Source organism: Bos grunniens, chromosome 13 (genome assembly GCF_055505025.1).
Source record: "Bos grunniens cultivar Pamir isolate PY7600 chromosome 13, Bosgru_T2T1.0, whole genome shotgun sequence".
In the NCBI taxonomy this organism is placed as follows: Eukaryota; Metazoa; Chordata; class Mammalia; order Artiodactyla; family Bovidae; genus Bos; species Bos grunniens.
The window spans coordinates 29,769,652-29,902,397 of record NC_141177.1 but is presented as its reverse complement, the minus strand read 5'-3'; the positions used below and the strand labels follow the sequence as shown (position 1 = coordinate 29,902,397).

General features: G+C 51.2%; 2 protein-coding genes and 1 long non-coding RNA gene across 14 annotated transcripts; 1 reads left to right on the top strand and 2 right to left on the bottom strand.

Annotated features, from left to right (window-relative positions):
* Positions 1-24,397: 24,397 nt before the first annotated feature.
* PCMTD2 (protein-L-isoaspartate (D-aspartate) O-methyltransferase domain containing 2) lies at positions 24,398-55,831 on the bottom strand. 7 transcript variants are annotated; one of them, XM_086333052.1, is made up of 6 exons: positions 54,667-55,831; positions 37,986-38,316; positions 33,940-34,042; positions 32,953-33,124; positions 29,256-29,379; positions 24,398-27,147 (listed from the first exon to the last, which is right to left on the bottom strand). In XM_086333052.1, exons 1-6 carry the CDS (start codon positions 54,964-54,966, stop codon positions 26,768-26,770), a joined length of 1,410 nt encoding a protein of 469 aa, XP_086189178.1. In that variant the 5' UTR covers positions 54,967-55,831; the 3' UTR covers positions 24,398-26,767. The 7 variants fall into 7 exon arrangements, with proteins under 7 accessions (XP_086189178.1, XP_086189182.1, XP_086189184.1 ...); XM_086333056.1 differs by lacking the exon at positions 54,667-55,831 and adding an exon at positions 43,936-49,404; XM_086333058.1 differs by lacking the exon at positions 54,667-55,831 and adding an exon at positions 42,840-43,052.
* Positions 42,390-44,253, top strand: LOC147360633 (uncharacterized). Its single transcript, XR_015139303.1, has 2 exons — positions 42,390-42,993; positions 43,671-44,253. It is a non-coding gene; the product is annotated as an uncharacterized LOC147360633 (long non-coding RNA).
* Positions 55,832-55,975: 144 nt separating the features above from the next.
* MYT1 (myelin transcription factor 1) lies at positions 55,976-117,241 on the bottom strand. Of its 6 annotated transcripts, none has more exons than XM_086333047.1 (23): positions 116,797-117,241; positions 99,203-99,303; positions 91,584-91,638; positions 90,566-90,596; positions 85,394-85,456; positions 84,425-84,672; positions 82,393-83,205; positions 81,028-81,162; positions 80,471-80,561; positions 79,331-79,444; positions 77,493-77,707; positions 75,446-75,633; positions 74,678-74,947; positions 71,510-71,664; positions 70,541-70,603; positions 70,358-70,426; positions 66,174-66,236; positions 65,793-65,876; positions 62,063-62,284; positions 60,914-61,005; positions 60,253-60,356; positions 58,141-58,284; positions 55,976-57,826 (listed from the first exon to the last, which is right to left on the bottom strand). In XM_086333047.1, the coding sequence occupies exons 3-23, from the start codon at positions 91,636-91,638 to the stop codon at positions 57,686-57,688; spliced, it is 3,360 nt and encodes a 1,119-aa protein (XP_086189173.1). In that variant the 5' UTR covers positions 99,203-99,303; positions 116,797-117,241; the 3' UTR covers positions 55,976-57,685. The 6 variants fall into 6 exon arrangements, 4 of the variants coding, with proteins under 4 accessions (XP_086189173.1, XP_086189175.1, XP_086189174.1 ...); XM_086333049.1 differs by having other exon boundaries at positions 75,446-75,570; XM_086333048.1 differs by lacking the exon at positions 116,797-117,241 and adding an exon at positions 116,255-116,768.
* Between the last annotated feature and the right edge of the window lie 15,505 nt (positions 117,242-132,746).

Genomic DNA, 132,746 nt, shown 5'->3' with positions numbered 1-132,746 from the left:
TTTTCCAGGCAAGAGTACCAGAGTGGGTCGCTTTTTCCTTCTCCAAGGGATCTTCCCAACCCAGGGATCAAACCCAGATGTCCCGCATTACAGGCAGACGCTTTACCCTCTGAGCACCATGGAAGCCCCCCACGTAAACCATAGGTACACATATATCCCCTCCCTTTTGAACCTCCCTCCCATCTCCCTCCCCATCCTACCCTTATAGGTTGATACAGAGCCCCTGTTTGAGTTTCCTGAGCCATACAGCAAATTCCCGTTGGCTATCTATTTTACATATAGTAATATAAGTTTCCAAGTTACTCTTCGCATACATCTCACCCTCTCCTCCCCTCTCCCCATGTCCATAAGTCTATTCTCTATGTTTGTATCTCCATTAGTGCCCTGTAAATAAATTCTTCAGTACCATTTTTCTAGATTCTGTATATATGTGTTAGAATATGATATTTATCTTTCTCTTTCAGACTTACTTCACTCTGTGTAACAGGGTCTAGGTTCATCCACCTCACTAGAACTGACTCAAACGCATTCCTTTTTATGGCAGAGTAATATTCCATTGTGTGTATGTACCACAACTTCTTTTTCCATTCATCTGTCAATGTACATCTAGGTTGCTTTCATGTTCTAGCTATTGTAAATAGTGCTGCAATGAACAGTGGGATACATACATTTTTTTCGATTTTGGTTTCCTCAGGGTATATGCCTAGGAGTGGGATTGTTAGGTCATATGGTGGTTTTATTCTTAGTTTTTAAGGAATCTCCATACCACATTCCATAGTGTCTGTACCAATTTACATTCCCACCAACAGTGCAAGAGTGCTCCCTTTCTCCACACCCTCTCCAGCGGTTATTGTTTGTAGGCTTTTTGATGATGCCTATTCTGACTGGGGTGATATGACAGCTCATTGAAGTTCTGATTTGCATTTCTCTAATAATGAGCAATGTTAAGCACCTTTTCACTTGTTTGTTAGCCATCTGTAAGCCTTCTTGGAGAAATGTCTGTTTAGGTCTTTTTCCCATTTTTTGATTGGGTTGTTTGTTTTTCTGATATTGAGTTGTACAAGCTACTCATATATTTTGGAAATTAATCCTTTGTCAGTTGTTTCATTTGCTATTATTTTCTCCCATTCTAAGGGTTGTCTTTTCACCTTGCTTATAGTTTCCTTTGCTGTGCAAAAGCTTTTAAGTTTAATCAGGTCCCATTTATTTACTTTTGTTTTTATTTCCGTTACTCTAGGAGGCGGGTCATAGAGGATCTTGTTTTATGTGGGAGCCCTCATTGACATTTGGAGGTGAGAAATCACTGATGGCTGTGACATTTTCTGTTTATTAATATGGCAGGAGATATTTTCATTTCACAAAGTAAAAACACCTGCCCTCCTAAGGCATAGAGAAATGCCTTAGGGGTGGTCATTGGAAAAGAATTCAAAACAAGGCAGCCATTAATGAAGCCAATTTCAAGAAGTAAGTATAACTCACACCCTTTAAAAGAAATCACAAGAAAAGATGTCAACATCACCATTTATTCAGTTCAGTTCAGTCAATCAGTCATGTCCAACTCTTTGCGACCCCATGGACTGCAACACAACAGGCCCCCCTGTCCATCACCAACTCCCAGAGTTCACTCAAACTCATGTCCATTGAGCCAGTGATGCCATCCAACCATCTCATCCTCTGTCGTCCCCTTCTCCTCCTGCCTTCAATGTTTCCCAGCATCAGGGTCTTTTCAAATCAGTCAGTTCTTCATATCAGGTGGCCAAAGTACTGGAGTTTCAGCTTCAGCATCAGTCCTTCCAATGAATATTCAGAACTGATTTCCTTTAGGATGGACTGGTTGGATCTCCTTGCAGTCCAAGGGACTCTCAACAGTCTTATTCAACATCACAGTTCAAAAGCATCAATTCTTCAGTGCTCACCTTTTTTTATACTCCAGCTCTCACATCCATACATCACTACTGGAAAAACCGTAGCTTTGACTAGATGGACCTTTGTTGGCAAAATAATGTCTCTGCTTTTTAATATGCTGTCTAGGTTGGCCATGGAGAAGACAATGGCACCCCACTCCAGTACTCTTGCCTGGAAAATCCCATGGACGGAGGAGCCTAGTAGACTGCAGTCCATGCTAAGGGTCAGACACAACTGAGCGACTTCACTTTCACTTTTCACTTTCATGCATTGGAGAAGGAAATGGCAACCCACTCCAGTGTTCTTGCCTGGAGAATCCCAGGGATGGGGGAGCCTGGTGGGCTGCCGTCTATGGGGTCGCACAGAGTCGGACACGACTGAAGTGACTTAGCAGCAGCAGGTTGCCCATAGCTTTTCTTACAAGGAGCAAGTGTCTTTTAATTTCATGACTGCAGTCACAATCTGCAGTGATTTTGGAGCCCCCAAAATAAAGTCTATCACTGTTTCCACTGTTTCCCCATCTATTTGCCATGAAGTGATGGGACCAGATGCCATGATCTTGGTTTTCTGAATCTTGAGTTTTAAGCCACCTTATCATACTCCTCTTTCATTTTCATCATGAGGCTCTTTAGATCCTCTTCACTTTCTGCCATAAGGGTGGTGTCATCTGCATCTGAGGTTATTGATATTTCTCCCAGCAGTCTTCATTTCAGCTTGTGCTTCATCCAGTCCAGAATTTCTCATGATGTACTCTGCATAGTTAAATAAGCAGAGTGACAATATACAGCCTTGACATACTCCTTTCCCAATTTGGAACCAGTCTGTTGTTCCATGTCCAGTTTTAACTGTTGCTGCTTGACCTGCATACAGATTTCTCAGAAGGCAGGTCAAGTGGTCCAGTATTCTCATCTCTTGAAGAATTTTCCACAGTTTGTTGTGATCCACATAGTCAAAGGCTTTGGCGTAGTCAATAAAACAGAAGTAGCTGTTTTTCTGGAACTCTCTTGCTTTTTTGATGATCCAATGGATGTTGGCAATTTGATCTCTGGTTCCTCTGCCTTTCTAAATCCAGCTTGACATCTGGTAGTTCACGGTTCACGTACTCTTGAAGCCTGGCTTGGAGAATTTTGAGTGTTATTTTGCTAACATGTGCTGCTGCTGCTGCTGCTAAGTCGCTTCAGTCGTGTCCAACTCTGTGCGACCCTATAGATGGCAGCCCACCAGGCTCCGCCATCCCTGGGATTCTCCAGGCAAGAACACTGGAGTGGGTTGCCATTTCCTTCTCCAATGCAGGAAAGTGAAAGTGAAGTTGCTCAGTCATGTCCAACATTTTGCAACCCCATGGACTGCAGCCTACCAGGGTCCTCTGTCCATGGGATTTTCCAGGCAGGAGTACTGGAGTGGGTTGCCATTGCCTTCTCTGGCTAGCATGTGAGATGAGTTCAGTTGTGCAGTATTTTGAACATTCTTTGGCATTGCTTTCTTTGGGATAGCAATGAAAACTGACCTTTTCCAGCCCTGTGGCCACTGCTGAGTTTCCCAAATTTGCTGGCATATTGAGTGCAGCACTTTCACAGCATCATCTTTTAGCATTTGAAATAGCTCAACTGGAATTCCATCACCTCCACTAGCTTTGTTCATAGTGATGCTTCCTAAGGCTCACCTAACTTCGAATTTCAGGATTTCTGGCTCTAGGTGTGTGATCACACCATCATGGTTATCTGGGTCATGAAGATCTTTTCTGTATAGTTCTTCTGTGTATTCTTGCCACCTCTTCTTAATATCTTCTGCTTCTCTTAGGTCCATACCATCTCTGTCCTTTATTGTGCCCATTTTTGCATGAAATGTTCCCTTGGCATCTCTCATTTTCTTGAAGAGATCTCTGGTCTTTCCCATTCTATTGTCTTCCTCTATTTCTTTGCCTAAATCACTGAGGAAGGCTTTCTTATCTCTCCTTGCTATTCTTTGGAACTCTGCATTCAGATGGGTATATCTTTCCTTTTCTCCTCTGCCTTCCACTTCTCTTTTTTTCTCAGCTATTTGTAAGGCCTCCTCAGACAACCATTTTGCCTTTTTGCATTTCTTTTTCTTGGGAATGGTCTTGATCACTGCCTCCTGTACAATATCACAAACCTCCGTCCATATTTCTTTAGGCACTCTGTCTATCAGATCTAATCCCTTGAATTTATTTGTCACTTCCACTGTATAATCATCAGATCAGATCAGTCGCTCAGTCGTGTCCAACTCTTTGCGACCCCATGAATCATAGCACGCCAGGCCTCCCTGTCCATCACCAACTCCCGGAGTTCACCCAGACTCACATCTATCGACTCAGTGATGCCATCCAGCCATCTCATCCTCTGTCATCCCCTTCTCCTCTTGCCCCCAATCCCTCCCAGCATCAGAGTCTTTTCCAATAAGTCAACTCTTCGCATGAGGTGGCCAAAGTACTGGAGTTTCGGCTATAGCATCATTCCTTCCAAAGAAATCCCAGGGCAAGAGATTTGATTTAGGTCATACCTGAATGGTCTACTGGTTTTCCCCACTTTCTTCAATTTAAGTCTGAATTTGGCAATAAGGAGTTCATAATCTGAGCCACAGTCAGCTCCCAGTCTTGTTTTTGCTGACTGTATAGAGCTTCTCCATCTTTGGCTGCAAAGAATATAATCAATCTGATTTTGGTATTGACCATCTGATGATGTCCATGTGTAGAGTCTTCTCTTGTGTTTTTGTAAGAGGGTGTTTGCTATGAGCAGTGCATTCTCTTGGCAAAACTGTTACACCCTTTGCCCTGCTTCATTCTGCACTCCAAGGGCAAATTTGCCTGTTACTCCAGGATCTCTTGGCCTCCTACTTTTGCATTTCAGTCCCCTATAATGAAAAGGACATCTTTTTCTGGTGTTAGTTCTAGAAGGTCTTGTACATCTTCAAAGAACCGTTCAGCTTCAGCTTCTTCAGTGTTACTGGTCAGGGAATAGACTTGGATTACCGTGATATTGAATGGTTTGCCTTGGAAATGAACAGAGATCATTTTGTCATTTTTGATATTGCATCAAAGTACTGCATTTCGGACTCTTTTGTTGACTATGATGGCTACTCCATTTCTTCTAAGGGATTCTTGCCCACAGTAGTAGATATAATGGTCATGTGAGTTAAATTCACCCATTCCAATCCATTTTAGTTCACTGATTCCTAAAATGTCGATGTCCACTCTGGCCATCTCCTGTTTGACGACTTACAGTTTGCCTTGATTCATGGACCTAACATTCCAGGTTCCTATGCAATATTGCTCTTTACAGCATTGGACTTTACTTCCACCACCAGTCACATGCACAGCTGGGTGTTGTTTTTGCTTTGGCTCCATCTCTTCATTCTTTCTGGAGTTATTTCTCCACTGATCTCCAGTAGCATAATGGGCACCTGGGGAGTTCATCTTTCAGTGTCCTATCTTTTTGCCTTTTCATAGTGTTCATGGGGTTCTCAAGGCAAGAATACTGAAGAGGTTTGCCATTCCCTTCTCCAGTGGACCATGTTTTGTCAGAAATCTCCACCATGACGCATTCATCTTGGGTGGCCCTATATGGCATGGCTCATAGTTTCGTTGAGTTAGACAAGGCTGTGGTCCATGTGATCAGATTGGTTAGTTTTCTGTGATTGTGGTTTTCATTCTGTCTGCCCTCTGATGGAGAAGGATAAGAGGCGTGTGGAAGCTTCCTGATGGGAGAGACTGACTGAGGGGAAAACTGGGTCTTGTTCTGATGGGCAGGGCCATGCTCAGTAAATCTTTAATCCAATTTTGGAGGAGCCTGCCCACCAGAACCCTGTGCTCCTGGGAGGGGTGTGTGAACGAGCACCCTCTCTGTGCAGCAGGCACAGAGTAGCTTAGCAACTTCCCCGTAGGCAGCACTGGGATGAGATTGAGTACCAGGACACACAGTGGGGTGTGTGTCCTTGAACGCACCCTGGGCCCATCCAGAGTGAAGAGGGCAGTAGGCGGGTGCTGGCCGCTATGCTGCGTGTGGGAGGCCCCACAGGTACCTGTTGGCTCTTGCACCTGACAACCATGGAGACCTCCCCAGGACAGAGCAAACAGCCTGCCCCGGGCAGTGGGAGCTCCTGGTGGCCCTGCAGGGGACGTGAGAAGGACCAGGCCGGAGGGGAGTAGGCGCCCAGGCAGAGCCATGGAACTCGGGGCCTGAGGGGGCCTTTCTGGTCTGAGCTGGGAGTGGACGAGCAGGTGGTGAGTGTGATCTGGGAAAGCGGCCCTGGTGATGTGAGACTGAATCCACTTCACAGTGACAAGCCTTTCGGATGAGCCCAGAAACATGACTGTGAGACAAGAGTCCTGGTAAAAGAAGGTGAATGAGTCCCCCTAGGACGAGGCTCTCTGAGCTGCTGCCCCGGGAGAGGGTGAAAGAGGCAGATGTGAACGTGCTATGAATGAGCAGTCACCCTGGGCAGGTGGCAGGCACAGACCCCACTCCATGGCTGCCCATCTGTCCTTCTGGGTGGGTTACTTGGTTTCTTGGAGCCTCAGCCTCTCAGGCTGCTTGTGGGGTGATGGTAGCATGGACTGACTAGTCATTTGCTCGGAACAGGGCAGAAAGGGGTCTCGTGGAAATTCCTCAGAACACCATCAATATGGGACTCATGGCCCCTGCTGCTGGCAGGTTCTTCAGGATTCGGAGAGCAAATGTGAGCAGACTTGTAGCAGAGCCTGGGATGGGCTTGGTTTTGGTGGTTGGTGGAGTGACCACTCTTGCCCCCAGGCCCTCCCAGCATTACCTTTTCAGGCTCCGGGTCAGGGAGCCCATGGGGTGTGGGTCCAGCTGCGCCACCAGGGAGGCCTGGAGAACTTGGCAAGGAAGCACTATGGTGGCCCTCACCTGTGCAGACGCTTCCAACCCAGGGGCCAGTGGGAACTCTTGCCCTGCACGTAGGTTTCAAATCCACAGCACACGTGAGCTTCGGGCGGCTCTGTTTTCTACACGCAAAGTCCTAATACCCAGTACATCCACAGCCCGTGGAAAGGCGGCACGTCTCATCTGGCTCCAAGTGCTGCTTCTGGGTCCCTCCAGACTGGACGCCCGGCAGCCAGTGTCACCGAGTCAGACTGTCAGGTGGTGTCAGGGTGTGGGGATGAGAGCACAGAGTCCAGGCCCAGGAGGGGCTGACTGTCCAAGGAGCCAGTGCTGCGGCTGTAGGTGTGCCCTCCCCCCACCCCACAGGCAGAGACCACAGCCCCCCTACAGATTTTTTCCAAGTTAGTCCTATGGACCCTGCTCAGGCCCTAGGTTGGCCGAGGCTCTCTGCCTTCCACAAGGAAGGTTTCCTTTTTCCATTCGGGTTCAAGTAGGTAATTATGAAACCAAAGCTGAGACCAACTCAGCACAGACTTTATTCAGGGGCCAAAGAGTGGAGAAGTGGGAACAAAGTTCACAGCTCAACTTCTCACCCACCTGGAGAGAGTGGCTTGACTTTAAACAGCAAAGACAAAGGGAGGAGGAGTGAGGCTAATGCTGGGGAGGCAGGTATATTACAAGTTTTTCCAAGTTAGTGGGGTGCCACCTCCTTTTCACCTTTTTTTGGTTCTTCATGTTGGGTCATGGCCAATGGTTAGTGGGTCATTTAATATAATGATCAAGTTAGCAGCGAGCGGGGATGTGAAGAGATCTTAATTCCCTGCCGAGGAACTGAACCTGGGAAACCTGGATAAGAACCAGGAATCCTAGCCACCAGACCACCAAGGGCTAGAGGCTAGAAGCTGTTTTTCCCCGGATCTTTGCCTGCAGTAAAAAATGCTTTTACCATGGAGGCAGAAACTGTAAATGCAGGTGCAAATTTAATTGTTAGAGACACAGCATAACAACAAGTGGGAAAGCACATAGAGAAACGGTTTGTTAAGACAGAAGCAAGGCAGAAAAGGGTGTGGGCGTACCCCCCAGGGAGGGGGGCGCAGTAAAGAAGCAGTTAAGCCAAGTATAGAGGGCAGTTCTTCCGGGTCTTTGTCTACCTTCAGCCCAATTATCTGGTTCCTTTTCCCACACCTGACCTACCCTGGGACCCTCCCCTGGGTGCACACTCACCCCTCAGCCAAGATGGATCTCAAAGTGAAGGCTTCTGGGAGGAGCAAGACTCATTATGGCCTGGCATTATCTCGAGTTCTGACCCACAGGAAGCCTTTCTGTGCATGTGTAGTGTCTCCCTTGTTCCAGAAGAGTGGGAGGCAGAGATCCCTGGATCCTTTACTCATACAGGCTTTTGCCCCCTCTTTGTCCTTGCCATGACTATCACCTTAAGATGTTTATAAGAGACAAACACTGGCTATTTACTCAGTTGTTACTTCCATTTCAGAGAGCAAACAGGAGGCTGATTGTAAATACCTAGACTGAAGCCCATCTATCTCTTCTCTCAGAAATATTAACATAGTTTTAAGCATCCAGCCTGAAGTCCACTTCTTTGTGTCGCATGAAATGCAAACAGGAGGCCAGTTATATGTCTAACCTGGAGCCCATCTATCTCCTACATTAATAATATACTAAAATCAACAAACTATGAGACTTGGGGTCTGCTGGAGGTCAGATTGATTGCCATCTTGGTCCTAGTGAGGTAGAAAAGTATTAGGTAGTCAGTGTAGGGTCAAAAGAAAGCAAGACCTTGGTTTCTTCTTCTAAAAATCTAATTCCAATCTTCACTTATTTTTCATATGAGCATTTCACTCCAGTAATCTATAACCATACTGGCTGTTCCAGTTTCTTGACATTCAAAGAGAATGCCTCCATGCCCCCTTGACCTGAAGGCTATAAATCACCCAAACCCATGACAGAACAATCAGAAACTGATTAAGGTGAAAAATACCAGGTGGTCCACTAACTTTAGAACTGCTCTGGTCCTCAGACAATGGCCTGAAGTCAGAGAAAAGGTCAGGGGATCGAAACTCAATATCATAAGAAAATTCAAGAACTGAGAGATCAAAGGGAGGGCCATAAAAATTGACACACTGACATGATGATTTTTAAACTGATTGGCAAGGGATTGCATACATCAGGACCCTAGTTCAGTTCAGTCACTCAGTCGCATCTGACTCTTTGTGACCCCATGGACTGCAGCACGCCAGGCCTCCCTGTCCAACACCAACTCCTGGAGCCTGCTCAAACTAATGTCCATCAAGTTGGTGATGCCATCCAACCATCTCATCCTCTGTCATCACCTTCTCCTCCTGCCTTCAGGAGGAGAATGAAGGCATTGGGAATGCCTTCAATCTTTCCCAGCATCAGGGTCTTTTCCAGTGAGTCAGTTCTTCGCATTAGGTGGCCAAAGTATTGGAGCTTCAGCATCAGTCCTTCCAATGAATATTCAGGACTGATTTCCTTTAGGATTGACTGGTTGGATCTCCTTGTAGTCCAAGAAACTCTCAAGAGTCTTCTCCAACACCACAGTTCAAAAGCATCAATTCTTCAGCACTCAGCTTTCTTTATAGTCCAACTCTCACATCCATACATGACTACTGGAAAAACCATAGCTTTGACTAGCTGGACCTTTGTCGGCAAAGTAATGTCTCTGCTTTTTAATATGTTGTCTAGGTTGGCCATAACTTTTCTTCCAAGGAGCAAGCATCTTTTAATTTCATGACTGCAGTCACCATCTACAGTGATTTTGGAGCCTCCCAAAATAAAGTCTGTCACTGTTTCCATTGTTTCCCCATCTATTTGCCATGAAGTGTTGGGACCGCATGCCATGATCTTAGTTTTCTGAATGTTGAGCTTTAAGCCAGCTTTTTCACTCTCCTCTTTCACTTTCATCAAGAGGCTCTTTAGTTCTTCGCTTTCTGCCATAAGGGTGGTGTCATCTGCATATCTGAGGTTATTGATATTTCTCCTGGCAATCTTGATTCCAGCTTGTGCTTCATCCAGCCTAGCATTTCTCATGATGTACTCTGCATATAACTTAAATAAGCGGGGTGACAATATACAGTCTTGATGTATTCCTTTCCTGATTTGGAACCAGACTATTAATAAGAACAAAGCAACCAAGGGATGCTTAACTTTGCAGTTTGGATGAAATGAGATTTTGCTATAGCTGGATGGGATCCCTGTTGGATTACCAGACCCTGTTTCATGACAAGATTAGTAGGTAATCGGCTGATAAAATTTCAATTTAAAAAATGGGAGGAAAAAACAGATGGCAAATAATCAAATGCAGATGAGAATCCTCTTCTTTTGACTAACTTAGTGCCAATGGGAGGAATGGCTAAAACAAAGTTTGGCATAACTGTTTCTCCTCAAAAGGACATTCAGCCTCATAGTAACAGGTTAATGTATAAATGCTATGGCTATTAAATAAACAATAAGCTGATTCTAATGTTCATAATTCTAAAAAGGTGTAAAATTCTCACTGCAGGCTTCTTGCTACATGAATAAATAAAGAACAAGGAGCCTCCATTTCATATAACCAACAAATAATCCATAGATTGCTTACATATTGGTACATATGACTTGTACTTCATGTATAATGAATTGCCAGAATAAATCTGTTGTGATTTCATTTGCAAAAGTAAACAAATATGAAGCAAACAATGGGAATTTCAATCAAATGAGATATTTGATGTGGATGGTAAATCAATAAATGCACTGTTAACAATTGTGATCAACACCTCGAATTTTCAAACGTTGGTCATTACTGTTCTTACAGTCAAAACACAATGATGATTTTTCACTTCATTGCCATGTTTCCATTCCATGTAAGAATACTGATGACATTCATTGTATTCTGTTGTTAGTTTTATAAGGTTTTTCTTCAAAATCTTCATAAATTTGTAGTGGGCTTGGATTTATTAACATGTTAGAATTGGTTGTGTTATCCTAATGAATTCTGATGAGTGATTTTGGGGATTAATTTTTTTTAATATATAGTGTAACTGTTAGTAGTTTTGGTAAGGCAACAGCTATTGCTACTAAGCAGGATGCTGAGGTTTGAGTTAAAAATTGTCTTAGGTATATTTCCTTTCTGTAATGATGGAAATACAGATTAAAATCACAATGCAATATTTGTTCACATTCACTAAATGATTATAATCAAGATCAAAATATTAACAGCAAGGTAGGAAACTGGAAACCTTACACTTTGCTTGTGGATATGGAAAACAGTACAGATCATATGTACAATAGTTTGGCATTTTCTCAGAAAGATAAAAATATACTTACTGTTTACTTCACCAACTCCATTCTTGGATATATACATCAATGAACTAAAAACAGATGTTCAAACAACAACCTGTACACAAACATTCATAGCAACATTATTCACAACAGCCCAAAGGTAAAACCCATTCAACTATCCATCCATGGACGAATTAATATGCAAAATAGGGTCCATGCAAAAGCTTCAGCAATATTCTACCATACAAAAAATACAGTGAAATGGTGTGGCCACTGTGCAAGACATTAAAGAAATTCCTCAAAAACTAATAAATGGAATTAACATAAAATATGTCAATTCCAATTCAGGATATGTACCCAAAAGATTTAAGAAAACATGCTGAAAAAAATAAATATATTTCTACACTCATATTCACAACAGCATTATTCACACTGGCCAACAAACAGAAGGAATCCAAGTGTCCATGGACAATTTCATAAACAAACTGTGGTATACACACAGTGGGATATGATTCAGCCTTTAAAAGTAGGTAATTTTGACAATGTGGATGAACCTTATAGTCATTATATTAAGTGAAACAAACCAGACCAAAAAAGGACAAACATTCTGTGATTCTGCTAGTATGAGATAGTGAAATCAACTCAAAGCAAGTCAAATTCAAAGACAGAACAGGGGTTGAAGAGCTGATGTTTCATGGACAGTTTCACTTGGGGAAACTGACTTCCCATGACATCTCCAAAACCTGTTACATAAATAACTGGAAACCATATGCAATCAAATGAAAGTAGAAAGAAATTTTATAACTTACACCAAATTCACTCAAACTTCTCAACAGACAAAATGCGAAGCTGTATCTACAGTACCTGTTTTGCTTATGAATTTTAACAAAAAAACTAAAGTTTATCCAAAAAAGGATATAAAATTTATAACATGACCTTTAAAAAATTAAAAATTTAAACTCATAAAAGACCTTATTCAGAAAACCTAAACACAAACCACAGAGAAATACATTTACAAAATACGTATCTGATAAATGCTTGTACTCAAACAATACCAAAAAATCTGGAACAAACAACCTCATTAAAGATGTATAAATGTGAACACCCGGCCAAAGAAAACATACAGATAGCAAATAAACATACCAAAAATACTAAAAAATCATATTTCATTAGGAAATTACAAATTAAAGCTACAGTGAAATACCACTGCACACCTATTAGAACCAGTAAACTCAGAAAAAGAAAAAAAAGAAAAAAACCCAGGGGCTTCCTTGGTGGCTCGGTGGTAAAGAATCCACCTGACAACCCAAGGGACTCAAGCTCAACCCCTTATCTGGGAATATCCCACACGCCACGGAGCAACTTAGCTGTTTTTCCCCAAAGCTAAGCAAGGTTCACCTGAGGATTGAACATTGCATGTCTAGTATTTAGAAAACGGCTTTGAAAAAGTGTCCAAACAAAAACTATCATGCAATCATGCACAGCAGCTCTACTTGTAATAGCTACAAGCTTTCCCACTCCAGTACTCTTGCCTGGAAAACCCCATGGACGGAGGAGCCTGGTGGGCTGCAGTCCATGGGGTCGCTGAGGGTTGGACACGACTGAGCAACTTCACTTTCACTTTTCACTTTCATGCATTGGAGAAGGAAATGGCAACCCACTCCAGTATCTTGCCTGGAGAATCCCAGGGACGGGGGAGCCTGGTGGGCTGCCATCTATGGGGTCACACAGAGTCGGACACGACTGAAGTGACTTAGCAGTAGCAGTAGCAGTTCAAATATCAGGATTTCTTCCATAGATGACTGTGTAAGCAAACGGATACATCCAAAGTGAGGGGGAGCAAATGCTACCCCAAAATACACCTTTTCAGCATGAGAATTATTTGGAGCTAATCTTTTTTTAAGAGGACACACGATCACCTTTGAAACCCAAGTCAAGATGGCTCTTCAGTGAGTCACATTTACAAGAGTAATCTCCACTTCAAAGGAAGTCTCTATACCAGATGGAAGGGAGACAGTCTCTCAAGACTATTGATAGGAGAGGCTAAGATATAAATCTGCATAACAACCACACCCTTCCTTTCTTGTTTTTATTTTTTTAATATCTATTTTTTTGTTTATGTGGCTGCACCGGGTTGACCTTCCTTGAGGCAAGCCAGATACTTAGCTGCGGCATGCCAACTCTTGGCTGTGGCATGTTTCCTGATCTAGTTTCCTGATCACAGACTGAACCTGGGCCCCCTTCTTTGGGAGGGCAGAGTCTCAGCCACTGGACCACCAGGGAAGTCCCTGTTTTGTTTTTAGATGAAGATGGTGTCTAAGGTGATATCCTGGGCCATTTCAAGACTGACTCAATTTCCTGGATTTCTCCAAAGCACACACAAGGGACACACGTTACTAAACTGGTCTGCACAAATGAAGGTAGTTCACACTACGACACTGTACGCTTACAATGAGTTAAATGGTAAATGGCATGTTATCTATTTCACAATGGGGAAAAAAGAATGTAGCACTGATACATGTTATAACATGAACAAACATTACAAGTATCTTTAGTGAAAAAAATCCATACAGTAAAAGGCCATCCAGATTGAACATTCACCTTGACTGCTTTAAATCCACAAGGTTGTCCAAATGACTGAAATTTTCAGTAACACTCCAAACAAAAATTAGATGAGGATGGGAAAAAAGATACATTCATACACTTGGACAATTGCTGAAAGTAGAAGTAGGCCTGTGGATTACGTTATAAGGTGGAAACCATGTGACTTCCTGATTTCAGGGGTTGTGTGCTGGTTCCACAGAAAAATGCACCCATTTTGGATAAAACACATAGAGTATTTTAGGTGATGTGGCAAATGTACTTTTTACCATTATTAGGAGTTTTCTGTACATTTCAAATTCAGTCAGTTCAGTTCAGTAGGCTCAGTCATGTCAGACTCTTTGTGACCCCATGAACTGCAGCACATCAGGCCTCCCTGTCCATCGCCAACTCCCGGAGTTTACTCAAACTCACATTTGTTGAGTTGGTGATGCCATCCAACCATCTCATCCTCTATCATCCCCTTCTCCTCCTACCTTCAATCTTTCCCAGCATTAAGGTCTTTTCAAATCAGTCAGTTCTTCGCATCAGGTGGCCAAAGTATTGGAGCTTCAGCTTTAGCATCAGTCCTTCCAATGAATATTCGGGACTGATTTCCTTTAGGATTGACTGGTTGGATCTCCTTGCAGTCCAAGGGACTCTCAAGAGTCTTCTCCAACATCACAGTTCAAAAGCATCAATTCTCCAGCACTCAGCTTTCCTTATAGTCCAACTCTCACATCCATACATGACTACTGGAAAAACCACAGCTTTGACTAGACAGACCTTTGTTGGCAAAGTAATGTCTCTGCTTTTTAATATGCTGTCTAGGCTGGCCATAATTTTTCTTCCAAGGAGCAAGCATCTTTTAATTTCATGGCTGCAGTCACCATCTGCAGTGATTTTTGAGCCCCCCAAAATAAAGTCTCTCAGTTTCCCCATCTGTTTGCCATAAAGTGATGGCACCAGATGCCATGATCTTAGTTTTTTGAATGCTGAATTTTAAGCCAACTTTTTCACTCTCCTCTTTCACTTTCATCAAGAAGCTCTTTAGTTCTCTTCGCTTTCTGCCATAATGGTGGTGTCATCTGAGTATCTGAGGTTATTGATATTTCTCCTGGCAATCTTGATTCCAGCTTGTGCTTCATCCATCCCAGCATTTCACATGATGTACTCTGCATATAAGTTAAATATGCAGGGTGACAATATACAGCCGTGACGTATTCCTTTCTCAAGTTGGAACCAGTCTGTTGTTCCATGTCCAGTTCTAACTGTTGCTTCTTGACCTGCATGCATATTTCTCAGGAGGCAATGCCGAGCAAATCCTGCCACACTAAGACCATGTCCATGTGGAGCTGCAGATTCCTTGCTCTCCAGTGCCAGGGCATCTGCAGCCTGGGGTCCCCTCTCCTGCAAAGGCCAGAGAGGAGGAAGTGGTGCCCCTGTAAAGCCGCCAGCGATGCCCCGGTGCCCAAACTTCCTCTGCACAGAGACCACACCAAGCTGGACTCACTGAGACCAGTGCGGCCAAGAGGACTGCCTGGCAGACCTGACTTGGGCCTGGGTGTGCTGCTAGCCCCTGCAAACCCAAGTTTTTAAATGGAAAAAGGACTTGAATAGTCCTTTTTGTATGTCTTCTCCAGATAAGACATACAAATGGTCAACAAACACGTGAAAAGATGTTAAACATCATTAGCCATGATGTAAATGCAAATTAACACCATAATACCCTATCTTCCAATACCAGAGGACCCACAACCAAGAAAACTAAAAATAACAAAATGTTGGCAAAAATGTAGAGAAATTGAATAGTTTCTCATGGGCAAATGAATAAGTTGTGGAGATGGTGGTGAGAATATGTGTACAACAAAGTGAGGGTAGTTAATGCTATAGGCTGTGTATTGAAATGGTTTTAATGCTCAATGTTATATATTCCTAACTGCAATGAAAAGATGAATGAAGCAGTTATGATACAGGTTACCACATGGATGAATATTGAAGACATTAAGTAAGTCATACACAAAAGGCCACCCAGGTCCTAATCATCCTGTGTGCTTTAAATCCACAAAGGTTTTGAAAAGGAGGGAAAGTGTCACCAGTAGTTGCAGAAGAAGAAAACTGAACAGCATGGGAAAAGACTTCCGTATAGCTGGGGCAAGGGTGAAGGCTGAAGGGGCCTGCGGATAGGACTGAAAGGTGGAACCATGAGATTTCCTCTTTGGGGGTTTCTGTGCTGCTTCCCTGGTAGGGTATCCCAGTATGGGGTAAAACACGCTGGAGTATTATATGTGACCTGGCACACGGGAGTACTTTGTACTGCTACTTACACTGTTTTATACACTTGAAATGACTGGAAGGTAAACTACTTTTCAAAAGAACCACGTCAAAACCCTGCTTAAAGAACAGCAGAGAAGGCATTAAACTTCATTACAGAGGCCAAGCCTTAACCAGATTCAGTTCACCCAAAGTGGTGGTGCTAATTGCTCTTAACAGGAGTCCACATGTTATCAAGAGGCATGGCGGGAAGATTATAATAGGGGCCACTATGTCTTGGGTGCCGTGGAAGACTTTGATGTAGTAGAAATAGTGAGATATCTGTATTCTAGTTTTCCACATCAAGCCACCAAAAAACTGTTAGAATAAATGAATTCAGTAACACTGCCAGGTACAAAAATCAGTTGCCTTTCTAGACACCAATAATGTGCCATTAGAAAGAAAAATTAAGCACTTCCCTGGTTGTTCAGTGGTTGAGAATCCACCTGCCAATCCAGGGACATGGGTTCTACCCCTTTTCCAGGAAGATTCCACAAACCAGGGGCCAATTAAGCCCGTGAGCCACTACTACTAAGGCCTGTGCTCTAGAACCCACACTCCTCAACTAAAGAGTAGGGCCCCCAAATCCGGCTCACCGCAGTTAGAGAAAGCACAGGCAAAGCAACAAAGAGAAATTAAGACAGCAATCCCAAATGATACCTAGGTGTAAATTTAACTAAGGCTGTGAAAGCACAGTGAACAGACACAGATAAACGGAAAGCCATCCTGCGCTCAGGGACACAAAGAACATGGTTACAGTGTCCATTCTACCCAAAGCAACATTCAAGTGCAAAACAAACCTGGTCAGATTTCAATGGCATTTTCCACAGAATCAGAACAAACATTCTGAACATTTGTGTGGAGACACCAAGGCCTCTGAATAAAAGAGAACAGGCTGAGAAAAGAAAACGCTCTGAGAAAAGAGAACAAGCCGAAGGCATCTCCCTCCCAGACTTCAGCCTATGTGAGGTAGCTAATTCACCAAAAAAGTGTGGAATTGGCCCAAAAACAGGCACACAGAGCACAGGAACAGAACAGAAACCAAAAATAACCCTACAGGCGGGCGGTCAGTTAACTCGCAGGAAAGGAGCCAAGAACACACACCAGGGAAAGGGCAGTCCACTCAATAAACCATGCCACACACCAAAGAACACGGTGCTCCGTCTACACCACAGACAAAAAGCCAGTTTTCCACCTCAAGCCCTTTCTCTCCTGGGTCCTCTGAAAGCAGACACCCTCGGCAGTCAGTCACACACCAGAACTTTCCTCCCCACTTTTCCTCACCTTTTCCTTCCACTACCTCCTGGCAGGTCCCGAGGAGACCGAGCTCCTGTCCATGTGAACTGGACGCCACAAGCTCCTAAGGCTGAATCCCCAGTGGGTCCTGAGGAGAGCAGGCTCCCACCAGCGTGGACTCACCCCCAGGCTGTCTTGAAGCCCAGGCTGTCAGCAAGGACTCAGACCCCAGCGTTCCACAAGCCGAAGCCCCAGCAGGTCCTGAGGAGATGGGGATCCCGTCAGCTGAGGGCAGAGCTACACCTGTGGGCACAGTGCACTTTCCCACCCTGGTTCAGGGAGGTGAGCTCTGCCTTCCCTGACAGCCAATGGGAGAGTGCAGACACGGCCTCCCTCACAGGTCAGGCCCTGCCCCGAGGGTGGTTCTACAGCAAATGGTAGAAATTCAAACTGAAATAGAGACAAATATCTCATGATTTCTCCAAAAGTTACAGAACAATTAACTGGAAACCGTATGAAATGAAATGACTGTGAACACAAACTGTAAAACTTATACCAAATTCACTCAAATATACTAAGAGACATTTAAAATGCAAAACTATCAAAATTACACAGAAACACAGAAGAAAATCTACATGACCTTGGCTTTGCTCTGCAGATCATGAGTTCTGAGTTTTAACACACAAAAGGCCAGTGTGCAGAAGAAAAAAATACTGTGGACTTTGACAGGGCCTTCATGGAGGTTCATGGTTAAAATGGCTCATTATGTTGACCTCGCAAACAAAGAATAAAATCACAGTGACCCTTGAGACTGACCAAATTGCCCAAACGACATTCTGTTTTCCCGATGGTGCCTACCTTCTCAAGGCTAGGAGACCACCAGATTCCAGACCTCCGGCTGCGTGACCACAGGACCTAACTACAGGCTAAAATTTAACTGTCCCTTCAGAGAATTTTTCATTGGCAGGGTATAAGACAGACCCCAACAGAAAGGGTTCTAATCAAGGGCCAGTCACCCTCTCATTTCCCTCTAATAAATTTCCTCTTCTTGCCTGACTGCCCGGCTCGCTCTCTTTTTTCTCCGCACTCGGCTTACATTCTGGTGCCAGGAGGGAAGACCCACCGCAGCTGGGTGGGCTCGTCTCACAAGCCCACCTCCGGTGGTCCCCTCCCTTGGATCTTGCCGAGAAACTGAGATGAGCCCCAGGACAGGACTCTCCACTTGACTTGCTGGACTGACATCCACACACTGGCCCACATTTCATCCATCGGTTACAAAGGTGAGCGAAATCCCATTCTCTCGGATCCTCTCTCTCTCTCTCTCTCTCTCTCTCACCCCTGTCTACCCTATTCAGCCGCAATGGGAAATTCTCAACCCCAGCCCTCAAAATCTACTCCTCTAGGATGCCTTCTCCAAAACCTAAGAGCCTTGGGCTTCCAAGAGGAGTTAAGACCAAAAAGACTTATTTACTCTTCTAACACTTTCTGGCCACAATACAGACTTGATAATAGGTCCCAATGGCCAGAAAAACGGAACTCTCTATTATAATACTCTACGGGATCTCGATAACTTCTGCCACCGCAAAGGCAAGTGGTCAGAGATCCCTTATGTTCAGGCTTTGTTTGCTCTTCGCTCTCAATCCTCCCTCTGTGAATCCTGTTCTACCTCTCAAATACTCTTAACCTACTCTGGGCCATATCCTCCTAATACAATGTCTCCCAATCCCTGTTCAGACTTTTCTTCTTCCTTCAACCCTTCCGACCACAGCTCACCCTTCTCAAGGGAGCTCCCCATTCGCTCCCAATCCCGTTGCAGCCGCTCTAGATCCAGTTCCACAACTTCCACCTTATGCCCCCTTCTCCCTCCCTCTTCAAGCATAGGCCACAGCAGCTGCAGCTCCCAATGCCCCCTCCCCTGCCTGTGCTAGAGGCAAACTCTGAGACCTCAGCCCCACCCTCGACCCCAAGGGTCCCTAGTTTCTACCCTGACCTCCCTAGGTCCCCTCCCAATACCAGCTTTAAAGCAGGAAACTTCACAGCAGGACCCCACTCTTCCCTGCTCTTCTCCTCCCTTTACCAGAAGGCGTTTTGTTTAGGTTCATGCCCCATTCTCCCTCATCGACCTATCTCAAATCAAAAAGCATCTTGGCTCATTCTCCTCAGATGCCAGATAATTATCTAAAAGAATTCAGGTATCTTACCCAGTCTTATGACTTAACCTGCCATGACATTTACATCATACTTTCCTCCACTCTTCTCCCAGAAGGAAAGAGTATGGTAAGCCTCTCAGGCACATGCTGATGAGATACACATGTCCCCAGAGATGATCCCAACTGGGATTATCAGGCAGAGACACCTGGGTGGGCAGCCCGTAATCACATGGTTGCTTGCCTCATTGTCAGCCTTCAAAAGGCAGGACATAAAGCCAGCATCCTTGATAAGCTAGTAACTCAAGGACTAGATGAAAACCCGGCACAAATTCTAGCCAGGTTAACGGAAGCCCTACAAAAATATACAAGATTAGACCCCACTTCAGCAGAGGGTACCACTGTCCTTAACACCCATTTTATCTCTCAGTCGTCCCCTGATATCCAACTAAAAAAGGCAGAAGAAGGCCCTCAAACCCTTCAACAAGACCTTTTAAATTTAGCCTTTAAGGTTTTAAACAACAGGGAAGAACAGGCAAAGCTAGAGAAGGCCAAACAAAATCAGGCCAAACACCACCTTTTAGCCACTGCTCTACATGGCTCCAAGCCTCCATCAACCAACAAAGACAGGAAGCCACCTGGGCCTTGCTTCAAATTTGGCAAAGAAGGTCACTGGGCCCGCTCATGCCTAAAGCCCAGGCCCCTTCCAGGTCCGTGTCCCGGCTGTGGCATAAAGGGACATTGGAAAGTCGACTGCCCAAATCCCCCTCTAAAGATCCAGACACCCCCTTCTGGTCTCGAGCAGGGGTCCTCTGACCCAGCTCTGCCCAGGCTCCTTGGACTTGCCTTACAGACTCTATCAAATTATTCTACTCTGAAAGACCTTATTCTGAAAGTCTAAAGACAAGCCACAAACTGGGAGAAAAATATTTGTAAACCACATATTTAATAAAGGATTTAGACTTAAAATAGACAAAGACCATAAAAAACATAATAAACAACCCCATAAAAAATGGGTAAGGATCTGAACAGACTCCTGACCAAAAGATATATACAGATAGTAAATATCACATAAAAATTAGATTAAAATATCGTAACACTGCTGCTGCTGCTGCTAAGTCGCTTCAGTCGTGTCCGACTCTGTGCGACCCCATAGACGGCCTCCTACCAGGCTCCTCTGTCCCTGGGATTCTCCAGGCAAGAACACTGGAATGGGTTGCCATTTCCTTCTCCAATGCATGAAAGTGAAGAGTCAAAGTGAAGTCGCTCAGTCGTGTCCGACTCTTGGCGACCTCATGGACTGCAGCCTACCAGGCTCCTCCGTCCATGGGATTTTCCAGGCAAGAGTACTAGAGTGGGGTGCCATTGCCTGGGATTACAAATTAAGAGATACCACACTACACCAATTTGGACCGCTAAACTCCATATATATGACAGTATCAACTGGTGCAAAGTGAGGAACAACAGGAACTCTCCCTCACTGCTGGTGGGACACATGCACAGCCACTTTGTAACACAGTTGGGCAGTTTTCTCCAAAGTTAAACAAGCCTCACTTTGGGATTCAACAAAAGTTCAGTTCAGTTCAGTTGCTCAATCGTGTCTGACTCACTGCAACCCCGTGGACTGCAGCACACAGGCTTCCATGTCCATCACCAACTCCGGGAGCTCGCCCAAACTTATGTCCATCAACTCCGTGATGTCATTCAACCATCTCATCCTCTGTCGTCCCCTTCTCCTCCTACCTTCAATCATTCCCAGCATCAGGGTCTTTTCCAATGAGTCAGTTCTTCGCATCAGGTGGCCAAAGTATTGGAGTTTCAGCTTCAGCATCAGCCCTTTCAATGAATATTCAGGACTGATTTCCTTTAGGATTGACTGGTTTGATCTCCTTGCAGGAGATCAACAATAGTGCTTTCAGTATTTAGAAAACAGCTTTGAAAGTCCATGCCCAAATGCAAACAAGATGGACTTATGCATAGCAGCACTATTCAAAATAGTTAAAAACTTGAAGAAATCAGGATATTCTTCAACAGATGAGTGCATAAGCAAATTGGGGTATGTCAAGGCAAGTAGAGAAGGCAATGGCACCCCACTCCAGTACTCTTGCCTGGAGAATCCCATGGATGGAGGAGCCTGGTAGGCTGCAGTCCATGGGGTCGCCAGGAGTCAGACACGACTGAGTGACTTCACTTTGACTTTTCACTTTCATGCATTGGAGAAGGAAATGGCAACCCACTCCAGTGTTCTTGCCTGGAGAATCCCAGGGACGGGGAAGCCTGGTGGGCTGCCATCTATGGGGTCGCACAGAGTCGGACACGACTGAAGTGACTTAGCAGCAGCAGCAAGGCAAGTAGAATGTAAGTGTTAGTCACTCAGTTGTGTCCGACTCTGCAATCCCATGGACTGTAGCCCCCAGTTTCCTTTGTTCATACAATTATCCAGGCAAGAATACTGGAGTGGGTTGCCATTCCCTTCTCCAGGGGATCTTCCACACCCAGGGATCAAACCTGGGTCTCTTGCATTGTAGGCAGATTCTTTACCAGCTGAGCTACAGAGAGGAACCCAAACAGAATATGTCACCCCAAAATATGCCTCTCTGGTGTAAGGATTTTTAAGTCAGCTTCACAAAAAAAAATTTCAGAAAACTAAGTAGCAACTGCCCTTTTACGAAGGACATTTTCAACAAAGAAATCTCCATATTTAAGGGCTATCGTTCTTTGCATCAAAAATACAAGGATAATTAAAACTCAAGTAACTAATCAGTGGAGAGGTCCCAACTTAAATCTGCAAACAATCATACCCTTCTTTACTGTGTTTTGCATAACCTGCCATAATGGACTTCACCTCCCAATGCCTTTCTCCTGTTTTTAGCTGAAGATATTATTTAAGGTGATGGCTTTGGACATTTCAGGGAGTAACTCAGTTTTACTTGTTAGCAACTTGTATGCAGGAGGTATTTGTTGTTGTAGTTGTTTTAGTCACTAAGTCCCGTGACTGCGGCCTGCCAGACTCCTCTGTCCATGGGATTTCCGAGGCAAGAATACTGGAGTGGGTTGCCATTTCCTTCTCCAGAGAATCTTCCCCACTCAAGGATCAAACCCATGTCTCCTGTATTGCAGGTGGATTCTTTACCACAAAGCAGCCTGTGAAACAGCACTTGGATTATCTCTTTAGTTACAGCATCAAATACATATGGCACTGACTACGTACAAAATCTTAATCTGCTCCAGTGCTAAAAATTATTATCCCAATCATGCTCATACTGCTGCATATCAGTGAAAAGCAAAAAAAGAGCAATGAGTTTTTCTCCTTTCCTTTCCTGAGCACAAAGAAGATAGAACAGTGAGCAGGCCTGAACATTCCTAGTTCCCAACTCTGAATGTGTGTAACTGAGTTTGCTTTTCTGCCCCCTAACTCTGCAGGAGCTACAATTCACATTTTTTCCTTGGGACTCTATGCTAAATACATCCCCTATCTGGTGTTCACCTTTACAACACCCTTCCCCTTGTAGTTACGTATCAGAAAGAAGGCTGCAGAGCCACTGAACTGCCAGACTCAGCTACTGGGTTACTGAAGCCAGTTTATGACTGTCTTTGAAAAAACTGCAAGAGAAAGAAATAGAGATCTCATCACCTTTGTTTCTCATCACCAACTCCTGACTGTGAGCCCCTGCCTTATATAAGTGCCTAGATTCTTCATGAGGTGCCACCATTCTTGAGGCACGAGCCTACTGTTGCCCTCTCTGCCAGCTGAGAATTAAAGCCTCCTTTCTACTTCCTCCCAACTCTGTCTCAACTTCAGTGGGGAGAGAAGGCCAAGATTTTGGCCAACAATACCACTAACCTGATTATCAAAAATCACATAATCTGAATTAACATCACCACTCACAAGCCTACTCTTGCTTAAACAATTCAATGATAACAAAGTTCCAAAAGGAAAGCTGAGGTTCTGGGCTTTGGCTTGAGACAGATGCTGGCTTGGGGAAAATAGCATGTTCCATTCACTGACAGCCTACGGCACAGCCGAGGGACATGAAGGCCAAGGAAGGTTGACTTGAGTCAGGAGCTGCAACCACCTGTCCAATGCCCTTTCGGTCCTCCCACAACAGCAAGAAGCCCTTCACTTGCAAAAGCCACAGACCTCACTCATGTCCCTGGTGGTGGGGGCACAGGAGGCACACCTGCCCCCGGCTGCATTCCTCACCCAGGCCCCAAGAACAATATTGCTCATTTATCCAGTCTCCTCCCTACTTTACAAAGAGCAGAGACTACATGCTACAGTGGTAAGGAAATTCTTGCTCAGTGACGCCGTGGGAGGCTCAAGGGTTACTCCATTTCATGGAATCCAGGATTGGCAGCTCTCAGAGCCCACATGGGTGCGTGTGGCTCCCTAAGACCAGCAAACTGCAGTGTGAACCTCCCCTGGAGAGGCCCAGTTGCTCCCATAACTTTGAGTCTTTAATGAGTGTCAAAAGTCTGTAACAACTGGGAGGCCAAAGGATTGCAGGGCCACAGAGCGCTGGATGGTTGGTGTGAAGGGGGATACACAAATGCTTAGAGTATTAATGTCTCTCTTGGCAGGCCACAAGGCTGCGAGGGGAAGTCCTTTTCTCAACCACGAAGATGCTGGTAACTGAAACATACTGGACCACAACCCTCGGACCCGACCTTAAATCTGGACCATGGCCCTGGCCTGACCCCCAGCCAACCCTACACCTAAACCCCACCCTCACCCCTATGGCCCTATAAGATATGCTGCCATTGTCCGATTATCTTTTATTTAATATTTTCACGATATGGGAAAATCGTACCAAAAAACCAGACACTCTACAGACACCTATGTTCACATAGTCTGACTTTCTCTATTCAGACTTCCTGTGTTTAATTACAAATCAGGCCCCCCCAAGAGTGCTAAAATGGTACAGAATTCAGCAATAATACAGTGAAAGAAAACACATGATCCTAACCTTTTAAAGCTTACTTTAAAAGATTTTTTGAAAAAAAAAGTAGCCAAGAATTTTAATTCCACACAGGAAACAAAAGCAATTCCAAGAAGGCTAAAGTGTCTTAATGACCTTTATTGGAATCTTTTGAATATCAGCTCATTAAAGTCTTCGTTTCCTATTTCTTGCATTAATCCCCTGAAAGCTCCAGACTGGCAAAAATATTAAGTACACAGCTGATTTCTATACAACATACTTAATATATATAAATTTATTATTTGTTTTGCACGTCTATGGCTTTACTACTTTCAAGACAAAAGTCACATATAAAAATACAGACTACTCAAAACATAAAAGTCAGCCAATGTCTATGGTTTACAATGCAAAGCTTGCAGACAACACAGACTATATATAATTCACCTGTTTGTGAAAACAGAAAGCACTCATACTGAACTCTAGAGAAAGGTGCTGATACATGGGGAAGCTCACTGATGACTCTCTTTTATGTTTATAATATAGATCAACACCAAATTATTTCACATATACTCAGTATCTATCTATCTATATATATTTTTTAACCAAATTCTGGTGTAAAAGTCACAAACCAACATGTAGATACAAAATGTTAGGAAGGGTTTAACATATATAGGGGAAAATAATGTCTTATGCATTGTAAAGAGTTTTTACAATCCAGCATGAAGGCAAATGTGGTTGAAAAAATAGGGAAATCCATAAACAATGATAGAAAAAAATTCAGTCAAGCCACCTAACAACACCAGATTTCAGATATCACTTATTTAACATTATGTCCAAAAATGTCCATGTGCTGCAGAGGTCTCTACAAATCAATTAGAATAATGTCAACAAGATCTGCAAATAGAAGCCTTAGCAAGTAAACATGACTCATGCTTCTATCTCTGAAAAAATGAGGCTTGACTTCCAGTGAAAGGCAGGTAAGCACAGCAATGAAGAAGCCTTCTTTATAATAGCTTAACTACCAATTTAGGGCACTGTATACATTTCCCCAGCTATGCGTGCACAAAATATTCTATGATAAAATGATTCAATTTTTTTTTTAAAAGCATAAATTAAAAAAAAAAAATAGAACTCAGTGAAGCTAGTGAAACCACAAAGGCATTGAACTCCAACAACATTTCAGAAGCTAAGGGATAAAATTAATCGTAAAATCTGGATGATCAATCTTCCATCAGCACTATGATTTTGGATTTACTATTAAGATTTTATACTAGTCTTTGGATAAAATTGCCAAGTCTGACAAGAACCAATGTTTTGGAAGGAGCAGTGTCACCTGTAAACATCCTGCCACCTGACTAACAGGATGGCCTCTGCTTCAAGACCCGGGACGTGATAAGACAGGAAGCTCTCGACACACAGGCCTGGAGAAGACGGACTGCATGTATCACTGCTGAGTGAAGCCACTCTACTTCGACAGAGCTACTGATCACTTATGTTTGTTCTTAAAAAAAAATTAGAAAACTAACCAATCTTTTTCTCCAGAATTATAAAAGATAAAATCTATGAGTCAGTACTATAATGTGATTACAGAAAAATAGCCAACAGAAGAAAAATCCACGGCTGTCCACATCATCCCCAATCTACTTTCTGTAGCCAGTACCTTCCATGTGCTCTGAGGACAGAGCCTCAGAAACTGTCACCTCAAAGCTGAATCAATGACCATCTCTGTCACTGTGGCACAAGCAATGCAGCTTCTTTCTTAACACGACACTGATTTCCTTCTTCAGGATTTTCTTTGATGGTATTACGCAACACCGGTTCTTTTAAAGGTAACAAAGGTATCACAAAAAACTCCTTGGAAATCTTCTGCAATTCCACAAAGAAACCTGGCAATTTCATACTTTCATTCCTCCCCCCATCACAATTTTTGTTTTTCTAAACTACAAGTGACAACTCACATAAGATTTCATTAATTTACTTAAAATAAGGGAAGGCTTTTCAGTGTCTCCCCACTCCAGATAACTGAAAGATTTAATGAAACTTTCACTCCATTTCACTTATTTAGTGAAACTCAGTGCCAATAATTAAAAGGTTGATACTATAAAATTCAAACTTGGGCACAGGCGTGTCCCACTCAGAAAAGATTTTATACAGTTAAAAACTTGTGCTTTCTGTCTCACATTTTATAAGCAACACAGGTTAATTTCAACTTCAGTTTTCCTTTTTGATGCAGTGTCTCTCATGTAAGGAACAGTGTCCCAGCAGCCTCCACACACAGACCTCAGTGATCCCTGAGAGCGGGAAGTCAGCGCCTCCTCCAGGGGACTCTCGCCCTCCTGAGAAAACATTCTTAACTTGTGCACTGTGTTCACGGAAGTCAGACTGAGGGACGAGCGCTCTAGAGGACAGTCAAGGACAGACGAGCTGCAGAGAGGAGCCCCTCGGTCTCCAGTGCGCCTGCTCCGGTGGCCCTCCAGGCAGACTGGGTCTCCTCCCCTGAACCACAGACCTACTTTTCTCTGTAATAAAGCAGGTAGTACTTCAGGGGGTCTGGCAGAGGGAGGCTCAGGACCTTCTCACGCAGGAAGTTCACCGGGGGCTCAGGCTTGGCGTCCGGTGGGGTGGTCGCCTCTTCTTCCCGCCGGTCCTCCTCCAGGTCTCCAGAGCTGTTGTCATCAGAGGGGTTGGAGATTCGACTGGCAAAGACCTCTTTGTCCAAAAAGACAATCGTTTCCAATCGGCGGCGGCGAACTCTCCTTCGTTTAAACCTGGGAGTGTTCTTCAGTCCATTTCCATTTTTGTTCACTGCTTCCTGGTGAATGACCTTCTTAATGGTGCCCCGGATGGCGATGCGTGCCAGGTCCTGGAGGCTGCGAACCGCCAGCGGTGCTGCGTGCAAAGAACAAGACTCAGCCTCACCTTCGTGATCACAAGGTCTAGACAGCTGAGAAAATTATAACCTCATTTTCATTCACTGGCATATTTACAAACACATGACAAGACCAGGAGACGGCTGGAGACAAATGTTATCTGTGCTTTAATTTGCATTCATATGGTATTTTTCACAACATATTTTCAAATAAACTGGCCCTTAAATCAGATAAGAAAAGGAAGCAGCACTGCTCGGATAATCAATGAGTGGAAGAATCAGAACCAGGGTTATAGGGTTTGGTCCTTTGGCATCTGGCTTCATTTCTCTATTTGCTGTGTTCACTGAAGCATTCTCTCATCTAGCAGAAGTACAGAGACCACGGGCTCCAGCATTCTTTTATCTATTTTAGTATTTTCACAGTATTTCAGAAATTTAAGTATTTGTTCCTTTTTTATTAAAGTAGAGAACAAGCAGTTCCAAAACATTTTTAGGAACAAAATTCCCAAAGCACATCAAGGAAAAATAAAATCTGGTAATTAAATTACATGGCAATATAAGGGTTTTTCTAAGGGGAGAAGAATTACTAGCGATTATGTTTTAAATACATTAAACTGAAAATGAGCTTCACTTTCTACCCCCCGAACCTAACTTCTCCAAAAAATAATAACCCACACTATAGAGAGGGCTCCAGTTGCCTGCAGTGTCTCTTACCCAAACCACAGAGGCCCTCACAGAACTGGCTCTGCACTCGCGGCCCCACAGGGACCCCAGGCTCCTTTGTCGGCACACGGGAGGGGCCCTGGCACTCACCTGCTCCTAGACACCCCACCACAGCTCCTGCTCCAATGCCACTCGGCGTTCCTCCTGCTGTGACCCCCAAGGATGCCTTTTCAGACCTCCCGACGGCCAGCTCTGGCCTCCAGCTCACCCCAACATGCCACTGGTGGAAGCCACCTCTTCCCCCTGGCCCCAGCCTCTCCTGCTGCCTCTTCCTCTTCCACCCAGCCTGGCATGTTCCCTAAAGAGGTTCCCCTCTGCTTATGCCTGTTGATGACTGGTTTGACATCCATCCCATGGCCTCAGGTAACACAGAGCAGCCAGAGGCTCCCTGGGTTCCAATCCAGGCCTGACTGGGGTCAGAGCCTCCCACACACCCACCTTCACAACATGCCAGCCAGCTCTGACTCCCATATCCTTCCTCAGAAAGGCCCTGCATGCCTCCTGAGTCCCTGACACTCTGAAGCCCAGCATCTTAGCTTTGGTCTTTATCTCCTGCCTGGAAAATCCCAAGGGTCTCCTGACTGGCTCCTGCCCACAATCTGATCCATCCAAAAGCTGACCCTCATCAACGTGACTCTACTAGTCTAGGAACCTCTAGCCTAGGAGATACAGTTACAAATAACTGGAATGTTCACTTCAGGAACCCTAAATAGCATCATAGTCGTTCACTGGGCCACATTTGCTTTGAAGCCCTGGCCTTAAACGCTGCATCTCTGGTGCCCTCCACCCCATCATGATCCTGTCCAAGCGTGACCAAGACACTGGTCTCAGGTCCGGACTGAGCCCTCACCTTCCAAAACTCTGCAGAGGCTCTGGACAGCAGTGCCCTCCCCACCGCAGGTCACATCTGCCTACTTGTTCTGAAGGCATTTTCAGGGAAGCAAGCACTCAATAAAGTCATCTTCCCCTGACCACCAGGGAGTCCAGAGGTGCCACATCTTTTATTTAAAATACGGGACAGGCTCCACAACCTACATGATGAACTCAGGTCTAAGCACCTGCCCAGCCAGTGCCTCCCACAACCTGACTGCACACATCAGGTCCTCTAGCTGAGTCACCTGCCTCAGCTCATGCTTCTCTTCTATTTCTTCTCTTTCTAGAGAGCGTCTTCTCACCCTTGAATATTAAGCACAAATGACCTAAAATAACTCAAAATAAGCTAAAAACCGATTATAATTTTTCAATGATTTCAAGTGATTTTTAAAAAACCACTTGTAAAACTTTAAGGCTTCAGTGAGTGGAAAAATGGTCTTTAATATTAAAAGGTTCCTGATGAATTTTGTTTCTCTCAAATTCTGGAAAGAGTAAAAAGATTTAAAAGGTAAGGAAGAATCTCTGCACTCACGTAACTGCACGAGCCTCGACTTCCCGGACTCAGACTGGCAGGGCTGGATCAGCGGAGCAAAGGAGACAGCCAGAATCTTCTTGGTTTCCCAAGCAGAAGGGCCAGTGCGCGTTATCTTAGTCAGCTGTCCCAGAGGTTAAAATGAGAATATTCAAAAGATTTGACTACTGGTAGTTTATATCTGGACTTCCCTGGTGGCTCAGACGGTAAAGCGTCTGTCTACAATGCAGGAGACCCGGGTTTGAGCCCTGGGTTGGGAAGATCCCTTGGAGAAGGAAATGGCAACCCACTCCAGTACTATTGCCTGGAAAATCCCATGGACAGAGGAGCCTGGTAGGCTACAGGCTACGGGGTCGCAAAGAGTCGGACACGAATGAGCGACTTCACTTCACTTTCACTTTCAGTTTATATTTAAATATAATCACTCCTATATACAATCTAAAAATCACAGACACTAAAGATGAAAACACCCGACAACACAGGCCTCTGATGTGACGTGACCAGAACGACACCTAACTCAGCGATATTCTTGCAAAGGTGCTCCAGTTCCTAGTACAGAAGTTAAGGAAACAATGAGAGAAGGAATGTGGGGAATCTGATAAGACAAGCTTCTTATAGACTCTCCAAAGAAGTCACTGTTGTAGGGGAAACGTAGGGAGACCAGGGTGATCCTAAAGTAAAAGTCATTCAAGACACAACCACCTGCAACCTTCAACCTAGACTGAGTCCTGGCTGTTGTTCGTGGGGATGGGAGTATAAGAAGAGACCATCTTGCACCCACCGAACAGCAGCTACCATCACAAATCAGCGCTGCTTCCTCACAGGTGAGTGGGCCACCCTGGATGTGGGTACCTGGCCTCACTCTCGGAGGTGCACATCGATGTGTCTAAAGTGCTTCCAGGGATGCAGCCCCCATGGGACACAGGGCTGTCTGGCTGACATGCTGCAGTGTAGGTCAGCCAGATGGTTCCTGTGAACCACAGTACAAGGAGCACCACGAGAACGCGACCGGACAACACGGCCACGCATGTGCTCCATGACTGTGCCAGGTTCTGAAGGGCCTGAACAGCTCACAGTAGGATTTCTGGTCAGCTTTGACAAGCCACGATGATTGCGCTCTCATCTAAAAATATCTAAGCTAGCAAATCCTCTAAAAACTAAGACTCTGTGTCCTGGATCTCAGAACTAAAAGAACTAAGTACCCACATACCAGACAAACATCAATAACTTACCACATTCCTTTATACCAGCAAAATCTTTTTTCAAAAAATTTTTAAAAGGAGAACGTCTAGTCATAATGGACGTGAAATATTTGAATATAATCAGTAAACTATGTGTAAACCTGTAAACAAAACTATAAATCCCTATTTCACGTTGAAGTATTCAGCTGCATGAATACTGAAAAGATGCCTTCAATCCCTCATTCATCTAGATGTTAACACAATGTATTTCTGCAAGACAACACAGACTTCTAAACTCATCCGTATAAGTAAATACGTATTTAAAACAATACTCTGAGAAAGAAAAGCAAACACAGGGACGTCTGGCCCTTTCCTGCAAACTACTAAAACAGCAATAAGAACCGGCTCCTGGCGACCTGCCTCTGAAATGGCCAAGGTTAAACAGCCTCTGGTCAGGCGCTCCCGCAGGAGGTCACAAATTCAGACAAAACCAAGGTAATGTCTGTGCAGGCTCTTCACAGCAGCACTGTTTCTAACAGTGAAAGGCTAGAAAGAATTCAAATGCCTATCCGAAGCAGCCACAGCCTTACACACCCCTATTCGAAACAGCCACAGCCTTATACACCCCTATCCGAAGCAGCCACAGCCTTACACACCCCTATTCGAAACAGCCACAGCCTTATACACCCCCATCCAAAATAGCAACAGCCTTACACACCCCTATCCAAAACAGCCACAGCCTTATACACCCCTATCCGAAATAGCAACAGCCTTACACACCCCTATCCAAAACAGCCAAAGCCTTATAAATCCCATCTGAAACAGCCACAGCCTTATACATCTCTATCTGAAACAGCCACATTCTTATACACCAACAAAAATTTTAATAAACAAAACAGAGATTAAAAAGACTTTCTAGCTATAAGGAACATCACGTTTTTAAAAAATAAATGATGTATAAAACTTAAAATTATCAACTCTCATATGTATGAACGGGTGGGTGGAGTGTAAAAGTGTGTACCCTCACTGAAAATTTTTTTAGCTTCTACTTTTTTAAGGAAAGATAAACCAAAACAAACAAAAAACAAGTCACCTACAGGTGAAGGGAGCAGAGAAGAGGGGACATACACAGAATAAAATTCTGAGTATTGCTTGCTTAGACTTTGGAATCTTATATAACTATTTTACAAAGTTGTGATCCCCAAAATGGCAACCTCTCAAAACTGAAAGAAAAGAAAACAAACGAGCAGTTCTTTGGGGCTGGCGCCATAACTTCACACAGAGGTGTAATTCCCAGTAACTTAAAACACAGTAATTTAACTTCTCTAGTGGAATATAAGGACAATACAGTGGGGTCCCCAAGCCACTCCCTGACAAAACAAGAAAAATCCTGCTCTAGTTTCAGAAATCAAGATTGCTGCTGATGACACCATACATTGCAGATAAACAGTAAGCCGGGTGGTTGGGGATCAGGACTTTTGGTTTGAGAAAAAAGTGCTACTGATATAACACTAAAATGTGAGGGAAAAAAACCCTGGTCCTGATCTTGATTTGGAAGTACTGATATGACTTTATGGTGTCTTTTCTCTCCAAAACATCAAAGCAAAAAAAAAAAAAAGTGTGTGTGTTGGGGCGGTGGGTGGCGGGTGACTCCCAAGCATTAGTCGTCCATCAGAAAAACGAACACGGATCCACGATCGCCTTCAAGATCCCAACTGTGGTGTCTAAACACCAATTCCCACCAAACTGAAAACGAACAGGGATTATTCATTTTCAGAAAGAGTTAATTCCAAGTTTGTGGTTAAAAAAAAAAGTACACAAAGTCTGGAACGTCTTCTTACCAGAAATTAACAAAACTATCAAAGATTCTTGAGGCTGCAGAGCCCAAGAGCCAATGTGGAGAGGCAGCCATGGCCAAAGTGAGACAGTCTGAACTCTGATAAGGGTCACAATTTTGCATGAATTCATTTTGCTAAAAAAATCAAGCAAAACCTCACTGGTCACTATCTTTGGCAGATGCCAGAAAACCAATTATTGAGAAAAACTGACAAAGGTTAATAAGAATCAGATTTATCCTGCACTTCCTTTTATAAAGTATACCTCAGGGTAAACAAACAACTAACGAGGGTGTTTCTCTCCCCCTGTGTATTCTGGCTACTAAATGAAGAGAAATGAGAGAACGAGGAGGTATCATTCTACGGCCCTTAACAAAACAACGGATCAGGGCCAGTCACACTGCTGGCATCAGAAAGAAAGAACAGCCAAGATCTTAAACAAGGAAGGACTCTGTAACCGCTGGCAAGTATTCAGGTGTCCTTTCTCTTCCAAAATAAATCAAATCAGAACCTAGGCGACTGGACCCGCCCCACCTTGGCAGTCTCTCTAGCCTGTTTACTCATCTGCGAGAGGAAGGGATTTGTAACAAGAGTTACAAGGAAAAATGCCTGTCAACTCCCCGGAACAGACCTCAGCAAACAGCTGAGTGCACGAAACCACCGGTTACAAGAGGACCTGACCTTCTCTTCCAGTGGCATGACCAGGATGCCCCCGACCTTGAGGAGGCTCTTCATGTACTCCTCGTGTTCCTTCTGCACGCCTGCCCCGCAGTACACCCGGTCATACTGAGAACAATCTGGAGAAATCTCCAGGCAATTGCCAGTAACAAAGGATGGTTCACAGAAGTCAAACCTGAAAGCAAAAGATGTTTTCCACAACTAAGTATATCATGTCATAACAAGTCTATATAGTAAATCTACATTAAACATAGGTTATGTTTTCACTGTACAATCCCACAGCGACGTAATAAAATTAAGAGTCAGAAGCTGGGATATCAGACTTCTGAAAGAACTACGTGAGTAATAAACAGAACTCTAGAAATTCCAAAGAAAATATTATGAAACTCAGTATCATAAACACAATCCAAGCTTAAGTCACCCAAGCTCCAGGCATATCACTATCTTTGCTGTTATGATTATCTTATTATCTTTCATCTTCATTATCTTCTACTATCCTATCTTGCTTTTATATCTTATTCAAGATCTACTAACAGAGTAAAAAGAGAAAAAAATATACTTGGTTTTTCTAAAAATTTTAATCCCTAAAATAAGAACTTAAATGCCTTGTTTTACAATGGCAAGAGCTAGTTGCGCGGTACATTTAAAGACAATTGCAACAATTCCATTTCAGAAACAAGTACATGATAAAATGCTGCCTCTATTGGAAACATGAACATTAAGAAAAAATGAACATTCTATTTCCTTCTCTTACACTGGTGATAAATTACCTTTATTTAGGTGTCATAATTAAAAAAAAAAACTTAAGGTCCTTAAAAACATAAAATATTTTTAAAATAACTAGAACATACACACACATATCACTTAGTCACCTGCCACACTTTAATCACAACTGCCAGAACATGAACAGTAGTGAACTGATTTCTTTCCACTTAATCCAAAGTTTAAGTTATAACTGACACCCAGACCCATGGACAGTTTTGGTCTTACTTGTCAAAGCTGTCGCTTGTCCTGATGAAGAAGTCCAGCTTCTGCTTCGCATACTCTGTCACATCTGAATGGAGTTCTACTCCGTGATTCACTCCAAAAGGGCCTAAAACGTTTCAGAATAAGAAAACATATAGAAACAGGACAAGAACCCCTACTCTTTATTTCTATTTCATTGACTGCAACACATTTGACTGGACATGTATAATTACAGAAATTCACATTTATTGGGCCAAAATCACCCAATCCATTCTTTAAATATGCAGACTAGCCTCTGCTCACCACATCATCAATACTCCTTATATGGCACTACCAACTCACAGCTTCCTAGAGCCTTGACCGTCCTGTCCTCAAACTTTTAAAGAATCATCTGAAAAGGTAAAACGGCCAAGATCTGAAACCAAGAGTTACAAGTGCCACTAAACCAGTGAATCCTAAAGGAAATCAACCCTGAATATTCACTAGAATGACTGATGCTGAAGCTAAAACTCTAATACTGTGGCCACCTGATGCAAAGAGCCAACTCACTGGAAAAGACCCTGATGCTGGGAAAGACTGAAGGCTGGAGGAGAAGGGGACAACAGAGGATGAGATGGTTCGATGGCATCACCAACTCAATGGACACGAGTTTGAGCAAACTCTGGGAGATAGTGAAGGACATGGAAGCCTGGTGTGCTGCAGTCCACGGGGTCACACAGAGTCGGACACAACTTAGCAACTGAACAACACAATGAATTAAAGAAGAAACGTGTCTTTGCAAAAGAAAGTGGACACAGGTCTTTTTTCCAACAAAGGTCTCTGCAAACACTCAGATGTGGTATTTAATTCTCACAAAATAGTTTTAATCATCATCAAAATAAAACTGTAATTCCAAAGTCACAATGAAATATTTTTAATCAAAATAAATTTATCAGGGACTTCCCTGGTGGTCCAGGGGCTAAGACTCCACACTCCCAATGCGAGGGGCCAGGTTCCATCCCTATTCAGGAAACTAGATCCCATATGCCGCAACCAACACCCAGCACAGCCAAATAAATGAAAGAATGAAAGAAAAGAAAGACATTTATCAATAACTGGAACTAAAGTTATGAGAAAAGTTAGGAGCCCACTTAATAATAAAAGTGCTTCCTCCACATACAAATGCCTCTGGGTTAAATCTCAGTGAGAACTACTGACACGAAACAGCTTCATTGAATCTCTGGGTTTTAAGAATCCATTTGTATGAAGGTCAAAACAGGCAACACTTATTTGTGTGATGGAGGTGAGTATACTTCCCCCTGGAGGGGACGGGGTCCTACTATTGGAGGGGTGGCCATGGGAATCTCTGGGGCACAGATTCTACTCTGCATCTTGTTCTGGGTGGTGCTTACATGGAGGAGGATGTAAAAAGTCACCAAGCTTCACACTTCATACTACATTCATACATGCTTCATGCAACTTTGTCAAGTTACTATGGATAAGTTATACCTTGATTTTTAGAAAATCTGCATGAGAAAATGAACACGGCATGTAGGGCTTTTATTTAGAAAACATACATATAAAGCCACAGTGTAACACTCAACCCTACATCCAACAGAAATACTGGTAAATGCAGCCATCTGTGCACTGCACACACTTCTCTGCTTCCACCGCTCACCTGGCCCCTCCCAGTGCAGCAGCTCCCCCAGGTGCAGGCTTCCCTGCCTCTACCAGACGACTCACCCGCTCTCCTTTCTCAACACCTCCCACACAGAGTGGCTGCTAAAACCGCCTATCATCAAAACACAGCCTACTTGAGAAGTCACATTTCCACTGTTTATGACACCACATCCACATTACTTCCTGTCCAATCCCACTGCTCTCTTGGTCACTTGCCAGAGATCAAGAAAACATGCATTTACTTCCCCCTCATCATATTCTCATTAGCCCCTCAGCTCTGTTAGACTCTTACTGAGGACAAGAAACTTCACACCAAACAAAGTAACGACACATATCCCCTGACCCACTCCAGTAAAAAGATGATTGAAAGAGGAGGAAGTACGGGACGGGTCAGAATGGTGGTACCAAGGACACAACCCTGAAGCTGGTCCCACAAGGCCCCCCAGGCACAGCAGCTCCCACGTCACACAACAACGTCAGGTTAAGCTCACAACTGCTGTATCTCCCCCTGCCCCCTGCCATCCTGCCAACTGGAACCTCGAGAAAGGAGCACCCTCAGCAGGGCAAGGAGTCGCAACGTAAGCGCAGCAGAGTGGCACAGAGGCAGCAGGGCAGAGAAAATAAGGACCGCAAGCCACCTAAGTCACATGGAAGACTGCAGGCCCTGGGAGACCAGCAAAGTCTTCACCTCACAGTGAGCAGCACGAAGCTGAATAAACCCCAGAGGGAGGCCTACGACACACGGACTGAAAACGGTCCAGGGCCTGTGTCCTCCTCCCTGCAGATCCGAGACTCTACCCGTGAAATCAGACTCTCAAGTTACCGCCTTCAAATACATCAAAGCGGCACGCAGTGTCCATTACGACCAAAAACACAGCTTTCCTTCCTTCACAACTCTCCTCCCTGTCATCCAGCAAAACCCCCAGAAAAGAGAAAGTGGGGGCTCAGAAAAGACAAGTAACAACATCCGTCATGAGCTGTTTCTTTATGACTTCTAGAGAATGTCAAATGTACCAGGTCGGTTGAAGATGACTTTAAGTCATCCTTTCCTAAGCATTTTATTTTTAATAGCATTTCCAATCTAATCAGGTTGATAACCCTCCCCCTCCCCCCAAATACCACCTTATCCTTAGCTCCTCCAATTTCCAGCTCCAACAGCGGGAATTACAATTCACTAATTCCAGAATGATGAAAAACCTGAGCTCTCTTTGCAAAGCAGTCTCAATCCAAGACAAGTTCAAAAAGCATTTAGCCTAAAAAAAAACAATAAAACAAAAAACTACACATTTAATAATCCGAGGATTTAGCCCAAATTTATATTTTATAGCCCAAAGTCAGATGATCAGAATCTCAAAACTTTACCAAATTCTGAAGTATATGAACTTATAAAGCAACCAAAAATTTCATTCCATACCCACAAAAGCAACTGTGACTACTAAGATTTTCTAAAGTGCCTGTAATAACCACAGAGAAACAATGTTGTAATGTACTGCTAATGATTACACTTGACTTTTAAGCTGTTATCACTTGAAATCACCAATATACAGAATCTTACACTGACTTGATAACAATGTTGAGATACCTAAGCCAAAAACTTAAGATATTTAGCAAACCTTGTCAGTTCCAACATCCACGCGTACCAAGACCCTAGCAACCTCGGGCCAACCATGTCTTCCTCCACCCAGGGGCACCAGCCCACTTCCTCCGCAGTGCCCTTTCCTAAAGCACAGAGCAGCTCCTGGCCTTCCTCTCGCAGAACTGTTCACCCAACTCTTGAGTGAAAACAGACACCTGTCCCCTACTACCGCATTTAACATGAGGTAGGAATCTTTAAAATCTTCAGTAATCAGATAATGATGTTTCAGTATTAAAATGGTCAGCTTCCATGTATAATCTCACAACTTATTTGTTTGAGCAAACAGGCTAAATGGCTTCAAATACCATAACTTGTGAAATCTTTCCTACCCCTGGAATACATTTGAAAATAACTTACAAGTATTAACTCCTTTAGTATCAAAACAACAAAAAACAAAAACTGCTTGGAAAAACTTTAACTGCCAGGGACTTTAAAGTTAATTATTCCAGTTTAGAGACAATGACAGGCACGCTGAGTGATTATATTAATCAAGAGATCACCAAAAGGTCCAGATTTATACAATCTCTAGGTCCTCTGCTGTCCAAGAGGAAGCTGTGCTGGTCAGATGCTGGAGGTACAGGTGGGGGCAACAGGAAGGCTCCAGAGGGACTCTTCTGTTCATCACGGCAATTTCTCCATTAATATCATCACCCTCCAACCCCTGTGTGGATACCATGATGGCTGGGCAGGCCAAGGGCAGTTACAACTCGGCCCCCACTAAGGACAAACTGCCAGCAGGCTCTCCCTCCTGCACGTGAGACCGAGCCAGACTCACCGAGGATGAGCCCCACCATGGAGCTGAGGTAGCCAGTGCCACTGCCCAGGTTCAAGAATGAGAGACCAGGCTGCAGGTCCAGGGCCTCCATCACCTCCGAGTAGATGCACGGAGCAGAGAGGTGGATGTTGCCATGCTTCCACGCTAAATCTTTATATGCGTTCTCTTTAAACTCTTCGAGGTAATAGTCTGCACGGTCAATAGCTCGGAACGCCTGCTCCACCAGCTCAGAGCGGATGTACTGCGCCTCCTTCAGATTGTCTATCAGCTCGTCGTTGTCCTCACCAGCACTCACCGCGCCTCCCATCCTTGAGATCACGCTCAGGCAAAGCTGCAGTTTTAGAATTTTCAAAAGAGCTATTCACATTAAAGGTTAGAGCAGAACAATAAAAGTCCTAAACACACACCAATTTCAGATTCTGAATTCTAAAAATAATACAGATGGAATATACTTACTCAACACCCAGCCCCTTACACTACCTCCCTCCACGTCCAAGGATGCCAGATACAGAACAAAAAAAAGGTTAAATTTCAAATTTAATTATATTCATCCAAAAATAAGTTGTAACTTATAATATCAACTGAATACAAATGAACATGTGATACCTAACACACAGCTGACAACTTAAAAACATCATTAAAGAATTCAAGACTTTACTAAAAGTCATCATTCTGGAAAGTCAAGCAATTAGGATTAAAAATATCTTGCTTATACATCTCTTAACAAGGATATTTCCACATATGGAAAAATAATTGAATGTAAACATGAAAAGAGGGCAGATATATTTACTAAAAAATCATTCTAAGAGGGATCTTTTTTGAATATTTCAAGTGCTATAGACCTTTTGTAAATAAATCTTTAAAAGCAAAAAAAAAATTTAAATTCAGGTCAATAAATACTAAAAAGGTATTCACTGTTACTTTGAAATTCAAATTCAACTGTTGTCTTATATTTTGCCTGCTGCTGCTGCTAAGTCACTTCAGTCGTGTCCGACTCTGTGCGACCCCATAGACGGCAGCCCACCAGGCTCCCCCGTCCCTGGGATTTTCCAGGCAAGAACGCTGGAGTGGGTTGCCACTTCCTTCTCCAATGCATGGTCCCACACGCCCATAAATATCAAGTCAAGCAAACCATTCAACCTTTGATTTGGATGTTCTCATGTAAAACTTCAGGCCAAAACAACATCCACAAAACTCTCTTCCCCCTGGAATATACTGTGACAAACACCTCATTTTAACAAATACAGAACTGTCTCAAGGCTGCAGCTCAGAAGCAGGAGACTCCTAGAATTCCCTCAACTCCTGAGAAGTAGCTACCATACCACCATTTCACCTCTTCAACAATAAAAAGGACATTTTTGCTCTCTTCCAAACTGCCTTCAAGAAGAAAAAGTAACATGTCCTCCTCTCTGAGTCAAGTACTAAAGTACAGGGTATCAGTACATGCTTCTCTCTGAGCCAACTACAAAGTACAATGTATCCTCATCTGATTCCTAGGGAAAATGATCCTGCATCTGTAGAGGTTTTACTCTTCCTGAACAACTCCAATATTATACTCACCACAGGCAACTTTCACTTCACATAAAATGGTAAATGCTTTACAAAACACTTGATATTAACTGCTGGGGCGGGGTGGGGGGGAACCTGACATCACAAAGGTTGCTATGTTTTCTGAAACAGGATGATGTCCATAATGTTACATTTTTATTATTACAAAGTTTATGCTTGCTTCTCCCTCACAATCCTGAGGACTTGTAACAGCAGAATGAGAATCACAAATACTGCCTCTAGAAAAATTCCATACACACACGACACACACAAAACTAGCAACTGTGGTGGGAGAGCATGCCCCAGGAATGAAAGTTACTGACCACACGCATGAATCTTCAGCTTCTCACAAGGACACAAAGTGTGTGAAAGGTGGGGCTTAACACAAGCACTCTTCCATTTTATGACCGGAGCAATTCATCTTCATCATCAAGATTTTAAAGCAGAATATGAGACTTCTCAAGTCACTAGGATGGCCCAGTTATTTGATTCTCACCCTGTTTTTAAGTTGTTTCAGAGCCCTTGGTGGTTACAGACCCTAACTCAGCCAGAGAGGATAAAGTGTTAACGAGGTCAAATTCAATCCTGGATAAACTACTTAGTTCTGAGGCTAATGCCTATACGCCTAGGCTAGGACAATCATCTTAAGATTTGGGTCACTGGTTAAAAGTGGAGTCCTGTTTGGTTGCTTCAGGGAAAGGTCTAGCTCTCACACATCCTCCAGGGTGGAGGTGAAAGCCACCTCTTCACCCAGAAGCCCCCAGAGTGTAATGTTCTATCCTCAGAAAGCAAACACCAAGTATATGATGGGTATGTTTCACTGTCTACCAAGTATTTATCCCTTATTTTCAACTTTGCCTCACTTTAAGAGTTTAATCCACATGCAAAGGCTAGCTTTTTAGTAAAAATAACTACAATCTTTTTACAGGCACCACCTGCCAGTCACGACCTCATTTTGGCTTCACAACATTGTGAGGCAACTTGGGACTGAAAAGTTACTTTGCTCATGATCACACACCAGTCTGAGGAGAGCTGGCATTCAAACACAGGCCTGTGTTTTTTACCCTACACCAAAGCAACAGGCTAAATCACTATGTGGTAACCTTATCTGCTGCCACTAGTGGGCTGCACGTGACCATTCGTAGGCTCGGATATTTGTTATTAACCTTGCCTGGCAACCTAACACTTCCTCACACTGAAAACAATCATTGTTTATTACTAACCATCAATGTGATCAGCTCTCATGCCACCAAAAACACCAACAACAATCTCAGAGATGGCTTTGACAAACCAAATCTAGACTCAGAATCCACCCTAATCCAAGTTTTCAAAGTAATGGTATATCATTTTCTGGATACTTGACTGGTTACACTTTGCAACCCTTAATTCAACACTCCATGTAACTGGGCACTGCCCAGCAGGACAACCTTACTCTCAGGCTGCTCCTTACAAAACCAACACCAAGGGCACAGGGAGGAGGTGGCTGAGCAGGGGTAGGAAGGTCTCAGACTGGTAGCCCAAGACGCTGTCACAGGGGCCAGTTAACACAGAATGAAGCTCTGATAAGGGGGCCAAGATTCAAGTCTACACTCATCCAGCTACTTAGTAAGGGCAACATGGACAAAGTAACTCAGGTGGAAGATAATAAGCTAGGGAGAAGAAAGCAAAATCACACCTCCTGCCGGAGGAATAAAGGAAGAAATGGTTTTCATTGTGAAAACCAGAACTCCTACAAGGAATGCAAAGGATTTGTTTTCAAATACTTGAAAGTCTGCCATATACACACTATTCATGGGCCTGAAAAAACCAGAGCAGTGGGACACATATCGGATGGAGAGAATTTCTACTTAACACACAAGAGAGCTTTCTAAAATCGAGGCTGGAAATACAGACACTGTCAGAACAAGGAGTCTCTCCCGGCCAAGTGCAAGCATAGAGAGGCCGGGCGCTGGTCTCAGGAGCCTCCAGCGTCCTCCCATACGAGAGAGGCAAGTTCGGACTTGAGTTATAGGAACCTGCCGGTCTACCCAACACTAAAAATGCAGTCCCTTACTTCAGCCCCTCCCTGGCCAAAAAGACGCAGAAAACGTCAGCAGGCACATAAACCAAGTGGGGATTTAGAGAAAGGCCTTTTTTGAGGTGCAAACATCAACCTGGGAGAGACAAGCCCTGGCAAACACAAAACACAGGCACCACAGCCAGGAGAGCTCCCTTCCCAACTGAAGACCTCTTCCAGGTCTTGCCTGAAGCCAAGTCACTCTCCCTTAACAGACTCTTGCACCTTCTGAAAAGGCACAACCTGTTTCGAACCTCGGTAACTCTTCACGTGCCGCGATAACGGCAAATGTTTCCTACTCAGTAATTTAGGGACCAGCTGCGCGCCTGGAGAGTTAAGTCAACCCAAGGGGTGTGAGCACTGCGCACGGAGACAGACCTCGGGACCCCGGGGAACCCGCGCCGGCTGACCCCCGAGAGGGCGGGAAGGGGGAGGGGAGCCGCCTGGGATAAGGAGGGGCGTTCATGCTGGGGTGGGGGCGAGAGGGCAGCGGAAAAGGACCGGAAGACGCGGAGAGGAGGAAGCGCCCCCGGGGGAGGGACCTGGAGCCCGCGCCCAGCGGGAGGGAAGGTATGGAGAGGAGGCAGGAAGGCAGAAGGGGCCGAGGAGACGCACCGCCCCCCTACCCGCGCAGGCCGGGCCGAGAGCCGCTACAGCGGCTCTACCTCCCGCCTCAGCCGAACCGCACCTGCAGCTCCTCGGCCGCCCCTCTCCCGGGAGCCCCTCGGCCCGCCGCCTGCCGATTCGCAGCGCCGACCTCTGCCGCTGTAAACATCCGCCGCCCCACTGCGCCTGCGCGCGTAACGGCCCTAATGCGCGTGCGCCGCGGCCCAGCGCCTAAAGGGGCAACCGCGCAGCTGGAGTTGCGTCCTGAGGTTTCTACCCGCCCAGCGAGCTGCTCGAATGCGGAGGTCAAAGGGCAGCCGCAGGTGAACGCTGTCACTTCCAGGCCCCAGCATGGGCCAAGACCCAGCTGTGAGCACGACTGGCAGGGCTCACACCTGTGGAAATGACCTTCCAGGAGGGGGCCGACAGGTGAGGAAGAAATGAAAACAGAGGCGATGGACAGTAACTGGCACGGTAGTGGCTACTGTGGCTTGAGTGACCCGGAAGGGACATTCGAGCGAAGATCTGCAAGACAAGAAGCATCCAGCTGTGCCAAGAGAAGTCCAGTGGCTTCAGACCAGGGAGAGCTGAAGTGGCCAGGAGCCCCTGGCGTGCCCACCCCTGCTAGGGGTCCACTCCCATACCTGCTCACCCACCCTCACGGGCGTCACTGCCGCCTTCACCCGCGCCGCATCTTGATCAGCCCTTCCTGGGAGAGTTGTCCCAGCGTCAGTCAGGATCTTTCTGCGTCTCAGAAGTCGCCTGCCCAGCGTCCTGGCCCACTGGCAGATCCTCCAGGTTACCTCCCACAGCCACCCATGCAGCCCTGGGGCCTTCTGCCCCCTGATGCCACCCATTGTTGTGGGCTACCTGCCTGGCCCTCCCAGTAGACTCTGTGAGATCTGCCTCAATCCTCCTTTTGCTCAGCACAAACCTCACATAGGTTTTCCAACTAGTTTTTGGCAACAGATCCCTTTGTTTAGACACAGCCCTGTATTTTACCTGTTTTTCTACAGCTACAGGCGTTGCTGCCTGGGCCCCTCCTGCCCCCACTTTCCTCCCCAGACTTGAGCTCCACTCAGAGCATAGTTTTCACCACTTTCCATGGTTCCAGGGAAGGCCTGCTTCCCTTGGTGGCAGCGACCCTGAGGTTGCTGCCAACATTGTGACACTCTAGCTCTCTGACCCTTTCCTCCCCAAGTGCCTGTGATTGTCTGCAACAGAGGCCCTGAAGCCATCCTTGACCTCTCCCTGCTGTGAGCAGATACCCCCTCCATACACCCCAGCCTGCTTTGGCCTTGCTTCCCTCGTGTCTCCTACCAAGGCCTCTTCACTGGCCTCCCACCTCACATCTCACAGCCTTCCCTGGGCTCTGTCCAGTGGTCTTCCTAATATATATGACAGATAATGTACCATCAGTATTAGTCTTTGTAGAGCGTCATGCTGAGCACTTTACAGAGCTTATTTCCTTGCAGTGGATACTAGCATGCCCTCCAGGAAGGAGAGGAGCAGCCCGGATGGCGGGAGTTGGCCTAACTCACTGCAAGGCCCCGTGGTTGTCCTCCTGGACATGGACACCTGGCAGAGGAGCTGCGCTGTGATAAAGGCCACGTCACAATTGTGTCCAGGCACAGGCCAAGACCAGGTCCCTGTGCCACCAGCGTGCCCTCTCCCGCCCCACAGCAGTGAGCCCCACTCCTCTGTCAGCACAACTGAGCTTCCCTCTGCCCTGCCACTCACCGGTATCACTGGTTTAGATGCCCCTGCTTCTTGATGGCATCCAGCCCATGCAGTTTCCCCGCCTATAAAAGAAATGTCATTGCCCTGCCAAGGCTACCAGACACATCAGTAGTTGGGTAAGCTGGGATTATTCTTGGTCCCAGGGGTTGGGGTGCACACCATAGGGAGTGACCCCGTGAAATCCCAGACACTCCACTCTCAGACCCTAGTAAAACAGAGCCCCAGGCTCTCCCTCTCCCACTCTGACCTTGCTGCGTGACCCTGAGGTTTGTTATGTACCCTCCAGGACCTGTGAGTGATAAATCTTGTTCCTCAGAATTCCCTCATGGTTTTTGCTGAAGTGCATCCAGTGATCATATACGAACCACAAGGGGCAGTCCAGCCACAATTGCCCCAGCAGCAGGAGTAGAGGGGATGTCTCTGGGGCTCACTACAAGTAATACACACCCAGAAAGTTCTAAGGCATTCCTAGCTGAGATCATTACCATCAATAGGCTGGTCAGACATGTCAGAGTGAATTAAATCCAAAGTGAGCAGAAGAAAAGCAGCAATACAAATCAGAGCAGAAATAAACGAAACTGAAAGCAAAAGAAAAGCAGCAATACAAATCAGAGCAGAAATAAATGAAACTGAAAGCAAATCAATTGAGGGAATGAGTGAAATCACAGGTGGTTCTCTGAAAAGATTGATAAAATTGATAAGCCTCTAGCCAGGCTAATCAAGAAAAAAATATACAAATTATTAATTATCAGAAACAAAATAAGGATCATCACCATGATTCCTATTAACATGAAGAGGATAATAAAAGAATATTGTGAACAACTCTAGCTTACAAATGTGATAATTAAAAAATGAACCAGTTCCTTTTAAGACACAAGTTAACAAACTCTTACAAGGATATATAGATCATCTGAGTAGTCCTACATCTATTAAGTCAATAATTAATAACCTTTCAAAACAGAAAGTACCAGGCACAGATGGATATACTGGTGAATTCTACCAAATACTTAAGGAAGGAATGATATCAGTTATATGATCTCTTCTGGGGAATAGAAGCTAGGTAACACTTCCTAACTCTTTCTAGGAGAGCAGAATTGCCCTAATACTAAAACTAGACAAAGACATTACAAGAAACAGAAAGCACAAACCAGTATCTCTCAAGAACATAAACATAAAAATCAAATGTATACAAGTTTAATCCAATATGTATAGAATGAATTACACACTATAACCAAGTAAAGTTTATGCCAGGGATGCAAAGCTAGTTTAACATTTCAGTGTAATCCATTACATCAATAGGCTACAGAAGAAAAAGTCTTAGGATCATATCAATAGACACAGAAAAACATCTGACCAATCCAACACCCATTCACTATAAAGACTCTAAGCAAACTAGAATTAGAGGGAAACTTTCTCAACTTGATAAAGAACATCTACAAGAAACCACAGCCAACATCATACTTATTGGTGAAAAGATACTTTCCCATAAAATGGGTAGTAAGGCAAGAATGTTCTCACCACTTGTATTGTGAGCTCTAGATAATCCGGTAAGACAGGAAAAGGAGAAAAAAGTATACAGATTTGGAAGGAAGAAATAATTGTCTTTGTTTATAGATGACAAGATTGTCTACATAGAATGTACACCAAAATCTATTAAATATAAGCAAATAAAAACCTCCTAAAGTCATAAATGATTGTAGCAAGGTTCCAGAATACAATTTTAATAGACAAAAATCTGTCTTTGGAATGTCCCTAGTGGTCCAGTGGTTAAGAATCCAACTGCCAATGCAGGGGACATGGGTTCAATGCCTGGTCTGGGAAGATCCCACACGTCTTGGAACTACTAAGCCCCACGCACTGCCACTACTGAAGCCCACAAGCCGCCGAGAGCCTGTGCTCGGCAACAAAAGAAGCCACCACAGTGAGAAGCCTTCACGCCAAAACTAGAGTATCTCCTGCTTGCCACAACTAGAGAAAGCCCACAAGCAGCAATGAAGACCCAGTACAGCCAAAAATAAATGAATAAGTCTTTTAAAAAAAAAATCTCTCTTTTCTATTTACCAGCAATGGACAATTGGAATTTGAAATAATAAACATGATAACATTTACATTAGCACCAAAAAAAAAAAAAAAAAAAACCCTTAGGTATAAATCTTACCCAAAAAAGTACAAGATGGATAAGAGACAAACTATAATACTCTGATTAAATAAAGAAAACCTAAGTAACTGAATAGAGATTCCATATTTACAGGTAGGAAGACTCAATGTTGTTAAAATGTCAATTCTTCCCACTTTGATCTGTAGATCCAATGCAATCCAATCAAAATCCCAGCACACTATTTTGTGGATATCAACAAACTGATTTAAAGTTTATGTGGTAAGGGAAAAAAAGAGAATATCCAACACAATATTGAAGGAGTAGAATAAAATTAGAGGACTGACATTGCTCGACTTTAAGACTTACTTTGAAGTTACAGTAATGAGTAATGAAGACAGTTGTGGTATTGATCAAAGAATAGACAAATGGGTCAATAAAACAGAACAGAGGGCTCAGAAAAAGACCTATACAAATACAGTCAACGGTTCTTTGAGAAAGGAGCAAATCAACTCAATGGAGAAAGGGCAGTCTTTTCAACAAATAGTCCTAGAACAGCTGAAACACACACAGAAGGGGATCTGCACACAAACCTCACAGTCATCACCTTAAAGTTCTGGAAGAAAATCGGGGAGACCTTCGGCTTGGCAATGATATTTTATATATGGTATTAATGACATGATTCATGAAAGAAAAAACCGATAAAGTGGATTTCATTAAAGTTCAAAACTTCTGCTCTGTGAAAGACACTATTAAGAGAATGAAAGGATAAGTCACAGACAGAAACTATTTGCCAAACACATAACTGATAAAGGACTTATATCCAAAGCATATAAAGAACTCTTAAAACTCAACAGCAACAAAAACTAAATAACCCAATTAAAAGATGGGCCAAAGACCTGAACAGACACCTCAGCAAAAAAAGATACACAGATGGCAAATAAGCATACAGAAAGATGTTCAACATCCTATGTCATCAGGAAATGCAAATTAAAATAATGAGATATACTCCACACCTGTTACAATGGCTAAACCCCAAAACACTGACAACACCAAACGCTAATTAGAATGGAGTACTGGGAACTCTCATTCATCTCTGGTAGGAATCCAAAATAGTACAGCCTCTTTGAAATACACTTTGGCAGTTTCTTACAAAGCAAACCAGTCTTATCATTAGATACGGCAGTTTCCTTGGCATTTACCCAAAGGAGCTGAAAACCTGTGTACACACAGAAATCTGCACAGGAATGTTTATAGCAATTTATTCATAATTGCCGATTTTTGTACACAACCGTGGTACATCGCAACAGTGGAATATTATTCAGCACTAAAATGAAATGAGTTACCAGGCCATGGAGAGACAGGGAGAAACCTTATATGCTTATTTCTAAATGAAAGAAACCAGTCTAAAAAGGCTACAGATTGTGTGGTTCCATACATACTGTATAACATGACATTTTAGAAAGAGCAAAACTGTAGAAACAGTCAAAAGATTAGTGGTTTCCAGGGATGGGGTGGGGGGAAAGTGAAAGTGAAAGTCGTTCAGTTGTATCTGACTCTTTGCAACTATACAGTCCACGAAATTCTCCAGGCCAGAATACTGGAGTGGGTAGCCTTTCCCTTCTCCAGGGGATCTCCCCAACCCAGGGATCAAACCCACGTCTCCCGTATCGTATCGTAGGCAGATTCTTTACCAGCTGAGCCACAAGGGAAGCCTTTGTGGGGTAGGGGGAAGGGAGATAAATAAACAGACCACGCAGGGTTTTTAGGGCAGTGAAGCTATTCTGTGTGATACTGTAGTGGTGGCTATAGGGCATGTGCATTGTCAGAACTCATAGAATGTACAACACCATGATTGACCTTAACGTAAATTGTGGACTTTAATAGTGTATCAATATTGGTATATCAGTTGTAACAATGTATCACATAAATGCAAGATGTTAATAATAGGGGAAACTGTTTGCAGGGAAGAAAGGATATATGAGAAGTCTCTGTACTACCCCCTCAATATTTCTGTAAACCTAAAACTACTCTCAAAAATGAAGTATATTAGTTTGTTGGGTTTTTTTAAAAAAGGAGACAATTTTTTTTTTAGAAATACAAAAGCTAGAACAGCAGACCCACACAGGAAATGATAAAGCTAGTTTTTCATACTGAAAGCAATAAGAGACGGAAACACAGATCTACACAAAAGAATGAAGAGCTCTAGAAATGATAATTATGGAGGTAAATATGTAAGATTATTTTCTCAGTGCACCTCAGTCCTGGATAAGGGTGTCACCTCTTACTTTACTTACTGCGGTGTTGTCTGTTTTTACTATGGGATAGAATTGCTTTTGCAGTTACAGTAACTAAAATACGCCTCCCAGTCTTCACCCCCCAGCCACCAGCCTCACTTCCGATACCTCCCCAGGTGAAGGAAGGGCTCTCACCTACTCTTGGCATCTTGGTTCTCTAAGTGAGTTTACTGCCCACAGATGCATCAAACTTCACTGCAGGGGGTGGGTGGGTGGTCAAGGTGGGGACCACAGCCCAAGTGAACACTGTTACACCTGGACCATCTGGTGATCAGAGAAGTGAGCCAGGAGGGGTCCACACCCTGGTTTCAGGCCACAGCAATGACAAGATGCAAAATTGACCACAAGGCGTCACCACTGTGTGCTGAAAGCATCCAAAGTAGGTTGTGTGAAGAGAAAAAAATTTTTAATCTTCCTCATTTTAAGCCATTTGTAGTGAAATTAACCCGGAGAAGGCAATGGCACCCCACTCCAGTACTCTTGCCTGGAAAATCCCATGGACGGAGGAGCCTGGTAGGCTTCAGTCCATGGGGTCGCAAAGAGTCGGACACGACTGAGCGACTTCCCTTTCACTTTTCACTTTCATGCGTTGGAAATGGCAACCCACTCCAGTGTTCTTGCCTGGAGAATTCCAGGGACGGCAGAGCCTGGTGGGCTGCCATCTATGGGGTCGCACAGAGTCGGACACGACTGAGCGACTTAGCAGCAGCAGCAGCGGTGAAATTTACCACGGTTTTAGACATGAGTCGAAGCTTCTCTGCTATTTGTCCTATAAGGTGACTGCATTTTAATTTTGATCTGAAAATACTGGTGAACTTACACGTATTAACGTATGTAAAATAACTGGAAAGGGATTCTTAAAAATAACGTCTCATCTTAAACCACCTTAAAAAAAGGTTAGAAATGCCTGGGCACAGGGAAGGAATCTGCAATGATTACTTTTCTATGTCCACTTGACTAAGTTATGGTGCTTGGATATTTTGTCAAATACAAGTTAGGTATTGTTGTGAGGGTATTTTTAAAATGTGGTTAACATTTAAATCAGTTAATTTTGAATAAAGCAAATTATCTGTCAAAATGTAGGAAGGCCTCATCCATGTATCTGGGGCCCTAAGAGCAAAGATGGAGATCCCTCCCCACCCCTCCACTCCCATCCCTATCCCCCATCCCCTGCTCCTGGGGCCATGGAAGAAGGGATTCCGCCTCCAAACATCACCTTTTCCCAGGTCTCCAGATTGCTGGCCTGCTCTGCAGATTTCAGACTTACACCCCCACACTATGTGAGCCAGTTCCTGAAAACACATCTCTCTTGATATACAGATATAAATGTAGGCCTACAGAAAGAGACACAGCTGATACAAATATTACCTCTTGGTTCTGTTTCTCTGGAGAACCTTAGAACTGGGTCCTTCCACAGAAGAGATGCCAGACCAGGTCCAAAAGCCTGTCTGCAGGATCCCTGCGATGGAAGCACCCCCCCCCCGCTCAGAAGTTGACACCCCCATTTCTTAGGATGCTTTTCCCAGGTTCAAGGGTCCCCTCCCCCTTAGCCAGCCCCTTAGCCACCCCACACTATGTTTTGTGACTCATGAGAGGGAAAGCTTGAGGGGAGAGAATGAGTGAGTAACAGCCTTAGAGTCACGGGGCTGGTCTGGAGAGAGCAAACTCCAGAACCTCTGGCTGCAGCTGTTGGTGGACAAAACCAGGTACTAGGGAAGGGCGACAGCAGCAGACAGCTTCAACCTGTGGTCACCAGGTGGGTGGCACAGCACTGCCCCGGGTGGCATCCACAAGCCCTGAGCTTAGCTGGCCATGGTGATCAGATAGCAGGGGTCTGACCTTGGAGCCAGGAATGGTGGCTGGTGCTGATGGGGTTGCAGGAAGGGGAGGTGGGCTAGAGGTGTTCACAGAGTGTCAGAAGTTGTGTGTGGCCCAGGGTCTGGGCTCCCATCACTCCCTCCCACACCCCTTCAGCAGCATGTGCTATGAACCAATTTATAAAGAAGGAAGCTGAGGCATAGAGGCCGGAAGTATCCTGCTCAAGGTCCCCAGGTGTGAGGTGGGCCTGAACTCACACCCTGAGAGCTGACACCTGTGTAATGTAAAAAGTTGGTTTGGGTTTTTCATAAGATGTTATGAGAAATCATGATATAACCATATCAGAAACCAGGAGCCCTCATGAGCGGGTCTCACCCAGCACTCCTAACTCACCTCCATGTGTTGCTCCTTGCACCTGTCCAGATATGATTCCTGGGCCCTCCTCCAACCCACTGAGCATGAAGTCTGTGCTTGGCTCCACATGACCGCACCAGTCCTGACCCTCAGCCTCTGCCCGAGCAGCTCAGAGGCTCCAGGTGACACTCCATTTAAAGGGTTCAAGTGATTGAACAATGTTTGAAGGTCACCAGTTCTGACCCATGGCTCCAACACACGGCAAGGTGTTGGTGGGGGGTGGGGGGGGGCAATAGAATCCCCTGCCCCAACACCACTGGTTACCCAGGGGTGCATAAGCCTTGTGGAAAGTGCCCCCAGGGCACCTCCAGCAAGAGTGAGGAGTGTGGATGGCCTCTGGAGCAAAGCTCCGTGGGCCGGGGGTAAGCTTTGAGACCTGGGGCAGACCACCACCATTATTACCCTCTCTCACAGATGCATCTGAGCTGGCTTCCCAGGGACCTGCAATAGAAGGGCTGGGGCGTCCAGATGTTTCAGAACGGCCTGGTCGCCACTGCAGTGAACTCATGTCTCAGCCTGTACGCCCCCTGAACTGACAAGGAAACTGCCAGACAGAGGGGTTGACTTGCCCAGGGTCTGGACTGCTCTAGTGCCATAATCACGGGACATGTGGGGACCGTGAGTGGGGACGTGTCCCCGCTGCACTGAAGAATCTGGAGAGGGCCATGGACCAGGTACAGAAACCCCTGCACATGCACATGTCATTTCTCAATTTCAAGTTGTTCTGGACTCTAAAAGGCCCCAGTACTCAGCACTTCACAAAGGAAATGTGTCTGTAGGTCTAGTCATGATCCCAGACCTGAGTTTGGTGGGAATCATGCAGGACAGACCTTCTCCTCACCCCAGGGTCAGCATAGGGGATGAGGCCAGGAGCCCGCCATACCCTCCAAGAATAACGTGAATGTGGAGGGGCCTCCGGGTAGGGTACAGTGTGGAGGCAGTTCTGGAATAATCAGGAAAGTTCTGGAAAATGTGGTCCCAGGGCAAGGACCATGTCTTACTCCTCTCTGCTTATGACCAAAAATGTGTGCATTGGAGGAGACCACCTCATGGACAAGCCTGGCCACTCTGTGGGAAACCTATGGTCATTCCAGTGACAGTGAATCCTCACTCAAGAACAGAAGAGGGGCCTCTGGGCCTTCCTGTTCATGAGGCCACTCCGGCAGCAGATGTGAGCTGCCTGGTGGCCGCCACCATTCCCAGCTTACAGCGAAGGTGGACCCTCTCCAGGAGGATCCCGAGAGCAGATCAGAACATGTGGCTGGTCCGCCCTCCTCCCTTCGGAGGACATGGACTGTGTGAGCCTAGAAATAAAGCTGCAGACCCTCTATGTCCAGGCGGGGCCGCCTGAGGCTACATCACCATCTTTGTCCAAGACACAGAGGTCAGCTTCCACCTGGCTCTTCCCACACTGCCCTGGGCATCCAGGTGCCTCAGGCCACATTACAGACATGCTGATCTGTAATGAGCCTTCTCCTCATCCTGGGAAAAAAGACTCAATCTGTTATGAGCTCAAGGTGACGGGAGACAAACACTGTCTCTTTGTGGCCACTCGCTCAGTTGTGTCCGACTCTTTGCGACCCCATGGACTGTAGGCCACCAGGCTCCTCTGTCCATGGGGATTCTCCAGGCAAGAATACTGGAGTGGGTTGCCATGCCCTCCTCCAGGGGCATCTTCCCAACTCAGGGATCGAACCCAGGTTTCCCGCATTGCAGGTGGATTCTTTACTGTCTGAGCCACCAGAGAAGCCACCTTCACATTTTAAACCAATGCTATTTACAAATCAGAAGCACTGATTACTTTCCTCTCAGGCCCTCAGCATCTGGAAGGAGGGACCAGAAGGCAGGGGGCTGAGGCTGGAGTTCACCCTGGAGCCCCCTATCAGGAGGGTTAGGCTCAGGGTCTCTTGCTTGATGCTCCAAGCAGGCCTGGAGACTTCTTAAACCTGGGGCTTCTGCCAGGCGTGACTCCCACCTTTAAGCTGCCCCCAGCCAAGGTGTCCAGGGACACAGCTGGATCTTCCTAATTCATAGCTTGGGCCCTGGGCCCTCCTCCTGCCCAGTGCGGCCATCCTCCTGCCCACTCTGGCCTGACAATGGGCACCCTGATCAGCCCTCCTGCAACAGGTAGGACATTCAAGTGGAGACCCAGAAAGTGCTAGGCTGGGAAAGGCAGCCTCAGGGAACAGCGCAGGCATTCTCTGCACATGGCACACTGCTGTAGGGAGGGTGAGAAAGAGAGGGCAGAGGCCAGGGGGTGACCCAGGGCCACCTCTGCAGGGTGCAAGGGGACAGGTTGGAGGAGGGCCCAGAGACTGAGGGATGGGCAGCCATAAAAGGTGTCGGGAGGGGTGAGGCCAGACTTCGGCAGCCCACACACCCTTGACATGAGGGGACAGGGAAAGGGGCGAGGCTAGTGGGGGCAGAGGGCTGGGGGACAGAGGAGACCGCAGGGCCTCTCCCAAAGGCCAGCTGCCAGCACTCGTAGGATGCCTACAGTCACGGGTCCCCTGGCCCTCTGTGTGGTTTAACCTGACAGGCACTTGGCTGATGTGGGGACTGGAGTTCTGTCGGAGAAGTCACGTACCATTTCAAAGGAGGAGCAAAGAGAAAGGAAGTGTCTATAACACTGGCTGACCTGTATGGCAAGTTTGGACCTATATTGCCCAATGTTAGGAACCCTCCACATCCACAGCTGTAACAGCCTCTACAGAGCCATGAGCCTTAGGGGCACAATGGTGAAAGGAAGAAAGTCTCTCCTGCAATCAGGCAGCCTCCACACACAGCCAGGTGTTCTCCACCTGTGGGTCCAGGTAAGGAGGGCAGGTAGACTCACCTATCTACCTTGGCACCCTCTCAAGATCTGGCTAAACTGACAACTTTTAAGGTATAAACTGACAGGAATGGGAAGATGGAAGAGGGGACAACAATGTGATTTAGAAGCCAAAACACACAAACGTGTAGCGAATGACTTCTAGACCCAAAGGCTGGATTACAGCCAGAGTGTGGGAAGTTCAGGACTGAGGCAGTCCACTCCTCAGGAAGCCAGAACTGGCAGATTCAGGTGATGCTGGAGAAGGCAGAGGGGGCCTGTAACAAAGATGACTGGCACTGGGGAATGTTCCCCTCCCTCCAGATAAAGCCTTGAGTTGTACTCTCTGGAAAGTGTAAAAGAAGGGGCTGCAGGCTGGGAGACGAGGCCTGGCTATGGATGAGGTCCCCATACCAAAAATAAGTCCTGAGCAGCATATGCCGATGACACCAAGACCTTCCTCCAACGCTGGAGGTAGACCCTTCAAGCAAGAGGTGGAAGCAGCTTTTGGCGGGTGGACAGCTAATGTCATCATCAGACTGCAGAACTATACAACCTCCTAGCATCACGGTGATGCTGCCTGTGCTTGAGCCCCAGGGGGGCTACTGTGGTCCCTCTGCCCACAGCATCAGGCACAGACACCAGTGGGTGAAGGCAGAGCCCCATTCAAGCTCAGTCTGCTGACCCCACAGTGAACAAACCCTCCGAAGCCCAGGACATCATGGTGGATAGAAGCCTAGAGCTTCCAAAGGAAAGATACTGAGGACCCAGAACCCCGAGACCAGGCTCCCTAGTACATCCCAGAACTCTGGCAACCGAAACAGAGTTGGGAAAAGCTACAGGTCTTACAGCCCCTCTGTGCCATAGGTCTTCAATATCAGGGTTCTACGCACCAACATTCACGCTCAAGGTGCTCAGTGCTCCCTCTCCAGCAAGCCCTTCCTCCGACCCACAGGCCACATCCCACACACAGCTTCTCTGAGACGTCTTCCGGGATCCCACAGCAGGGGGTGCCACCCACGTTCCAGGGGCACACCCTTGGTGCACCCAGCCAGCCGTGGGCCGGAGCAGCCCTGAAGGGCAAAGTTGAGTCCATCCTGGCTGGAGCCCAGGCCCAGGGCCCGTCCCGGGTTGGTTTGGAACTGATCTCTCCCCGGCTGCCCTCTCACCATGGCCCACCTGTCCCCAACTACGCACAGAAGTCTTTACTGAGATGCGGCTAGTGGAGAGAGCCCTGCTCCAGCCCTGTCCCCACCCCCCACAGCCCCTTGGTCCCCCTACATATGCATACTCACCTGCTCTGGAGGCTGACCTCCGGGGCCCTCTTCCCAGTCATGCTGTCTTCCTGGGTCTTCAGACCAATCAGGCTTCGCAGAGCCCACTGGCAGAGCACCCCACGATGAAGCTGGCTGGGGGCCAGCATGGCAAGCACACCTGTGCCCGCACACTGCCGCCTCCACAGGCATCGGTGCTTCTCGGGTGCTGGAGGCCTCGGAAGCACGCGCTGAGGCCACACCCCGTGGCTCTGGGCAGAGCTTCTGGCTAAACTGGTGCAAGGTTGGGGGCAGGCAGGTGGGTCCCCTGAAGTGCAACATTTCAGAGTCAGGAGGCTAAGCAGCCCGCTAGACACTTGGCAGGGAGCAGGCGGAGCCCTGGGAGAGGGTGGGAGCAGGACGATGCAGGATGGATGTGGCCATCCGCCCGTTCCTCCACAGTCCTGGCCTCTGCTCGTCATCTGCCATCAGGCAGCCAACTTTCATGGCCCCAGAATGCTGTCACCCCAGCACCCACAGATGGGTGCTGACATGGATGGGTATGACCTGGACCACCAATCCTCCATGCCCTCCAGGAGCCCCTCCTCGAGGCTGCACAGGTTTCACACTCCCCTTCATGCTGCCACCTTCTCTGGTCTCCACAGCCAGTGCTGGAGCCCTCCAGATCCTCAACCATCCGACTTGGACAGGGCTTGGGAGTAAGGCCCAGAATTCCTAAAAGTCTCCCTTTATTCACAGGTCAGGTGGGGAGCTCCAGGTTGCCCTCAAGAGCTAGATGCCCAGGGAGGTCAAAGCATGTTGACAGTTCAGGGTGAATGTTGACTAGAAGCCCCAAACCTGAGTCTCACCTGGGAGAGCCACAGCTGACACAAAAGTGTAAAGCAGTGAGGAGCCACTGCAATCATAGCCGCCTTCACATATGGCTGAATGCAGGAGCTCTGAAAAACCACCAGAGAGGTCTCTCTGCCTCCCCCTCCCACTTCCACTTGTCTCTCCCCTCCTGTCAACTCTGCCTCCCTTTGGAATGTCCAAACGCTCCCCTGCACAGGGCTTCCTCCTGAAGCCAGGAGAGGTGGTCTGGGGCAGCCCTCATTTCACACCCCCCAGGCCAACAACGCCAGCAGGAAGACTTCTTCTGACCCTAAGAGAAAACTGTGATTCACACACGCGCGGTCTGTGACTCAGACCTCCAGGGAGGGCGGTTCCGCAAAGGAAACGTGGCTCCCGCGTGTGCATCACGGAGGACCCGCCCACCGCCCTCTCTCCAGGAAGGTGACCCCCAGAGCTCCCGGGACAGTGTCGGCGTCCCCACCACAGACACGGCTCCCACTCACAGTCAGAGTGGACTTTTATTAGGAAATCACCCTGCAAACACACTGAGAAGTGCTGTGCTGTGGGGTCAGCGTTTCCTGAGGAAGGAGGATCACAGTATCAGAGCTGTCAGAGGACAGGAGCCTAGAGCGGGAGCTGCTCAGGGCGGCCTGCAGCCAGCGCCCCTCACAGCGATAGGACTCAGCCATCAAGAACCGGCACACAGACGCAACACAAGAGACACGCCAGAGCACACAGCTGCACTACACTTAAATAAACAATAAGCACAGAATGCCATTTGCTGTCGTCCGTGCCTGAAACAAAAGGAGCCAAAGAGATGAAGAGAACCAAACAGTCTTTCTTTCCATTGGACCAAAGGGGAAATATCCCCAAATTATCAAAATTCCTCAGTTACAAAATACTTTTTAAAAACTCCATTATTAAAAGAATAAATAACAAAATATATAAAAAATAACTCAGTTGCATCAAAATCATAACTAGAGGTTACAGCAAGATTTTTTGTGGCCCTTCTCATAGTCAAATAGTTAAGTTTGCTTTGATTTCATTTACTTCCCTCTCATATGTCCTGGTGTGGGGTCTGGGTTAAATAGTATAAAATTAATAAATAAAAATGTTAAATAAATAGCCAACATTAACATAAGAGGTTGTGAATATAAATACTTACATTTTGACAAAATTAAATAATTTACAGAATAATTAAACTAACTACTTTCTCATTTCTTCCAGGAAGTGCAATTTCTCTACTTTTAAATACTAACTTGGAATCGCAGTCACAGTTGGCTTGGACTCTATTTACATGTTAGGAACATTGTGTTTTTAACACATTAAATCAAAATTTATCTTCTTTTGAATCTCAAATGGATCTAAAAAGAAGTGACACCTTGGTGGTCTCCAGTCAGGAATTTATCGCCTGACCTTGCTGTCACTTCCCCCACCTCGGTAAAGCTCAGCCATGACCCAGTGATGGGCAGTGGTGGGTCACAGGCCAGGTGGGCACACAGACAGCCAGAGGTCCTGACCTTGACCCCGACCTGGGTCTAAAAGCTGCAGCCTTGAGGGAGCCTGACCCTGAGCGCAGGGTCTGCGGGCTCCACCAGAGGTGCTTCCCTGTGGAACCAGAGCTGTCTTCAGGGGTTCCCGGGCCAGCTTCCTCCAGGCCTGTTCCTAACCTACCCTCTGGAACGCTGCTCTCTTCCACGCTTAACATAAAAGTGAATTAAAGGACAACAGGAAACACACTTGTCACAGTGGCCTCACCGCGTGGGCGCACTGGCCACTCCAGGCTGACTCGTCACACGCACCACCCGCCCGGCCAGGCTGCCCTCTCGGCCTTGACAGACAAAGGAATACTGTGGTTGCAGCTCCAAAACTTCCCTGAGAACCTTGTCCGTGAGTTTCCATTGGAGACTTCGAGCTTTCAGAAGCAAAAATAAATCACTTTGTAATACTTCACGCCCCGCACTCACATTGAGAGGTCAAGGCCTCTGGCCCGGCGCGTGAGTCACATCGAGGGAGACGAGGATTTCCAGGCACTCCTCCGGCTAAACGCTCCCACCCCCTCGCCAAGGCCACCCTGGGCTGCCAACGAGAAGTCGCTGTGAGTGGGAATCTCCACTGGGAGGGCAGGGCTAGGGAGGTAAAAGATAGAGGTGAGTCGGGGTGCCCTGGGCGCCCCGAGTCAGCATGGTGGCTCCTCACACAAGGTGGCCTAGACCTGGATGCCCCTCACGGCCTGCTTGATGCTCTCGAGGAGGTCCTTGTTCTCGGGGTTCTGGTAGCACTCCTGGTTGGAGTACATGTCGGTGAGGGTGCTGACATAGGCGTCAAAATTCTGCTCACATATCGGCTCCTGGAGAACACAACTGGTTTAGCGAGGCCCATCCATGCAGGGGACCCAGGGTTTCCAGAAGCAATGGGAGTGGATGAGGGAGCCTCAGACCCAGGAAGCCCACGCCTCCAGAGATGAGTGCACAGACCCACCACAGGCAGCACTTGGGCTGAGACTACCATGGCGCAGGCTACCCAGGATGCGACAGCCGCCACAAACAGCAATCTGCCTGGTGTGGGGCCCTTCCAGAAGCAGAGGGGTGCCTGCCCTCCCCGAAGCCCCAGGATATGGGTGCCAACTCAGCTGGGGAGGCCACAGGGCTGCTAACTGCTTACCATGTGCGGAAGGCGGATGTTGGCAAGACTTTGGATGAGGGCCTGGCTCAAGCCCGACAGCTCCAGAAACAGGGCTTCGTTCTGCTCCTCGATGAGTTTGTTCTCCTCCTCGATGTTCTTCAGGCTTTTCTCCATGGACGAGATCTGCCAGACAGAGACGGGAGCTGCCGCCTGGAGTGTCCTCCGGGGAGCAGGCCGGGCATGCCCGCTGGGCCGTCTCATGTCCCTCCAGGAGAGGGCAAAGAGGCAGGAGCCCTGCCACAGTGAGGGTTGGCAGTGCCCTGGTCCCTGGGTGGAGGGGGGGACACGATGACCTGAGCTAGGGGCTGGGGGCCATGGCTTTCTGAGCCCAGCTGTCCTGTGGGGTAGAGAGGAGCACAGAAGGAGACACTGGGTTCATGTCCCAGCCCACCACTGGCTTCCTGCTCTTCCTCTGTGGCGGAAACACTGTTCCCACCTGGTGGAACATCCCCACCAGAAAGACCAACCAAGTGCCTCATCAAAACTATGAAGGCAGCAGAGCAGACCACTGCCACTCTCAGCTGAGTGGACCAGCACATCAACGACCATCCTGGGGTTTCCAGCACAAACATGTCTTCTCTGGACCCAACAGGGCACCAGGAGGGAGTCCGAAAGTTCTCCAGGGGCTCCAAGGCTTCCACATGCAACAGCAGAGGACAGAGGACAACTCCACTGGGCTGTCTCACCTGCTCTGGGTGCTGCAGGCACCACATGAGTCTCAGAGTGTCAGAGCCCTGTGGGCAGGGTGGGCAAGAAGCTCACCCCGGGGCCTGGCCTGGAGCAGACATGCTTGGGAGGGCAGCCCCCAGCCTCACTCAGGGCAGAGGCAAGCTCATCAATGTGGATGGCGCCTCAGGCCATCCCTGGGGTGCAGGAGCCCTTTTAGGAGGGGCTGGGGAGGAGCATCACATTCTCCTTACCCAGTGACAAGCCTTTGGCTTTAAAAGGTTTGAGTAGAGGTCCTGAGCCTACCTTCCCCTGCCCGAGCTCTCCAGCAGGGCACATAATGCAAAACTCCCTGGAGGGGAAAGGGGACTCTGAGTCCTTCCAAAAGGACTCAGTGAATAATCTCTCTATAAGTAGGTGGGTGCTGGCCAATAAAGAGAAACCAGAGGTGCTTTCCAAGGGTGCTGATACTGGGAGATGCCTTGGACTTTGAGAAGGAAAACAGCAGGGAAGAATGTGGGGAAAGCCACCCAGAAGGGCGTCTCGGTGCCCAGAGACAGCCCCTGTACCCCCTCGCCACTTCCACTGCCTCTGAACTGGGGGGACGCTGCACGGCAGGACAGAAATCCCTGCTGATCCTCATCAGCTGGTGCTATTTTTACACTGGCTTCTGGGTAAGAGGAGGTCGGCATAAAAGCCTGTCTGCCAGAGAAAGGGGGGCCACAGAAGACACAAGGACTCCAGCATCTCACACTTTCCCAGTCCCCTCTGCCCTCCAACCCCATAGGGCCAGGTCACCTCCTTGTCCTTGGGGACATGGCCATGCATGGCTGCTCCTCTGTGCCCCTATCTCCGCTCCAGCCCCAACTCAGCAGCCAAGGAAGGGCATGTTCTTTTCAAAATAAGAATTTCACTGTTTTTTGGTTTGGTTTTTTTTTGAGTGTTCATTTTGGGGAACTCAGGGATAGGACACAGACTCAAGGCAATCTGTAACCCTGTCCCTCAGCACAGCAGTTCTTCTGGGTCAGACCCTGTGCGAATTGCTTTCCTTGAAATGCATTCTTCTCATGACAACCGAATAGGGCAGATTCTCCTATTATCCTCATCTGCCTGGGAGGACGTCAAGGCACACTCGGAATAAGAGGTCCACCAGGTCACTTAGCTGGTGTATGGCCCTGCTGGGCTGGAACCCAGCTCCAGTCAGGTTCTGATGACCCACGCTGCGGTTCTGCTCCTACTAACCAACAGGATGGTGGCTATCAGCACCTCAGGACTCCTGATGGGCGGAGCACGTGCTGAGCAAAAGCTTGATGAGGGGCTAGGCCCCCACCTACCCCCACCCCCACCCAGAAGAGAAGGGGCTGGACGGGAAGGACATCCTGGGTTTCAGGGCAGGTGGGGGCAGGGCAGGGCAGCACCACCCACCTGGGACTGCAGCTGCAGCATGGCAGCCTCCATCTCAGAGTTGGACTCGTTTAGGTCTCGAATCTCCTGGTTCAGCTGCTTGATCTCCTCGTCGTTGTCCAGCACTATCCCAGAGAGAAACCTCAGTTGTGGCTCTCACAAGGCGGGGAGGGGGTCAGTCAAGGCCTGCTTTCTAGATGGGCCTGGGGAGCCCTTTCGGAGTAGAAGCCCCAGTGACTCGTGGCCCACATCTCAGACTGGGAAAGTGGCTGCGTGTCAGCTGTGTGCCTCCAGGCCCTGGTCTTGGTGGGAAAACAGATACCTTCTGGGCAAGCGTTAATTGCTAAGTTAAAAATGGAAGCTTTTCCAGATGGTGCTGGTTTCCTCTGCTTCCCTCTCATGAAGCCTGAGAACACAGGTCCACACACCCCGAGAACACGGCTTCTGGTGCTGCCAATAGGGCTCACCAAGCCCCAGGCTAGAGCTATGATGGCCGTGCTGGGCACAGGGCAGCCAGAGGTTCTGAGCCGAGGTGAGGGGCCCTGGAAGCTCAGCTCAAGAGTTCTGTCTCCACCACGACTCACTCCAGGAGGGGCTTTGCCTCCCGACCCATCTCTTGCCTAAACCACCCGCCCACTTAGGTCCCAAGACCACATGCAGGGGTTGCAGGGGGCAGCCTCACCATCACTCGTCTTGAATTTCGTGCCAAGAACCTCATCCCCTGAGAGCTTTCCCTTCTTTCCTGCAAAGGTTGCTCTGGGACAGCCAGACAAGCTGGAAGCAAAGGTCATGCATGAAGACCAATCCAAGGTCATGCCTCACAAGCTAGTCTAAGGTCACAGGTCCCAGTGGGAGCTGGGCTGTTGGAGGACTATCCTGTCTGGAGCGTTGCCACTCATCTCTGGTGTCCGGGTCCCGGCTCCCGGCCACCCACTTCCTCACTCCTCCAACAGCGCAGGCCATTCCCAGCTCAGGCCCCTGCTCTGAAGGTTTGTCCCCAGAGGCTCAGGGCAAGCACCACCTCTCAGAAAAGACCTCCTCACCCCTGTCTGCTCTATCTTCCCCACAGCGTCCTTCACCAAACTAATAACATATTTGTTGGTATGCAGTCTGTCTCTGCACCTGCCCTGACCACTCAGCTCCAGGAGAGCTGGTTGTCATCTTGTTCTCCAGAGACTGATATTTGATGTGCTTTTAGCAACCGCTTGTGGAATGAATGAGTTAATTAATCTTAAAGGTGGAGAGATGAGGACAAAAAAATAACATAGAAAAAAGGTTTCTGACAGGACCAAGCAGTGACTCGTGTGGCTTCCCAGCACAGAGAGGGAAAGGGCTGGTGGGGCAAGACCCTCAGCACCAGGGGCAGTATCAGGGCAGGGCAGAGCTGGCCAGTGCTGCCCGGGCCCACTGCCCAGGCATGGAGGGGTCCCTTGTAGAGCAAGGAAAGGCCTGGGCCCCAAGTTCAAAGACAAAACCCCAGTAGGAGGGACAGGGCGTGAGCAGTGATGCTTTTCAGGAAAAGCCTCAGCCTGCTTTAAGAAAGTGTGTCCCAGACACAGGGGGGCTCCACTCTCTCTTGTCAGAAGGACTCCATGGGATGTATAAAGGGGTCTTAGGACAGTAGACACCTGGGTGACAGGTCATACAGGCCGTCACGTGGTCCCAGCAGGTTTCCATGGCTTCCCCAGGTGGCTATCAATTTGGGTCTTTTTCCTCAAGAAACTACTGTTCTCACCTGCGCCCTGGTCTGGCACATCCCTGGGAGCCTGGCCACAGTCCCACAGCTGGGGTCTCTCCTGGGTGACAGAAGGGTGGGGGTGGGGACAATCACCTGCGGTGGGTGAGGAAGCTCCCATTGGCGTGACCAGAGCCGTCGCAGCCCGGGGTGGGGCAGGCAGGCCCCTCATTCTTCAGGGACTTCCAGGAGAAAGACGAGCCATTGAGGGAACCCTCTTTCTGCCTCCGAGCTGCCAGTGGGCAGCCCGACGCGCTTCTGTGAGAGGCGTACTTGCCACTGATGTGACCAAGCCCCACACAGCCTGGAACCGGGCACCTAGGCACAGAGAGGTCAGAGGTGAACACTGGGTACTGGAGCTGGAAGAGGAGCCCAGAGACCCCGCCAAGCCAGACCCTGAGACGTGCTGGGGTCCCCTGGACAAACTAGCAGAGGGCTCGCACTCCTTCTTCAGCCTCAGCCTCACATCCCCTGTGTGGCCTGGGGGCCAGCAGCCACCTTCTCTCCCTGTCCCTCAGCAGCAGTGACCCCTGGGGGCCTGGAGCTGACTTTTGGTGGCCTCCTGGTCCACACCTAGACCTTGCTGCCAGCATCACTCTGTAGCACTCCAGAGACCACTTGCTGGGAGCTTGCTCTGAGCACCAGCCTTTGTCAACGCTTTCTACAGCCGCAGACCCGAAAGTCACAGAGGACCCAGTTCACAGAGAGGTCCCTGGGATACAGACAAGTCATAGGCAGGAAGCCCCCAGAGGTGGCAAGGCAGGGGGTGGTGCGCTGCCTGGTGACCCCCACACTCTGCCCTCATCTTGAGAGGGTTAACAGCCTGGGTAGGAAGGCTAGAGGTCCCCAAGCAGCAGGAGGAAATAAACTTCAAGTGGCGATGTTTTTTTTCTCTTTTCTGTTCTAATCCTGTGTTGTCGTGGCAACACCTGGTTCCACCTGAACTGAACTTTATCTCAAACCTTGAGCTCACCAATGTGTTTTTCTTATGGAAATGTTTTCTTAAGCTACGTTAATGAAATTATGTATTTGCTTGGAAATCTGCCTTTCGTCAAGATTCACGTCAATTGTTTTATGGCCAGAGATGACTCCCCTTGTGCCATTCTATCTCAAAATGCATGTTGTGGGAGAGGCCCTGGTGCAACTCTCAGTCTTGAGGCATTTCTTTTATCTGATTAGCAGCTTGCCAACAGGTATACAATGCCTTGCTAAAAACTAGCAAGGGGGCACTCTTTCTGTCCCCTTTGATGTCTGTGTCAGCCACTTTCTCTATCCATTTTATACTTTAATAAAACTCTGCTACACAAAAGCTCCAAGTGATCAAGCCTCGTCTCTGGCCATTGATCGAATTCCTCTCCTCTGGAAGCCACGAATCCCAGCGTCATTCATGGCTTGCAGCAGCAACCTTTCAGTCTCAGAAGTGGCCTCCTCGGCTGGGACCATCCTCACCTGTCCCCTCTCTTGGCTCTTCTTTCTTATCTAGCCCAGCCACGTGGGCCCAGACATGAGGGCTGTCCAATGAGCTGGCCCAAGACCACTGGAGCCCCAGTCCAGAACAGAGTCACTACCAGGGGCCCCTGCAGGGGGCTTGGGGAGGTTCCATTCTGTGTCCACCCCCCACACTTGGACACCTCCCAACTGTGTGGTCCCAGAGGACTCCTGGGCTGGGCCCCTCTGAGGCACCTGTGAGGCTGACATCACAGGATCAAAAAGCCAAGTGAGAGGCGCCTCTTCAAGTCACTACACAGATGAACCCAGGCTCTGCTTTCCCACTCTCTTTGCAGAACCCTAGATTTTATCTCAGGAAGGGCCACAGGCGCCCCCAGGAAGTGCACTCATGACATGGCTGCAGTAACACTGCTGGTCTCTCCCTCCACACCCTGGGTCCAAATCTTCAGTGTCAGGTGACCTCTCGTTAAGTCGTGTAGCCCACCCAGGGGACCCCTGGTCAGAGGCACAGCTCTTTGGTCAAGTGCCAGTGCAGCTGGGGCCAGTGGGGCCTCTCCAAGGTAATGGACATGCAGCTCCCAACCTCCACATCGCAACCTCCATAGACTTTAATGGTCAGTTATCTACTTGTGGCCAAAGGGATTTACCACAAAGCGCTGACCCAACTTAATCTCAAAAGCTGCAGACACAAGATGTCATAAAAGGGACCCTGCCTCCACCAGCCCCTACACATCACAGCCAGTGCCTGCCAGCCACGTCACTTCAAGCAGTAGGAACTGGAGCACTGATTAAAGTTTCTGCTGCCATCTGCACTTGTGTAAAGACGCTCATCAATTATAAATATGGGTAAAGTTTATGGCTAGGGAGGAGGTCCTATAAAACAGAGGCGCTACATGGGTGGCCTCTTCACCTTGCCATGGAGCCATTAGAAACTTCATCCATCCTATAAATGCTGAACTATTTCTAGAAGTCACATTCTCCACTTGGCTGCAAATCCTTGAGTTTTTTTTTAAAAAGGAAAGTTGACAGCACATCAGGAAGAGGAAAATCACTTTTGCCAGTTAATGTGAAAAATGCTGATCTTGATTTTAATCCTTTGCAAATGCAGCACAATTCACTTATCACACCAGCAGGATCCCTGCTAAATCCATAACAGCAATGCATTTATATGATCACAGGAAAATTCCTAGATTCTAGGAAGAAAAAAATATTCTTTATCCACCCTCTCATTTGGTAGGCAGCATTCACAATACCAACAACCAGCATTTTGCATTTTTGATTTAGTATTCATTACAGTTTTACTGTATAAATTAAATAAACAAGTCTGCCTTATTACAGCAAACAGCTGGTGGGGCTGTCCTCTTTGAAGGGCATAACACTGGTCAATTTGGCCCCTTCTCTGTGGCCAAGCAGATGTTTGGGCCACAGCTGGGCTGATCTCTCTGGAAAAGCAAGCACAACTCCACCCAGGTCGAGCCCCTCTGCAGAGGTGAGAGCCAGCTGTCATGGCAGACCCGCTTCCCGTGGACCTGCCCAGCCAAGCTACTCGAGTCCCTGGGCCACCAGGCACCAGAGTCATTCTCTTCCAGTCCTCACCTGCCTGCTCTACCCAATGTCAGCTCTGAAAGTCCTGGGAAAATTGGGTGGTGGGTCACCCTGCTTGCACCTGTGGCACCTGCACGTGGGGAGCTTGAGGGGCAGGGTCCCTTCTGGAAGGACAAGTTTGCCGTGATACCAGCCCCACCAGGTAAGTCCGGGTCAGGGTTCATGACAGGGCAGCAACCCCCAGGGAGAAGGTCAGTAGAGGTCAGGGACACTGTTCACTTAAGGCCCAGGGTGTCTCTCTCCTCCCAAGAGGACTGTCGACTCCCAGTTCAGAGTGATCCTCCCAGGCCCCCTCACTGCACATCAGCTCCCAGCAGAGGCGTGGGGACACAAAGATGCACACAATTCAAAGGCTCCCTGTCTTTCTAACCACCCTCTCCTCCTTGACTCCTACACTGACCCCTCCCACCAGACCAGAAGCCATGCAGGCTCTAGTGCCCGTGAGTGCCCGGGGTGGCCCACGCCCTGAGGCCCAGGCCCAGATGCCCTGGGTGTACGGGCAGCAGGGCACTCTGCCTCTCTCATCCCATCAAACACCGCAGACCTGAGAAGTCCAGACAGGAGCCCACACACGCAAGTGTCCTCCACATAACGCACACGGCTCCCACCTGCAAGGGTGTCCCTGTGTATGGCCTGAGCACATCCGTAAAAATGGGCATTGTCACAGCTGTATTAAAGCAAATAGAGTCTAGAAGGAGATTTTAAAATTATAAAATACAGGGAAATCCCAAGTCTGCACAGCAGCCAGATGGCCAGTAGGACCCCCACTCACTTCATCAGCTCAGGGTCTTCCTTGTCGTCCTTCGCAGGTGTGGCCTTGGCTCCACTTTTCTTGGCACGAGGGCAGCCTGACAAGCTGGTTTTACAAGAGGAAAAAATGTCCCAGTGGTTTAAGGACAGCAGCTTCTCAACCCACCTGCCTCCCTCCACCCCTCAGGTTCTGTGGGCAGCAAGGCCATGTCCAGGAAGCGGCCCCCAGCTCTGGCCAGAGGGTATCCCGATCAGCTCTGAGAACATCGACAATTCAGACTCGAGGGAAGAAACAGGCTGGGGTGCAGTGGCACTAATGTGTCACTTGGAGCCTGGAACCTCATCAGCCTGAGGAGACCCCCACTCTGCTGGCCCGGCGCCCAGGGCACTGGGGCAGGCTCACCTCCGGTGCGACGCGTAGTTCCCCGTTATGTGGCCTGAGCCATCGCAGCCGGGCGTGGGGCACCTGTGGAGGACAGCGTAGCTGAGACCAGGGCTGCAGAACTCACTCGGCCGCAGACCATACTTGGCCCTCGACAGCCCCACCACTGAGGTCTCACATAGTCATGACCTCCAGACCTCAGAACTTGGCACCCAGTCTCTCTAGGGGGACCAGGAGGGCCAGGGGAGAGAGCACATTCCTCTGCAGGATGGTGGGCTCCCAACTTGGCCTCCTGCAAAGGACCAGGCTGGATAAGAAGGCTCCAGAACACCTGTGAGCCTTTAAGTGTGCTCTCGGGATGCAAACCTAGCACCAAGGACCGGCTCATCCTGCTTGAGGTTGCTGGAGAAGGACTGCCTGTGCTCACAGACAGCTGTACCGAGCATGAGACGCACCACCCCCAGCCCTAGCAACGTTGGGACATCACCCCCGCTTGGCAAGTGCCCAAGGTTTTCGAGAGGTGGCTGGCACCAGTGGAAGGGAGCTGGGGAGGCACAGAATGCAAAAGTCCAAAATGTTTGGTGAATATACCATGTCGAAGGTAGAAATCCCCTTTAATACACCAGCTTGAGCTATTTTTCCGAGTGTCCAGTGACAAAACATGGATCAGTTTCTGCTGGCATCAGAGCACTGGTTCCCAGCCCTGCAGGCGGTCCTCAGGATGCCTCCTCCAGGATGGGCCTGCCGCTCACGCCTTGTCCCTTGTGAGGGCCCAGTTCCATCCTGTGTGACCCAGCAGGACCCTGGTGCTTATCTGCCATTTCTGGCTTCATCCTCACAGAGAGAGAGAGCTGTGGAGCCAAGGCCATTCCTCAGCACAGAACTGACCCCAGAGGGTGGCAGGGCAGAGTGCCAGCTGGGGCAGGATAGGGACACTCAAGTTGGCCTGTCAATCAGTGGAGGCTGCCTTGCGCCCAGGCTCTGGCATGTCCAAGGCCCCTCCTCTCCATCCTCCTCCCAGATGTCCACGGGCCGACACTGCCACCCCATTAGGTTGGCACGATAACATGGAGGGGCTAGATGCCCGGGAACCTCCTTCCTAGCCCCTCAGACCTTCTTGAGGTACCCTCTTCGTCCCTGCCCCAAGGGCCACCCATTGAGGCTTCCCTGGCCTGGCAGTTGGCAGGAGGCTCAATCTCCCTCCTGTCGGGCTTTGGGGTGACTTAGACCCCAGTGAGATTATGATGCCCCCCACCTCAGTCATGTGTGGTCACATTTCAACCCACATCTGGGGCAAGGAGCCTTCTGTGTTTTAATGGAAATCACCCACCACCTCCATCCAGGTAAGCATCACCCGTTCAAATGAACCCCAGCTGTTGGGACCGCCTGCTCTGACATTCTGCGTCTCCATGTGGCCTAAGGTCCTCAGGCTCCAGCTGCTCAAGAAGGTCCTCTGGACTACACTGTGAGGACCAGGGAGTCCTTTGCACGGCCCTCTGCACTGAGGCCCAGGCCCTGTGACACCCTCTGCTAGGACAGTGTTTCTCCCTGCTCCTTCTCAGCTGCAGAACACAGGGCTCAGCGCTGTAGGCAGTGGCCAGGGTGGTGGGTTCAGAGCAGCCCCCAGCCTCTGTGGCTGTGAGCAAGACGCTTGTCTGTGAGTGACACCCTTGCAAGGTGCAGCTTCTGGCAGTGCCTGGGAGGGGGTCTTGGTCAGGGGAGAGACTTGGTGAGAACACACACATGGGGGCACTCCCATTCCAGAACGGCAGGATCCCCCCCACCTTCCTTGCCAGCCTGATGTCATGGCTTTTCCCTAAGAGTTGTGTCCAAGCGAAGATGATGTCATGTGGCTGGAGAAGCAAGTGTCTGCACCGGCCACTGGCAGCGCCGGCCACCATCTCTTCTGAGCGCATTGTCTGGGCCAGAGGATGAAGCTAGGCAGCATGGCTCACACCAGACCTCACCCTGCCTCTATCCATGTCCCGTGGCTGGGGCAGGGGCTATCCCCCAACCTGTGCAGAGCTCCCCCATCACAGTCCAGCAGGGTGTGTGGCTGTGCTCATAAGCCCCACACAGGGAGTAGCCCATGTGGCCCGAGGCACCCAAGTCCCCAGATCCTGACCACATGGGACACTTGGAAGGGAAGAATAAATGCCCTTGGAATGTGATCAAAACACAGAAAACACTTAGTCTGCGACTGTCGCTGCACTCAAGTGTTGGTGGGGACCACCAAAGAAGACTCATTTGCGAGGCGTGGCACGGGTGCCTTTGCCCCTCTGCGGATGGGTTACCTTCACCCGACACTGCCACAAAGCTGATCAAGGTGCCAGACGCCCACTGCGCAGGGGAAGGAGAGAAGGACACGGGGGAGCCAGGCCACATCCACGCTGTGGCCTGAAGCAGGTGAGGAGTAGCCTCCACAGGAAGACCTTTCAGAGGGAGTCGGGAGTGATTTTTTTCATACAAGGAACACTTTCTGTCACCAACTTCCAAACAAGTTTGGGTTACAGTTCTTCCCAGGCTCTCCATCTCAGAAGGGCGCTGACCCTCCCTGTTGGCCACGTTTCTGGACCCAGACCAAGGGCCAAGTCCATGCATCACTTCCAGGAACCCTGACCAACTGCTCTGCAGGTAAAGGGCTACTGAGGGCATGCGGTCACTTCTAGAATTCCACCACCCTCAAACTGGAAAACCACAGAAACTGATCAGTTAGAAAAGTAAGTTGAATTGGAAAAGAAAAGGAGAAAGGATAGTGAGAAAGAAGAGAGGAAGGAAAGAGGGAAGAGGTGGGTGGGGAAGAGCATTCCAAGCCCACAGGCCTGAGGGTCTCATTGCATTTCTGGAGTTGGACACTTGGGGTCAGTGAGTGCATGTGTGAACCTGCCTCAGAACATGCTAGTGTCAAAGCTGATAAACTCCTGGAAACATGCTTCTGGTCATGAACTCTGCCCAGCCTCACCTGTGGCACTGGAAGACCGCACTGGTAAAACAGGTAACAATACGCTTCTCCTGGCTTCTAGGACCAGACAGGCTCCCCAGAGCCACAGAAGTGAGGTTGGCAGGACCTGCTGCTCAGACAGACCTGGAGCTTCCTGCCCGTTTTAAGTCAGTGCAGGTCCGTGGAAGCTTCCGGCAGCCATCGCTCCTCATCTTAAAGGCACCAGAGCCCCAGATCAGGCTGAGCCGGTGAAACCTGGCCTGGATGCAAGGCCCCCAACACAGAGGCCCAGAGTGGGAGAAATCCCCTGGAGAGGGAGTGACCTGAGGGGCCAAGAGGGGGCCCTCCTTCCACAACCTCGGTTCAGCCTAGGAGCACAGGGTCAGCATTATGTGGTTCAGGGCCACACTAGCCACGATGTCACAGCTCAACTAAAGGCATGAAATCAAAGGCCATCACAATCCCCAACTCCAGCCGCAGAAGGACACTGAGAGCCAGGAAACCTCTGGGTGTGTGCTCCTCGCTTGAACAAGGCTGTCAGTCAGAGTGGCTGGTGCCACTGGGATGCCCTGCCCGGGTGTCAGGGACAGGAGGAGCAGAAGCAGAGAGCAGGCACGGCAAAAAGGAGGGGCGAGCATAGAGGTGAGGCGTGGGCGGGGGTGGGCACCAGGGGCCAAGACAGAAGCAGCTGGAAGGGGTGAAGGAGGAGGGACAAGCACAGAGTTTCTCGGCCATCACCAGCATCCAGTCCGCTTAGCAAGAGCTACACAGCCTGCAGCCCTCTGAGCCACAACGAGACTTACAAGCCATGGCCAGTCTGGGACTTCTCCCAGATCTCCACAGCAGGGTAAAGCAGGCCCAGACGGCAGCCCATCAGGGGTCCTCAGGAGAGTGAGAGAATGAGCCGGGCCACCAGGAGCCAGAGGCAGGTCCTACGTCCTTTTGGCCCTCCCGACCCTCAGCCCTCAGAAAGGCTGGCAGGGCCGAGGGGAGCACAGGACCCCGTAGCAGCCCTGGGCCTGAGGGGACAGGCAGACAGCAGTGCTCAGAGCAGAGAGAGACAGGCAGAGTGGCGAGAATCCCAGCCAAGCAGAATCAGCCCGTCCATGGCCCTGCCTCTCTGCCCCATGGCCCTGCGCCTCTGGCTAGGGCCGGCCTGGTGCCAGAGCCCTCGAGAAGGCTTATTTGGGCTGGAGCCTCATGAAAGGAGTGAGCAGAGCAAGGAAGCCACCCCAGAGATGGGAGGCCAGGAGGGCAGACATACTTGAGGTCAGCAGAATGGGCAGCCATGAGGTTTCTGAGGCTCTTGTCAGCAAGAGGGCAACCAGAGAGGCTGAAAGAGAAGAGATGGGATATTGGGATGAGCCAAAGAGGGGGAGCAGAGCAGCAGAGGGAGAAGACCCACCACACAGCACCCAGGCCAGGCGGACCCAAGCGGGGGACGAACCTGCGGTGGGAGGCATAGTTCCCAGTGATGTGGCCACTGCCGTCACAGCCAGGGGTGGGGCAGCTGGACAAAAGAAACAGAGCGTCAGATCAGAGAGCAAGGCACCCTGCCAGACCCGCCCCCCGGGGCTGAGTCCACTCAGGGAGGGCGGCGGCACCTGCTCCCTGCCCGTCTCGGAGCAGACCCTTCGCCTCTGCCTCTCTGACTGCAAGTTTCTCCCGTAGCACTCAGCTCAAGAAGGAAAAGGGACCCAAAGTAAAGCTCAACTTAAAGTCGAGATGCTCTGAAGCCCTCACACTGTGCATGCACACGTGTCCACGCTTGTGGACAGGGGGTGGGGGGTGCCTTCCTGATGTGGCGGGGCCTTCCCCGAGGACAAGGCCCCAGCCAGAGCCAGCTACAGGGCAGGAGGAAGCTGGCAGGGTTGGGGGCACGAAGAGGAATCCCAGGGACAAACTCTGAGCAGAGGTGAGGGCTGGATCACCTGCAGGGCAGGTGTCAGGCTTCTCACTGTCCCCTAGGGGAGGTGGTGTTAGCCAGCAGCTATCCCCCCTCCAGTGGCGTCTGGTTAAACTAGCTCTGGCTGCCAGGGCTGAGGGCACCGACTCTGAGGCAGAGCTCGCCGAGGACTGGCATTCAGTGGGGGCTCAGGAGGCGTCCACCCCCCCTCAGCCTTTGTCTGCTCTGTGGGCCCAATGAAGGCTCATCCTCGCTCTTTATCACCCTGAAGGAGCGGGTTAGAGGCCAGCATGGTACAGGGGTGAGGGGAACCTCCCCTGCTGTCTGGCCCAGGAAGGTCCTAGTAGAGGTAGCTCAGCCTCTGCCCACCAAGGTGGCCAGGGCAGGAGAATAGTCATAGCAGGGCTGTGCAGGGGCCGGCCCGGTCATCACAGGCTCCCACTAGGGTGTTCTCCTTTCCAGACTATAGAGGTCCCCTGGGGGGTCCTGTCGTTCAAGCAGGGGACTTACGTGAGCAGCTCCTTCTTTATGTCCTTGGAGAGAAACTTCAGCTTAAAGTTGGCCAGGGTGACCTCCCCGGGGTACTTCCGCTCCTCAAAATTCTCCTCCGACACTTCCTGGTCATCTGCTTCAGAAGAAGCAAAAGAATGGGCTGCTGGCTCTGACTGCAAAAGACCAGCAGGGAGATGTTTTAACCAGCTGGCGGGGGCCGGGCGCCCAGCCCGGGGCTGAGGGAGAGGGGCCTTTCAGAACAGGGTCCACAGAGGCGTTTTCTAGAGTCTCCTGTCTTATGCATGCAGGAGTAAGACATACTCCCAAGATGCAGGAAGCAGCACCCAGAGGGGCTGGGGTGCTCCCTCACCTCAGCTGCTGTGCCTGAGCTGACCCAGGAACAAGGAGACACGGATGCCACCCAAGGCGGCTGCTCTGACACCCTTGATAGCCTCTGGCCTGTGTGTCACCTTCAGCCACCCACCCTGGGTCACCTCCTGCACACCAGAGTGCACACCGAGTGCAGCTCCTTTGGGGCCGTTACCACTGAGGGTGTGTCTGTTGACATGCTATGAGGATGAGTGGAACAATGTACAAAGTATGACAGAAATAATCACAGCGACCTTAGGGCCTTCTGGCCCTGTGGGCCCAGCCAGCACAATGACCTACCTGACTGCAACCAGCACTTTAATAAGCACTTTGACCTCAAATGCAGGGTCTGGAAATGTTCAGTCGCCACCCAAGAACAGGGCACTATGAACGCGGTGGTGAACAAGGACATTCCCTCCATCCAGGGCAGGGAAGACGTCCACAAGAGTCAGGAAGGTCAGTGCCCTATAGGTCGGTCTGTCTGTAACGGACCATTAGCCCAAGTGGTGGATCACAATTCAAGTCTCAGGACTTGCTGTGTGTCCCAGGCACATTGTCCAACCTCCTGGGCACCACACTTTTAAGCTGGAAACAGTAGCAGGCCCTCCCAGGATGTCTGGGGCTGAGATGAAGAAAGGCCCGTGGCACCATGCGATGCTGTTGCTACTGTTAATACTGAACAAGGCATAGCTGTGTGGACGAAGAGCCTCAACTTGAGTCCAGCCTTCAGGAGAAACAAGGGCCTCCCAGACTCACAGGGGCAGAGGCAGCTCCAGAGCATGAAGCACATCCCAGAGGCCCATAGACACAGGGGCCAGGGCTGTTTGGGGACATGAGGGGGCACTGCTGCCAGAGTTGGATGGGAGGTGATGCTAAAGGCTGGGGCAAGATGGTCAAGGAGCCTTGGGCAGAGCTAGAAGGAGGGTCTGAACGGGGAGTCCAGACCACAGTAGACGGACTGGGAAGGCCTGATCCAGGGGGTGACCCAGTAAGACTGGGGCACCTGTGCCCAGGGCACAGGGGAGGAAAGGAAGGGCCTGGGGGTTAACTGAGGCTTCCTGCCAGGGAGTGGATGGTCGACGATGGAGCACAGCAGCAGGCTTCCGTGGCCAGGCTCCCCAGGACCTCTGAGACCCAGGTCACCTACAGATGACACAACTGTCCTGGAAAGGGGTGAGGATGCTCAGAGGGCATGGGGAGGTGGGGCGGGGCCGGGCAGGTGGCAGAGGGAAGTGGCCAGAGAGACCAGCCTGAGCTGGGGGCCAAGGCAAGGGGAAGGACCACTGGAGGGTGGAGGGGAGACGAGGCACAGGCACAGAACTGAACAAGGTGACAGCGGATGGGGGGACACAGCCTGGTGACCCCAACAGGAACAGAAGGGCCCCACCGGGCCTCAGACTTGGCCCCACTCGCAGAGAGAAGCCCTCCTGCCAGCCCCCGCTGACCCTCAGCCAGCCACCCTACCCCAGGGGCTCACTCTGAGAGAAGTATCCCTCTTCTGAGCCCTGACACTGAGTTGCTGCCATGTGACTGAGCCAGATGACCCAGACCTGGACCAGGCGGCTCCTCTATAAAGTAGGGGTGCCTGTGAGGCCGGTAGACGGAGGAACCTGGCCACCCCTGAAGGTGAAACTGTAGAGGGGGTGGGTTCTCACAGTAGAATCCTCACCACCACTGCTCCTCCTCCTCAGGGATCTGCCCCCAGCCCCGCCTGCCAAGGGGCTGGCTCCACCACACACCGCCCTGCTCCCCACCAGGCTGGCCCTGCCCTCCTCCAGGCTGGCCCTGCCCAGACACAACCATTCCAGAGGCTTCCTGGTTCTGCTTCAGTGTCCCTAGTGGTAAAGAACTCCCTGCCAATGCAGGAGACGCAAAAGACTCGGGTTCAATCCCTGGGTCAGGAAGATCCCCCAGAGAATAGCACTGGCAACCCACTCGAGTATTCTTGCCTGGAGAATCCCATGGACAGAGGAGCCTGGAGGGCTACAGTCAACGGGCTCACAAAGAATCAGACACGACTTAGCACACACGCAGGGACCTGGCCCCCTTGCCCTCCTGGAAGTGGGGCTGGCAGACAGGGGAGGGCTGGGAGGGACCCCTCAGGCCTGTCCACACTATGCAGAGCCCGCCTGGAGTTGCACCCTCAGAGCGGAGTCCTGCTTCCTGGAAGCCCCCAGTCAGTCCCACCCCGAGTGGGTGGAGTCACCAGGAAGGGACTGTTCCACCAGCCCCCAGGCTGTGGATGGGTCAACACCGAGGCCCGGCTTGCCGCTCCTTAGCAGTCAGTACTGCTCTGGGTCTCAGACCACTGGCTGCCAGAGGCCAGGCGTTTTCTCCTGCCTCTGTCCAGGGAACCAGGGGCCTGCAGTGTCCTGGGGATGGTGAGGAGAGGCTGCCACAAGAGTTCAGGGTGTCCCTCATCTGGACAGCAGGCTGGTGGGAGGCCCACGAAACCAAGGAATTTGAGGCCATTCCTGAAATCATCCCCCGAACCGCCCCTGTCCTCTCCACACTCTTGGAGAGCCACACTGCTGCTGACCACTAATTCTCCAGAGGTGAGAAGACCACCTCCCTCTTGGAGGGGACAAGGCCACAAACTGAGCCAATGGTGAAAACACCTCCAGGAAGGTGGACTTAGCTGCCCGGAGCAGGCAGAACCCTGTGTGGAAAGGGGTAGGACCCACAGAGCCTCTGCCTGGAGATTCCAGCCTGTTTATGCCAACCCTTGGGTAAGGCAAGCTGACCGCCAGCACCTGCTCAACCCCTTCTCCTCCAACCATCCAACAGCTCTGGACCTCCCACCTGGACAGCACCCACCTCCTCAGGCTCCTCCTCTCGTGGGCGGCTGGGCTTGGTGTAGTCCAGAGGCCGGTCCCACTCATCCTGGCGGGAGGCGTGGCTAGACGGGGGTGAGGTCAGGGAGCTGCTGGGGGCGCTGGTACTGCTCTGGCGCTGGCAGGCGTCAGGTGACTTCACGCCAGGGCTGCTGCTGCTGCTGCTCCCGCTGGGGAAAGTGTTCTCCCGCCTGCGGTGCTTGTGCATGCTCAAGTCCAGGGTTCCGTTCTCATCCACCTCAATGTCCGCGGCCTGCATTGCAAAGGTGACATCTAGATTAGACACCATCCCTTCCCACATGTGCCTTATTTTCCCTCCAAAGGGAACAGGGCCAAAAAGAAGAGAAGAGCCTCTGAGAAGAAAGTATCCTGAAGCTGACTGAGTGGACTCACTCTACCCACTGCCTCAAGGCCTCCAGCCCATAAAACCAGCCCCTGCACATGGCCACCTGTGTGGGCACAGGAACACGTGGAAACTAGTGGAAGCCCGCATCCCGGTAGATGCGGGAACAGGTGTGTACAGCCACTTGGCGCTCTTAGGCACAGCGCGTGGTGCTCAGGGAGGTGGACCCATCCAATGTCTTTGGCCAGCAGGGTCAGTGGTCAGGAGGGAGAAAAGGAAAGAGTGGTACTCCCCTTATAGATGCTGGGTTTGCTGAGCCTGCTTTGTGCAGGCTGCATATAGTCCTGACTGCAAACCCCACCCGCCTTCTCTGCCTCAGAAGGAGCTCCCAGCAGGGGCCTTGCCCACCTTGCTGGGCAGGTCCTGTGGCTTCGTGCTGAGGTTCTCAGGCATCTCCCAGCAGCGCGTGGAGAGGTTCAGGATGGCAGTGGCGGCCATGTGCGCGGCCTCTGCATCGTGGGCGTAGTCGAAGCCTGCAGAAGAGGATGAGGTGCAGGGGCTGGGCCTGGGGGGAGAGGCCTTTGGGAAAGGTTTGGCTGCAAAAAGGGAACAACAGCAGGCTGATATACAACGTGAACGGGAGGCGGCCACAAAGACACACAGGGGAGCTTTAGGTGGCTGGGGGCTTTGAGCACAGCTATGTGGAGGTGGGCCCAGGGCTGGGTCACCCACCCACTGCCATGAGCTTGCATACCCCAATCTGCCCCCATCCTTGTCGGGTACTGAGAAGGCCACTTCTGTCTTGACCATAACTTGGGCAGAAAGGGCAAAGACAGGCTAGCATCCTTGATATTGCAAACAAAACAAGTTATCTATTGGTGAATGCTTATTGAGAGACTAAAGTCTGTAAATAGGAAGAGTGTCTACAGTGTCATTTAAGTAGGCAAATTTTGTCACAATATCTCAAAAGGATGATTTTGGTGTCACCTCCTCAACAGCCACAGCTTTAGTAAATAACATTGTTGCTCAAATATAATGATGCCAAGAGTTGACTCACTGGAAAAGACCCTCATGCTGGGAAAGACTGAAGGCAAAAGGAGAAGGGGGCAGCAGAGGATAAGATTTAGATAGGATCACCGACTCAACGGACATGAATCTGAACAAACTTGGGAATTAGTGGAGGACAGAGGAGCCTGGCATGCTGCAGTCCATGGGATTGCAAAGAGTTGGACAGGCCTTAGCTACTGAACAACAGAACATGAAACATGAAGGCATAAACTGTCATCTTTTCTAGTAACTGTGCCGTAACCATAAGATCACTCTCAGGTATGATTTCTGAGTAATCACGATATCACCAGCAAATTTCCAGTGCCCCAGTATAAGTGGGTGCCTTGCATGAAGCCCTCTCCTAACAAGTTGGAGAGATACCTGCACTCCAGCTGGCCATTGTATTGATCAGTGTTTCTAGTATGAACTCATAGGAAACTCATCATTGCTGGTTTTGGCATCTGAACATCCATCATGAGCTGCCGGTTCCAACCTTATGTACACCGGGGCAGTTTTCCATTTTGTAGGTATTACGCAAGTTAATTGGCTTGCAACTCACAAATTAGTGTAATAAGCGACCAAAAAAAGACAGGGGACTTCCTTGGTGGTCCAGTGGTTGAGAGTCTAGTGCCAATGCAGGAGATATGGGTTTGATCCCTAGTCTGGGGGATCAAAGATTCCCCATGCTGAGGAGCAGCTAAGCTGGTGTGCCACAGCTACTGAGCACATGCTCTAAGCTGCAACTACGGAAACCCGCACACCTAGAGCCTGTGCTCCGCAACAAAAGCCACCAAGTGAGAAGCCCGTGCACTGCAACAGAGTAGCCCCCGCTCGCCACAACTAGAGAAAGCCTGCATAGCAACAAAGGCCCAGTGAAACCCAAGTATAGGAATAGTTTTTTAGAAAGACAGGAGAGCTTGTTCTCAAAGGTTTGTAGGAATGAATTTTGTTAGTGCAAGCACCCAGAAATTTTGTTGCTAATATTACAAATGGCACACTGTATCCAGCAAGATGGTCCCTGTCTGAGCATCTTTTGGGTATCCAGGCTCAGCATAGTGGCTCTCCCTAGACCTCCACCCTTGAGCTGGAATAAACTGCCTGGGAAAGGACAGCCGGGGGAGGGCACACCCACAGGGTAAACCATGTCAGCGATGTTGGGCTTAACTCTTTGGACATGCACACCATAACACACTTGTTTTTGTTTCAACGTGTAGTGAGGAGACACATCCAGTTTGATGCTGAACGTGAAGGCCACAACGTGGGTGAGACCCAGACTCTGAGAAAGTCACCACGGTAGACTGGGACAGCTGGGGCCCCAGATGGAGAGTCCCTACATGCTCCTGGGGAAGGGTTCCTCCTCCTCTGCCCCTCAGACCCTACACCTCCCAGAGCAGTTTCCCCAACTTACATTTAAAGGCTTTCGGTGAGGTTTCGCTGGTCTGAATCTTTGGGGCAAGCATGCGCTTACCAAAAACCTGAGCATCAAAACTTGCGTAGTCAAAGGTGACCTTGGAGAACTTCTCCAGCTCCTTGGCCAGGTTGGCCCTGGGTGTGGTGGGGGCCACGCTGGGCCGGTAGCTTCCATATGGAGGGACCTCAAGCTGCTTCACGAAGCACATGGGCCTGGGGTGCAGGATGGAGATGAGAAGCATGAAGACAGGACACAAGGACCCTGTGCTATTCAACCCAGCACCCTCTGCCATAGCCTAGCCCAGCCATCCCTCAGAGGCCAGTGTGGACTGAGACCCAGGCAGGCCCTCCCCTGCCCGCCACTACAGGTTGCCTGCGGGATGTGCAGGAAGAACTGCCATGGGGAAGAAGCACTAGGAGACTTGAAGTAACAGCACATATCCCCCTTGCAGACAGCATCAGCCAGAGGAGGGGAAAAGGAGAGCTGGTTTCTGAGCCCTTGGCTGGGAGCCCCAGAGGAGCATCTTTAGGGTCGTGGGCAGTCAAAGTGGAATTCTGGTGGTGGAATAACTTGTTAATACAATTCCCCAGACAGGAGGGAGCTGGAGCACCTGGAGGGGATATGGGGGTGTTTCTGAGAATCAGCCTCAGGGCACAGCAGCTCCACTTTTTGAAGGGAGTGGCCTAGCCCTTCCCTGTCCTCTGCTTAAAGTTGCTTAAGATGCCCCTGGAAGGGCTGCTGCCCAGTTAAGGACAGGCATGAAAGCACTGCTGCAAGCATTCAGTCACTGTTACTGGAGCTCTGGAAGAGCTCAGATTTTTAAATGTACAAGAGATGGTGTGGAGACACCAGCCTCCACAGCCCAGGGGCCGGGGCAGGAGCGAGACCAGCAGAAAAGAAAGGCCATGGGGTCTGTACCATTCCAGTGAGGGGCTCAGAGAGAAGGAAAGCAGAGGAGGCGTCTAGAGCCAAGCAGTGACTTCACTCTGGAAAGGGTGGAATTAAGAAGGACCAATGGAGAGGCCCCGAGGTGCCAGGCACTGTAAGAATTTGAGCATGACCGGAAAAGAGGAGCCTGTTGCCAAGAAGACCCTGGAACCACGATAAGGCCAGCTCTGAAGGGCCTTGGGAAAGCGAGGCCAACAGAGCACGAGCAGGCTCTCCTCCTCCACTCTGGACTGGCCAATGCAGCTGAGAAGTTGCTGGCGAGCTCTCAGCTACCCTCAAGGGAAGATGAGGCCTAAACTTAATGGCTGCGCCTTACAGGGCCTTCCTGGGACAAAAGCCCCTCTGGTCCTCATTTCTCATTTGTAGGAAAAAGGCTGTAAGCCCCCTCAACCTTCCAGGTTCCAAAGAGCAAGTCAGTCAGTTAAGAGGACAACAGAGTCACAACCGGGCTTCTAGTTCCTCTGGAAGAGACAGAGGGAACAATCTGACACATATCTGAGTCACTCTGCAGAAACTAAGACACTTGCCCAGTGGTGACGACATGCCGACCACAACCCTGTGGACCCCAGACTGTTGGAATCGTAAGGTTGAGATTCTTGAAACATCACCTACCACCTCACCGTCAGCCGATCAGAAGAAGGTCCACAAACTATTATGCATCTCAAACCCTCTTCCCTCACACTGTCTGTAAAGACCTCACCAGAAAGCCAATGGGAAGTTGAATGTTCTGAGCACCAGCCACCCATTCTCCTTCCATGGCTTTTGTAATAAACTTTCCTCTGCTCCAAACTCCAACCCAGTTTTGGTTTGTTCGGCCTCATTATGTGTCGGGTAGACGAACCTGGGTCCAATAACACCCCTCCGGGTCTATGGCTCATGTCACTCACCTGAGGATCCGATCCGAATTGGAGCTATTCTTGGAAGGCTCTCCCGGCTGTGGCTGTTGCTTCTCATGAGATTTGGCTAATTTTTCGGCAGCAGCAATGGGACACCCAGACAAACTAGAGACAGGATAGGAGGACAGCTGAGCCCTTCCCCAGGCCCCGCCCATCTAAGCCAGGAGCCAGACACCAGCAGGCGCCCAGGGAAGGCTGTCGTTCCTATAGAGGGGGCTTTCCCCCAGCTCTGTCCTCAGCCCTCAAAGCACCTGCTGCTCACTCAGTTTCTGTTTTTGGAAATTCTAAGCCAAGACACACAGAGACAATGCATCCTAAAGTTCTTCAAGGCTCTAGACAAAGGTCTCTCCTCTGGATGGATCTGGGGGATGGGCCTGCCTCTCACCTTACTCCTCTTGCCTCACCATCAACCAGAGCTGCTAAAATTCTGTCACCCACAGGCCATGAACTGGGTGCTGACCCTGGAGGACACGGACACCAGGGTCACAGCAGAAGGGCACAGGTCCTTCCCAGGAAAGCACCTAATCCAAGATACCATGGATACGGCTTCGACTGTTCGAACTAAGAAGCTGATCAACCAGAGGAGGTGACATCATCACAGCAGTGCTGGGGAGTTCAGCCTCTTCTCAGTGATTGGACCTCAAAGACTCTGGCCGTCCTTTCAGCTGAGTGTCACTCACTGGAGCAAAGGCACCTGCTGCCACAGCCACAGCTGCCCAGGGCTCGGGAAAGCAGTGGCCAGAAGACGGCAGACAACGGAAGCACCAGGGTCTCAGCACCCCGCTGAGCAACCAGGCTTAGGCCCGGATGCTGAGGCTGTGCCCTAAGCAAGAGCTAGTGTCCAGAGGCTTCCAGAATCTCCACAGGGCAGGGTCCCCACCAGGCTCTACCTCAGGCTGCAGGCACCCATTCCTCCAGGCGCACTCTGGTCTCTCAGGATCCCCTCAGAGTGGCACCAGTGACCACCCCTCCAGGTGCTGCTCTGCGCCCACCAAAGGTTTGTCCTGACCTTGCACTCACCCCAAAAAGCAGCACACAGAGGGACAGGGCAAGCCTGAGACATGTGCCAGGTTGGGGCACCCACAGCATGCCCCCGCCACCGCCCTCACCACGTCCAGTCCAGCCCCATACCTTCTGTGCGTGTTACGGTTGCTGTTCACGTGGCCCTGGCCTGTGCAGCCAGGAGTGGGGCACTTGAGCACGTTCTCGTGCATGGCCAGGACTGCAAGACAATCGGGGGGAGCCAGTGAGCACCTCCCTCCATGGAGCATCCAGGAGCCCGAGGCTCAGCTCAGTCAGAGAACCCCTCCCACGGTGGCCCTGGCTCTCTAGGGCAGAAACCAGTTCAGCCTTACAATGTCCCTCCTCTCAACTTACTGCCCCTCACACAGAAGTAAGGACAGCCTTTTTCCTTCTGAGCCCCCAGCACATAGAAAGTGGTCCCTCCCCAGCTCCAGAGCCCAGCCTCCCCTCCTGCGTGCCCATGTCCATGGCCAGCTTCCTGGGACCCTGACCCAGGCTGCCATCTCCAGGTGAATCACTGGACCCTCCACGTCCCCATGCTTGTAGGGCTCAAGTATGGGCTTCAGGACATGCCGGTTCAGAGGGACAGGGCTCTGTGTGGCCATTCCCCAAAGTGGGCACCATCCAAACACCAGAGGCAGCCTGAGCCATGCAGAGCTACTCACTCTCCGGGGGGATCCTGTCCTTGTGGGGACAGCCAGACAGGCTGCGGTGGTGTGGGTACAGCCCAGTGACATGGCCGGTGCCATCACAGCCTGGTGTCGGACACTTGATCTCACGTTTTTCAGTTCTTGAGGGATCTAAACACACAGGGCCTCTGGGTCAGAGGGCAGCCAGGAAGCTGGGGGGTAGTGGTGAGCAGGGAGGGGGTAGTGCAGCTCACAACCTTCACTCTGGCTATCCAGAGAGGAGGATGACCAGACCGCCCAAGAGCCCTAAAGGCACCAGGGCTGGACAGCAAGGGGATACTAGAGGGACTGTCCAGGGTGTCTAAGTGGAAAAGCCCGTAGAGGGCGAAAACCCACAAACAGTGGGACTGCAGCCCTTTGAGAAAGACCACCTGGATGGCGGCTGGTGCCCTCTGCCCTGTCCTGCTAATGTCCTGCGCAGCCCCAGGCCTCCACAGAGAAGTGAAGCTGTGCAGCAACACCCCTGCCAGGACTCGTCCTTCATGTTGACACAAAAGGGGGAGACATAAGCTAAGTAACTCACCCAAAATGAAGTTGCTCAGTAGTGTCCAACTTTTTTGAGACCTCATGGACTGTAGCCCACGAGGCTCCTCTGTCCATGGAATTTTCCAGGCAAGAATACTGGAGTGGGTTGCCATTTCCTTCTCCAGAGGATCTTCCCAACCCGGTAATCAAACCCAGGTCTCCCACATTGCAGGCAGACTCTTTAAGGTCTGAGCTACCAGGGAATCAAAGCAGCTAATAAAGGCTTAGGAAGAAACTTAACCCCAAATCTCAGCTACTGACCTCATTAAGCCTTTACAGGTCAGAGAGGTCACTGTAAGTCTGGGGCAGAAGGGAAGACCTCTCAGGACGCACATGGTCCCCAGGGCATAGCCAGTGACCCAGGGAAACTTCCAATGCAGCTATCATCCCCTTTGGTAGAACACAGAAATCACAGACCATGCTCAGAATGCCCACCCCCAGGGAGGGCAGGGCCCCTGGGGGCTCTGCCTGATTCAAATGGGAGGAGGTTGTCCTTTGACCCCCAGGCAGGCAGAGGCACCCTAAGGGGCTCATAAGCCTCTCCCAGGCACCGCCCTCCTGAGTTCGCTGCCACTGGCCTCTAGGGCTCTAGCACTGGCCTCTAGCCCCTCTAGGGCTCGTGGGCACCTGTGTCTCAGCATCAGGATCCCTGAGGACCAGTGCCAATGCCCTTATGGTGCTCCCAGCCCTGCCTCTGCCTCACCGACCACAGTCTGTGTCTGTCTGGCCAACACCCCCCACCTCCCATGACCCCCAGCCAGTGAAATCCTCAGGGCATGTCCACAGGTCCCGGGCATCCCTGGGAGCCCAGCCTACCTTTGCTGCAGTAGCTCTTCCGGGCAGCGTCCAGGGGCCTCGCTGCCTTCCCCGGCTCGCCCGGGCCCAGTGGGCCTTGCTCGGCAGGTGGGCATCCCGGCTCACAGACAGCCCGCACCTGCTCGGCCTTCAGGGCAATGGCCTGCTCCAGGAGGCCCAGGTTGCCACGGGTCATCATGTCGTACATCTCCGACTCGTCTGTGACCGCAGACTTCTGGGAGCGCGAGTCCTCGTCTTTGCCGTCATCGGACCGCACCTCCACTAGGACGGAGTACCCAGGCTTGGGGCTGGGAGGCACCGGGCCCCGGGGTTGAGGGCTCTTTGGGACAGGGACGTGGGGGGCATCCTCCTGGCAGATTACATCAGGAGGGGCCTCCTCCTCGTCTTCCTCGTCCTCCTCGTCATCTTCCTCATCATCATCTTCCTCCTCCTCCTCCTCCTCCTCTTCCTCCTCGTTGCCCAGGATCACTTTCTGCTTACTGGATGCCTCACTGGCCACACTCTCCAGAGACTGGGGACCCGGCTCCTGGGAGCGCTCACTGGTGACTTCAATCACCTCCTCCACGTCCTCCGGCTGGATGAAGTCCTCCTTCTCCCCCTCATCACTGGTGGCTTCCTCCTCAGCCTCCTGAACTAGGCCTGGCGTGACCACCTGGCCTGAGTCTCCACCAACCAGGGTCTCTTCAGCGATTTGGCCCAAATTTAGGAGAGAAGTTGCAATGATTTCCTGATAGCTGCTATAGCTGCCCTTGGAGGAGCCCGAGGGGCTGCTGATGGGATTGGATGCAAAATGTGCCTTTACTGGGCTCCTTCCTACACAAAATCAGAAACCATATGGTAGGCACATGGGAATGGGGGTGGGGGGTGGCTAAGAGTCACCTGGAGTGTGTCTCCAGGCCACTGGCTCCAGTTCCTTCACCCCACTCCCCCACAGCCAGAGGACACCAGATCCCAGAAACAGGATCGATGTAGCCGTTTTTGTCTGCTTGGAGAAACCACTGCTGTACTTTTGAAACTAAGATTTACAATGATAGTTTTGATTAACAGTCCTCCCTGTTATGTGCACTTTTTAAAATCAGGCAAATCTGTGTTTCATAAAATGGAGCCTACAGAATGCATAAGATCTTTTAACACTGTTTCATAATTGAGAAGCAGTAAAAGCTGTTTTTAAAGGTTAAGTCATTTCATCGCCATGGCTGAGATGCAGTGGGTGCTCACCACACCCGGGCCCCCTGGGTGATGGATAAGGACTCCAGAATGTGAGAGCCAGCCCGCCTGCTCCCCCTTCAGGAGGGCTGAGCCAGAGCACAGAGCTCCCTCCTGTGTAAGGAAGCTAGGAGGCCAAGTCCCTGACCCGGCACCCTCTCGGGCACAGCCAGGTCCCCAGCAGGGAGGTGGGTTGCAAGAACTCTCCCTACAGTGGCTCTAAAGTGAAGTAAGAATCCACCTCAGATCCCAAAAGGGGAGAACACCAGAAACATGGATGTATTGGAGGGGAGGGTTTGGGCCTCCGGCCTCTGCCACACCCTCAGGACCCCACAAGTCTGCCGGGGTCTCAGAACACAGACATGCCCCACCTTCACACTAGTGATTCCCAAGAACTGGGGGCCATACAGGGAAGAAGGTGACAGCAAGGAGACCCCTCAGTTCTCACTGCCCAGCCCAGCTTCCCTGGACACCCCCACCACCTCCCTTAATGCCAAGCAGACCCCTGCCCCCCAACCAGGTGGCTCTTTTGAGGCCAAGTGGGGCGGGTCTGTCCAAGACCACCCCATACAGACCCACAGCCACATCCATCTGTCCGTCCTTCTGTCACACACGCAGACAGACACACATCCAAATGCACAGTGTTCACACACAGACCCTGAGCCCCCAGAGCCGGCCCCTCCCCAGGAAGTCCCAAATGTTGGACAAGAGGCACTTGTTCTCAGCAGGGCTTCCTGGCTCGCGGGAGCCCTGCCCGCCCACAGGCTGCGATTCTCCGGGGCCACACTAAGCGCCTTTATTCAGGGGAGACAGAGCAACAAAGCACCTTCAGCTGGCTCAGGGCGATGAATCTCCTCCTGTCCCGACGCCTCGGCCTCGTCCTCCTCCACAGTTCCTTCCGATTCATCGGAAACAGAGGCGTCCTTCACCTCAGTGTCCTCGCTGCCATCGCTGTCCACGCCGTAGCCCTCGTCCAGAGCCAGCTTCAGCGGGGGTGCCTTCCGCTTGGACCCCAGGTGCTCGGCCTCGGGGCCCTCTAGCTTCCTCTTCTTGGCCAGAGGGCAGCTCTGCAAACTGGGAGGGAGGAGGCCGGGCCCCCCCTTCAGCATCTCCCGGTCCCCCGACCCTTCACCCTCTGCGGCACTTCCCCTATCCTGAAAAGTTCTCTTTGCCTCTCATCACCTCCCTCCACCAAAATCCAAAAGCGAGACTGGCATATCGATGTGTTCGAAATTTTATAGTAAGTGTCCACATTAAAAAGCACCAGATTGTGTTTTAAATTTCACTTCCTGCTTGTCTGGGGACCCCTAACCTCGGGGGCCCTGTCCACGCCAGAGTCACCCGCTCTGGGATGGCTGGGGATGGGGGCTGGCCCAGGCTACTCTGCCCCGTGCCCACCGCCCCCAGGAGCACCCAGACCTTCCTTTCCCACCTCCAGACCCTTCCCACCCTCATCCACCCCCTGAACTGGGCACCACAATCAGAGGCCCCTGAGGTCCAGTGGGACCCTGGGACCCCCAGGAGGACAGCAGTGAAAACGGTCACCCCACCATGTGCTGGCTCTGTTCTGGGTTTGCCCACAAGGCCTCCTCTGGCCTCAGAGCAGCCCCACTGGGGAGACACCCAGAAAGGCTCGGGGTTGCACAAGAGGCCACCGGAGCTCATCAGTCCAGAGCAGAGGGGGACAGTTCTAGACCCCTACAGTTCTAGAGGGTCGCAGAGCAGGAGAGGAGCTCCACCCTCCACAGCCAAACCTCTTTCCCAGGAACCCGTTGAGGGCCCGCCAGCTCCTCACCTTCGGTGCCTGGAGTACTTGCCACGGATATGCCCCGAGCCTGTGCATCCGGGGGTGGGACAGCTGGGAGGAGACAAGCAGGAGCAGTCACCTGGGGGCGGCCCCGTGTGGCATGGGGACAGGGTCAGAATCTCAGGGCCCACCCCAGACCATCCCCCCGGGGAGTAGAAGATTGTCTCCAAAACAGTTCATCTTAGGACGGCTGCTTGCAGTTCGCAAAAAATTAATGAAATAACTCACTCCATTTAAATAAATGAATGGCTCATTACAGTTTCATGAGTGTGTTTAATTAAAGCTCTGTGTGTATGAGATCAAGGCAGGATTCCTTTGTCCACGATGAGTCTCCCCACTGCAGGCAAGCCGCCACCAGGTTTTTAGGGGGCTGGGGAACAGGGCCCTCGAGGTGCTCCTGGAACCAGCACCCGAGTCTGGCCCACGGGCAAAGCACAAACATGGGATTCTCAGTGGCCTTCACGAGGCTGTGAGGCCTGGCCAAGGCTGCCCTGGGCTGGCTCACTGAGGCGGCACCCACAGACAGAACAACTTCACAACATGCAGCCTTGACCTAAGTCACAGGATCCCGATGGAGGTAGGCGCGGTGTGGTGGCAAAGACCCCACTCCAGAGCCTGAAGCCTGCTGCAAGGGAGGTGAAACCATGAGGGCGGATGACCCAGGAGCTGCCATGAGACCTCAGGGGCGGGGGGCTGGGAGGATGATGCCTGGCCTCTAGCAGCTCACACCCCGGGGACAGAGGCAAGAGCCCAGGAGTCCTGCTCTTTCCACAACTTCTGTCTATCCACCAACCAGACTCTGGGAACCGCTCATCAGGGCTCGGCCCACCGCACCCATTTCCCTGCGAGTCAGCTCCCCAGGACTGCGAGGCACTCAAGGCCAGTGTCCTGTGGGCTTGGGGGTATGTGCAAAGAACCAGGATAGCAAGGAGCTGACATCACCCTTGTTGTGGAGCAGCAGATGGATGCTGGTGAAATGGAGAGGCCGTGGTGGGAGGAGGGGGAGCCCGAGCTCCTCCTGGGAGGGGTCACTCCAAGGTGCCCCCCATCCAAGGATGGACAAACTTGTCATCACCAGGTCTGAGCCCCCACCTCTGATCAGGCTCTCCCGGAGCCAAGGAAGGAAAGTTCTGTGGCCAATGACACCTGTAGGCTCCTGGGGCCCAGAAGAGTACACCACTGTGGCCTCTGTCCAGACACACTGACTGATCACCCACTTGACTACAGAGGACTATGGGGCCTCACCAGCTGGCAGGCCACCCTGATTGATGGACCAGCGAGAAACAGAACTGTCTGTTCAAGCAGAGCCCTGTCCCCCAGCTCATCGGCAGCCTTTGGGAGAGCCAGGGTCTCTGCAGGGGATGCACCCTGCAGCCCCCCATGATGGCGCCACTGAGGCTGATCTCCTGGCATTTAAAAGGAGAGATGAAAGGAGACAGGGTGGAGAGGAAGAGGAAAGGGGAGGGGGGAGGGGAGCATGCAGACTTTACTGTGATTTCCTTTCCAGACCCAGAGGACTTCTGCCGCCCACGGCCTCTCATTCTGAAATCCATGACCCACACTTGCTGCCACTTTCTCAAGTACTAGCGTTAAGACTCCACAAAAGCTCCTTGTTATTGGGGATTTGAAGCTGAGGTCCCAATTAGTCGATTAATCAGAGTTAATCAGGCAATTAGGTGCCAGCTGCTGTGGTACTGGCACTACCCCCAAACACATCACCTGCTCAAAGCCACACCTCCACCCCCCAGTTCAGAGGCGCCTGGCTTCCAGCCCTGAGGGCCAGCTCCTCCCAGGGCAGCAGGCCAGGCGTGCGCCCACATGTGCTGAGCTGCCAAGGGGCACTCTGGGAGAGGAAGCGGAAGAAACCGCTCCCTACGTGGCAGCCAAGAGAGCACCCGTGGAAAGTGACGTGAGGCCAGTCAGGGCCCCAGGGTGCAGTGTCAGCAGGCCACCTGTGAGCACCCTGTGCTTGTAGGGTCCCTCCATGTGCTTGGGGCCAGAGGGCGGGGTGAAGCACCAGCTCTGGTCCAGGCCTCTGGAGCTTAGCCCCCCAGCATGGGGGATCCTGCTGAGCCCTCCCCTGACTTCCCAACCTGGCTCCAAGTGTGGCAGAGGCGCTCCCGGAGGGCCTGCCCTCAGTTAGCACTGAGTGGGGTCGGGCAACGGCCCAGGGGGCTCTGAACATAAACAGTAGGTCTCAGGCCAAGGCAGAGGAGCCCATCCCATCAGAAGCCCTGTAAGGGACTGGATTCCCTCCGGCCCCTGGAGGCAGGTAGAGGGCTCCCTACTCCTCTCTGTCCCCTTAGTGGGAGCTGGCTGGTGGCTCAAGGAGAAGGCCCTCCGGTGAGGACAGGCAGGCTGGGAACCAGGGTGCAGGCAAGACAGATAGGCATCTCTCATGGAAGAGGGAGACGCCCCAAGGGTGCTCTGAGAGGGGCCCGCCCACTTCCTTCCCTCCTATCCTGCCTCCTGCAGCTGTGGGACAGCAGATGAGTCCATGGAGACAAGGGACAGGGTCTACTCGTTCTCCACTGGCACAAAGGGAAAGGCCAACAGACCTCTCATCTTCTCTCAGGGACTCGCCTCAAATCAGAGCAAGAACTGATGGGCTACGGGCGGGAGGGGGCAGCTGAGAGTCCTGCTTAGTCCTGGCTTGTGTCCTAGCAACCACGATGCGAGAGCAAGCTGCTCCCAGGGTCTCTGCTTGAGCAGAGGAGGGGGCCACTGTGGTGGGGGAGGGAGCCCCACAGGTTCTGGCTCCACAGGTTCAAGTCCCTTGTCCACAAAGTGAGTCCCATGGGGACAGCTTCTCCATGACCCATCCTCCCATCAGGTGATTCCGAAAGCATTCCTTTGCCATCCCAGGGGCAAGTCTGCTCCATGGGTCATTCTCCCTGTGCCAGCATCCACCACGAAGGCCCCACCACAAAGGCTCCGCCAGAATGGGGGCTCAACTGCTTGTCCCACCACAGAGCCTGGTGTGCCCAGAGGAGGAGTCCGGCTTGCAGGACCTGTCCCTGCCCACAGGCTGAACACACAATCTCAGTGCATTGCTCAGGCCTGAGAGGCAAGTTCCAGGTGGACCACATATGGCTCCTTAGCACAGAGGAGCCATTTTCCTCTGAGCATCGATTCTTCGAAACAGGAAGGATTGCTGAGAACATTTGTCGCTAGAACATTTCTCCCCAGTTTCCCCATCAGATTGCATTCGGGTCTCACCCTTACCAAGTAAACAGGGTGAGACCACGAGATCAACAAAAGTGGACAAAACATGGATGGTCACACAATCCCTTATGCTGGTTGTGTACAGATTTCAAAACAAATCTATTTTGGGGTCACTTTGGCTTCAAAGTGTCAAGAGAAACCTAGCCCTTTGGTTTGCCTTTCCAACTTCCTCCCTTACTGTATCTGTTGCCAAAAGTAACACTGTTACTGAAGCTCAAGTCCTGTGCACAGCCTCCTCCCCCTTGCTGTCCCCAGGAGGTCCTCAGGTGAACATCGCATGGCCCCAGGGGAGCAGTGCGTCCTCCGGGAGACCTGCTCTCCAGCCTGTGCTGCTCCGAGCAGCACAGGCCCCAACCCCCCAGGCAGCTCCCAGGGGCCTGGCTTGGCTTCTGTCCCCACCCACCCCACCCTCCAGCCGTGCAACCACAACCAGTCTTTGTGTAGGAGGGTGTGTGATTCAACTCTTCCGACTGCATGAGCTGTTATACTCTGAGCCTCAGTTTCTCCACTTCACACGTGGGGCCACACCACCCCCAGCCGGTGCTTCCATGAGAGTCCCTGAGCTCAGACGGCACGGTGCAGCCACTGCAGCACCTGCCACCCGTGGGGCTCTGAGCACCCCTCCCAGGCCCTCTGCCCTCCCGCCTCCATGTTACAGCCTCAGAGGCTAGAGACACACTGGCATGTTTGGGGTCCTCATATTCCTGACTGGCAAAGGCCAACCACTTGACTACTGCCTGGTTAAGAATAAGGTGGGCCAGCCCCAGCTGTGCTCACTGTCCAGTGAGAGACTTCACCTCTGAGAATATGGATGTGGCCAATGCCCTAGGCCCGCGCAGCTCTGTGGAGTCACTCCAGGCAAGGGGCAGTGGCCCCACAGAAGAGCAGCCCCTCCCTCAGTGTCTAGAAAGCTCTGTCTGTCTCCAGCCACCAGTCTGGAAGCCCACAGACCTGCCGTCAGGGTGTGGGTGTCACGCCTGACCCCACTGCATGGGCAGAGCAGCCCCAGGGGCAGGAGGGAACACTCAGAGTCCCTCCATCCCTCCAAGTGGCCTTGAGCAGGTTACCTCAGTCACAAGTTGAAGTCTGGCCCCAGCTCCCAGGATGTTTATAAAATTGGACCAGGTACACTGGGGCCCTCCCTTCCTTCTCTAGTGCTCTGACCCAGATGCGTCACCACGACCCCTCTTCAGAAAAGACGGGGTATGGGAGGCTGCTATTATTGGCCACTCACTGGACACTGTTCACTGGATCTCTGCTTGGGCAAAATAGCCCAGGGCTGGCAGGGAGACCTGAGGAGAGCCTAGATCCACAGAGCCTCCGGTCCAAAGGCCAAGTGGGTGGTGCTGCGGGCGGGGTGTGGTCTCTCTGGCCTCCCTAAGCCCCTCCCCACGCCCCACACACAAAGCCTTCAGCCAAGCCCAGGACAGATGTCTGCAGACAGGGAAGTCTACCTCCAAGGAAGAGGGCCGGCCCCTCCTGCTTCAACCAGCAAAGCCCTGTGTGTCCATCTCCCTCCTGCTCAGGATGTGCCCCGGGAGACCGGCCCGGGATCTGGAACGTCACAGAGCTCAGCCGACACACAGGCCACTGCTGCTCTCAGTCCAGTGGAAGACGTGGGCGTGGGACACCCGGACCCTTGTCTCTGGTCAAGGCACCACTAAGACAGCACCTTGTTGCTGGCTGAGGACCACGGTGCCAGGAGGTCCTGGGGACCCGCTGTCAGCACCTCTGTGCCCCCATGCAAGGCTGGCTGCATGGTGGCACCAGGACACGGGGCCAGAGGACAAGGCAGGGCGAGGACGGCTGGACACAGGCCAGAAGGGGAGCTACCTTGTCACAGAAAGCAGGGGGCTCAGGGGCAACTGGGCAATTCGAAGTGCCTGGCAGGCCATTTTAGGACAAAGGGGGTCACCGGCGAGCACCACATCTTACCTGAGGTCGGCTCCTGTGGGCTCCAGGGGAGCTGAGTGAGAGAAGGAGAAACAGGGAACTTGTGTGCAAGTAGAATTGAAAAAGGCACATTGTCCTACAGCACAAGTGGGCTGAAGCATGGAGGCAATTCCCCTGAGACCTGAATCCCATGTTCCCCGGCCCCCTGGAATATCCTCTGGGGTCTAGTGAATCCACGGTCCCCCAAGCCGGTGCCCCTGCCAGACCCTCCCTGGGGGCTCCTGGATTTACAGACTCAGACAGAGGCCCCACACAAGACAGGCTCTGTGGGCCATCCAGGCAGGACAGGGTCTCTTTCCTAATTGCATGTAGAAGTCAGTGTCTGGTTAGAAACCCCCAAGCAGATAAAGCCAGACAAAGAACAGAAGGTGGCCCAAGAAACTGGTCCCTCAGGGATGGGCCACTGGGCAAAAACTTCCGGAGTCTGACTGGCAGACACAGGAAGCTCAGGGCGCCCAGCCCCTCCTTGAAGGCCACCCATATACAGGAACAGCATGTACCCCGTGGTGTTGGGGAGGTGAGGCTTGCCAAGGGGTCAGGGCTTGATCCCTGCAGAGCAAGAAGGGCCTCCGCCCCTCTCCCCACCCCACTGCCAGTTCAACCAATGACATCCCCACCCTCCAGCAAGAAGACTAATATCCTGGGAGCAGAGAGACTGGTGATGCAAGGCTGGCGGCCTTTCCTTTCCAAACAGAGCGGGTCTAACGCAGCTTTGTTTCCCCCTCTGGAGAGCTAGGTCTGCTCCTCATTTCCACCCCCACAGGTGCCTCTGGCCCTAAAGCCTCCCTGGTAGCCCTCTAAGGCAGCCCAAGGCTGAGGAACCCTGAAGCCACCAGGTACCTGAAGCCCCAGGTGCCCAGAGCAGGGGAGGTACATCCCAGGGCCGAGGCACTGCTCCAGGACTCTATTCTCCTGAGGACAGCTGCTGGGAGTGGCACTTATAGCTTCAGGACCCGGGACTCTTGGCCAGAGTCAGCTGGGAGGGGAGGGCAGCACTCACCTCGGAGGGCCTTGGATCTTGTACGAGCTCTCTTTTCATCATTTTCTAAACTCATCTGCAAGTAAAAACAACCGTGCTGTTAACAGGACCCAGCAGAAGCACCGCTGTGTCTGCAGCGTGGCCTACGCCATCGTCTGGCTCCAGCGTCGCTGGTGCCTGTGAATCTGACCCAGGAGACAAGGAGCGCTCACAGGGCAGGAACGAGCTGAGAACCAGGAGCAGCAGGTGAGGCACGGTGCTTCTGGGAGGAGACCCCGGGCCCAAGCGTGCCCCCACCCCCCGCCCCCAGGTTCACGCCTGAGGAGGAAGCCTCGCCCACTGAACCTTTGTTACCGTCACGATGTCATAACGCACGGTCTCCTGGTGACAGTGCCCGCCACAGACTCTGACCCCACTGCCGGGAGCCACCCCACCGTGCTGAGAACCCGGCTTCCACCCACAGTTGATCCTGGCACACAAGGGCTGTCTTGTTAGAAACAGGCGCCTGGGACCTGAGCGGAACTCCACGAAGCTTCGAGTGGACGGCTCCCACTCTCTACTGGGTGCCATCCAGGGAGATCCCGGGGACACAGCCTGAGTTTGGGGACCTGGCCTCTCCTACATGAGATGGGGTGCTCCCCACAGCCAGGGGTTTTCAGGCAACACTGCCCAGTGGCATAGAGTGTCAGTCACCCATATCATTTAAACTTTTCTAAAAGCCACCTTAAAAGCATAAAAAGAAATGGGTGCGATTGATTTTAAACCTTACTTAGCCCGATCTATCCAAAACATTATCATTTCAACAGTATCAATAGAAAAAATTATGACTAGGGTTTTTGTTTAGTGCTAACTCTTAGAGATCCTGCACATCTCCTGGACTCACAGCTCATCTGAGTTTGATCAGCCATGTGCCACGGTGCTGGCTCTGGGGGTGGGAAGGAGTCAGGGGTGAGAGCCAGGCTGGGGTAGGAGTGCAGGCTGAGGGGTCATCTAGACCCAACCTGCAGGTCACCCTCCCAGAGATGCCAATTCCCACAGGAAAGAGTGAGTGGAGCCCCCGAGGGGGGCTGGTGCCCGACATAATCCAGACCCTGGTGTCACCCAACCACCTACCTGAGCCAATCAGAGCTCCCACCCCCCATTCTCTGCCCCAGACCCACTTCCATGGGAATGCTGCCCACACTGTCCTTCAGGGAATGGAGGCAGAACCCTGGGAGGGGAGGGATGCCCCCAGGGGCACAGGTCATCACAGAGAATCCTCAGCCTGGGTCTGGGCAGGAGGTAGGAGGGACCTTTACCCAGCAGGTGTGCCCTGTGGCCAGGAAGGGGAGGAAGCCACCCCCACCCTCCTGCCACTGCATGGCCATCAGAGCAAAGCCAGATGCCCAGAAAGGAGCAGCAGAGAGGGGCTTTGTCCCCCAGAAACCAGCACAGGTCCAGCATCTAAGGTCCCACCCAGGAAGGAAGAGAGGGACCTTTCCCATGGACCCCCAGTTCATAAGTTGGAACTTGCAAAGTGAGCCCCCCTGCCCCCACGCAGCACGAGCATACATGTGATTTGTTAAGGACAAAAAATCACAACTTGGGGTAATTCTTGCAGCCGTCGATTGCAGGCAGTAGAGCTGAGAGCCATGCATTTACAGCCTCCCGACAGCACGGAAGACAATTACTATAATTTCTATTTTTAAAGCGGAGGTTCCCCATGGACCAATGGCTCACATTTAAAGTGAAGAGAGGAGCAGGTGTCAAAGGGACTTCATTACATTTATGAGCCTTCAAATGTCGTCTGCGCGAGCCCGGCGCAGTGGCTTCCGATGCAGCGGCACAAAGGGGCCGAGCTCTGATTGCCCAGCCACTCTCAGCCGAAATGCAATCTACACCTCTTTTTTTGTCAGTTTTCCCAAGAAAATTGGCAAGCATTCTGCTGGGTTAAAGCGGGCCTTGGCAATTTGGATTTCCTGCAGATAAATTATTCAAAGAGCACAAAATGGAGAGGGCTGCAGGATGCGTGCAGGCTGCTCTCACACTGGGAGCTCACGTCGACGAGCTGACAGCTGTGCCATTCATTCTGCCGAGCACCTTTCCATTTGCAATTTATCTGCATCAAATGGTCAATAAGTAAGAAGTTCTCAGTGCACAGAGTTTTGATGTAAAAGGGAAAAAAAAAAAAAAAAACTGAACTAAGGGAGGAAGAACTAGGGTTAGCCTTTCAACATGAGCATCAGCTGTAAGAACCAGAAGCCACATCGACGCGCAAGCAGGTAAACCTTGATTTCTGAACTCTGACTAGCTCCACTGGACTTACCCTGCTTTCCTCCTCCAAGGGCGGCTGTACATGTCCTCTGGCCCGCAGCACCCGTGTGCCCACGTGTCGGTGGGCAGCACTGCTCGGCCTGCTGGCTGCACCACCTCTGCCACCACGGGAAGATAGGCTAGGACAATGAAACACTTCCCAATTTTTGACTGATTTATTTTTGAAAATTCTTCCCCTGTTCCAAGAACAAACCAACCCTGCCTGTTTCTAAAAAGCCCTCATGTAGCTAAGTGGCCTACTGCCTGGAGGGTGAAAGGCCCCTGTCCCGGCCAAGCAGCCTTAACGTCCCCCACAAGGGGCCAGAGGCCTTCTCAAGGACAGGTCTGCGCTGTCTGCCACCGGCTGCCTGTCCACAGCTGCCCTGTGCTCCCCAAACCCACTCTTTGCTCTGGTTAATACTTCAGTCATTCTGGCTTCAGTAGGAAAACTACAGAAGAACAATCTGCAAACACTAGCACTAGCCACATCTCTTGACCAGCAAGAACGGTTTCTTTGTCCTTCCTCCGAACCTGCCTTATTGTGTCACGAGATGGTCTCACTCAAGAGAGTGGCAATGCTTAGTTCTGTTTGTTTGTTTGTTTTCTTATTTTTAATTTTTTCTGGCTGTGCCATGTGGCACCTGGGATCTTAGTTCCCCAAGTGGGGATCAAACCTGCACCCCCTGCAGTGGAAGCCTGAAGTCTTAACCACTAGACCACCAGGGAAGTCCCTTGCTTTGTATTTTTTAGTAAATCACGTAAGCTCTTCTTAAATGTAAACAGCTCTCACATGACCAGCCCCTTTAAGACCTGTCCCGTGGCACCCTTGCCAAACCTGAGTTCCCCAAGCTGGACGTTTACACACTCTGGGACCAAGGTGGTGTTGAGTGACCTTGAACCAGCAGCTTCTTGGGCTGTGATCGTGAGGACTCCAGGAACACACAGGACAGAGTGGGCTCTCCCCCAGGAACATCCAGTCAGGCCCAGAGGGCTTTGCACCAAACTTCACCTTTTCCCCAGAGGGTCTGCCCACCCCCGCCTAGTTCAGGGACCTGGCGGTGGTTTCTAGAGGGGTGCATCCCCCATCCCTCTGTCTGTCTGTCTCTCTGTCTCTCTCTGACGCTCTCTGTTTCAATCTCTTTTCTTCCTGGTTCTTCCCAGGCCTTCACAACTGAAGAGCTTCCCATCTCTCCACCCTAAACCATGTCCCTGCCCATCTGCACACAGCTAAGGGCTGGACGACAGACTCCATGCTGGAGCCTGGCCCTGTGTGGCCCTGGACATCACCTGCCTCTCCGGTCCCTGCAGGGGGCCCTGGCCTGAACAGCACCAGCTATGGGACCTGAGGCAGTGGGTGTCTCACTCCAGGGAAGGGGGGATGTCAAGAGAAAGGAGCTGCTCAGCCATGAGCCCGGGCCGGGGTGGGGAGGCCCCATGGATCAGCGATGATCTGAGGACGTTTCAGGGAGGGAGGCCTCAGGAAGCAAGTGCCTCTGACCCACAGAGAAAGTGCACCACTGTGTGGCCAGCACCTCTGGGGGGTCAGGCCTGTGTCCTCCCTCTTCACACCCCCTCTCTCACTCTCCTCTGTGCCTGCTCATCTCCATCTGAAATAAGCTCACTGGTTCATGTTTTTGAGGTCAGTGTCTCCCTGCAGAGACCTCATTCACTGCTCAGGGTGTATTATGTAAGGTCAGACAAACAGGCAGACAGACAGACAAATGGGGACAATCGGAAACGTCTACTGAGATCCTGGAACTGGGGGAGGTGGCCAAGACCATCAGAGCAGAAACCAGAGCCCCGAGTCGCAGGAGAGTCCAGGCCCCTGAGGCCACAGAGGACCCACGCTGGCTCTGGGCTGGAGGAAACAGGCCACGTTCCATTTTACTTAGAACACATCCAAAAGCCTGCAAAGCTGGGGAATTAGAATGAACTTGGGACAACTTTTTAAACGTACAAGATTATTTGAGTGACAAAGTCCTTTTTCCTCTGGGAAGACCCAAACAAGGAATTCTGCTGACTCCTGAGACCAAGCAACCTGCCTAGAAGGAAGGGATGACTTTGCAACGAGGAGGGTAGAGATATCTAACTGAATGAAACCAAGGGGTGCGGGGGGAGGAGGGGGCAGAGGAGGACATGATCTGGTCCCGTGTGCACAGCCAAGAGCGCCTCCAGCAGGCACATCACCACTGCACAGCCTGGGGGCAGAATACTGGGCATATCCATATTCCCACATCTGGGGAGACGCTCCCCTAAGGACATAAGAGCAGCTGTCAAGTATGTCCCTTGCTCCCTCTCCCAAGCCTTCCAGCAGGATCCTCCCCAGCCCCCAGCCCAGGCAGCCCCAAGAGCTGCCTTCTGCTTCGAGAAGTCCTACTGTCTCAGGGACCTCCCCTTCAGCACACATCCTGCTCTCCATTCTCTGTCAGCTGAGGCTAAACCACCCAGGCACACCCCTGCACCTCCTGACAACTGCCACAGCACTTCTGGTTCCTATCGGTGTCCCGCCCTTGGGAATATCCCAGTGTGTATCTGAAATTCTCTGACACTCCACCCATTGTTCAATCCATAAGCAGCTGCATAGACCAGCCCTCTCCTTGGGTTGTAGAAAGGACACCCCACGGAGGATTATTTAATACCCATCTTGGGAGGGACTCTCCTGACATCTCTAAGCATGAGATCTCTAAGTATGAGATCACGGCTCACTGTAACCCCTACATTAAAATTATAGCTATGTAATAGACATCCTGATAAAGCAGCCTTGTCTGGGCCCATCTGTTTAAAACTTCAACATAAATGGAATTGCCAACTTCTGAGGGGTAGCAATCTAGCCACATCCAATGAGGCTGGTCAGAGGGCACACCCCGTGCTACCCCTTCCCCTGTCAGGAGCATCCACTAGGGGAGGCAGTAAGGAGGCCCTGCTGAGCACCCATGCATTCACTATGCTCCTGGGTTGCATATCTCTAGCCATCCACTGAACACCCATAATCTGAGGCCCAAATACTTCATTCTTCAAGGTCAAGAAGGGGTTGACAAATACCTACCCTTTCCTCCTTAAGTTAAGAAAGAAAAAAAGCCCAATGCCCAGCACTTTCACAAGCACACAACAATTCTATCAGCCACTTCCAGACCCACCTATGAGCTGTCCACATGCCTGGTGCTGAACTCAGAGCCCAGGCAGCTGTGATTGCCTCCCACATAGGACTTCTCCAGCCACGAGCTCCTCAGCTCCCCACTTCCTTCTCAGGCCAGGCCTCTGTTGTATGTGTTCTGCCCTCTTGTGCCCCCACCCCTTCTCCACCTCCTCAGTCAGACGGTGCCCCTGGTGCCAGGCCCACAGTCCCTCCTTCTCTGGCCCACTCTTGGTCTTAGCTTGTCTGCTCAGAGCAGTAACTAGGGCCTTATCTGCCCAAACTAGAGGAAATGACCATAATGGAGCAGCTGTGAAACGCTGGCCCTGGGGGAGAAGCTGAGCACGGCCACTGAGCTTTTTCCCAGCAGGTCCCACACCCTGCAATCTTGTCACACTGAGCCATAGGCAAGTGCAGCCTTCCTACCCATCACATCCACAGCACCAACCACTGTGGAGACAAAGCACCCAGAGCCCCTGGCCTCAAATCGAGGAGCTTCTTGGTCATGTGATGTCTGAATGCTTGGGGCTGGATGGGTGAGGTGAGTGCCGCTCTCAGTCAGATGCAAACTTAAGGGGAAAACAAAACTAAGTGATCAAGTTAGATAACAATTTAATGCAGCATTTTAGAACATCCGCCGCTACTGCTGCTGCTAAGTCACTTCAGTCGTGTCCGACTCTGTGCGACCCCATAGATGGCAGCCCACCAGGCTCCGCCGTCCCTGGGATTCTCCAGGCAAGAACACTGGAGTGGGTTGCCATTTCCTTCTCCAATGCATGAAACTGAAAAGTGAAAGTGAAGTCGCTCAGTCGTGTCTGACTCTTCGTGACCCCATGGACTGTAGCCTACCAGGCTCCTCCATTCATGGGATTTTCCAGGCAAGAGTACTGGAGGGGGTCGCCAGTGCCTTCTCCATCTTTTCCCCTAATAAAATGCAATTCCATTCCTCATACCTTGTTCATTGAAAACACACATCCTACTTTCCTACTATATACTGAAATTCTTCCCTAATTACATATTTAAATTATAGAGTCCTCAACTCTTAAAAACCTTAATTTCTAGTGAAAACTGAGAAAGTAACCAATTATGATGTCTTCTAAATTAATATTCTGTAGATTGGTGAACATAAATGCCTGTGATAGTTTCTAAAAACATTTGCTTTTTAAAATATCTATTTAGGAAAATTATTTATGTGTTTATTAGAACATCTAAATCAATGCAAATGTTCCACGAGGAACAAAAGAACAACGATTTAAATAAAGACTGCGCCGGCATTCCTGGCTTTTCCTTTTGCACCAGACTCAAACATGGCTCAGCAAAGCACTGATGGTCACACAGGGATAAAAGTGTGAGTGGAGGAGCCTGAGGCAATGCGAGGACAGACCCATCCCTGTACATTTCAGTCCCCAGATTCAGGAGGAAAGTGTTGGGCTTTAAGAGAAAAAATACAAGCACCCTCAAAAGAGGTTGCCACTTCAAACTTCACAGCCCTGCCCGTCTGTACTCTGGACCGCCACTTCTTGGTGGCCATGCTCTGGGTCATGGCTTGGATCCCTGATGGAGAGTGTGTTCATGTCAGAGTATACGAGAAGTCAGAATCTGAGATCTGGGAAGGGATGCCCACCAAGCCTGTTGTCACCCCACTTCCATCTTTGAGGGTCACCTGAGCCTGGGGACCTGGCTTTGCCAGAGCATGTCATGGGGAGTGAGGACATCCAGAATTACAGGCTTGGTGCAGCTGTAAGAGCATGGGATATTTGGGCTTGGAGCACCACTGGGAAGTGGAGACTCCGGGCCACCTCCACCAGCCAGATCCAGGCAGGTATGAGCAGGGCACCACAGGCCCCATTTTGGAAGATGGCAGTAAACCAAGCCAGCAGACCTCAGGAGTTCCTGCGGCGAAGGCTGCCCAGGGAGAGCAGAGAGCAGGGAGTGTGTGCCTGGGGAGCCGCATGTGATGGGGCCTCAGGGCAGAGACTTGGCAGACGGGACCTGCCGTCACATTTTAGTTTTAGCCTACTCGGAGTCACCTGTCTTCCTTTAATGTTAAAGTGTCCAAATCATCGATGGTCCTAGCCCCCACTTACTCTTTGCCTAAGCTGGACTGATAACAACTAGACCAAAAGTCGCCTCCACACTCCACGCCGAGGAGTTAGAAGGACTCTTGCCAAGACCCAGGGGCCCAGACCCTGGGGCTGCCCTCCGAGTGCCTTACCTTGCCACGTCCGCCCAGGAAGAGTCTCGGGGTCCTACAGTTGTCGGCCTTGTCTCCGTGTGTCCACCTCTGGCTCAGAAGCTCACCCCGGAACTCATTTTCTGAGAGTCAGAAAAAGAAAACCTAATGAACGCCAGCTCAAGGGGAGAAATAGAGAAACTGGGCCCACTCTTGTACACAGCACTTGTACCGAAAAGACACCCAAGGTCACAGCCCCATGGCTGCTTCAGGGACAAAAGACAGGAGCTCTTTGGGGAAAATCACTCTCTGTTTGGGACATTCCTCAGAGGCTTCTAGTGCCCACACCCAGAATCATCATCAAATAGGCTGTGGCACTATTTTATGGGGCATGTTGGGGAGTGGGGGCACATTTCCTCTAACATGGCCACTCCGAACAGGGGGCTAGTGCCAGTCAGGTGAGGCCCAAAGCTTTGCCTCTGCTTTGCCCAGGTGGCCAGCATCCTTCCTCTCCTTCTGTCTGCCTCTCTCTAGGGCAGTACCTCCAGTTAATATTTAATTCCTCACATAAATTCACACGTCAAAGCAGAGGCTAAAGCATCATCTGGACCGGACAAAGAAATGCATTGTGTACCTATTCCCTGAACGGCACTCCCTGTTTCCATGACAACCAGCTTTCTACAACAGCAGCTTTCAAAGGAAGGTCACGAAGTAACCAACAATAAAAACAGGAAATGAATGTTCCTGCGTTTTTCTTCTCCTTGGAGGTGAGTTTGGATCTGCTGAAGGCAGGTCAGGCTTGGTGCTGTCACACCCCTCATCTTTCTTCTCACATTTTCGACGTGCATTCCCGAACACTATTTTCCTCTAACTTCACTGGTCCTGTCCCGGGCAGCCCTGTGGCTACGGCCACAGTGTCCTCTTGTCTGGAAATGCCTCCATCTATTAAAGGGCCTCCTGTGACTCCAGTAGCACAAACAGAGGGAGGCAGATGGGTTGGCAAACAGCCTAATGCATCACCTTCAGAGGAATGGGTTAAACCACCTGCTGTGTGTGCCTACTGCATGCCTCACCCTCACTGAGCTGTGGGTCACCTGCAGGGCCCTGAACTCACCCTGAACAGGCGAGCACTGAACTCGGCCTGAGAGCTGGGAACCGGACATCTTGGGCCAGGTACCTTGTGGTCGTCAGCAGACAGCGAGAGGAAACAGGCTCACCCACACCGTGGCAGGAGTTGCCTAGGGCCCTGGATCCCTAAGAGGTGTGCGGCAAACATCGAGGGTGGTGAGGAGGGAGCAGATAGTCCCTGTCAAAGGGGAGGGAAGGGAGGAAACTCGGGAGATGAGTCAACAAGGATGGCTCAGGTCATGGGGCACATGCCACACTTGAAGACAGGGACGAGGACCCTGCCCCTCGTGACAGAGTGACAACAGAGGCCAGAATCCCCAGCCACAAGTGGGGTTCCCTTTCCACATGTGCCTCCCATGAGAGGCCCGCACCCTGGGCTGATCTGCGAGGCTCTGGTGAAATTCCTCGTCATGGTGACATATGTAAACAGTGGTTAACCCTGGCAGGCCTCCATGGGAATTGGAGGGAAGGGGCAACCTGAGATTTTTGAAAGGGATGGTTCTCTCCTTATAGACTCTCAGCACGTGTCTGAAAAGCGCTCCAACCTCAGAGAAGCCCAGAAGTTTAAGAGCCAAGTCTGTGCCAAGGGCCCTCTGTGTTCTGCTTGCTCACAGGGGCCTCTTTGCTCTCTCCCCGGGAGAAGCCCTGTTGAGGGAATTCTCCCCCTCACCCACATTCCCTGTGGTCTGTCACGTGTCCACAGCCCCACACCTGCTCAGGCCTCACACAAGGGCCTTGAGGACACCTGCCCCAGCACCACTCCCTCACAACAGCACTGCCCCCAGGATGCAGAAGACATTTGCAGGAGGCACACAACACAAGAGCAGAACTATGTCACAAGGATCCATGATTGACGGAGTCCTTCAATCAATCCTTCCTTTTCCTGGGAATCTTTTGATAGCAAACCACAGTCACTACAGTAAAATGTGACAGTGCTTCTCCTTTGCTGGGAGAAACCAGGGGCCCTCTTGGTCTCCCACTGGGCCCACATATGTCCCCACCACAGACCAGACCCCTCGTGTACAGACACGTGGAGTAGAACAAAGACACAGTCCACCCCGGCTGCCATAGAGGTGGCACTTGATGTCCCCCCACCAAGCCCAGACTATGGCAGAGTCCCCAGGCCAAAGGAGGGCCCTGCACACAACAGGGGGTGCCAGCCGGGTGCCCCGTCCAGCAGTCGTGCTGCTGGCGGACATTTAGCCCATGGAGGCAGCCCCCACGCCTGCACCTGCCCTGCTAGCCACCGTCTCCATCACAGGGTGGGAGGAAGAGCCATCGGAGACTTACAGCGCCAGACACACAGGGACCTCGAGGAGGGCTGACTCTGCCCTCGTTATCAGGAGTCAGCAGTGAGGAGGGTTTTCTTTAAGACCCCTTGCTTCGGGCTAGGAGGTCTCTAGTGAGTTCTGAACCCCGGCTCCCAGACACACAGAGCAAAGGGGCCGCATGGGAGCGTGTGGCAAGGACAGCGGCCTTGGCCGTGATGTCCCTTCAGGACCACCTGCTCCATGTTGTCCCAGCATCTGACCCCACCTAACTCAGTTTTACAGGATTCTGGCAGACAGACAAGCTCAGAAAAGCCACCAGGGCCCATGAGCAGCCTCATCAGAGCTGCAAAGCAGGGCATCTCCCTCCTGGGGCCAGAGTCCCAAAGGACGCCCATGCTCAGGGCCAATCAGGGTTGGATCAGGCATCCCCAGCACGTGCCACTTTGGCATGCGGACTGTCTAGCTCTGGAAATAGAGACCCTGTGGGCTCACGAGAAACTCCTGTCGAGATGTCTTCAGGGTCTTCACTAGATTCTATGTCTCTGGTGACTTGCCTCTCATCCAACAAGCAAAGGGGGAGCATCTTTGCTTGGAGGGAGCCCACATCTTGGCTCTCCCATGCTCTCACGGGTGGGACCAGTCAGACCCTGAGCCCCTGCCTTCCTCTCTCCCCACTCTGTCCCATCCTGGCTGAGCCCACCTCTCCCCCCAGGCTTGACAGGCTCTTCTTCCCACTGCCAATTAAAGTGTCCTCAGGGACATCCCTGGTGGTCCAGGGGTTAAGGATGTACCATGCAGTGCAGGGGACACAGGTTCAATCCCTGGTCAGGGAACTAAGATTGCACATGCCACAGAGCAACTCAGCCGGCTCAGCCAGCACGCCACAACTAGGGTCCATGCACCAGAGCAGATCCCTGTGACACAACAGGACCCTTCGTGCTGCGCCTGAGACCTGACACAACCAACCAAGCAATCAACAAATAGTTAACAAAAAAATCTTTTTTTCATAAACAAGTGTCCTCGGAGTAGCAACCAAAGCCTGTCTTCCTCTCAAATGTTTGCTCATCCCCCTAATTGGCCCTTCCCTGGGGCTTCTCAACTCTTCAACAAGCTTGAGGCATCCACATTCACAGAGCTCAATCTGTCTGGATTCCACACCCCAGACCCCGGGCTCCACATCTCCACACCCTTCACAATCTGATCTCTTAAGTGACCCCCGGCGATCTGACTCTGGCCCCACTCCCCACGCCAGCTCACAGCCCTCCACCAAAGCAGCACCCTTGGAAGGTCTCCGTAAAGTCCTGGTCACCTGCCCATCCTGCGCCCACACCCAGTTCCTCCTTCCTCCCCCGGGGTGCCCCCGCCCCATCCCCAGCCTCTCCTCCCTCTGCTTGGCTGGCCACCTATCACCTCCCCCTCTGACTCCTCCCCTCCCTGCTCTCAGTCTTTGGCTCCTAGTCCTGGCCCAGAATTCTGCCTGTTATTTTCTGAATTTCACCACTATCTGACCACTTTTGGCCTCTCAGGCTGTTTCATTTGTGTCCAAAAATTGATAAGCTAATTCTAAAATTGATATGGCAGATGACGGGACATAGAAAAGCCAGAATAATAAAGTTGGACCCAACTCATATCATACGTAGAAATTCACATAATAGATCAGAGATCTAAACATCCCAGTTAATACTCTTGGAAAGCACAGGAGTAAATCTTCCTGACTTTGCGTCAGGAGTGGTTTCTTTACTACAACACAGAAATCACAAGCAACAAAAGAAAAAAATGTATGAGCTGGACATGATCAAAGTTTAACACTTTTGGAAGTCAAATAATACTATCAATCAAGTGAAGAGAGGACCCACAAACAGGGAGAGAACATTTGCCGATCACATACCTGATGAGGGACTTTTATCGAGTAGGGAAAGCCACTAGGCCATTCAGGTACGACCTAAATCAAATCCCTTATGATTATACAGTGGAGGTGACAAATAGATTAGACCTAGTAGACAGAGTGCTTGAAGAACTCTGGACAGAGGTTCATAACATTGTATAGGAGGTAGTGATCAAAACCACCCCCCAAAAAAGAAATGCAAGAAGGCAAAGCGGTTGTCTGACAAGGCTTTACAAATAGCTGAGGAAAGAAGAGAAACAAAAGGCAAAGGAGAAAGGGAAAGATTCACCCAACTGAATGCAGAGTTCCAGAGAATGGCTAGGAGGGATAAGAAGGCCTTCTTAAATGAACAATGCAAAGAAATAGAGGGAAACAATAGAATGGGAAAGAATAAAGATCTCCTCAAGAAAAGTGGAGGTATCAAGGGAACATTTCATGCCAGCATGGGCACCATAAAAGACAGAAACTGCAAGGACCTAACAGAAATAAAAGAGATTAAGAAGAGGTGGTAAGAATACACAGAAGAACTATACAAGAAAGGTCTTAATGAACCAAACAACCATGATGGTGTGGTCACTCACCTAGAGCCAGACATCCTGGGGTGTGAAGTCAAGTGGGCCTTAGGAAGCATTACTACAAACAAAGCCAGTGGAAGCGATGGAATTCCAACTGAGCTATTTCAAATCCTAGATGATGCTGTGAAAGTGCTGTACTCAATATGTCAGCAAATTTGAAAACTCAGCAGTGGCCACAGGACTGGAAAAGGTCAGTTCTCATTCTAATCCCAAAGAAGGGCAATGCCAAAGAATGTTCAAACTAGTGTACAATTGCACTCATTTCACACGCTAGCAAGGTAATGCTCAAAATACTTCAAGCTAGGTTTCAACAGTATGTGATCCAAGAACTTCCACATGTACAAGCTGGGTTTAGAAAAGGCAGAGAAACCAGAGATCAAATTGCTAACATTCATTGGATCATAAAGAAAGCAAGGGGATTCCAGAAAAACATCTACTTCTGCTTCATTGACTATGTTAACTGTGGAAAATTCTTAAAGAGGTGGGAATATCAGACCACCTTACTTGTCTCCTGAGAAACCTATATGTGGGTCAAGAAGCAACAGAGTTGGGCATGGAACAACTGACTGGTTCAAAATTGAGAAAGGAGTACCACAAGGCTGCATATTGTCACCCTGCTTATTTAACTTCTGTGCAGAGTACATCATGCAAAATGCTGGGCTGGATGAATCACAAACTAGAATCAAGATTGCCAGGAGAAATATCAACAATCTCAGATATACAGATGATATAACTTTAATGGCAGAAAGTGAAGAGGAAATATAGAGCCTCTTGATAAGGGTGAAAGAGAAGAGTGAAAAAGCTGGCTTAAAATTCAACATTCAAAAAACTAAGATCATGACATCCAGTCCCATCACTTCCTGGCAAATAGAAGGGGAAAAAAGTGGAAGCAGTGACAGATCTTGGGCTCTGAAATCACTGTGGATGGTGACTGCAGCCACAAAATTAAAAGACATTTGTTCCTTGGACAGAAAGCTGTGACAAACTTAGACAGCGTATTAAAAAGCAGAGACATCGCCTTGCCAACAAAGCTCCGCATAGTCAAAGCTATGGTTTCTCCAGTAGTCATGTACAAATGTGAGAGTTGGACCATAAAGAAGGTTGAGTACTGAAGAATTTATACTTTTGATTGTGGTGCTGGAGAAGACTCTTGAGAGTCCCTTGGATGGCTAGGAGACCAAACCAGTCAATCCTAAAGGAAATCAGACCTGAATATTCATTGGAAGGATTGATGCTGAAGCTGAAGCTCTATACTTTGGCCACCTGCTGGGAAGAGCCAATTCATTGGGAAAGACCCTGATGCTGGGAAAGATTGAGGGCAGGAGGAGAAGGGGACAACAGAGGATTAAATGGTTAGATAGCATCACCAACCCAATGGACATGAATTTGAGAAAACTCTTGGAGATAGTGGAGGACACAGGAGACTGGTGTGCTACAGTCTATGGGGTCACAAAGAGTCGGACATGACTTGGCGACCGAACAACAATAAGAAATTTAGAGTACAGAAAGAACTCATACTACTCCAGAATAAAACAAATTAACCTAATTTTAAAGTGGGCAAAGGGGAATTCTCTGGAAGGCCAATGGTTAGGACTTGGCACTTTCTGGGGAACTAAGATCCCTCAAGCCATTGGGTGTGGCCGAAAAACAAAGTGAGCAAAGGATTTGAACAGTCACTCATCCAAAGACAACATATAAATGGTCAATAAAAGCTGCTCATCATCTAGTCATCAGGGAAACGTAAGTCAAAACCACAACATGATCTTACTGCACACCCACTAAAATGGCTATGATGGAAAAAAAAAACCAGACAATAAGTATTGGGCAGGATGTGGAGACACGGGAGCCCATGTACCCTGCTGGCAGGAAGACAGAGTGGCACTGCTAATTTGGAAAGCAGTCTGGTGGTCCGTCAATGTATTAAACATAGACTTACCACAGAATCCAGCAATTCTACTCCAGATACAGATCCAAGAGAAATGAAAATACACGTCCACACAAAGCCCTGTACACAACTCTTCATCACAGGTTTATTTACGCTAGCCAAAAAAAAGGAAGCAACCCAAATGTCCATTGATTGCTGAATGGACAATGTAAAATATGACCAAATGGTATTTAGCAATAAAAAGCGGGTGAAACTCAACACCATCAGGCTCAGTGGAAGAAATCAGAGAAAACGATCACATATTGTACCGTTCCTCAGTTACAGAATGTCCCGAAATGGCAAACCCATAGAAACAGAAATTAGATTAGTGGTGCGGAGTCTCGGGGGAGGGGCAGTGAGCCTCGCTCCCCACCTCCCACCCACTGCCCGCCCCCGGAGACTCTCGTAAGGGAAGGTCTGGTGGGTTGCCTTTAGTTCTCCCAGCCTGGCTTCTGTGAGCCTGTGATCTGGGGCCCACCAGGAGAGCCAGTTGCAGCCTAGGTAGGGCTGCATCCAGGGGTATAGCCAGAGGATGTGGAACGGGCCATTGGGGGCAGGGAGAGGCATCTCAGACCCCACCCCACCCCACAACCACTTCTGCACAGCAGCTGCACCAGGGCCCAGAGCACCACACGCATTCCCCCTCCACCACATCAGGACCTCCTCCCACGACGAGCCAACCAGGCAGACAGGCCCTGTGTCCCACCTGTGTGTCTGGCCTGGAGAGGCCAGCCTCCTCAGCTCTCACCAGGTCTCAGGCACCCTTGGAAGCTCATCACCCCGCCCTAAAGCCGTGCAGTGACCACACCCACGGAAAGTCTGGGCCCTGAAATCCGGTACAGTTGTCCCCATGTCTGCAGGGTCTGCATCCGTAGAGTCAACCAACATGGATGGAAAACACTCCCTCCAAAATTCCAGAGAGTTCCAAAAAGAATACTTGGTTTGCGACAATTTGCACAGCATTTACATTGTGCTGTGCTGTGCTGTGCTGTGCTTAGTCGCTCAGTCATGTCCGACTCTTTTTGACCCCATGGACTGTAGCCCACCAGGCTCCTCTGTCTATGGGAATTCTCCAGGCAAGAATACTGGAGTGGATTTCCATGCCCTCTTCCAGGGCATCTTCCCAACCCAGGGATCAAATCCAGGTCTCCCGCATCGCAGACAGGTTCTTTACCACCTGAACTACTAGGGAAGCCCACGTTTACATTGTAGTAGGTGTTATTAGTAACCTAGAGATAAATGGTCTGAAATCTAAGGACAATGTATGTAGGTTACAGGAAATACTCCAGCATTCCATACAAGGGACTGGAGCATCCATGGACTTTGGAATCCTGGATAGGTGGTCCCGGACCCAATCCCCCGTAGAGTCCCAAGGACAACTAAATAAACACAGCTCCCACTCAAAAGGAAAAATTCTCTCCTACTTTCATCTCAACCCAACAAAGTAAAAACCCTTCCCAGACTGTCTCAAAAGCATGCTTCCCACTGGACACTAAGAAAATTAGCAAGGGACAGGAAAATTATCTACAAGAAAAGCAAAGCTTGTATGAGAAATAATCTGGTGTGTGTGATTGCCCTAGCAATGAAAATAAATGAATAAAGATGATTCTCAGCATCACGCAGGCAGCTGGCAGCAACAGAAGATTCTGGTCCTGAGGCTGTGAGTCCTGCTGGGTCTGTCCTGCCCCACATCCCATAAACCTACGGTCCCAGACAAATGGGGTCCCTGAAGGCGCAGCCTGGAATGGAGTGTAGGGCGTCCTTCAAGAGCGAGTGTCGGAGCCTACAGACGGGGCAAGTGCATATGGAAGGGTAAGGAGCGGCCCAGCACAGAACTAGGCTGATCAAATAATAAGCATATTAAAGAGCCTGATTTCTCACAGCGGTGAAGAAGGAGTTACACACGTGGAGAGGGAGAAATCTAGAATGTATCCTGGGGGGAACTGGAGTCAGAGCTGTCAGGATGAACCTGTGGTTTTCAAGAAAATCTAGGTGTGTGTGCATGTCACACACACGTGCATTGCAAGTCTGGGAGCGCGTCCACACTAGGTCCAGGGGTGGCTCCAGGCTCAGGTCTGGGAGAGCTCAGAGCATCACGTGCACGTCAGAAGGACACGGTTGCCAGCACTGAACAATCTTAGCATCAAAGGAATGATTATAATCCACTGGATAAAATAAATCGTCAGTCTATTCAGACATCAATAAAAATGAATAAATTGGTGGTTTGAGGAAGAATTCGGCATTTCCCCCTAAAATAACTGGGTTGGCCAAAGAGTTTGCTTGGGTTTTCCGTAAGGTATTAGGGTTAGTGGAAAAACTCAAATGAACTTTTGGCCAACCCAATATTTATTCATCGCAAAGGGGAAAGTGTTGTTGCAGCTAGAGACACTGGGATGGCAACACCCAAACCAAGGAAAGAGCTACAGTAGGTGTCGCCAAGACAAGTCTTGTCTGACCAAGACCAACACACCACGCGGTCCTGAGCCCACTGTTGAGACGCTGTCGAGGACCAGACGACCCAAGTGATGGATGGTTCTAGAGAAGAAGTTCTCTAGAACTTCTTCGTTGGAAACCCCTCTGGGTAAAGAGCACAGATTGGTAGATATACCTCCAGCGGGTCAGAAAAAAACTGTTTCGTATCTGAAAAGTTTCTGTGAATTCGAGATTGTTTCAAAAAACATTTGGGACTTCCCTGGTGGTCCAGCAGCTAAGACTCCGAGCTCCCAAGGCAAGGGGCTCAGGTTCGATCCCTGGTGAGGGAACTAGACCCCACGTGCCACAACTGAAGATCCCATTTGCTGCAATTAAGACTCGGCACAGGTAAATAAATAAATATTTTTTAAAATAGCATGGCTGGGGGTGAGATTTCAGTAACAGACAGTCAGTGGAGGCATCTGTGATGAGAGCTTGAAGCTGAGCCCCAGGGTCTCCTCAGGGCCCTCCTGCTTCCCAGGTCCCAGGACTGTTCCTAGAAGACAGCAAGGCTGAAAAGTCCTGGGTCAGGGCTGGCTTCCCAGCACCTGCTGGAGAGCCGGGGACAGCTAGGGCAGGGCAGGCCCTCGGGGGAATCTGACAAGCCTGGAAATCCAAAGGGGAGTGGCACTCTTGCCCTGGACACTGCGGGTCCTGGGCGGGAACAGGCGTGTAGGGTGCTTGGCGCCCCCGGAAACGCTGACCTGGGTGGCCCCTCCCCCTCCCCACCCCCTCCCCCTCTCTGCTCCAGGCCTGTCTGTGACCTGGTTTCCAGGGTCTGGAGGCAGCACTGGAGTACCACCCATCAGATCAGCTTTTGGCAGGAAATGCAAACAGGACTGATGGGGAAATGAGGGCAAGTTTTGCTTTTTCTTTCTTCTTTTTTCTTTTTTTTGCTGGAATTCAGAGAGAAGTAAAATGAAGACTTGCTGAGTGGAGCAAAGACAGACCTGCTTTTGCTGAGTTTAGGTGAAAATGAGAGGAGAGAAGTGGGGGCAGGGGAGTCGGCAGTTCCATCGCTCTGCACGTTTCTCATTATTTTGCTTCTAAATCAGCCTCGCTGGTGCTTTCTCTATTCAATAAAAGCCAAACGCAAGCCACGTCCCCTAATCTCTCCAACAGCAGCTCACTGCTGAGAAAATAATATAGATGTAACTTCCAGCATCGTACACTTTCTTTTCCATTTATATGCAAATAGTGACCTTTCACCCAGGCTGTCTCAAAGAAGTGTTTCCTTAAAAATGCAAATAGCATGTTGCAGGCTGACTGTGGCTGAGTCTTTCTTATATGATTATTATTATTTCTTTTAAACTTACCCACGCTGTAAAAACAACAGCTAAACAGCCGGGCAGTAATGATGACTTTTCAAACCCCATCACAGGACTGGCTCTCCAGGCGGCCTGTCAGGGAGCCTGCCAGCAGGGGAGGGCCCCCAGATGATAAGGGGTGGGGACCCTCGCAGCCGCAGGGCGGGCTGAGTGTCCTGGGAGAGGCACAATGGTGGGAGCCAGGACTCCAACGCCCAGGCAGGTGCAAGGGAGTGGGAGCGTGGGCGGCAAGCTGTGTGCTCCAGGCAGGCGCACAGGATTTCTCAGAAAGCCTCCCCACACAGACGGAGTTCAACACCAGGGGTCAGGACGAGTGATCCCGACCTCAGCCTCCATCTGGGCACACACACCTCACCCGGACGAGGAGTCAGGGGCAGGCAGCTCATGGGAAGCTCTCTGCCCTCCCTCAACCCTTGAGGCCAAGAGGAATGACCAGGACAGGGGGCTAGGCCTCTCCCCACTCCCCTGACCCACTGATCGACCAAGTCAGGACGCAGGTGGGGAGGAGCCAGGGAAGGTGTCAGTCATGGCCTGTGCCCACCCACAGCTCCCATGGTCCCTGAATTTTCCCTGCAGGAGTCAGAACTGTCCGGCCCAGGAGAGGGAAAATGGCCACTTCCTGGAAACCACACACTTTACTTAGGCTCTTGCAGTTAACTCGACTAGAACGGGCTCTCATTGTACAAACAGAATAAAACCAAGCTGCTCCAGGGCCTGTCTCTGCCCTGGCTCATGTCCAGTTCAGAAAGAGAGGGGACCAGGAAGGAGGGTAGGAGGTCCAGGCAGCTCCAGGGCCTCGCAGCCAGAGAGAGGGATTTCTGACAGTAGTTCACTCTCCTTCTCCTACCCCCATCCCTCTAACTCCAGACATGGACTCACTCCTGTCTGGGGGAGGACAGCGAGCTCGGGGGGCTGACGTCATAGCCCCAGACCCAGGGCTCTGAGTGGCCCCCGTACAGTGGCTGGATTTCGGGGTAGGCATGGCCAGCAGAGATGCCCACCTATCAGCCTCCTGCACTGCTCAGGGACAGCCCCCTCTCTCCTGCCTTTAAGTGAGAAATATCAGGGGGCTGCACACACTAGCTTCCCAGTTTGAATGGGCACTCACAGTACACAGGACGTCAACAAGGCAGAATGTGGAAAGAATGCAAACCACACTGACCAGAGGCAGCTGCCTCCAAAAGGCTCTGGGCAGTAAGGGGTCCATCACCAGGAGGGGGTGTGGTGGGGTGGGAAGAGCCCCTCCAGGCCCTGTGCCCTCAACCTGCACCCTCGCGCTGACACACATGCTCAGGAGCTGTCGGAATGCCCTCTGGGATGGCATCAGGGCAGGAGTGGGACTCTGACTGTCACAGCAGAGCCCATTCCGGGTCCCCCAGACACCAGAGGTGCAGGCTGAGCATGAGAGCGCAGGCCTCCCACACCAGGCAGCAGGTTCTGAACCCAGAGACGCAACGTGTAACTTGCAGCTGGCTCAGTGAAGCCAGGACCCAGAAGTCTTCACTCGTGTCATCATATACCACTTTGGAGCCTTTGAGGGGGCTACAAAGTTTGCCAGCTGCAATTCAAGGTCAAATCCAACCCGCTTTTTCCTCTCCCTTTGGGCTGATGTACTGACTTCAGGTCTCCGCGGGTTTCTCTGCCGGCTTCAGTGGCATTTCCGGAAGCATCAGAGCCTCAGGATGACGGAAGGCGGGTGAGCTCACAGCTCCTCACGACGCTCACACATCATGAAAAGTGCTGCTTTATGTGTGTTGGGGGAGGGGACCTCACAGCTAACCTGCTCTGGTGCAAAATGAGACCTCGGGAAGCTAGGGTTGGGGGCTGGGCTTCGTGAAATAAAAGGAGATACACAAAAATCTAAGTTATTTAGCCAGAACACAACCAGATCACTAAAAGGTAATAACAGAAACACCCCCTCCAGGGTGAGGGAGGTGGGAGGGGGGTTCAGAATGCGGGGACACGTGTATACCCGTGGCTGATTCATGTTGATGTATGGCAAAAACCACCACAATATTGTAATTATCCTCCAATTAGAAATAATTAATTAATTAAAAATAATAAAAAGAAGGGTAAATAATAATAAAGAAAGAAACACCCCTCAGCCTGGACAGCGGAGTCTAACTTTCCACCCTGGCTGATAGCATATCCACTCAGATTCTGGAGGGAAAACTCAGAAGCGGACCCTTAGGTAGCTCTTCTTCCCACCTGGATTCAGAAGCTTCTCTGGCTGTGTCCAGTCCAGCACCGACAGCCCAGGGCCTGAGTTTACAAGGGCATCCAGGCCAGTACCCGTGTGTGGACCAGAACCAAGTGTGGGGGCACTGGACGCTGGGCACCCCGAACCTGGTGGCCTGCAGGCCCCCCTCTAAGGCAGGTGGGAACACCAGCAAGGCTGATGCAACGCGATAGCAGAGGTGTTTCAACAACGAAACACTTAGGGCATGACTGGCTCCTGGGAGGGACACCAAGGGACCCGTATGGCATCTGTTTTGGGCTGAAAGAGGAGTGGAGGTGGAAGGAGACAGGAGATGGGCCAGGAGTCTCAGCGTGGCCTGGATGGGGGATGGAGAATCAGGTTGGAAGACAGACTATGGACATCTCCCAGGCAATTGGGAAGCACCAAGAAGGGCAGTGAGGGCCAGTGTGGTCCGGATGGCCTCCTGGGAGGTCTAGGGTCCTGGGAAATCAGGCCGTGCAGGTCTGGAATTCGTATGAGACACTGCACAATTACACGTGAAAATCACTGGTTAACAAATCAATTTACTGCTCAGCAGAGTCCAGTGAGCAAGCAGGCCGTTCTGAACCATTGGGTCTGGGACCCCTAGGACAGTCACTGTCCCCGAGCACCTCAGTTATGTCACAGGTCAGCTCTGAGTCTGTGAGATGCCTCATGGCAGCCCCTTCACTCAGAAAGCACTGGGCAGCTTACGGGGAGGACAGTGGCTGAGCCACTTTATACCCTGTAGTCAAGTGAAGACTGAAGAGACTCAGCCTGATGTGCGGGAAGCTGGGTCCCGCCTGGGCCTGCACCTCAGGGTGTCTGACCGGCTCAGGAAAAGCGGGCACAGGAGTGAGGAATAACGGAGCAGTGAGCTCCTGCCCCCTTGGACAGAAGCTGGAGGGGCAGGAGGGCCCTAGGTCTGGAGTCTGAGCCGAGAGAGATGGGGGTGCTAAATGCAGGCTGAGGGGAGGGCAGCCCATCCAGCTTGGAGCCCCGGGAGCTCTCTCTCAAGCTGCTGCTTTAGTGTGGAGTTTTTAGGCCACGAAACGGGAGAAAAGGAGAGGCCCCAGGTGGCTTCCACTGGAGCCCTCAAACCCACGTCAACCGGGATCAAGGTGTGAAGCCAGGCGTGAGGGCTTGTCTGGCGGCAACTCGGCCAGATGGCACGTACGGATGGACACACGCCGCGCCCTGCCCACCACTCTGAACCCCGCGGTGCCTAAGGCCTGTCCCCGGCACACCCCACATGCACGCGGCCCTGCTCCCAGTCTGCCATCCCGAGAAATCCCTCACATCAGGCATGTTCGCACAGACCCACGCGGCCCCTCCAGGTGCCTGAGCAGCGGAAGGGGTCCTGGGGTCTCAGAGCGCCAGCACTTGGGCAAGGGCTCTGGCCCTCCATCCGGGAGTAATCCTGATGGAGGCAGGTTACACCTCCTTAGACTTACTTTCAGTGCATCTGGTTAAACTAACACTGCGTTTACAAACCATAAATAAAAATGAAAGAGGAAGGGAGGATGGACACCTAGACGCAGGCTCTGACAAGAGGGAGGCTGACCAAGAGAACGGTGCTCCCTGCTGGCGAGCAGTCTCCACTCTGCTCTCTCTGGAGCCAGCCCAGAACTCGTCTGAGAGCAAAGCTTTTATAAGTCAGGTGGAAAACGCCTCCCGGTTTGTTTTGAGGGTTTTTTAAGCAACATTTGGGGAAAATTCAGCCATCTGTGAAGAACAGGATGTACACTGAGGATCCCAAATCTGGCCAGCACCCAGGAAGGGCCCAAGAGGGCGGCGGGGTCTCCAGGGAGCAGGGCGGGCATGGGGGCAGCTCAGGGCACTGCTCCCACTCCCGAGAAACAGCGTTTTCCACCCAGGCTGACCAATCTCCTGATGACACCCGCTCCCAAAGACTGTCCCTGTAAAATTCCTGTTAAACTACCTCTGTAGACAACTAGCTTCTGGTTTATTCATGAGTGAGCGTACATGGAAGGAGGAGATAGGAGGGTTGGGAGCTGGTGGGGGGAGGGCCCCTGGCCAGGCCCCCTCTCAGCTCCTGGGCCCAGCTTTCCACAGGGTAACAGCCAGCAAGAAGCGTGTCTAGACGGGTCTTCCAAGCCCAGGATGGCGTTTCTCTCTCTAGTACCCAAGGCTCACTGGTTGCCCAATCCCCTTCTCCGAAGAAGTGGGGGGTCAGGTGACAAGGCAACCCCCGCCCTCCCAGCCGCCGCCCTGGGCCCTACCTCTCTGTCCACTCCAGGCCTAGTGCTGACCTGGGTGTTCTGGTCGCTTTGGGCCCTCCTTCCTAGCTCAGGCCATTGGAGGAGGGGGAGGATGTGAGCAGACCCTCCCTCACTCTCTCTTCACCAGAGTTGAAGTGCCTCAGCCCCCACCAGCCATCAGGGCAGCAGCCGGAGGCCTAGGGGCACTTTTCACACGCTCTCAGTCTGCAGGTCCCTCATCCTGCCCTCTCTGCCCAGTGCTTGGCCATGCTAATCAGCATTCCAAACCATGCAGCCATCGCCCAGGCCAGGCACCACCAGCAGGGGGGTGGGCTGCACACACACACACCCCAGGCCCCCCAAGCCAGTTACCAGAGTTGTCTCAGACCCCCTGTGCCCCCACTCCATCACACAGAGTCACCTGGGTCCTTGTGGGCACATTCAGTGACTCCAGGCCAGAAGAGGACAGTGGGGTCCGGAGAGGAAGACCCCTGATTCTAGGCAGCATCAGAGAGAACGTCCACCCCAGCCAAGGCCAGGGGACAGGCCAAGTTTCATGCAGAAAGGGTGGCTGTAGGTCAGCTCCCTGGTGGGGTCTGAGTGCCCAGAGCATGTTCCTGTGCCAGCATTCTCTCTGCTGGCCCCTCCCTGACGCCTATGGGCACAGACAGAACTTTCCAGGACAATCTTCTGTGACCCCAGGGACAGAGCTTCTTCACAGCCCCAAAGACTCTGCCCATTGTGTGGGGGCATCTCAGATCAGGTCCTCCTCCCTCAGGCATCAGAAGCATTTAGGGTGACAGGTGACCGCTACTCCTGCCAGAACCTTCCAAGAGAGCCTGGAGCATTGGCTCCCAGTATTTGGAGCTGCCTCCAGACCTGTGGGAAATGCCTGAGGTCACAAGGACCACTACATCCCCCCCTGACCTGCCTACTTAGGTAGCCCCTCTGCCCTGGGTGAGTTCCCATGCCCGTGTCTGGGGCCATCATTCAAAAGGGCCAGAACCCAAGGAGTTGCAGAATAAAAGGCCTCCATGGCCAGCTCTGAGGCTCCGCTCAGCCCCTGGATCAGCAGACACCCTTGTGAGTGCCCAGGAGGTTGGGGCCCCCATTTCCAGCTCTGCAGGACAGAGGGATCATGAAGCTACTTCCTTCTCTTTGCAAACAAACTGCCCTGTAAACCCTAAGCAAGCCTTCTCTGCACAGCCAACAACTCCGGTCCAGCCCTCCCCACCAGCACCACAAAACTCCAGTTGCTGCTCCCCCGTTCTTTTGTTTACCATTAATCAGCAGGGCCATATGGAAAGATGTGAGAGTCACAGCCACAGGGCCAGGGCGGGGATATTTGGTGGTGAGGAACCTGGGCCTCTCCCCAGCACCTGCCCGGCCTCCCTGGGCCAGGAGGCCAAGTCCAGGCACATCCACTCACCCGAGACTGAGGTTTGCCTTCTCCAGGTTCGCCCCAGAGCTCTCCTGCCTTTTGTTCACTCAGCCACTAGCCTCAGTCCTCAGGTCTCTCTGATTTTTTTCTTTTAACCACTGGGGCAAAATTTCTCAACTCCATCTCCCAAAAGGATAACAATCACGGCCGTTATCGCCATTAAAGTGACACAGTCTGATGGCTCAGGACCGAGCCCATACCCTGCTACCAGACCCTCCTCTCAGAGGTTTTGTCTCAGAAATTAAAGCCCAACTTTACCAGCCAATGATGTCCCTGGACGCAAAGGTAATGCCGAGAGCAGAGAAGCCCTCTGTGACTTAGAAGGAGCAACTCTCGCGACAAGGGCACACACACCATAACCCAAGAGCTGCTGGCGGCTTGTTTATCTTCCTGATTCACAAAGAGGAAAGTGAACCCAGCGGACAAAGTCCACGGCCCAGAACACATCACCTTAGAGGCAAAGACATCATATCTTTCAAGGCTCACACAGACTTCTTGGCTAAGCCTGATTTGTAGTTTTAAATACAAAAATCCAGTTACTAACGCCATAAACACACACACTCGTGACCCCAATCACATAGCGAGAAAAGGAGCGTAAGGGAACAGTGTGTCTATCCCACAGACACGCACCCTTAAGTTTAGAAATACGTGACACGCGAAGACAGGGCGCTCACATGACCATCTCTACTCCGTCTTGGGTGGGGGCACAAACGCGGTCCGGACGGCGTCCCTGCTGCAGAGCGGTCTTTTGCCTAAGGAGCCAGCGTTCTCCCAGGGAACCCAGCTGCTAGGTCCCCTGGCTGCAGATACAACTGTGTTCCTCTTCCAGAAAAGCACATAAAGTTTTCGTCTCAACACCAGGTCCCCCAATGTCTTTTCTGTCAGACGCACAATGTGTTCACTAAATTCTCGGAGAAGCCAAGCGCGTGAGCACGCCAAGGAGGGACAGAGAACACGGAGGAAAACAGCCGCCGGCAGACCCAGGAGGAGGAGAAAGCCTCGGTCCAACAGAGCGGCTTTAAAAAGCCATCATCAGACCTGTTCTTCCAGCAAAGAAAGCCTTCATCTTAGAAATTAACTCTGCGTGCGCCCTCTCCCCATCTCCACCCGAGGGGAAAAGCCAAGCACTGGGCATCTGCCTTTGTCAGCAAAAGAACATAACATTGACTTACCTTTCCCCACAGCTATTGTCTGTCCTCTTTCAAAATGACATCACGGAAAGCAATCATGAAATTTACATGGGGGGTGCGGATGGACGGGAGGAGAGGCGAGGCGGCTGCCTCGCTTCCAGCGGTCACATGTGGGGAAGCCTGTGTGCGGGTTTCAATTAAATATCTTCTCCCTTTAGTGTGCGAACTCCTAAGCCAGCTGAAGGCGACGTCTCATTTACTTAATGACCGCTCTCATTAGCAGCGGTGGCACGGGCTGGCGGAGAGACTCCTTTGTAAATACGCTACCCATGAACCCTTGGGGCTCCAATATATCTGTTTACTCTCCGAGGTGAAATAAATTTACAGTATAGCATCAGAAAGATGGATCTGCTGACGGGGAGCGAGAGGTGCCCAGGCCCTCAGAGCCCCTGTCTCCTGCTCCAAGCCTCAGCCAGCAGAAGGTGCCCGCGTTTGCCCACACTGATTCATAATTAATATGCAGCACGATTTGGAGTTTTTTATGCAAAACACACAAAAGGGCAGTACGCGTCACAACCACCAGGCTCACCCCCCTCTGCTTTCTCCACCAGTGGTTCAGTCCAATAATTCCTAATAGCAGCGACCGGAATGACAGATGCCCTGGGTTAGCACGGCTGCAGCGAAAGTACTTTACAATATTTATTGGTGGTTAGGAATATGACCTACCATCATAAAGAGCGGACTGCAGAATTTATTACTCAGATGAGCCAGGAGGGGTGCACAGTGGCTCATCTGCATATCTAAGTATCAGTGACTTAAATGGATATGTATATATTGTTTAAGTGCGTAAGGTTCTTATGGCCACAGACCAAAAAAGAGTCATATACACAAAGAGCAGGTGAGGAAAAGAGACTTTGCCTTTATCACACGTTTCCTTTTTGTTTCCAGTCTGAAAATCATAAAACGCTCTCACAGAATGCCTGAGCACTCTGGAAGACACATGTATCCTATACCTTGAAGCCTCTGAGTTTTTCCCAGCCAGAAGGAAGCACACCACTCAAGTTCCATCTTTCTGAGTTTTTTTTCAAACTGCCTGCAAGGAGCTAGCCAATGAAAATCAGGAGAGAAAAAATTGATAACACACACAATGGAAGTGCCCACCCACTCTTTAAGTAATCCAACTGTCTACTTTCTTAGGTGTTAGGCTTGATTTTTTTTCCCACACTTAGGGATAAATGTAGGAATTTCCTCAGTGAGAGTACCCAGGAGCTGGGAATTCTTGCTTATTATCTGAAGTCCCTCTTCTTACAGACAAAGCTAGCAAACAATTGTTCATTATCATAATCCAATTGTCAGAAACTGCACTGTGAAACACGACACATGCCGAACTCCAGACAGTTGCACAGAATGGGCTGTCACAGGCCAGTGAGACAACCAGAGAGACCCGTGGCCCAGAAACTCAGTGCAGAGATTGCGACAGACAGCAAGTATCGGTTTTTGGTATGTTATGCGGGAACACAATGTGTGTGTCCCACGTCAATCAGCACTGAAGGGCTCCGGCCACCAAAAACACGAGTGAGACAGAACCAAAACATTTAGCTTTCTCTAAGAGAACGTTTTTGAAGGGCAGCGAAAAACCCTTCCGCAAGCAGTTACTTTCAACTTGCAGAGCTGCTCCCACATTGCATGTAAACCAAGGAGATTCATGCTGAAAATAAGTATGTTCAGTTCTTACACACACATTATTCTCAACAAATAAAAGACAAAATGCACTCAAAGCAATCTCTTAATTTGAGCAATTGGAAATAAAGGCAAGCCCTCACTGGTCAAACTGAGGATGAAATATTAATCAGCCAGATGAGAACAGCTTGTGGCCCCGGCCACAACTGCCTAACGTTGTTTTTATTCTTTCCTAAGCTCACACCCATTAGCATAGAAGGACACGTTCAGTTAAGAGCTCTCTTGAAAAGCCATTTCCTGCCTCCTCTGGACACACTGCAAGAACTGGGATATTTTACATCCCAAACCTTTGGCATTCAGAAATTCTATTAAACTCTTATCGGCAGACTGCAGGCTCAGACAGCCCTGCGCGCTGTTGTTCCAGGCTGGAGACAGAATCAAGGGAGAGCCAGTGCTGAATCAGCCGATTCCCCCACAATACCCAGTGTTTCATGAAAGCATGTAATTCAGACATGGAACACTCAGACGCAGGAAACAGCAGCAAGCAAGAGGTAACATAGGGAGAGATCAGTGTGTGTGACAGAAAGACCTGGGATGGCAGGTAACAGACTGCATCCGCTCACACACTCAGGAACCTGCAGCTCTTACACCTGCCCGCTGAACAACAGGCTCCCTAGGCAGGCAGCCTGGTGGTCCGGAGTGCGGCCTCTGGTATCCACCTGAGTCTGCTCAGGGAGCGTTCCAACGAGCTCAGCAACTTCAAATTGCTGCCTGTTCTGAGAACCTGGGGAGAAGCCCTGGGAGCCTCCCGCCCAACCCCAGGAGGTCACTGTTGCAAGAGCCGGTTCAGAAGACAGGTTTTGATGAGTAAAGGTTCAAAATCTCCCTCCCACTGCACCAAGAGAACAAAGGAAGGGAGCCAGGAAGGGACTTCGCCGCAAGTTTTAAGGTTTCGCAGCTTTGTCAGCCTGAGTGGTAGGGTCCAGACGCGCCTGGATCTGATCAGCACGTTGGACAGCGCTCCCTCGCCCGAGGGCTCTTTGTTCGCGCAGTCAGGACTGGCACTCGACAGTCCCCGAGCCTGGCGGGAGAGGCGATTCCAAACCAAGTCTCCCAGCCTTGCGTGTAAGTGACAGCAGCAAGGTGTCATGAAAACTTTCCCTCTTACACAAGGGGAAACTGTCAGGATTTTTTTAAATCATAAAATATTTCCTTTGCCATAATTAAGCAAGGAGCGCATTGTTCCTCTAAGCTTTATTTCATAAAAGATCTGTGAGGAGGACACTTGTAATTTTAAAATTTGGAAGATCCACAGGGAAGCAACCTCTGCTTGATTGGAGGGTTCTCAAATGCCGCAGGGGAGAAAAATGGGCAGATTTGCAAAAGCAAACTTGCAGCACTCGCTTAGGAAGTGTTTTGTGGGAGCTGGGGAGGCAGGCTCAAAGATGGCTTAGCTAGTAAGATCATTTCAAATAAAGTGTAATTACTTGTGCAAATCTGCACACACACATTCCAAGTGTCAGTTCATTTGCTTCATAAAAACTCTTTCAAGTAATTTTGGTCTAAACTTTCTGCATCTGTAATTGGCACCACCTTCTCCGGTGACCAGCTGGGGGTGAGAGTTTTCTTGTTTCCCTCTGAAAGCGTCCCTGCAGATGGGCGCCCGCCTTAAAGCTGCAGACGACAATTAGGGCTGTTGTGTGTGGAGCCGCGATGGTCAGCATTAATATTGTATACGAACAGCTGAGGGCGAGGGGGGGCGCTGCCCCAGGCAGGCTCTGGCAGATGGAGCAAACAAAACCGAGAACACTCTCACCAGCATCCTGGGCTGACTCACACACACTCACACACACTCTGGCTGTACCATGGAGAGTGAGTGTTTCATGCTGAGACAGCAAACACACCAACCCTCTGACACTGTGTGCACACTTACACACACAAACACACACTTGATCGGGAGAGTATCACACTGTTAAAGTCTCCCACACACACAGTAACTTTGTGTGTGATGGAAACACAAGCACCAGCGGCCCCAGTGAACCATTTGCTGCAGTGAGTCCCGGGTGGACAGGCAGGTCACACACACACCCCCACCCACTGCTCCCCCCACCTCCCACAGACAGGGCAGCCTCCACGGGCTCTGCAAGCCCCTCCATCAGTCTCTGAGGGCCCTGGCCTTGCTCTGAAGGGAGCATGTGTCTGTCACCTCCTCAGCTGCCCAGAAAAGAGCACTGAGAGCTGATGGGGACACACAGCTAATTAGCCCCTTTGGCGTCTTGGCAGAAACCTGTGAACAAGCCAGGGGAGGGGTACTCGGGGGTGGGGGTGGTGGGGGGTACGCACCCAGGAAGGTCCCGCAGAGTGTCATCTTGGCTGGGCGGGCACACCTCCACTCAGAAACTTGTCCGGTGCGGTCACTTCATGCTGCAAAAGTTGTGACACAAACTTCTGTGTCCAGGGCCCTGGAGAGCTCCCTTCTCGTGCAGCCAATCGGGGGCCAGGGAGCAAATAATCACAAATTGATGCCCTGCCAATGAGGCTCCATTCCCCACACAAAGGGGCCCCAGGCCCCAGACAATGAGCCCTGCCTGCAGGTGGGAGGAGGCAGAGACAGCCTCTTCTCACTAAGGGACCAATAAGTGAGGGAGGGGAGGGGCTGTCCTGAAGGTGCTCCCCTTAGCCTCCCCCTCCCCACTTTCCTGCCTCACTCTCCCCTATCCCTACCCCTCTTCCTCCTCTCACTTTCCTCTCCCTCCACTTCACCCCAGACCAAGTTAGGTCAGAAACCTGGCTGAAGACCACTCAGGACAAGTGGGAGGGGTCAGGTCTAATTGGCCTTGACCTCCCCCAACACAAACATTGACTATGAGGGGGCATGCCCTTGTGGCCCCTGAACAATGAATGCCCCACCATCCAGGTGCGAAGCTTGAGGGGCGGAGGGAAGGTGAAGAGAGGACCAGCTCCCTCAGGGATGGAGGGTCAGGAGGGGGACCACAGAAGCAGGGCAGGTCGGGGTACATGTGGGTGGGGAGTGGGTTAGGCCTCTCTGCGGTGACCCCTCATGACCCACTCCATGCCCGTGACCCTTTGATGCCCATGGAAGTCTTTGGAGCAACAAGTTCAGCCATCACCAGACCTGGCTGAAGCCCCCCAGCTTCCCCTGATGCTGGGTGAAACTCCCATTCACCCCTCAGGTGACAGCTCAAGTCTCCATCCCATCCTCAGCCTGAGTACTCCCCTGTCTGTGCACAGCTGTCTGCCCCTGATAGGTGAGGCCCATACAGCCTGTGGCCACACTCAGGTTCCATGGGAGGCCCAGGAGATGGGCCTGAGAACAATCCCCTGTAAAGGTGGGAAGAGCAGATGAGACCCAGGGCCCCTCTGACATTCCTCAAGGGCAGAGGCCTCAAATCTGGTCCCTGGGGTTGTGGACCCTTCTTTACGAAGCCCGAGAGTTACAAGCTGGAGAGATGGGTGCTGGGGCCGGACTTCACTCTCCTGAAGCCAGGAGGAGGAAAATCTGGACAGAACCCAGGCTATCCCACGTTCCCTCAATAGCCCTGTGACCACCAGCAAACAGCTGTCTCCACGCCTGTTGTTAGGCCTCCAGTGAGGGCAGCTGGGCAGGAAATGGACAAGCATGTGGTCCTAGGGGGAGCTGCGCACATTAGGATACAGGCTGGGGGAAGGACCAGGCTCCTTGAGGGTCTGTTGGGTCCAATCAAGGGACACAGGGGACTCCAGAGTTTGGCCTGAGCCCTGGGAGGGGCAATGAAAGGAGCAGACAAGGGAGAGCAGGTGTGTGGGAACTGAAAGCCCTACTATCCCCAGGTCATGGGTTCAGTCGGAGGCTCAGGGCCAAATAAGACTAGAAATAAAGGTGAGTCACCTGGTTAGAGGGCAGCAAGGGGAGGGGCAAATGTGCTTAGAGCCTAGTGAGGGGGAGGAGGGGGAAGGGCAGGGGCAGATGGGGGATCAGGGGCTCATGGGGAACAGAGGTAAACAGGGAAGAGAGGCTGGGGCTGGCTGGGAGGTCCCCTCCATGTCCGTCACGGTCCCTCGTCTGCAGTGAGAGATATGCTTACAGAGAAGTTACCTCCTTCGAGTTATCCAACCCTCCTGTGACTCCCCTGTAAAGCAAGGGCATCAGGGACACTGCCTACTGCCCTGCAGGTCCCCAGATGGGGCCACACCTGTTGGCTGGTGCTGAGTCGTTGCTGACTATTTCTTATCACCTCCAATCCCCGGCCTGCCAACCTGGGAGACCACCAGGAAGACCAAAAGGCTCCCTCCTGGCACCACAGAGACCAGGTCCCTGCGGTGAGCGATTCTGAGTCCACTAGGCTCCCAAAGCTTGCGGGAAATGCATCCTTGAATGGAGTTAACTAAGGCTGATGACAGAGTAATACCGGGAGCAGCCTGGGAACACTTGTGATGTTTCCCTTAATAAAACCAAATGACCTTGTAAGCCAGCACATGACAAAAGCCCTTGGACAAGTGCAGAGTCAGCTAAGACAAAGTCAGTGTCTTCTCTGAAGGCTTGGGGGCTGCAGGAAGTCCTCGGACTCCTTAATTCTGCCTCCCCCAACTCACTGTGCTCAGGAATAGTGGAAGCAGCACAGGAGTCCCAAAATGAGATGTGAACTCTGAGGACTGAATCAGAATTCACATTCCAACAAGACCCCAGGGGACCTGCGGATCCCTTAGCATTTGAGGAGCAATGGCCCCTGGGAGGGCTCCCTGCCCATAGGGCTGTCAAGCATGGCAGTCACCCCAGCCTCTCTTGGGCGGAGGCACTTATAGCTCCTCCCTTCCCTTGACCAGAAGCCAGGTCACTTGCTGAGCACAGCCACTCCACCCCAGGCAAGCCCTCGGGCTCCTTGGCCATGTTCCCAGTGATACTGACACAGGCCACAGCCCTGCAGGACCAAAGTGACACAGGAGAGGGACCTGCTCCAAGGGTCAGGTGTGGGCTCCTGGGGCCACAAGGTGAGTGGGCTGGCAGGGCAGTGGGCACTGTGGCCAGCAGCACCGTTTCTGGTCATGCTTTAGGAGACCCTCATGTGTGTGCCCAGATGTCCCCTGTGGTGTGCCCTGTGGTTCCCCTACTGGCTCTGCTAAGAGCTAGCACCCGCAGGGGCCCAGGCACCGCCCTGCTTCCACAGGCTGGAGGGGGCTCAGAGGTGATGACTGGTTCATCATACTGGTTCATCAGGTGTTCATGGTGAGGAGCCATGAACATTCCTGCCTGCTGCTCAGAGGCAGAAGAGGCAGCACTCTAGCAAGAGCTGTCTCCTGGGGACACAGGCCCTGAAGTGGCTGGATTCTGTGTGTATTGACCCAAGGACAGCAGCTATTCCCAGATTGCAGGTTGCAGGACCCTTAGGCCTCTAGATTGAGGCTGGAGCCCAGTGGTCTTGGGGTCTGTGGGGCTCTCAGTAGACTCAGCTCAGGCCAGGGTGGTAACTGAGGTGGGGGACACAGCCCAACCTATCATCCGGGTCCAGATGGACCCAGAGAGGCCTCATGTCCCCTCTCTGCAGTCTGGTATCAGAGGGCTGCCAGCTCACAGTGAGGGCCTCAGAGAGTGAGGGGATCAGAGTAAGGGCATCAGAGAGCAAGGGGCTCAGACAGCAAGGGGGTGAAGTTACAGCTCAAAGCCCACCCCCAGGTGTGTAGCCCTAGGAAGCTGACAGCAGAGTCTGGTAGCTGCCTGCCCCCCCGCCAACTCAGGCCATCTGGAAGGAAGGGAGGAAGGAAGAGAGGAGACAGAGGGACCCAGACCAGGGAAGGAGCAAGCAACTGGTCCATGGACTCTGCAGGACGTCCAGCTGCTCAGGGACCACAGCCTTCTGAGGGCTCAGCGCTGCCAGGACCAAGGGGCGAGAGGAGGACGTACAGCTACAATGCGGGAACAGGAGTGCGAGGCAGTGTGGGGTGGAGTCCAGGGTTAGGGATGAGCACCGTGGTGGACACGCAGGGACACAAGGGAGAAGCAGCAGAGAGAGGAGGCAGAAATCAGATGGGCTCAGACAGATGGACAGAGATGAGGGAAGCAAGAAGGCCAGTGCCTGCGAAGGGGTAGGTGGGAGACAGGCCCCAGGGCCTGGGGCCAGCAGCTGCCCCAGGAAAAAGTGAGGGTGGGCTAGGCGCCTCCCCTGATCCTGTCCTTCTCGAGGGCTTGCACCCTGCAGGGGTCGTGTCTCATCTGATGTGCGTATGCATGTGTGTGCACACGAGCAGGGGGACAGAGAGCTGCAGGCTCTGTTTAAATGGCTTTGGAATTCTGCTCTCGGAACAGATGGCCTCAGAGATAAAGCCGCCAGAGAGCCTGGGCGAGAGCGAGGCCCTGGCGGTTGCCATGGTAGGCTGAGCCGGTGGCCTCTGCTTATTAGCGGCCACGAGAGCACGGCCCACAAATGTCAACACGGGCTCTGGGGAGGGGAGTCCCCAGAGAGCCCCCGTGGGGAGACACCCTCACTTGGACATCCAGCCCCCACAGCAGCAAGAATGGAATGGAGCTTGCAGGAACCAGTGGGCACTGGTTGGGCACAGGCTGGGAGGCTCGAGGACCCCCACCCCAAGATTCAGCCCTGAGATGCCTGGGCTGGACCCAGACACACTGATGCCAGGTGGTTCCAGCTGCACCCCGAATTGGAAACCAAATCCAAGCTGGTGTCAGTGCCACACTCTGGTATAACCGGATGGCTTCCCTGGTGAGTTGAGAAGTAAAGCCCCACCCTACACACAGTGCCCTGGCGTGAGGGCCAGGGTCCTGGAGCCCAGAAAGAGAAGGGGCACCTGGACTGCTATCAGGGGACAGATCTTGGTGGAAGCTCCCTCCACCCTCATCACCCCAAGAGGCACAGGAATCCCATCTGAGGAGCCAGGTAGGACACCCATGAGGAGGGGGAGCCATGCAGCCCCACCCTGTGCAGGACCAACAGTTTGGGGGCCCTTGCAGACCTGGTTGTTCCCAGGGCAGAGCCAAGACTGGAGCCCAGGAGTGTCTGGAGCCAAATCCTGGATCTGGGCTTCCGGCCCCACAAGGAGGGGCCTCGGGGGCCCCTTCCCCAAGCTGAGGAAAATTTCAGGGTGAGGAAGGTCCTACCTTAGTCTCCCAAGGGAGAATGGGGCAAGGAGAGGGTGACAAAGTGGGTGGTGTTGAGGTCTCACCCTGGTCCCTGCCTGGAGCAAGAAGAAGGTATCTGATGGAGCATGAGAAGAGCCAGAGGTGGGAGGCAGTGGAGATGGCCAAGGGGGGCTGGGCAGGCACCAGCAGGAAATCCACAAGGGCAGCCCCAAGGAGCATGGACTGCAGGGCCTCCAAGAACCAGGACTGCCCAACTTACCAGGTGGTCTAGACTAAGCCAGGCCTAGCAACTATGCCCAGGGTCCCAGGGCCACAGCGTCCCCTGGGCCCCAACCAAATTCATGCTCTAGACATTCCATCTGGTTAGAGACTGTCACTGGTTAGAGCAATTGGGAACCTTCCAAACCCTGTACTGTCCTCCCTGCCCCCCTGCACACAAGGGCAGAGCCCAGAACCTACTGGATGAGGCTTCAATTTGTCCGTCAATAGCCCTGACCTTTCTGCCATGAAGGCATGAATGAATGCATAGATGAGTGGGTGGGTGGATGGAGAGGTGAGTGGATGGATGGATGAGTGGGTGAGTGGGTGGGTAGATGATGGTTGGGTGGGTGGATGGATGGGTGAAAGGGTGGGTGAGTGCGTGGGTGAGTATGCGGATAGATGGATGGGTAGGTGGATGGGTTGGTGGGTGGGTGGATGGATGGAAGTATGGGTGGGTAGGTGGGTGAATGCATGGATGGACAGATGGGGGACAGCAAATGTATGAATGGATGGATGGATGAGCACAAGGTTTGCTGGTGCAGATCAGTACAAATGGGAAGGGCTACGTGCAAGCTCAGGCACGGGGACGTATCTCACTGGGGACCACAGTGTGACAATCTACTGGGCCCTAGAGCCCGGGGTGCCCCTATCTCCCTGACCCTGACTCCACTACACACACCTCCAGAGCCCGAGACACATCCAAGCAAGGCCACCCAGTGCCAGCAGCACGTGTGACAACATCAACCTGAACCCCACACATCAGGCATCCCTGAGTCTGCAAGACAAGAGGAACAGGCTGGCAAACATGGCCACCCCCAGCCCCAGGAGCACAGCTGGGGTAGGAGATAGAGAAGAGGCTGCTGGGAGGGGGCGCCATGAGCCCAGAGCCACCTGGATCCTTCCCCCGGGTGGTAACCAGGAGCCTCCAGGCTGTAGGAAGACAGAGAATGCCAAAGCCATGTGACAAAACTCAAGGTGTGCGCCGACACCTGCCTTCACATTTCACCCAGTTCACAGTCAGCTTTCTCATGAGAGAAGTGCTGGGTTAACACACGTTTCAGACGAGATGATGCTGTCGCCCACAGACCTGCCCAGCTCACCAGCCTGGCTGAGCACCACCCTACCTGGGGGAGCCCCAGAAGTCTTCACGGGAAGGTTTTGTGAAAGTGCAGACTGGGCTAAGGGTCCTCCGGCAACTGTAGGGAACCCCCCCACACACCCGCCCGTCTGCAAGCAGACACAGGCCGACAGTTCACACAAGCCCAGGCGGGCTGTACCCCATCCCCCTGCCCCATTTTTGACCAGGTGCTGAGGCTTGGACAGTGGCTGATGTGGAAAGGCTCTCAGAGCCCACCAACACCAGAGCCCACCTCCCCCCCACAGCACGGGGCCCGGCTGCAGCTCGAGCTGGCAGCGAGGGAATAAAACCCACTTTCTGAGGGGCCATTGTCCCACCACCTGTGCTCCCGTGCTGCTGGCCTCCCAGCATGGCCGCTGGCTCCACCCCCAACCCCTCAGCTGCACCAAGCTGGGGCACCTGTATGCAAATCCCGCAGAGCACAGGGGGAGGAGGGCCAGGGAGGAGGACAGCCTCAGGGAAGACCCTGGAGACCTTGAGGTGACATCCATATGCTTGGAGTGGCCAAAGGCCCCACCCCAAAAGGGATGAGTAGGATCCCAGGAGCAGGGGCTGTGGTCCCCACCCTGGGCCTGGAGACCCCGTAGCTGAGGGACAGGATACTCGGACTGTGGGCTTGCTGTGACTTGGCACAGCAATCCCTGCTGAGCTTGAAGCTATGGCTGCACGAAAACACCACGATGGGCCCATTCTAGTTTGTGCCCAGCAGTGGCAGGAGGAAGAGCAGCGACAGTAAGCACCCCCAGTGGATGCCCACACAGTTACTCAGTGCAATGTCACTGTACTTCAGGTAAGAATGATCTGACCTGCTTTATAGGCTCATAGAGGTCAGAGGGCTTCTCTGAGGGTCATGGAATCAAGCGACGGGGGAGCCACAGCCCAGTGCACCATCCTGCTTCAGCCGAGGTGGGCTCCTTGGAAAGTCAAAAACCATGCCAATATCCCCCAGTATCTCCGGCGGGGCACAGGAGTGCAAGACAGATGCTCATGTGCACACCTGGGGTTTGGGAGGTGGGGGCCAGACAGACACAGAGTCCTAAGACCACACAGAGCCCTGTCACTTGTCCAGTCACCCCAACCCGTGACCTCAGCTGTGTGTGTCGGCCTGACCACGTCCCACGGGATGTCCCTCCCTCCACAAGGCAGGGCCCGCTGTCCTCCAGCACCTCCTTGGAAAGGGCCTGCCCAACCTCTGATGTACCTCATGCCTAGAAGGGTGCTCACGCGTTCTCCACACTGGGAGCCTGTGTGTTTCCTGAGGGACATTCAAGTACAAGTTGTGCGTATCCACCTGTGCGCACCTCTGCCTGGGCATGTCAGTGGGCATGCGACAGTGTACACACCTTGCACAAGGGTGAGTCCACATTTATGAGTGTGTGTGCACTTAACGTGTGTGCCTCCTGTTGGGTAGTCACTGTGTGAGCATCTGTGCATGTGTGTGCGCCCACCTGTGTTTGCATATCTGTGCATGTGCGTGTGCATGCACACCTGCATGCACACACAATTCCTGCCCCTGCGCAGGGGAGTGGCTGGAAACAAGCACAAAAGCTACAGGTCTAGCCCGTCACCATGGGAGGGCCCCGTGTGGGCCCGCCCCCATCAGCTGCCATCTACTGGTGTGCGCCCAGATTCAAGCCAAGGTCCATGGATGCCCACTGCCTGCAACCTAGGGCCCATCGTGTTGCCTACATACCCCCCTTAGACTGTGAGGCCTTGCTCCACACAGGCCATGAGCTCCCCCCAGAGCAAGGTGTCCTGGGTCTCAGCTCCCAGCAGCCCTTGTGCCTCCTGACAGGTACAGTTGTCCACACCAAGGAACAGGCCGCAAACCTGAGGCCACCAGTCAGAGCCCCCGCCCCACACCTGCCCTGGGGGGTGGCCCCTGCACTGCCTCTACTGCCCATTGGGCGAGGAGCCACGCGAGGTGGGCATCTGGTCTGCTCTGCTCAGGCTGGGTGCCTGTCTGTGCTTGAGGGGTCTCCCCCAAACCTGAGCAGAGGCTATGCAAGGCCGCAGCCCAGAGGTGCCTGCAGCCGACTGCCTTATGCAGACAATATCCCCAAGTGTCTCATTTCCTTGCCTCTCCTTATGGTTCCTCACATTCACCCAGCGACATGGGGCCAGTATGTTGGAAACGGCTTCATCAGGAAGTGAAAACCTTGTAATGGGGACAGCCAGCACTGGGAGAGAATGTCCTGGCCATTAGGCATCTCCGGAGACCCCTCAGCCTTCCTGTGTGTGTGCAGGAGGCTTGGAGGAGTGGAGAGGGAAACAGGAAGCAGCCCTTCACCACCAGGAAGCCCTAAACCCTGTAACAGACACAGCAGGTCAGAAAGGAGCTCCACGGGTGGTCGCAGCTTTTCCCTAGAATTTTGCTGGGTTGTGAGCTCTGCTCCCCTGCACCTCTCAGCGTCCCTGCTTTGGGGAGCCCCCCCAGTGTGTGCTATGTCACTTCAGTCGCGTCTGACTCTTTGCCATCCCATGGATCATAGTCTCCAGGCTCCTCTGTCCATGGGATTCTTCAGGCAAGAACGCTGGATTGGGCTGCCACGTCCTTCTTCAAGAGGCAGCTGTGGGGCACAGGACATGTTCCAGCCCTGCTTGATGGGGCCCAGAGAAGGCTGCTGGCAGCGGGGGTACAGACAGTCAGAGCAGGACGGGGTGGCTGGACATAGATGTCAAGTTAGCAGCTGGGGGCGGGCCACTTGCCTTCATCTCCAAACCATCCCTGTGTCCACAGGGAACCCTATCAGCCCTTCCTTAGCTGGAGAACAGGGTGGAGGGTTACCCCTCTCCTGGCCCACCCCCAGCACCTCCCTGCACCCTGCCAACAGCATCTACCACCCGCCAGGCCCCTGGGCTTCAGGGTAAAGCACAGGTCTCCACCCACCCTCCCTGGAGTGGGGCCACATACAGGAGGTAGCTCCCTCTCCCCTGCCAGGCTTTTCCCCACGCAGCTCCTTTCCTAGGTGCTTCCAGACTAGGTCAGCACCTTCAGTGTTCTCCTGGGCCCGGCCCCTCCTCCTGGGGGCCTTTATCACTGATGATCGAGTATTGTGTCGTCATTCGTCCAGAATCCAGCTCCCGGGGGAAGAGGGGGCAACAGGGGCCTGTTTCCCCCAATGCCCAGCTGCGGGCCTGCCCCAGTCTTGGGCCAGGTGGACAGGTGAAGGAAGACAGGACACTGTAGACAGAAGGTAGACTGCTGAGGGAGGCTGCGCTGGTGGGGGGTCTCCCAGCAGAGGCCTCCCAGATAGGCCTTTACTGAGAGGCTGGGGGTGGGGTGGGGTCAGGAGATGGGGGGAGGGTTGGGTGGGCATCAACACAAAGGGCTCTGTCTGTGAAGTCAAATCCCTGCACCTGGCCTGCCCCCACCCACACCCTGGAGGGGAAGCACAGGCCTCCTTCGAAGGGTGTCCCTAGCAGGGAGGGGTCACCTCCTCCAGGCAGCCCCCCTGGAGCCCAGAAGGCCTCTGCCACATGCAGGGGCGAAAGTGCCCTGTAGGCAGAGGGCAGGGCCCTGAACAGAGGCTGCCCCACCAAGGGGTGCTGAGCTGCAACCCCTGGAGGCCATGGGGTCGGAGCAGAGGCTGGTACATCCCCTCTCCTCAGAAAACTGCTGCAGGCTCTTCCCTCAGCCAGAGACAGAAGTGAGAGCAGCTGTGAGGACCACGAATGTCACATACTCAGTACCCTCAGCAGAGGTTTAATCCCCCTTCTCCTCCCCCTTGTGCCCACCCCCCACTGCCAGAGAGAAGAGGGAGAGGAAGGGAGGGAGGAAGAGGTGGGAGAGGCAAGAGGAGGGGACCCTGAGTTTGCACCCAGCATCCTGGCTCAAGTGCTGAGCTTCTAACCAGCACGCTTACTCTGGCCCCTCTGTTAGCAAGCCCAGGGCCCGGGTCCCAGGGAAGGCGGACCCTTTCTACTCCTTTCCCCCACCCACTCCCACTCTCAGCCATGTCTCAGGGTCTGCCCCCACCCCCACCCCACCGCAGACCTTCCAGAGAATGTGAGGCCGGAGCTGAGTCTTCGAGGAAGACGACCCGCCAGGCTGGCGCAGCAGCTGCCAGGCTGGGGGACGAGCAGGACTCATTCAGCTGATTCCCCCTAATTGCTTTAAAGTTGTACTAATTGAACTGATTGAAAACAGAGCCTGGGGGGTGAAGGAAAGGAAGGATGGGCTGGAGAATTCAGTGCCCATCCCCCAGGCCAAGCTGAAACCCCTCAGCTGCCCAGGGCCTCAGCCAGGGCAGCTCTTTGTTTCCTGACCCCCTGCCCAGCCCTAGCCCCTGCCAGATTGGAAGGGGTCAGACTCAAACCTGGACTGGACAGGCTGACTGGACAGGACAGGACGCAGTGTCCTTACACGTACAGAATCCACGAGGAGGTTTGAGGTGAAACATCAGGCCCTGGGGGTCGCATGCAGCCCAACCCCCATCCACCAACTCCCTTGACAAGCATCAGTTCTGACCCATCAGCCGCAGGCCCAGGGGTGAGCACCAGGGCTTCTGGACCCTCAGACCCCTCAGCCCTCTGTTCACCAGGGCACTTTGGCGTTGTGTGACAGTTGGGCTCCCCCACCCAACCAGGAGAGCCAAAAGAAGCTTGGGACTTCCCTGTGGTCCAGTGGCTAAGAGTGCACCTGCCAGTGCAGGGCACACCGGTTTGATCCCTGGTCTGGGAAGATTCCACATACCACGGGGCAGTTAAGCCCATGCACACACGCTCAGCAACAACTGAAGCCCACATGCCCTAGAGCCTGCGCTCCGCGACAAGAGGAGCCACTGCAGTGATAACCCCACCCAACTTGGCACAACTAGAGAAAGCCTGCACACAGCAATGAAGACCCAGCACAGCCAAAATTAAAATACGAAAGAAAAGCAGCTTGCCCCAGACCGTCCCCTGGAGCCCAAAAGAAGGGACGGGGACAGAAGTGGGAAAGGGAACGGGTAGGAAATGACCCCTCACCAGTTCAAAGCACAAAGACAGGCGTGGGGTTTTGTTTCCCCAGTTAGTGTGCAAGCCTCCACACACTCTGTCAGCACACAGTCTATGATTTCCTTCCTAAGCCTCTCCTCTGACACGTGAACTCAGCTGCCCAAAACTGAAGTGGGCTTGCCCAGTCGAGGGAGGGCCAGTCCTGCCCCAGCCCAGATAGTGTTGCCCCAGTCACAGCCACCAGGCATCCCTGTCGAACTAGGGACCTGCACAGCCCTGTGACCCGGCCCCAGCCACTGGGGGAGCCAGGAGTCATGACTATGATCAGCTTAAGCATAGCATGGAGCCAAAGCCTGGGGGCTCCCCACATGACTCCACCACATATACCCACTGGTCTCGAGGCCCTGTCTCTTTCCCTTTTAATGGAGTGAGCCTCTTGCGGGGGGCAGTGGACCTGGAGTCCTCTCCCACCAACCAGCTGCAGTGTGGACAACCCCCCAGCCATCCAGGTGCTCCAATCATGTGGAACCTAAGAAATGAAGGGGCCGGTGGGGTGGGAATGGTTCACTCCTTTCCTCCTGAGAGACTCCAATAATGCAAATCTATCTCCCCAACTTGGCCTGGCAACACTGCTGGGCCCCCAGCATGGAGAGGGGGCCCTAGGGGATCTGCACACAGGATGTACCCAGCCAGTGTCTGTCCTGAGGTGCCTGGAGAGGACTCTAGAAACCCCACCCAGAAGGTCACTCAGAGCGTTCAGACACTGAGGCCTGGGTCTATCTGGTGGGGGCAGGGGTCAGCATGTCTGCATGTTGCCGGGGAGGCCTGGGCCACCCAGAGGGTCTACAGCTCAGTTCCACTCTGCTTCAGCACCACACAGGC

Bases quoted from the DNA above. Each gene is read 5' to 3' on its own strand.
- PCMTD2 (XM_086333052.1), bottom strand. From the start codon at position 54,966: ATGTTGCACTTCAGGGGACCCACCTGCCTGCCCCCAACCTTGCACCAG. The intron at 38,317-54,666 runs GTGAGTATGCAT...CTAAAACTGCAG, and splicing joins GAGGTCAGCCTCCAGAGCAG to CTTTGCCTGAGCGTGATCTC. The intron at 34,043-37,985 runs GTGAGTCTGGCT...GAAACGTTTTAG, and splicing joins CATGGTGGGGCTCATCCTCG to GCCCTTTTGGAGTGAATCAC.
- MYT1 (XM_086333047.1), bottom strand. From the start codon at position 91,638: ATGAGTTTAGAAAATGATGAAAAGAGAGCTCGTACAAGATCCAAGGCC. The intron at 75,634-77,492 runs GTAAGTTGGGGA...CCCTTTTTGCAG, and splicing joins CTCACCGAAAGCCTTTAAAT to CCAAACCTTTCCCAAAGGCC. The intron at 58,285-60,252 runs GTGGGTGGTGCT...TCTGTCTGGCAG, and splicing joins TGCTGCAGCTGCAGTCCCAG to ATCTCGTCCATGGAGAAAAG.